At 41.5% G+C, this 144,179-nt stretch overlaps 6 protein-coding genes across 8 annotated transcripts; all 6 read left to right on the top strand.

Annotated features, from left to right (window-relative positions):
- Window positions 1-10,951: 10,951 nt before the first annotated feature.
- On the top strand, window positions 10,952-67,000 carry prkar2aa (protein kinase, cAMP-dependent, regulatory, type II, alpha A). Of its 2 annotated transcripts, none has more exons than XM_071533723.1 (11): window positions 10,952-11,586; window positions 12,501-12,787; window positions 47,370-47,405; window positions 52,690-52,826; window positions 54,230-54,336; window positions 57,699-57,840; window positions 59,299-59,400; window positions 59,694-59,768; window positions 60,306-60,371; window positions 61,233-61,371; window positions 65,484-67,000. In XM_071533723.1, the coding sequence occupies exons 2-11, from the start codon at window positions 12,538-12,540 to the stop codon at window positions 65,606-65,608; spliced, it is 1,179 nt and encodes a 392-aa protein (XP_071389824.1). In that variant the 5' UTR covers window positions 10,952-11,586; window positions 12,501-12,537; the 3' UTR covers window positions 65,609-67,000. The 2 variants fall into 2 exon arrangements, with proteins under 2 accessions (XP_071389824.1, XP_071389825.1); XM_071533724.1 differs by having other exon boundaries at window positions 12,505-12,787.
- Window positions 67,001-68,101: 1,101 nt separating this feature from the next.
- On the top strand, window positions 68,102-83,324 carry hyal3 (hyaluronidase 3). Of its 2 annotated transcripts, none has more exons than XM_071533729.1 (7): window positions 68,102-68,231; window positions 78,373-78,675; window positions 79,571-80,006; window positions 81,460-81,607; window positions 82,420-82,546; window positions 82,754-82,843; window positions 82,949-83,324. In XM_071533729.1, the coding sequence occupies exons 2-7, from the start codon at window positions 78,400-78,402 to the stop codon at window positions 83,285-83,287; spliced, it is 1,416 nt and encodes a 471-aa protein (XP_071389830.1). In that variant the 5' UTR covers window positions 68,102-68,231; window positions 78,373-78,399; the 3' UTR covers window positions 83,288-83,324. The 2 variants fall into 2 exon arrangements, with proteins under 2 accessions (XP_071389830.1, XP_071389829.1); XM_071533728.1 differs by lacking the exon at window positions 68,102-68,231 and adding an exon at window positions 70,158-70,285.
- LOC139656219 (N-alpha-acetyltransferase 80) lies at window positions 70,881-76,861 on the top strand. The gene is made up of 2 exons (XM_071533722.1): window positions 70,881-70,917; window positions 75,792-76,861. Exons 1-2 carry the CDS (start codon window positions 70,881-70,883, stop codon window positions 76,859-76,861), a joined length of 1,107 nt encoding a protein of 368 aa, XP_071389823.1.
- A 9,613-nt stretch (window positions 83,325-92,937) lies between the features above and the next one.
- Window positions 92,938-102,067, top strand: amt (aminomethyltransferase). The gene is made up of 9 exons (XM_071533730.1): window positions 92,938-93,075; window positions 95,984-96,151; window positions 97,111-97,191; window positions 98,102-98,233; window positions 98,922-99,000; window positions 99,587-99,732; window positions 100,399-100,579; window positions 101,569-101,724; window positions 101,892-102,067. The coding sequence occupies exons 1-9, from the start codon at window positions 92,938-92,940 to the stop codon at window positions 102,065-102,067; spliced, it is 1,257 nt and encodes a 418-aa protein (XP_071389831.1).
- Window positions 102,068-104,737: 2,670 nt separating this feature from the next.
- Window positions 104,738-122,078, top strand: ifrd2 (interferon-related developmental regulator 2). Its single transcript, XM_071533725.1, has 12 exons — window positions 104,738-105,262; window positions 111,186-111,302; window positions 111,961-112,045; window positions 112,643-112,767; window positions 113,402-113,559; window positions 115,306-115,359; window positions 115,988-116,166; window positions 117,395-117,503; window positions 117,865-117,999; window positions 118,472-118,600; window positions 119,177-119,269; window positions 120,276-122,078. The coding sequence occupies exons 1-12, from the start codon at window positions 105,220-105,222 to the stop codon at window positions 120,354-120,356; spliced, it is 1,308 nt and encodes a 435-aa protein (XP_071389826.1). The 5' UTR covers window positions 104,738-105,219; the 3' UTR covers window positions 120,357-122,078.
- Window positions 122,079-123,886: 1,808 nt separating this feature from the next.
- LOC139656222 (acylamino-acid-releasing enzyme) lies at window positions 123,887-137,565 on the top strand. The gene is made up of 21 exons (XM_071533726.1): window positions 123,887-124,226; window positions 125,345-125,480; window positions 126,607-126,682; window positions 126,779-126,854; window positions 127,130-127,242; window positions 127,771-127,905; window positions 128,567-128,658; window positions 130,135-130,172; window positions 130,270-130,391; window positions 130,676-130,736; window positions 130,900-130,994; window positions 131,908-131,959; window positions 133,779-133,882; window positions 134,051-134,183; window positions 134,571-134,654; window positions 134,830-134,910; window positions 135,085-135,173; window positions 135,464-135,657; window positions 136,040-136,142; window positions 136,301-136,407; window positions 137,165-137,565. Exons 1-21 carry the CDS (start codon window positions 124,109-124,111, stop codon window positions 137,262-137,264), a joined length of 2,109 nt encoding a protein of 702 aa, XP_071389827.1. The 5' UTR covers window positions 123,887-124,108; the 3' UTR covers window positions 137,265-137,565.
- Window positions 137,566-144,179: the final 6,614 nt, after the last annotated feature.

The following is a 144,179-nucleotide window of genomic DNA, read 5'->3' on the forward strand; positions in this document are numbered from 1 at the left end:
TTCACATTTCCCACTCACTCCCCGCTTCCCATTTCTCACTTTTTTTCTATGCTTTCAAAGTCTAAACCTCTCAAATCTCCAAGCGTTAGAAGCGGTGTGCGATAGTTTGCGTTTGAAGTTGAGCCTGGCTTCAAATGGGTTTTTTTTTATGAAACCGTAGCAATAATATCATGGCAGCCTATATTTTTGGTAGCCTGTAAGTCCCTTTAATCATAAACTGGACAGAGGCACACTGAGATTACTGTTTTGTATCGGCATATAGACCATAATTAGCATGTGTAGCTGCGTGCATCAAGCCTGTTCGACTCATCAAGCATGTACAGAAGACAAATATCAGTGTTGCTCTGGCACATGAATCAAGAGTTTTAATGTTACACATATTTGCCCACTGACATCAAGCATGGAAAAGGATCAAACATTTGTGGCTGCCTGTTCCCTCCAATTCAAGCCAGTAGATCAAGCGTGACATCGGACACACATCAGGCATCTGTGCATGCGTGACCGCTGACTTCCACAGAGAGATCACACATCAAGCGTGTCCTCGAGAACATACATCAAGCGTGTTGCTCTCGGAAAATTAACTCGACTCCAGGCGTGTCACCCTGGCTTTTTATTTATCTGTTAAATTTTTTTCACCCAGAGTTCAAAGGGAGTCGCGCAGAGAGTCTAGGGGAGACGGGGTGCGGTATCCACGGTGACCATTTCTCACGTGTAACCACGGCAGCAGGCTGGCGGCCGAGGTTGACTTTTTTTTTTTCTCCATCTAAATTCTTACATGCGTAGTAACCAGGGTGATTACTACGAATCCCTGGCTTCATGCCTCTCTCTCTCTCTCCATCACACACTCTCAGTTTCTCTCTCTCTATCTCACCCCATGTCACCCCGTCTCACCCCCCCTCCCCTATTTTTGTAGTTGCTGTGGTGACCACTGTCCTTTGTTCTGTCCATCACAGAGCCTGTTGTTCTACTACAGATTCAAACATCATGTACTCACTTGCTGTCATCCACCCACACTGTCCCTGGTGGTCAATTATCAGAACAGCAACCAGTTTCACATTTTATCTGATCCAATGACTGGGGATGTTACTTTTCATCATTTTTTTTTTTTTTTTTTTTTTCTTTTGAACATGCAGCTCCCATTTATCTTTTATTCTAATGGGAGATAACAGTTCTCCTGCCTGTTTCCCGCTTTTTGGGTCTCTGATCTCATCGCTAAATCCTGCCACTGCATCCTCTCAGCTGACTACTGTATTTTATCACACTCGCCGTTCATGAAAATGAATGACTGACAGTTCTGGGACTCAATACAATAGGAGTATTGATCTCAGATCGCTGGTCTGCTCACATGAATTCACTGGTGCCCTGCAGACACCTTTAGCTCCAATGAGTTTTGCTATTTTTGTTATTGTATAGCTGACATTGTCCCTGATGTTTTAATAAGAAGAAGAAGAAGAAGAAGGAGAAGTTTATTTATATAACACCATTCATACATGCAACTCAAAGTGCTTTACATAAAATAGATTAAAAGAATTGATTATAACAATAAATGGATTAAAAACATGAAAACCAGCAATTCTAAAATAATCAACTCATAAAATGACAAGCACATAATAAAATAGAAGAATAAAAAACACTGTACAGGGTAAAAGGCAATGTTAATTAAATGTTAAAAAGATAGCTGTTGAAACTCTCTACCTTGGTACAAACCACTGAGTTACATTGTAAAATATCAGATATGCAGGGACATCAATGGGAAAAAATTGCCACTTCTTCTCAGTTTCTTAACTTTTTTTTTTTGCAGTTACAAGGTTTCAATAAGACACCAGTGACGTTTCGGCAGACCAGACAGACGCTACCAGACAAATCCAGTTACATTACCATGGGGGCAGACATGAATTAAAGTATAATGTATTCATGTAGTCCCAGGGGAAATCAAACCCTTAACCTTAACCAGAACTGGAGGGGGTTTACATCACAGACACTTCAGAAACACTCCTCTTTTGGTTGGCTATACAGTCGCAGCTGTAATCAAACCCCACAAGCCACATAATATCCAATGCAGTGGCAAATTTCAGAAGCTCTACCTGTCAGACTACACGACTACATATTACTGCTATCATTAGCTATGGGGGCGGAGAGAGAGAGAGAGAGAGAGATGGAGTGAGAAGAGAGAGAAAAAGAAAGAGGAGAGAAGCTGTCAGTAACCATGGCAGCACATTTTAGAGCGAAATGAGCCAGTGAGAAATGTGTATTCATTAACGGGATGCGGGATGTACAGCAGGCGCCGCTCTGCTTTAGAGCGCCGGTTGGCCATTTGCTGCTGGGAGGATTCCCTTTGTGTGAGCGAGGAGATAAGAGAGCGAACAATTAGCTGTCATCGCTCCACAGTGCATGAGAAGAGCTGCACACGGAGAATTCAAATCACTTCGCTCTGTGGCTCGATGTTTAAATCACACACACGTTTCTTTGAGACTTTTTTTTAGACAGAAAATTGTTTTAGTTCTAATCTTCCCCACCCACCCCTCATTTGATCTATTATTGAGTCCTAAAATTGTAATTTTCTTAAAACAAGTGAAAAAATCTGCCAGCTGAGTTCGATAATTTCACTTGTTTCCAATGCAAAGTAACTTTTTCAAGAATTTAGTAGAATCAAGTGTCATTTTCTGGATAGTAGTGCAGTGATCTGCGTTATTCTGACTTGTTTCAAGATATTGACACTCATTTCTAGAAAAAATGAGAAACTGCACTGGAAACAATGGAGTTATCTCACCTCACTGGCAGAATTTTTTTCTCTTGATTTAAGAAAAGTAAGATTTGAAGACTGAATATGAGACTAAATGACTTGTTAAGATGGATGTTTCCAGTGCGTATATGCTTTTTTTGTATTGCCTTGATCCAATCCCTGATACGATACTCATATCTTATAATCCTTATCCCCCCCACCGCCACCCCCACCACCCCTCCCCTATGCCACATTCTTTTACACAGGCATGTATTTTTATACAAGCATGTATTGTATGCAGGTGCGCTGTAACGTAGAGATAGCCATGTACAGATCCTCTGTAAAATGTAATAATCCACACTACTGTTAATATCCTTCTTATTTAGAACAGAGGTTCTATATTGAGGAAGGGAGTGAAAAAAAGAGGGCAGAAAACCACTCAGATCTAATTGGGCCGTGGCTTTGAGCGTTTCTAACAAAGCGAAATTCAATTGGCCGGCCGGTTTGTCAATGGGGCCGTTGTTTTTGTATCTCGACTTTATGACTGTTTCCAAGAAAAGAGCTGTTATAATATGTGAAGGAGGGCTGAGGAGCACAGACAGGCCTGTCAGTCTGTAGGTTTATGAGATTATACAGCGCACTGGGGAGACTCGGTTTGCATGACTGAACTCCAGAGGCAGTCCGCAAGTACACATGTGCAGCAAGAGAATCTGAAGAGATCTATTCCAAAATACTATACATCCATTTGGAAAAAAGAACAAAACCAGACCTGATGTTCATCATTCAATATCTATAAAATACAGATGATCCAGGTTGTAAGAGTGTCATCATTCCCTCCACTGAGGACTTTAGTTATAGTCTTTTTTGTGGTTTCAATTATTTTACTCTTTCAAAATGGTGGGTGTCTCATTTTGGAATGAAATGAGACTCAAATCTTGCTGGTTTCATGAAATCTTGCCGGTTGCTGGTTGCAGATCTCCCGGCTGCTTGGTTGCTCAACAGAATTGTAATACACTGTACAATAGCATATGGAAAGCATTGCTAACAACACTTGAAGGAAATACAAAATCAAGATTCTGTTGTATTTTACAAAGCTTTTTATTTATCTTGTCTACAGTATTTATAGACATTAATTTTATGCATATATTGATTACACAGCATGACACACAGGCACTTTTTATACCATAACCGAGTCACGTAAAAAAATACTTTTTACTGTTGATGCTCAGCTACAGTACATAAAGCTTCATAATACTTAATGAGGTGGAAATAGGTGTAGGGTTGTATGTATGTACAGTCAGCAATCCTAAATCAGTATGACAATGTTGCTGATGAGATTTTGCAGAGAGAGAGAGAGAGAGTTACTACTGAATGTTCATGTCAGTGTCTGTGTTGATAAAGCTGAAGTCTTGTTGCAGTTTGTCACAGAACTATGAATGTTTGAGCCGTCTGACATTAAAGTGTGTGTGTGTGTTTCTGACAAGAGTGTAACAACCAGGGTATTGCTGCAGTTCGGGAGGGAAAATCTTGTACCTCCATCAAGTTGGCTTTTCAGGAACTTACTTTCGCTATGGACTTCGGCCCTCGTTTCATGTAACTCACTCCGCTCGTAAAATACCACGTTTCACTTTTCAGGTCAAAAATGAAATTTAATGAAAAACATATTTTAATGATATGATATGAAACTGGAGGTGCGAGGTTTTCACCCCCTGACGGCAGCGGCACGTTTCTGAGAAAATAAGACTCGGATTCCTAATCTGACTGACCAAGAAGTAATCGAAGTGTTTTTATGAGAATTTGTACGTTTATTTTTGGAATGTGGTCTTGTGTTGCTTTTGTGCCTTATTACTATGACGTATGTCTGTTTGACCGTGTGTGTGTACGTGTGTGTGCATGTGGGTGTGTGTGTGTGTGTGTGTGCGTGTGTGTGTGCGTGTGTGTGTTCGTCTTGGGTATTTTGATGTAGATCAACTGTGCAGAGCGGGGGTTATAAGCATCATTCTTTCTGTGTAATGTGTCTCTGGTTTTATTTCAGTCTCTGTGTCTGTCTGCTTGTCTACTTGTCTGTCTCTCTCTGTCTGTCTCTGTCTATCTGTCTGTCTGTCTGTCTTCTTGTGTTAATATTTCTCCACCCGCCTGTTCGTCCAATCAGGGGTCAGAGCAGATTTTGGGTTAAATTAGTCTCTTTGAGCGCCTGTTTTGCTTTAGTCTGCACAGAAACAAACATCTAGAAACACGATACTTTGTTTTAGAGACGAGGCTTTTGGCCTGCTTGGATTTCCATAACAGCAGAAATACTGTTTTAACCTCTGGGATGTTTCCATTCGCTCCCATTGGGCTCCAATAGAAGACGAGCGCACTCAATCACATATTAACTGAAATGAAACAAGGATCTTTAATACAGTTAGACCCAGATGTGGGGGATTCTTCAGTCCAGCAAGACTGTTTTACATTGAATGACCTCATTACTCTTCCCTGTTGTGTTTGTACATGTTGAGATGGGAGGCAATGATACATGAAATACTTTCTGAGGCAATGAAGATTTCAGTTTGGATGCAGATAGGACAAAATCAACTTGGATAACTTCAGTGGACTTTACTGTCCTACAAAGGCAAAGTGCAGTATCTACTTACTTTAAAAGTCAGAGGTCGAGATTAGGGTTTGGATTTCATATCAACAACTTTTTTTTTTACTTTTGTCGGGACAGCAGATAAACTTTGAAGTCGTTTTTTCTCAGTGTCACTACTTGCACAGTTTCTGCACTTTGGTTTTCCTGGGCAGTAGAGGCAACAAAGAAAAACTTTATTGGTTATTGGTAAATGTGTTCATCTTCATTGTCTGAAAAATGTTCACATGTAACATCGCCTTAAGATATTCAATCAACTGTAGAGGGAAAACTCAGCTGTGTGATGTAAACTACCAAAAGTCAGGAGTCCGGAAGATGAAGAGTGAATTGTTACAGTTAAAAAAAAAGAAGGAATGCTTTTTCCAGCAAGAGATACAGAAAAAACACATGTGATAGAGCAATAAATACCACAGTTTTTTGCTATATCTCTGGAACAAATGTAAGCTTAATTGTAACATGGAAAAAGTCAAAGGGGAGTTGGGGTTTATTGGCAGCGCATCTTGAAAATAAAGGTAAATCATCCTGGCTTGAAGCTCCAGATGAAACATCACATTCCTGAGTCTTCTGTGTCGTTCATTGTATGTAAATGTTTTAACCAACTAAATACTGTTATATATAAGATGTATATAATATGTAATGATGAAATTACCACTGAAAGTCAAACTACTTATTACTAGAATGTTCATAATGTCCATACTCTCTTACAAAATAAACTATATGACTGTTCAACTACAACCTGACTCTCTTCTCTCTGTAATGTGGTCAACATGAAGGTGAATGTTTCATGTAGTTTAGTGTAGTAAAGGCAAGTTTATTTGGACAATACAATTTCCAGCAATTTCCAGTTTGCCAAGCTGCATATTTTTTTATTTGAAACATGCAAAATAAATCAATCAAGATATCTTTTTCAGAGCGTAGATTTCCCTTTTTTGGGGTTTTTGGACAATACAATAAAATAGTTGTAAATAGTAATAGTAATAGTAATAACTATGTATAACAAGGAGAGAAAAAGCATGATTTTTGAGGAATATTCATTTGGAGGAAAATTAGAATCAAGTTATTACATTCAAGTGGGTATAAAGTTAAAGAATAGGTACTGTAAAATATCTGGCCTGTAGTCATTGTGTGGTTTCACCTTGATTCCTAAAAATACATGGGGAAAAAATCAGATATTCTTCTTTTTTAATATTAGAGGATGTCATGATCAATTGCACACTTTTGGGGTCAATCAATGGATGGGATATTACAGGCCAACTTCAATATCCCATCCGCTGAGCAACTTTAACCTCCCACTGTGGGTGAAAATTCATTTCAAAACGTCTATCTTCATACAAATACTCTATAATCAGCAGACTGTGAAACCAGACCAGCAGGCTCCTGGACTGGCTAGACTGGTTTCTATGGTGTTTCATGAGGGAGGATGAGGAATGATGCAGCAAAATATTGACTGAGCAGTTTAGATAGTTTCAACTGTAGAGTTGGTTGCCAAGGAGATACAAGACACGCATTAACCAGTAGATGGCGGTATAATATCACACATCTCCATTGAAGACAGCCCGGATTATATGAATGTGATGCTGTAGCTGTGTTTCCACATGACTGCACACACACACACAGGCATGAATGAACCGAGGATTCGGCTGGAGATGCAAGACACCGAGGCCTTGGATGCTTTTTTTTTTTCTTCTCACTGTTTGTTATTCTGTCTCATTTACAGCTGCAGCTCTTTAAATTTTACAGCTCAGGACTTGAATTTGACTTGACTTTACTTTCACCCAAGGACTGAGGACCCAGTCAGGGTTTGGGGCCATTCATGAATTGAATTGAGAATGCATGGAAAAATTCCAGTTCCAATTCCTGGAGTTGTGATGTGAATGTCACCCAGCTGTAAGGAAACAGAATGTGAATTGAATTGGAATGAAAGGAAACAGATGTGAATTCCATGAAATTCCACTTCTAAGAGAGTTTGACTCGCTAAACATTATGAATCAAACATTATGAAAAAGACAGTCCAACAAATCAAAAATATTCAATCATAATGTATACGATGTAATCTTAATGATGTGAAATTTGAAGATGTAATGATGATTCAATGAAATTTTTTAAAAAAAAGTGTAAAATATATGTATAATAGATATATTAATAGCCAGAGGAGGTGTCAGTGCTTTCAAATGGTGGATGTCTGATTTTGGAATGAAACTCTTCATAATATGCGTCCAATCCTGCTGCATAACCAGGGCATCATCACACTGTTTTCTTTGAATTTCTCAATTCAAATTATAATGTGAAGTTAAAAAGGGAAACGTCTCTCATCCTCCTCCTCCTTCCTCCTCCCTTGTTTTGGCTCCTGATAATGAATCAAGGCAAAACTGACTATACATCAGCGATCCTGGACTGAGACGTTTGATAAAGACAGATGCTGAAAAGGACTGTTGAAAAAGGCAAAGATATGACAAATAGGCTATACACACAGTTGCATACAGTACACTCTCTTTTGCTGTCTTTCTCTTCTGTTCTGTCCCTCTTTCACCATTTCTCTCTGTCTTTTGCTGTCTCTTTCTCTGTCCCTCTGTCTCTCTGTACCTCTCTCTCTCTCTCTCTCTCTCTCTCTCACTCTCTCTCTCTCTCTCTCTGAATATGTAGGCTATCAGCTCTCCTTGAGACATTTTGGGAGTCGGGTGGAACCACATTAGCAGCGGCTCCCAGAGGACGCACGTCTAAAAAAACTAAAAAAAACAAGAAGAAAACAAGAAGAGAGAGTCCTGGTTACATGTGAATTTTCATCTGTCACTTTCAATGAGGGTTGTAGCCCACTACACTTCATGTTCCCATAAGTCCTGTGGGAAATCTCACCGCAGAAAAAAAGAAATGCACTCCCAGGTGGATACAAGAGGCAAAAGAGTTGTATTGCAGCCAATTCACATGTATGTATGTAATGTTCATACAGCGGTGGATTTGTTCTCAGCGAGGGAGAACATGCAGTTTCACAAGCCAGACAATCTCAGCAGTGCGATAGACTCCACTGTTGATGATGATGATGATGATGATGATGATGATGATGACGACTATGGTTGTGGTTCTAGTGATTGTAATGGTGATTATTATGATTTCCATTATGATGGTTTCCATGTATATTTTTTTATTACATTGAAAATATCATCTTAAGATCATTTCACAAATATTACTTAAACAATAATATCTGGTGGATTATCATCTTCAGTTTATGTACACTACCAGTCATAATTTTGGACACGCCACATTTTTCTTTATTTTTATTATTTTCCACATTTTAGAATAATAGTTAAGTCATCAAAACTATGAAATAACACAAATGGAATTATGCAGCGACCAAAAGAGTGTTAAACAAATCAAAACTATCTTATATTTTAGATTCTTTAAAGTAGCCGCCCTTTGCCATGATGGAAAGACAAAGGCTTTGGAAAGAAATTCATACATAGGCATCGATTTCACTATTTATATTTGTCTAAGAAACAAATTTCAAGCATTTATGCAGAAGCCTTTAGATCAAAATGGATTAAGAGAATGAAAAACACAGTACATTCAATCAGGTGGGTCCAGACTTTTGACTGGTAGTGTATAGGTAGAAATGGTTTGTTTTGAGTTGTTTACATCCTGGAAATTTTGAGAGAATCACTCCATCATTTTGACATTTTGATCATAATTTTTTTTTAAGATCATTTGGGCATTTTTACCTTTATTTTTGATAGGTGAAAGTCGCGGTTACATGGTACCTTAGACCAGTGGTTCTCAACGTGGAGTCCGGGGACCACCAGGGGTCCTTGAGGGGGTTCCAGGGGGTCCCCAGCAAATTGATAAATTGTTAACTTCATTATTTCATTTATTTCAAGTTTACACAATTACAGAATGTAGAAGAATGACTATTTTGATCATAGTTACACTCTTATCTCTCTACCTACAATACAGATAGTCATGGAATTCTGGAAAAAATCAAATCTAACAATAAAGATATTTTCAGATTTGGGACAGAGAGATAAAGTCTCATAAATTGGGATCCGTGGCCCTAATGTGGACTAAATTAGGGGTCCTTGATATGAAAAAGGTTGAGAACCACTGCCTTAGACCACTAAGCCACCAGGATGCCCCATTTTGATCCATCTCTGATACCCAAAATTTCTGATCACCACTTTGGTTTGGATTTGGTTGCAAGAGCAAAATCCTGGATGTAAAAACCATTCTCTTCTCTATGTATGTTTCATTTCCAGTATTTCTCCTCCCAGCAGATGGAGCCTCAAGGCCTGTTTTGATTCTGTGTTTGCTGGAAACAGAGACCTAAGCCAATCAGAAACCGCTTCGAGGAATTAAATCCGGGCTCGCTGTGGCCATGGCAACGGCTTTACCTCTGTGACAGTGAGGTGAGGGAGGGCAAGGGGAGAGAGGAGAGGCTGGAGTATATTACATGGTCTGGGCTGGTTGTTCAGCAAACCTCACAGAACGGGTTTCTGTACAGATCCAGCATCACTGACCCGCCTCCTCTCTCATGGCCTCATTTCTGCAGGGGAAAACTGATTCTAGATCTGCGTTCAGATAAGAGGGAAAGCCACGCAGTCGGCCGATGTGAGCTGTAGAGGGTTAAGTGAAGATTTGACCCATAAGCTCAGGGGATAAGGGAGAGAGTGCTGTCTTGACTGAACAGGCCTGTGCAGAGTCTGGAGAGTCTGCCATCGAGGAAGGAAGGCAGCAAGGAAGGAAGGGAGGGAGGGAGCGAAGGAGGGAGGCAGGGTGTGAGGAAGAAAATGAGTGAGCAATAAGGCAGGAAGGAAAGTAAAAGGAAAGAAGGATGATGTGAGATGAGATGATGAAATAAATATTCATTTAAATAGAATTTTGTTGTGCAACTCAGTGCCTCAAGGAAGGAAGGGAGGAAGGGGGGAAGGAGGGAAGGAAGGACGGACAGATTAAGATGTGTCATCCTCTGAAATCATGAACATATTCAGTCACACTCAAGGAATAACGCACTGACACACTAAAGGTGTTAAACTGACTAGTTTCTGAGGTTAAAGCTCAAAAAAGTTGTGTGTTTTCCTTTTGTATTACTTGTCCTTAGTAGTGTGCAACTGTTTACTTTCATCATATCTGCTCCCAGTTATATTTTCATTTAAAACATCAAAGGGATTGCAGCTCTTGGCACTGGGAGCACAAATAAAAAGTGTTTTAAATCATGCGAAATTTTAGAAAGCACATTGTTCTGACACATAAAAGCTCCATCATCTTAAAAACATATCTTCTCTGCGCAGTGCCCTTTATAATTCCAGACTGGGTGGTTAATTTGCTCTAGATATCTCTAGTAAAGATGAGTCCACATCTAGATCTCTACCAATTCGACGAGGCAGTTTGGGTGGGTGTGGTGCTTTGCTGAGTCTACTGATATGGTTCCGCCTTTAATCCCGCCTATATTTCCATAACTATACCCAATTGGCTGTGGTGTGCCAAGAGTCAATCCTGTTTGGCGGAGCAGCCTGTCAATCAATGTCAAATTCGTAACGTACACTCAGTAACCACGCCCCCGGAGGGACCTCACTCACGCCTGCTCGTGCCAGCGATTCATCTGTGCGTGCGGATCTGTAGAGTCCCTCGCCGGGAGGCAGGAAACGTGTTTCTATCGAATCTTTTTTTTAGCCAACTCCCGTTATAAGTTGTCAAACTGCTGAAATAGCTTTTTCGTTGGTAATTCGGGTTTGAGTTAACGGATTTAGTTCAGTGGTTCGGTTCGGTGGTTTGCAAGGCTCTAAACGCCGGGCTTGGGATTTGTCACCTGGCTGCAACTGACGTTGTGTCTTATCGTGGAGAGTGGAGTCGCTAGACAGTTGCAAAGAAAACAGGCAGTTGCTAACAAGTAGTTAGCAAGTCAGCTAGTTAGCTAGCCAGCTAGCCAGCTCTCTCCACTGCCATAACAAGTCCCACCCTCCCCAGTGCGTGGACGTCGTAAGAGGCTGCAGCGGAGAAGTCGAGTGCTTTTTTCAGTTTAGCCAGCATCGCTGTATAGCTGGCTGGGGCTAGCTAAAATTGACTACTAAACGTTAGCTAGATAACGCTAACGTTAAATTGTTGGGTTTACATCGGATAAGTGTCTTTGGAGGGATACGGTCGCTACACTGGCAAGGAGACGGGCTAAAAAGAAGAGGCGAAATAAAAAAGAACAGGGAAGACACCGAGAAGGAGGGGACTGGCTAGTTTAGCCGGGGAGACAGATTCGCACGTAAGTGACACACAGTGGCTAGTTAGCTTACCGAAACGGCTTACCGGTCCTGTACTACTTGCTTTGCGTGCATAGCAACGTTTATCCAGCTAGCCACTTATCTGTGGCTTAGCTCCCACTGACAGTCCGCCATACTAAAGCTAACGGTAAAGGTTTCCTTGAAGGTGGTACACTAGCTAGCAAGATAGCTAATGCCTAATGAGGTAAAAGTGAGCCACCGTTTCATTGGAATCGCAGGTCCACTACATTTGTTAGAGTCATTTCTTGATAGCTAGATAGGTAAGCTTGGGTCAAGTGGCTAACCCATCTATCTCTGGATTGCATAGCGCAGTAAACCATCAAGGTGTCATGAACTAGCTAATTCTGCTCTCAAGGGTTAACGGTAGCCACTTAGCTAGCTAGTTACATAGCCGGCCAACCACCCAAGTTGACAGCTCAGTTTCTGACGATACCTAACAGCAACATTACTGAAACCCGGCTAACGTTGTTGGTTATCTTTCTTCCCATTGCTAGCGTTAGGCCCATATCTTTCCACACAGACGGTGCTGCTGTGGGAACTGTGTGTTCCGTGGCTCAGCACTAGATAAATTGGCCGCTCAGTGACAATGTCACACAGCAACAGTACCTTTCTAATCAACCACAGCCTAGTAACCGTTCACTTGTCAAACTTGATGGCCATTGCTTTGGCTACCTGAACTGCCCACTTGCAATCTAGCTGCCTTGCATAGCTGTCATCAGCCACACACACTTAACAGGCCACACACATGTACACAATGTACTGGCACAGAGAAAGTCAAAGTCAGCTGGCCAAATCAACAATTAGGCTATCCATAACAACATCGCAGCCCAATACTCAAACACAAGTATGACTCAGTACCCAAACAAATTCTGAATCATCTCCTCTCCCTCTGTAGATAGATAGCAATCGCCGCCACCGAGTCACACACAGCCATGAGTATCGAGATACCGGTGGGGTTGACAGAACTGCTGCAGGGCTACACTGTGGAGGTGCTGCGACAAAGGCCGTCAGACCTGGTGGATTTTGCGGTACAGTATTTCACCCGCTTGCGGGACACCAGAAGTCAGGATGGGGCCGGCGCCGGCAGCAAGCCGGGGAAAGGAGTGATGTTTGATGGGGAGCCGATGCAGACGGAGTCCAATGGAGATGACGATGATGAAGATGATGATTCTGACTTTGAGCGTAAGTTGATGTTGAGGTGTTATGATGGTCAACTGCAGTGGTGATGGTGTTTGTGTGTGCGTGCGTGTGTGTGTGTGTGTGCAGAGAGTGAGGAAGTGCAAGGGGAAAGGGTGAACAAGAGTATGTGTGTGTGAGGAAGAGGGAGAGAGAAAATGAGTGAAGGCGAGGCCTGAAGCCTTGTCACTGATATAGTCAGAATCTCTCATCTCCTCTTGATAAACTAGAAGAGACAGTGAGATTTCTCAAAGTGTGAGGTGTGTGACACCTGCCATATTTGCATACACACATTGCACTTGAGCTCAGACAATCCCATCGAGCAGACAGTTCAGCAAGGCAGCCTTCATCTGCCACTCCAATCTAGGCCTTCATCATCCACATTTTCTATCTGCCTGTTTGACTTAAGTAGCCCCTAAAATAGTCTTTAATGGGTCTTAAATTGAACTATTAAGATTCAAGGCCTTAAGAGGCTGCAGATACAGTTAAACATAGCTTTTCACTCTTAAATAATTTCAGAGATCTTAAAAATATTGAACTTTTGCCGCACGGCTTCTGTAGTGAGATTTCAACGCAGGCCATGCAGACCTTCATTATGATTGCTTTCCACTTTTTTCAATTGAAATTAGTGTTAAATTACATTTTAACTGGTACTGTCTTAAGTTTAGCTTGCTGAAACCGGCAGACGCACTGAATATTTGTCAGGTTTGTTTGCTACCATCTTGGCAGCATATGCTCTGAAAATGAAATCCATGCTAACAGAAAAAATGCTAACAGAGACACATTTTTTGTTGTTTTGGCTCTGTACTTGAGCACATTGGATGGAATTGGATGGAAATTAAACAAGGACTATAAGGTTCAAGTGCAGACTGTCAGCTTTAATTTGAGGGTATTTACATCCATATCACATGACCCATGTAGTGATTAAAGCCCTACGGACTGCACTGTAAATTTAGGAGCAAATGTACTGTAGAGCTCCTGCTGTAGAGCCCCAGCTGAGAAGGTCCTACACATGTTACCTTTAACAACAGAGATGCCATGCCTCTTTCACATCGCTCCCCTTTGTTTGTCAGGCAGGCAGAAGATGTAAGCCACTCCATAGCTCAGCGCGGCTCTGCTCCGAGCTGCTGAGAGCAGCGTGACCTAGATCAGATCAGTGCGCCGTGGAGCCAGGGGCTGTTACCTTGTGAATGGAGGTTCTGTGTTTTCTCAATGAGGAGATCCACCATGATGAGCTCTGTATCTATCTTAGGCGTATCTTGTGAAATCTAATGATGCACGGGCAACATTTCTTGAGGCAACGACAGGCAAATTGCTGGTAAATTATGGCTGGGCTGCAAAATTTCTCTGCTCTACCAGCCGCTTTGGCAGGTAGCAAGGTATTGTTCAGAAGTCCTGTTTGATTCTAAATATGTAGTTGGCTGGTAAAATACCAGGAATTGGAATCTACCAGCCACTGTGGATTTCCTGCACGGATGATGTCCCCTAGTATTTTTTGTTGTTAAACTTAAGTTCTGTTTTGACTAATTAGCCTAATCATATTTATCATGTCCCATACCCAAATGCCGAATCCTGCTGAAAGCAATACTGACCAACCTTTTAGATTCAGACAAGTTGGCTTGGAGAGTAGGAAGAGGATTACAGTTTCTGTTTCTACGCTCACACAAGTGGAGTTTTGGCTGCTGTCAAACAGCTGTGACCTCAGCTGCAGGGGCAATGTGCGTGTGCGCGTGTGTGTTTGTGTGCTGTGTGTGTGTGCGTGCTCGTCAAAGCAAACAGATGTGTTATGACTCGATTTCACACCCATTCAAATTCCAGCCTGGTGACGACATGAAGCCACTCTTACTAGTACATTCTGATCAGCAATCAGTTGTGGAGCATTTTCCATACCTCATGCAAGTTAGCGGTGAGGAGAGTTAGCTGATTTTAGGCGAGCGCTCCGAGGGGAAGCATCTCCCTGGAAGCAGTGGGTCACACACATGACATCCATGACATTAGATTACCCAGCCAGGCCAGTGTACACTGCCCCCAGGGGAGATAGATACTGTATGGGAACAGCACAAGCCTGTATAATGAAAGACATCATGTGCTGTTGGCCTGACCACTGCTTTAGCCTATAGATACACAGGATGCTACACTGCTGTTATGCTCCTAAACTAGTTACAGGCTATGTTGTGTAGAAAACAGCAAAAAAGGAACTTTCTCAACTTGGGATTACAAAATAGGGATGGATATTTTAAATTATTTTCACAGGTGATTTCTTTCATGTGCTGCTACATTTCAAATGAAACAGCTCACGTGTTCCTTGATAGGGATTGTCGTCATAGAGCCCTCATTTATAATATTTCCCAAGTTAATATTATTTCCACACAGCCAGGCCCGGTGGCATTGGTTTCAACGCAGATGCAAAGCTGTTTGACCTTTGCAGCATGGAACAAACTGCAGCACGTAACATATTATTGTTATAATACTAGGACCGCTAATACCACAATGTATCTACAAAGCGGCCTAGTTGGACTTGTCATAAATGTTTGTAACACACTATCTAAAGCATTTTATGGCACACAGGCCATAAAATGCCATGGATAAGTAAGTGAAGCATGACTACCTGTTTTACTTTAGAAGTTTATACACCTTTTCAGCAGAAGACTCAAGAGAAATTAATTCTCTTACCATGGGACCCAGGCTGGTGAAAACATATCGCTGCTCTTGTCATGTGGCGACCCATCAGAAGTAGGCCAGTCATTTTGGGTTTTGACCCATAGATTAAGAAACATGGCTATAGTGAAATGCTGTATTGAGTTTTGCAGTCTAGAACAGGTCTCTGTAAGGAGAGGAGGGTTTGCTGGACCCAGGATTAAAACTGCATTTGTTAGAAAGGCTAGAGGTAATTAAGGTGAAGTGCCTGTTGTATATAACATGAGCAGGATTTGTACCTGCAATTCAAGTGACTCTAATCACAGTAATTATTAAAAAAAAAATCTTTACATGCTTTTTTTGTTTATCTGCGTTTTATTAGGCTACTTGCAGTTATGATTATTCATCAGTGTGCTCTTAACCTTTTATTTGCGCTTGCAGGAAATGGCTCTGGATGAGTGTGTCTGCTAAACACCTAAAATGTAAATTAACTAGATAGCTGTTATTTAATGTATTCCCATGGCTGGTACAGTATACTCTTAACAACATGACATTGTATTGCTACGTTTTCGCAACACCTGCAGTCTAAATCCACAGCAGGATCACTACACAGGCTTAAGCTGCTTAACAAAAGGAGATATTGTTTTCAGTACAAACTGTTGTACCTCCATCATGTAAAGAGATGTTGGGGCCCAGAGTTTTTTTGAGTAATCTCTCTGTGTTGGTATTGAGCCTGTGATGAAAATTAGCATTTCAACAGATTTCTAAATCAGAACTGTTTTATTGAACAGTCGACTAAGACTAAAGCAGGGACCGCTGCTACAAAATTGAAGGAGAGCTGCAGTTGGACTAAAGTGAGTGTACTAAATGTCAGGATCACCTGCTCTTTCCTTAAAATAGACTTACTAGGTGAAATCCATTGATTTCACCTATTAAAAGTCACTTGAGCCATGAAGTGGGTGGGTGTAGATGAGCGGGAGTACACAGATTGTGGGGGTGCAATGCAATATTAGGTCCTCCTCATATTGTGCATGTGTGTTTGGAGTTGGCCTCTGTCTACTGTCAGTCCAGCAGTGTTTTTTTTTCACTGAGTGAAGCAGGACGGTATGAATGGATGGCTCTATGACTGATGAAATGAGTGGGGCTTTTTATTAAAAGATGGATGGAGGGACAGATGAGTCCATGGGATGATAATAGAAGAGAAATAAATGTGTTTTAATAAGAGAGACAGGGGGGATAAAGCAGGGACTATTTGAGAGAGCAAGGGAGGGAAGAGAGAGAGTCTTTGAGAAAGGAAGAATGGCTCTTGCTAACTCTCAACGACTCTAACAGAACATAACAAAGCTTTGTAGCCAGACGACGGAGTCACCTGGATACACAACAGACTCTAGGCTTAGATCTTATTCATCCTTCACAGCACAGGTCTTGAATGGAAATTTTCATCTAACCTTATTTGTCAGGGAACATTTGAAGGTTTTGCACCAAAAACACTGTAATCTGTTTGGGGATTTTTTTTTCTTCCTGAATGCCATCAGTCAATATTACAAAAGCATAGATGTGTTGTTGTGTTGATTATTCATAAACACAACTATTTTGAAAGTAGAGGTCTTGGGATGGCTCATAACATCAAGTTTCCCAGATGGTAGGTGTTTTCTAACCAGTAAAACCATTAGATTTGTGAACAATCCCACCCCTCCACACCCCTCCCGTCAAATAAAACTGCCTTTCTCTCCTTGACTCATTCCTTTGGTTTAGACTTTTGAATGATCCCTCACTGTGGTATGTCCCGCCTCAACATCCTATTTCAACATTTAATGGGGTCTTTAACACAAATTATGATGTATGAGGCCCATTGCTTGGTGCATGCAACCAAAACCAAATATAAACCCAAAACCTTTTGACAGGTGGCCCATAACCTAAAGGCTGTGATACATCATTTACGGCAACATAGAAGCAATCATGTCTCTATCATTACTATTTCAATAACAATAAAGAGTATTATTGGTTTTATTAAAAGCATTTTACCATTGCATGTATCTGAAAAGTTTTCTTCAAAGTTGGATATAGGCTATACATAGGAATCTTAAAAAAGATGAAAATGAGGGCTCTATGACGACAATCCCTATCAAGGAACACGTGAGCTGTTTCATTTGAAATTTAGCAGCACATGAAAGAAATCACCTGTGAAAAGATGAAAATGGATTGCTAACTAAAGAGCAAAAGATGGTGTAGCACCCTATAAAGCAAAGCTAGCTATGCATTCTGGGAATTATCAGCACGGTTGGAACGCATCATTGACCAATGAGATTGCTTGGCCAATACAATCCATTGTGTAATAACTTATAAGGCATAATATCAGCTAATCCACATGGATTTGATCTATGTTGCCAAATCCTAATATTGAAGGCAATATTACCTTTCTTTTATTCAAATTGTTACCCACATGCCATCAGCCTTTACAGCCTCATATGAGAGGCACTTACTGTACCAAAGAGAATATGTAGGGAACTTTTTTTCTCCTGTTTCATAACATTACTTTGAAATACCAGTTACACCCACTGAGCAGTGGCGGAATGAATTTGCAGATCAATCTTGTCTTGATGATTTATCAGTTTTGAGAAACCAGTTTGGTGGTCAGCCACCACCACCAGTAATATGACAGAAATCCAATGGCATGTACTGGCTGACGCACTCTCAATAAAGCAATGTGTTTGTGTGTGGAGCGGACAATCGGCTACTCGCCTGATTGGTTGTTTGAACCCGGGGTTAATGTAGCTTGGGGCGTGATCACACACACAGTTAGTGAAATTCTGTCTCTCTGACCTCTGACCCACTCTCTCTCGCCGACTTCTGTCTCTCACTGACACCTCCCTCGCTCTATCCCTCCCTTTCTCCATCTTTCTCGCTTATTCTGTTTCTTCCTCCCTGACTCCCTCTCTCTTCCCCCGTCTTTATGCCCCACTGCTCTGTCTGTCTGTCTTTCTCTCTCTCTGTCTCTGTCTCTCTCTCCTTCTTCCTATGATCTCCCTTTAACCTTTCCAGGATGTTAGTGATTCTCTACAACCTGGTGGTCACTCATTCCTCCCCAGGCTCCTGCTACAAATGTTGATTTGTTAGGTCAGGATGTACGACTGCCTGACTGTTGCCTGCAACAGGCGGCAGATGGGCAGAGCGAGAGAGCTATACTTATACTTTAACATTTTATCTGTTCTATACTTATAGGCTATATTCTCATTTTATCCTATTCTCTTCTGATTCATTTTTTGTGGTTCGTTATCCAATTTCCCTATCCTGCAATATTTTTGTGTTCCATGTTGCTGTATGCCATTTTCTCTCAGTTGTGTTTGATAAATAGATGTTGTAGTGACTGCCTATAGGCGCTGGCAATTAGTGCAAGCAGGCAGAGCTGAGATGTCCATACTCATTATCCCGCAGGGGCTGTGTGTGTGTGTGTGTGCGCGCTTGTGTGAACGAATTAAAGAGAGAGGGAGCGCATGCGTGCAGCAATGCCTGTCTCTGAGTGTGTGCATTTGTGCGTCTTTGTGTACGTACTTGTGTGTGTGCGTGTGTGGCTGGTCCCCGTGCGGTGTTGTGCAACAGGTGACCTGATTAGCAGGCTGCAGAGTGTGTGTCCACTGTGCTTTTAGCCTGCAGGCGAATCTAATGCTGCCCAGCATCCCTGCTGAGACCCGCCTCACCGGCTGACTGACAGGGCTGAGTGGAAAAGCCCTCGGATGGCTCATACTACTCAGTCTGGCTGTCTGCCTGGTTTAATACCTGTCTGTCCACCTGTCTTGTCTGTTTAGTCGAAGTCCTGCCCGTCTGTCTCTCTGCCTGCCTGTTTTTGTACCACCTTTTTAAATGGAAATGTCCTGGGATGGCTAACACTGCTCAGTCTGGCTCTCTGCCTGGTTGTATGTCTGTTAATTGTCTGTTTTTCTGGCTTTCTCGCTTTATCTGCCTGTTTGTGTCCCTCTTTTTCTTTTTGCTTTGTCTGTTCATTGGAGTACCTGTTGACCTGTTGTTGTGTTTGTACCTGTTGACTCACCTCCCGATTCGACCAACGGCTGTCCTTTGCCTTTCTTTTTTTTTATTTTAAAATTTTAAAATTATTTTTGCCTTTATTTGATAGTCTATAGTGAAGAAAGACAGGAAAGATTGGAGAGAGAGAGGGGATGACATGCTGGATTCAAACCCAGGACATCGCGGTTACATGGTATGCGCCTTAGACCACTGAGCCACCAGGACACCCCCCTCCTTTGCCTTTCTTGTCTTTCTGATTCGGTATCCTTAAATCTCTATGTAGCCTATCTGCATATTTCTCTACCTATCTATCTGTTTACCTGTTTGGCCACCTCCCTCTTTGTCTTTTTGGTCTGTTTCTGTATCTTTCTGTCTGTCGGCATATTTCTGTACTTGACTGTTTGTCGTGCAGCTACTCTGTCTACTTGTTATCTCTCTCTGTCTGTGCCAGTTTATGGAAATGGGGCCCAGGCTAGAAACTGTAAGTAGTGATGGTTAAAAACACACTGGGTAGTGTGCAGCTTAGTTACTGGAGATCTTGAAAGAACTTGAAACAGTACAATATGGGAGTTTAGGGAAGGTTTTTTCAACTCTTAGGTCACAAGGCATACGCAGGAGCAATTTCAAATCATGTGCAAATGAGGAATTGGAAGTGTGTAAACCTACAGACATATACAGCCTATACTGTCTATTCTCATGTAAAGCAAAGTCTCTGTATCCACTAGGTTTTCTGGTTGACAGCAGGATGCAAACAGAACAGCCTGTTTTGTTTATTTGTTATGTGGACCTCATTCGGATGCCATAGTGACAAGCTGGTCTTCCTGGTCACCATATATCGCAAGAGTACAGAGAAAGACAGAGAGTAGGAAGGAGTGAAAGAAAGGGAAAAAACAGAGGGAAAGAGGCTGACTCAAAGAAGGAATAGATTGATCAAAATGGAAAAAAAATGCCTAAAAGGAGAGAAGGAGAGAGACAGACCATGGGAAAAAGAGGAGGAAAAAAAAGAGGAGGCAATGACGGGGCAGTCTGTTGCTCAGCGTGGTTGGCCTGCTTGTACTAATAGACATCATTTGAACCTTGGTACTTCCTCATTCCCTGTCCCCAAGCCGTCTCCAGTGGCACTGCAGAAAAATGAGGAAATGTGGGGGGGAAAGGAAAGGCCCTTAGCCACTGGCAGTACATCCTACTCCCCCACTTCTGTTTGGAGTTCACACGCCCCCTCTCTCTCTCTCTTTCTTTCTCTTTCTTTCTCTCAGGCTAATAATGTTCGTCCACTGCATGACAAAATCCATCTGGAGCCTTCACTATCATACCACCCCTTGAACCAGTTAAAGTTCTGATTGACTATGAACATAATTTCACTGAATGGCTATAATCCAATCCATTTCGCTAATTCCACAAACCACCTCCCCCATGAGGTCGGGATTAGCGAGGTTGTGCTGTATCCTTTCTCTCTGCGTGTAATGATTGTGAGATTTTAAATTAAACGCTTCAATATTGCCAAAATCGACAATTATTAATTTTAGAAATGAATAAAAATGCAATATATGATTCTACACAATTAATTGCGCAGCCCTATAAAAAAAAGCCCTGAGCTTTTCCTGTCCTAGCACACTTGGGCGAACCTGCAAATATGTTTTCATTACAGCTGAGCAGAATGATAGCTTGGCTCTTAATATTTGTAGTGTATTTGCTTTATTAGACTATATATGTAGAGAGAGACCAGGAAGATGTGAGAGAGGAATGGCGTATGACAAAGGACAAAACCAGATTCACACTCCTAATGCCTATCTATGTCGTAAATACCTTGTATCCAAAATGTCAACTTTTCAGGAACTAAGATAAACAGCCTTGTTTTTTGCTTGATGACAATGCATTTTTGAGTTAATCCAGAAGGGCTTTGAAAGGGTTTCATGAGACCAAGAGGACAGAGAATTTTCTCAACCCATACGGGGAACATGTAATCCCTCCGCTGACACGAAAACAGTCACCAAAAAAGGAGTTACGAGGTTTTTACACGACAGCAGCGATGTGTGATATGTCTTGCTCAGCAGGCCTGTTATGGTGACTTGGACTGTACAAAACTTCCTTGGGCTCCTTGGGCTGCACAATTAATTGTGTAAAATCATACTGTATATCACAGTTTCCATTTTCAGCAGTTAATAATCCTACAACTCACCCAGATGGGAACATTTCATTTCAGTTTATTGCACTTAGAATGTCTGCTGTTGCTGAAAATAGTATAATAATCTTATCTCATCTTATAATAATAATATAAGATGATCCCAGAAGTGTGCTGAAATAAATTTGTTCTTCAAATTGTCAGGAGTAATAATCATGATCACAATGTCTAGGAGAATAATAGGGATTATCATTTTAGCCATAATTGTGCAGCCTTAACTGTTTCTGGGCATAGTCTTTAACAGATGATCTCTCTTGTCTTACTTTAACAAGCCTATGGTGCTGTGATTGAGTTACCAATACAGCTGTACTAAATGTTATGCGTAGTTCAACTTGGTTGAGCTTGTTTTAGTGAAGAAACTACGCTTTCAGTACTACATTCAAAGGAAGATCTGCAACTTTGATGTTTTTGTGTAAAACATGAGGCAGCAAAGTGTTGTGCATCAAAGCCTTGTACAAGTGAAGGATGTTTAAAGGGAAACACTGGGTGACCGTGGACCCTAACTGACCCCTGTTACTTTTTTTTTTTTTTTGACAGAGGGAGAGGGAGAAGGACAGGAGGGAGTGAAAGAGAGAGGGACAGTGACTGGGGCAAAGAGAGATCGCGATGGGGAGAGGGAGGGATGTTCAGAGGGTCACAGTGGATGGATTTCATTAGGCCTCTGTTCCATTTTTTTCCTTCCTCTGCGTAATGAGAGAGAGAGAGGGGAAAGGAGGGAGCGCATGGGCAAAGGGAGGAGAAAGAGGGGACAAAGTTAGGGGGGAGAGAGTTGGAAGGTGACTGAGGAGAGAGAGAAGATGATGGTGAAAGAAAGAGAGAAGAAACATTAAAAGGGAATGAGACAGAGAGAGAGGGGGAGTGCTGGCCTGAGAGAGGTTGAATTACAGAGGATGTGGGAATCGGTCGTCCTGCGATCAATGCGGTGATGGGCTCCACATTCGTCACTGTGGGCTGTAATAAGGACCTCAGGAGTTTAGGATACTGGGTCCTCTGAGAAGCAAATGACATCTTGTATGGTCTGTGATGCAAGTTTGTCCTTTAGCATGTGGTTACAAGGCTTGTGCCGATATTCGATAATATAAAATATCGCAATATTTCGTGAATATGGTCGTGACACCATGTCTTGCTTAGATTACAATTGTGCCAACTTTTAAACTTATAAACTTATCGTTTACTAGTGGTAGGATCGTAAAAAGTCTCAAGTGGGTTCCCTTTTCCGCAATCAGCCTGTTTTCCTGGAAATGCGGGAATGAGCAAATTACCCCAAATTGACATTGTTTCCTCCAATGCTTGAGTAGTTAGAACAAATTACTAGGCTATTAATAATAGTTGTTGTTGTTATTAATAGCTTGATGTACTTTAGAAGAAATTAAATAAAATACCCCCCAAAAAACGAAAACAAATCCCAAGAAAAAAATATAATACGCCCACTTCGCCACTCCCCACCCAGAAAATGGCAATAATATTGTATATCGCGATATTTTGCCGGGACAGCATTGCAAAATTAATTTTGGCACAGGCAGGGCAGAAAACTAACTTTTTGTCCAGCTGGTCCACTTGTGGCTGGTAGAGTAGACAAACTTACCAGCCACAGTTTTTATTTGTCAGCATTTCCCAACCTGCCTACGTGAGATAAGAGTGTATGACCAAGGTTTTGGGGCTAGTGTGTTATTTGGCATTGCTTTTTTGTCATTTTTCTGTCATGCTTGCGCAAGAAAAGCTTGTGTAAAGCAGGTTAGAGTAAGACATTCAAGTTGTCCTCCATTGTGGGGAGGTACATGGTCAAAGTGACAGAGTAAACAGACATGTCAAGGCTTTCTCTCTCTCTCACTCGGGCTCTCGCTCTTTCCCAGCAGCTTTTCTCTAACATCAGCCTTCAGACGCATTTAGATCTCTCTCACTCCAGAGAGGTAACGGGCAGATCTTTGTCTTTCATCTATCTATCTTTCTGCCTGTAATCATTGTTCTATCTCAACCTGCTTTCTCTATCTATGTCAACCTATTCTTTTCCTGTGAACCTACTCTCTCCCTCCCTGTCCTCCCCTCCCCTCTCCCTCTCTCTGCATGTGTCGGTCTAGATTGTACAGGCCCAATCTCATTAGACAAGATGGCTTAGGGAGAGAAGGGGTTATTAGGACGGTTTAGCAGAACCGGCATTGGCACAGTAAGAGGGAGCGAGAAAGAGAGAGAGAGAGACAGAAGGCGAGGGTGATGGGGAGAGGGAGAAAATTAACGAGGGGGAGAAGTGAAGAGAAAGAGAAGGAAAGTATGAATGAGAAAGAGAGATTGAATGAGGGAGAAGGGGAGGGAGAGGGGTAGGTAGAGCCAACTCTAGCTACCAGCCAAATGCAGATAAATTTTGACTTTGGCTGCTATGTTTCTCTACCTTCCCAGCCAGTTTGCCAGGTAACCAGACATTTTTTAGAGGCCCTGTTCTATTGTAAAAAATATATTGGCTTGTAAACTATTGAATGTGGCTGGTGAATTTTGGAAACCAGTCACTGTGGCTGGTAGGAGAAATTAGTTTCTTACCCTGCCTGTATACTAGGGATGGGACGATGTATCGAAATTCAATATATCGCAATGGAAAAAAGTGACAATGCGTATCGTGGGACAAAAAAATGAATCGCAATATTAGCTACATTTTATTCTGCTGTAGTAATCACAGATGAGACGGCTTGCCCATCACAATTCCACAAGCTCTCCATCGAAATTATATTATTTGCACTTTGTAATGATATTTTTGTTTACTAGAAGGATTTGTGGCTCAGAAATAGCCTAAACATAATTCTGCTCGTACTTTGTTGCCATTGAACCTTTAATTTATTACATCGTGTCGTGGTTGTATCGAATATTGAATCTCATATTACAAATCGAATCGTGAGATACGCATATCGTCCCATCCCTACTGTATACCCACTGTATGTTAAAAGACAAAAAGAAATACTTCATAGACAGAGCGGAAGAGAGACATGCAGGCGGACAGGTGTGAGGGAGACTTCAGGTGGACAGGTTGGTAGCAGGTTTGCCGAACTGGCAGACACCGAGAATGAAACTGTCAGTCAGTTAGTCACCCTGGCCAAGTGGGGTTATCCACCCTGACCGTCAGTAAAGGCAGAGTGCTGAATGAAACTTCCTATTCCTTTTAGTGTCAGCACAGCGAATCATGACCATGCATTGGATTTCTTTGTTAATAGAAATGGGATTGATCAATTCCAATTCAGCAGGTTAGTTTAGCACTTCCTAGAAACCCAGCCCCAGCACCATGCTCAGTAGACTGGCCATGCTCAGCAGAAGATTAAAATTGGCTGGTTAAGTGTGTGGGAGAAATTTCTCCTGGGTATGGTATGCGTTGCAAATGCCTTCAAGTTCCTGAGACTCAAGTAGGTTACAAGCTTAAAAATAGGGGGTCAAATTAGTTAGAATAGTCTACATCCCTGCAGTTTTGGGTCTTGGGGGATAAATCATATTGAACATATGGCTCCCTTGAGAACAAGTCGGAAAAACACTGGCCTACACCGCATTCTGGTGCTAATTGGCTTTAGCTCCCATGGAAAATATTAGAGTGGAAATGCATGTCCATTAATAAAAAGGGGGAAATGATTGTAGATTGTTGCACTTATTAGATAGACCCCCCCTTAGTAACAGTAGCCTTGAACAAGGGTGAGAAATTAACTTTTTTTCTCCACTTGCTTACAGTGGCAGGTGGATGCAAAAGTTCAGCAGCTGCCAGCTAAAAGGATTTTTAGAATGGAAAAGAAATGGTGTTTGGTTTCCTGCCAAATTGTCTGTTCAGCTGTCTACTTTAATAGCCAAAGGCCACCATGTGACCGGTGGTTGTATCACATCCTGCCTCAGACATCATACTGACTCGTATATAGGGTATATTTTATAAGTTCTGTATAATTGTTGGAATTTCCTTCTTGGTTTTACATTACTTGATATAGTTAAAAGCGTTTCCCCTGCAAATATTGCAGTACATTGCATTTTCGAACACATGCTCAGTTCATATTTAGAAAAAATTTTGCCCTGGAACAATTAACTGCATCGCAATAATCACCTTGGTAGGGGAGGTTTCTGGAATTAGCACAATGTTAAGATGAGAGAAAGGTTGTACTTGTTCTCACTTTATGTTGTGTAATGTGGGATGTGACTGGGCTATATACATTTAGTTTAGTTTTCAACCTACCTTAAAAACAGGGATATGCATGTTTTCCATATCAAAGCATTTGGAGTCTCATTTGAATACTGTGTAGATTGCTGGTTAGTTTAACATGGTGCCCTAACCTTGTATCCTGTCAACATCACCATGGCCACCGCTGGCCTTGAAATTCCTCTCAGCCAATCGCGGCCCGAGGTGACAGTGACAGGCAGTGTCCTCGCCTAATCGTGATTCAGATAAGCAAACTCGCGGGGTCACTGCTGGTTCACAGCCCTCCCCTCTTAGCAAGTGTCTTTGATATCAGTATATTAGTATAGCCTTGATATGACTGTCTTTCATATCACTGTCTTTGTATTGCAGTCCTGATAATGCCGTCTTTGTGTAACCCTCTTACTATTTATCTTCTTAAAGGGCAACTGCACCATTTAGGCTACAGTCTGTATGTCTAGGAAGAATAAAGTCATCACAGAGAGGGGGAGAGAGAAAGACAGGAAGAGAGAACGAAAGAGAGAGAGAGCACAAGTTGACCCTTGTTTGCCTTTGTTATTTAAGCTGTATATAGTTGCTAGGCATTCTCTTTAAATCCCCTTCCTTCCTTCCTCTACCAGCCTGTGTTACATGGATGCTAGCTAGCATGACATTTTAAAGTTAAGTCTGTTGTTCCACTGACACAAGCGCCTGGTGAGAAGTTATTATGTCAGGCTCTTGAGTTAACTCTTAAAATAGTTATAGTAACAGTCGAAATTAAATTTAAAGTAAGCGTGCCAGTCTGTTAGCATTATTAGCAGTCTTTATGGTACAGCAGATAGCACCACTAGCTACAAGGTAAATGGTATTTCATTTAATGACTGAACTCTAAACACAGGCTTGAGAATGTGGAGGTTTGGAGTTCTTTTGTGACTGTAAATGGTCACGTAACGGGAGGGCAGATTGGCCTTGTTTACGTTACACCCCAGTAGTTTGATGAGAGCATGTTGCTCTCTCCTACCCGCAGGCTGGCCGCTAATGTCTTTCTGCTGTTTGACGTTTTACCACACACAGGACCTCTGGAGGCCGGCTACTGGGCTGTACTGCTGTACTAATGCCATTCAGTTTCTAGCCCATGAGTTCGTAAACTTTTTCACCTTGGGAACCAAAGTGAATAAATTGAGTGTTGCCCTGGGACGCAGGCTCGTGAAAACATATTGCTGCTCTTGTCATGCAGGGACTTGCCAGCTTTAGACCCACATTTTGGGTCCCAACCAGGCTGATTGTTAATGTCTCTAAGCTTTTGCCTTTGCTACACGCAGGAGCTGCTGTGATTCTACTGTTCCAATACCATTTAAAGTCTCCGGGGCCTTGTTTCTGTGTTTTAATGAGCCTAGCTCCCGAGGCTAGAGACTGTAAATTTTTCATCGCGCCCCAAGGCTGACAGTGTTGCAGAAAACCTACGCACCGGCTAATCTCATAAGCTCAGTGCCAGACGAGGTCAGGGAAGGGATTCCTGACATCCACATTCTGTTATGTCACATTCTACAGGTGGCAGCCAGCATTCCTCAGGTGAAAAGTCTGCGTCAGATCTCCTGCTTCCCTGTTCATTCACTCCCTGCCTCAGACTGATTCATATTACTCCACTGTGATTCTATATTGTACAGGTTCCAATTAATACATGCTGGCACTGATCACAGACTGGATTCAGCACAGTGAACAGAACCTGAGAGAAGATGGGAACACTATCAAGGCCCCACACAACACATACTACACTTGCGTAGTATTACGCCATTAGGGTATTTTCCCATTAAGAAACTGTAGTCTGATTTCTTTGAGTTGACAGTTCTGTGGCACATATCCTTCCAGCAGTACATCAGTAGCACAAGTTCACATCGGACTGTGCGCCAGCTTTGACGCAAGCACTTAGCAATCCACAAAGGTGGCCATTGCTTGCTAGTTCCTTTCACAAATGCGTTGCTTCCAAGATTTTTTTTTATTTGTTTTTTTTTTTTTTTGAGGAGGAGGCAACATGTCAACTGCTTACTACTCCCTTGAGACAAAATGTCTAGGGAAATAAACAATGCATAAACAAACTAGAGCATGGTTGTATATAGTAATAATAGTAGTAATTCATCCTAGCTACTACTGTTTTACAGTGTACTACCCCTGTTGTACCTTGTTATTTGAGAAACAGTAGTACACAAGTGTTTCCCCAGAACTGGTATACTATTTTGTAGAGTTTCTCATCAGATTTATGATTGTCCACTTGCATAAAAGCCACATTCACGATCGTAAATTCTTGTGAAAACCTTTTTTTTTTTTTGGACTGGTATCAGTACTGGAATCAAGACTTCGATATCATGACAACATTCCTGGACACCAAGCATAGCAAACAATCTCTGAAAAATCTGCATGGCTACAGACACGTCGTTTATCTTATTTGAAAACTAGGCCTAAAGCCTGTTTTATTAGAAGAATCTGGAATACTATATTCTTCTGAACACACACTAAGCTCTGTAGTCCTCAATGACAGCGACCTGAATTAGTTCATTCTTAGAACAGCTCATCAACTTAAAGAAAGTGTAGCGGTCAGGGCAGGAATTAAGGGGGTTAAGTAGCTGCCAGTGAACTGGACTTAGTCTAAAAGCTGTTAGTCTTACTTTCATGCTGCAAAGCTCAATTAAGTGGAGCATACTTAAGTTAAGCATACTTTTGACCTGTCTACATATCCTTTTGTTTTTGTCTTACTTGTGGTGTACAGTGGTAAAAGAATTTCAGATCAGTAAAATAGGCACTAGTGCTACTTCTGCTTCTACTACTGCAACTACTACAAACTGGCCTTTATAGCTTAATGGGTAGAGCATTTCCACAGACACTAAAAATATGTACACACTCATGGTACTGTAAGATACTTTGGATTAAAGTATCTACTAACTGGCAGTGTGTACTGCTATTACTGTTACTACTAGGATAAAAACTCAGTAGTCACTGGACTGATGATCTCAACCTGTAGACTTTGTACCCAGTGGAATTTACAGTCTGAATATTGGAACAGCTTCAATCACTCTGAATGACGACATGTGCAGTTCACACAAGCAGGTATTCTGCTACCTCATTGTGATATAGCATCAATATCTCAGTGTGAAGTGACACAGGAGGTCCTGCCTTTTATATGCTGCATTCCACTTCCATTTGTTTGGCAGCGAATGGCATACAGTTTATAATTAAGCTACAAGATGCACACATGCAGATATATTACCGTGGCTGCACAGCTCCGTTTATTAGATTGCTTTGAAAATGTCTGACACGTTGTATAATGTGTCTAACTGGCAGTAATATGCTTGCTGTTATGGCCCAGCACTGCATCGGCTTTTACCAATACATAGGATCTGATTTAACTGTCCCTTGTGCCGTTAAACTATGCTAAGCACCTAACACAGAAACTGGGATTTCTCCTTTAAAGGAAAGGAGAGTGGATGCTAGCAGGTATGTCATTGTGGTTATCAAGTGGGCAAACCCCACCACACTGGACTGTCTGGGAAACACTAGACCGTGTAAAGTGCACTCAGACTCTGAATTTGAATTGTGTTTAATTCAATGTACGAATGAACAAGGAACTAATATACTTAACTTGAGAGTTTTTGTCCACCAGCCACAGCGACTGGTGCGTTCCAAAATTCACCAACCACTTTAACTACTACACTGTACCAGCCAACTTCATTTATTTATTTATAAAATAGTACCGCCAAATGATAGTCAGTTAAGTGCCTGGTAGTTTTGACAAACTTGGCGGCCACAGGCAAAATTTAACAGCATGTAAAATGGTGGCTGATGTTGATAATGATGTCCCGCTTTGCTTGTAACCTGTTGAATATAGAAGCAGGAGCACAGTCAGGTCAGATAAGTAGCTGCAGCAGGGCTGATGATGCTGTGAAAGGGTTAAAGCCAGTGCAGCTCTAAGCAGGACAGGGCCACTTCCTTTTAAGGACTTAAGTCTGCTGGAGAATGAGATAGAGGGGGAGAGAGAGAGAGGGTTAGATAGTGAGAGAGAGAGAGAGCAAGTCAGATACGGGGCGAGGGGGGTTGAAAGGCTGAGAGAGAGAGCGAAAGACAGTTAGTGGGAGGGGAAACCGGCAGAGTTAGATTGTGGGAGAGAGGTAAAGAGACAGAGAATGAGAGGAGAGTTGGATGGTGAGAGAGAGGGATTGATACAGAAAGAGAGAGAGAGAGAAGCAGGGCATAGCGTGAGAGTAATCTTGGTGGAGAGGGATGGGGAGAGAGGAAGCTCGATGACAGACAGAAAGAGGGAGGCGCAGGCTATGAGAGCTGAAGAAATAAATTGTTTTCTCAGTGGAGAGAAAGAGAGACGCTCAACAAGAGAACAGAGAAAGATGCACAATGAGAAGAGACAATGAGAGAGAGCAAACAGATAAATATAAAAGAGAGAGGGAGGGCGAGGGAGGCTCTGCAAGGGAGACAGAAAGAGAGGGAGTAAGAGAGGAAAGCGAGAGAGAGCGGTTGCGTAGGAAAGGCGTTGTGCGAAGGGGGAAGGCAGTGTGACGGAGGAGAAGGAAGGGCGGATGAGATGGAGTGAAAAAATAGACAGAGAAACCGGTCCATTAGAGAGACAAGCTATTATTTGACTAATCTCATGGACCCCTGCTATGCATCTGTCACATAGAGGAAACCCCACGTGTGTGTGTGTGTGTGTGCGCGTGGGTGTGCATTTTTGTGGTGCGGGTGTAACTATGTATATGTGTATGTTTATTAGGGCTGCAACTAACGATTATTTTCATTGTCGATTAATCTGTCGATTATTTTCTCGATTAATCGATTAGTTGTTTGGTCTATAAAATGTCAGAAAATGGTGAAAAATGTCGATCAGTGTTTCCCAAAGTCCAAGATGACGTCCTCAAATGTCTTGTTTTGCCCACAACCCAAAGATATTCAGTTTACTATCATAGAGGAGTAAAGAAACCAGAAAATATTCACATTTAAGAAGCTGGAATCAGAGAATTTTTACTTATTCTTAAAAAATTACTCAAACCGATTAATCGATTATCAAAATAGTTGCCGATTTAATTTAATAGTTGACAACTAATCGATTAATCAATTAATCGTTGCAGCTCTAATGTTTATGTGTGTGTACATGCAGTATAATTGTCCCCACCCCAGTGTTTGTGATGTCTTTTAACCACATATCTCTGTATGTGTGCAACTTCTGTGTAATAAAATTGCAATGTTCTTTTCACCGCCATAAATCAGCGAGCTGGGAAACCGTACGTTTGGTATGGTGAACTAGCTAATTCAATCCATATGCATGTTCTCCTTGTGTTGACGCTCCATATATCATGCTTAGCTTCTGCTTGCTGGGTCAGCCATACGTGTGTGTGTGTGCGTGTGTGTGTATTTCCACTTCTCTTATTAAGTTAAGCAGTAATACAAGAGAGGGAGTGCATGGTCTAACCTAGCTTGACTTCGAGTAAATCTCTACTATTGCATGACCCTACCAGTTAATCCTTTCAGCTGTCTATAAAGCAATGATGTTTGTCTTCATTTTGAACAATTTGGTGCAACTGAAAGTCTTGCCTGGATACAAGTTCATAGTATGGATGGGACGATCTGCTTATCTCACAATATTTCAACATAGGGTATCTTTGTGATAGCTGGCCTCACACAATAGGCCAGCTATCACAAAGATAGAAGGGATGGGATGATCTGCTTATCTCACAATATCATTCGATACGTGATATGGAGTTCAAGATTCAATACAAACCATGATACGATGTAATAAATAAAAGTTCAGTGACAAAGTATGACTTTGCAGAATTATGTTTATTTCTGAGCCACAAATTTTTCTAGCCCTGGCTTGCTAGAACGTAAACAACAATTTCAAAACATTGCAAAGAGCAAATAATATAATTTGGATGGAGAGCTTGTGAAATTGTGATGGACAAGCTGTCTCATTTGTGATTACTACAGCAGAATAAAATGTAGCTAATAGCGCGATTCATTTTTCTGCCCCACGATGCGTATTGTCACCTTTTTGTATTTTTTTTTGTATATCGTCCCATCCCTAGCCGTAAGATATCTGCGCTCATTGAAATGCCACCCAGCTAATCGCAGTGCAATAACACACAGTCATTGTCTCAAGGCCATGTGCCTCACAAACAAGCCCTCTGTCATGTCATGTGCTGAAGTGAACAGAGGAATGGTAAAGCTGGCCAACCTTGAGCCAGTGCAGAAATGCCTTTTGATTCTGGATGCTGAACAACCTCATCCCACATTACCAGGGTTTCCTCCTACCTTTCTCCGGCTACAGTGGTGCTGCCTTGGCAAATCTCCTGTTTTTCAGGGGAGTTTGGTCTTGAAATTTTGTGCCCCTGTGATGTCATCACTGTTAATCTCTGAAATTTCAGAGCAATTGTCATTTATGGTTAGTCATTTGTGACATTTTGTGACTTTTATTACATTACACTTTCTTCTGCAATCCTCCTCAAGTTCCAACTGAAGAAACAACACAGGCTATATACAGTATGTTGATCATCAGGCCCGAAACGTCTGTGCAGCAATATATATAAATTAAATAATTGGAGTGCTGTCCTGGAATATTTCGTTACACATTTTTTGAGGATTCAGCATCCACATAAATAACTGAGGTTTGAGTGCGTTTTTTGGTAAATTGTTTTGATCATCAGGCTAGGAACAAGCTTTAAAATGTGATCTACAGGAGGAAGTTGGCTATTTGTTTATCGAGCCACCAGACTTCTCCCGGTGCCATAGCTGAAACCCTGGTGTGTATTTTTCTCAAGCAGAGTTCTCTTTCAGTTCAATAAATTCAGAATGTAAATAGAAATGTAGTGATGCAAAGAGAAAATGCAATTCCCCTGCTAATTATAGAGCATTCATTCTTAATTTCTCAGTAGATTCAACATAGTCTCATGCAAAGTTTTTCAGCATTTGCATTTTGAAGAAAATGACACTTCTTGAATTGAAAGTGACTTAAACCCAACTTTGGTCTGAATATCCTGAATTTGAAAAAATACGTTGACTTAATATCCATTTTTAATAACATAAGATTATAGAGAATATAAGATTCACTGGTTTATTGCCACATCAACTAAATTCAACCACATGATCCAAATTTACTGGGAATTAATTTAGGTACACTTTTTTAAAAATGTTTTAACCAGTGAAAGACAACCAAGCACGCCCTGCATCACATTCATACATCATATCTTCTCTGTGTAGTAATTTTTTAACGGCATACTCCCATATTATGTCATATATGACTGTAAAGGGGATATTTATTTTCCCAGCTGACTTTCATATGACTGGTGTGTTCTCTGCCACCAGCATGAAACAGCCAGTTCTAATAGCAAGACATATTCACTCCTCGTGATTATGCTCAAGGGGAAACTGGCCGCAAAACACAATCCCATTTATATTATTGAAATATTAAGTACTGTGAGTGGGTGCTGACTCATAAGGGAAAATCCCCCCTAAAATAGAATCCATTTGTTGAGGCCCTAACACACTGGAGGCAATAATTGACATGTGTCGTTTGACACTCATAATTTAATGCTGCCGTGACGCACTGCTGGCAGCAGATGATATGTCAGTAGTGCTGGCACCTGTATTTCACCACAGTGATGAAAACTTAATATCATGTTTTCTTTAGAGTGACAGAAAAGATGTCACATGGCCTATTTTCTTCAGTCTGCTTCTTCTGTTTGGACACCATTTATAGACCAGCTAGATTGTACAGCTTACATCTGAACAATTATATGCTATTAGCTGAATTGCCCACTTAGTTTGCAGTCATTGTATTACCTTTGTATGAACGTTTGCCGAGTTCAGCGATAATCTATAAACCACCGCAGATCCAGAAACCATCTGAAAAAGTCACTCCCAAATTGAACGGAGTAGAGCTGTCAGGGTGGTTTGACGTGCCATGTGACGCTTGCAGTGTGTTTTCTGACACTGAAAACACTTGGTGCATTTGAAAATGCATTGTGAAGGGAAAGATCCAGCTGCTAATAGAATTCACACATTTTTCTAATGATTTAATAGCCTACGGCAGTTTGCATAACAGCATTTAGGATGACTGTTCACATGAAGGGGAAAATCCACCCTAAAATAGAATCTACATGTATGTTATATGCACGCTCTTTGACAGTCCAGTCTAAATACAATGGTATTTAAGGAGGGTGCTCACTTTAAGCACAAAATCCACTCTAAACAGATTACATTTATGATATTCCTATGTTTTATTCCTGTGATGTTACCTTTTTTGTAGTTTGTTCATGGTTGGTTCATCCCAAAATTCGCCTGCCACCAGACAAACCTGCCAACCACACCCACAATCAACCAGAATTTGGCTGGTAAATGGTGCTAATTGCCTACCTTCTTTGAGTCAGTATTTTTGAATATAGACAAGAAAACCCACTCTCAAACAGTATCCCCAAGATCATAGACCGTTCAGTCAGTATTTGTGAACATGAATATCTCTCGGCAAGCTAGAAACCAGAGATTGTAAGATAACCTGTGATTGAAACGAGATACAGACTGGAGCTGCGTACTTGCTGGACTTGTGGAATGTGTTTTCTTTCATTCTGGTGCTAAACGTTATGAAACCAGAAGATAAAATCACCTTGGGTACCTGTTGCCACGTCCACGTCAGCCTGTCACTTGTTGTCAATGGAGCCGTTTGAAAGACCGTCTCTCGGTGACATCAAGGATTACAATCACGGCTCTGTTATCTCTAGCTCTTGACGTGTTTTGTTTATTTGTCTTGTTTCTTTCTTTTGTTGGGTTTGGCATGAGATGTTTTTATCAGTCTCTTGGGATTTTTTTTTAATCTCTCTTATTTTCTCTGTTTTTTATCACTTTTTATCACTCACATGTATGTTTTATCCCAGTGCAAATAAACAAATTAGACAAAACAGGTTAAGTGCAGTTATAGAAATAGTATGTGAATTCTGTTTTTGGGTGGATAGTCTCTTTTTAAGAAAGCCCATAGGAAAGCAGGAATTAACGACTTTGAGTAAAACCCTGATTCTCTCTGATTTTGTTTCTGTATCTGCTGATGTGTGTGCGCTAGTATGTGTGTGTATTTGCTTGTGTGTGTGTGTCTCTTTCACTGTCTGTGCATCTGTATTTTAGTATGTGTATCTCTACATATAGGCTATGTGTGTCTGTATGTAATAGTGCATCTGTGTGCACATTTGTATATATGCTGTAGCACAGACATAATTTGTTTGATTAGATTTCCGCATTATCCTATTACTGGAGTGTAGGCTGGTGTTAGTGCTGCTGAGGTCTGCACTTCAGCTCACATTGACTACTGCTGCTGACGTATAGATCCAGACTACATACATCTTCTGTAGGGAGGAGAACATACAGGGATAGGATTTATGTTTATCACTCCATCGGGGAGAGTTGGGCGGAGGGGAAAATGGAGGAGAGAGAGAGATGCAAACATGAAAGATAGTGATGAAAGATTGTGATGAAAAGTAGTGGCTCAGAGTTGGGGAAAGGTAAAAGAACTGATGAAGAGAGGGTCAGAAATAGGGCTGCAACTAACGATTATTTTCATTGTCGATTAATCGATTAGTTGTTTGGTCTATAAAATGTCAGAAAATGGTGAAAAATGTCGATCAGTGTTTCCCAAAGCCCAAGATGACGTCCTCAAATGTCTTGTTTTGTCCACAACCCAAAGATATTCAGTTTACCGTCATAGAGGAGTAAAGAAACCAGAAAATATTCACATTTAAGAAGCTGGAATCAGAGAATTTTGACTTATTTTTCTTAAAAAATACTCAAACCGATTAATCGATTATCAAAATAGTTGGCGATTAATTTAATAGTTGACAACTAATCGATTAATCGTTGCAGCTCTAGTCAGAAATCAAATCATTAGGATGAAATTGCTAATTTCAAGAATCATCCCGGTGCTTGTTGGTTTGAGGGGAAATTTAGCTAAATTGTCTTTTTTAATGTCTTTGACAGTCAGCCAGTGTTGAATGTGATAGGGGAAACACTGTGACACAAAATCCTCTCTTCTTTTCGAACAGGCAGCCAGATTGCATTGTAAACACACAGGTCTGGAGGTATTTCTACATATGTGTGGGTGTGGAGTGGGGGACTGGGGCCGATGACGTGCTTTGAGTCTAGTATCGAGCTTGGCCATTGTTGTGTGTCTTCCACCTCCTGTGTGTGTGTGTGTGTGGTTGTATTGGCGTTAGTGATTATGTCTGGGTTTGTCTGTATGTCTTGTACTGTGTGTACTGTGGTTTGGCTCTGTCTGCCTCAGTGTGAGTGTATGCTTAACTCACTGTGTGTGTGTGTGTGTGCCCGTATGTTTGTGTGTGTGCGTGCCAGCGGAGGCTGACGGTGACGTTGGGGGTTGGTAGCTGCGGAGGAGAGGCGACACGTGAGGGAGGCTCCCCGCTCCACATCTGACCCTGCTGTTATCAACCAGACCTTGAGAGGAGGAGAGAAAGGGGGGGAGGGAGGGATGAGGAGAGAGGGGGAGAGAAGAGAGGGAAAGAGGGGAGAGGTAGAGAGAGGAAAGGAAGAGAGAGAGAGAGAAAGAGTGGGTGGAGAGAAGAATGAGAGGGACAGATGGGAGAGGGGGCGGAGGGCAGGAGAGACAGAGAAAAACGGGCGAAAAAGAGAGCGAGGGGGAGAGAAAGGGGAGAGGTTGGAAAGAGAGAGAGAGAGATGGAGTGAGAGTGATGCTGTCTGGGAGTTGGTCAAAGATGAAAAAACACAGGAAGGCTCGTGTTTGTGTTGTTACTCTCTGGGAGAATGAATGTGCTGGTTGTTTGCATAGTTAAGCACAGTTAATCACAGCGCTACCGTCGAATTGCATATGCTTTTAAACATAAATCCACGCTACCTAGAAAACTGAGAAAAGAGTGTATGTGCGACTTTAGAATCAACTTAAGTATAGGCGCATTTATTTTCACAGATTGTGCTTGATTGTTTACCTAAGCTTCTTATTTTCCCAGTTAGAAGCACATGTGCTCCTTGGAGTGGAAAACAAAAAGTTACCGTAGTGCCCTGGACTGTGTCTGAGAGTCTGGGAAAAGGTAGGAGAATTATAAATGACCGGTTGACTTGTCTACTGCCCCCTGATGCTCAAAATGGACACAAATTGGCCATTTAGGTGACAGAACTGCCACTGACTCAGCCGCTGAAGCGTGGGGAGAGAGCCTCCACTCCTCACAAGCTTGGTGTTTGTGATATCTAGTGTCCGAAACCAATCATTCTCACTAGACCAGCCATGGGTGTGCATTGAAATTTGAGATTTGGGAAGTCAAAAGAGTTTAATCTTCCACATTTTGATGTAACAAATGACTAATCGGGCATCATTCATACTCTTCATCACTATCCGTTTCAGCGGCGGGCTGGAAAGCCGCCAGCCCACAAACCAGCCTCAAACGTGTACCAGCCGCTGTCGCCGTTTTGTTCTGCCAAATTGATTCTCTAGAATAGATTAAAGGCTCCAAATGGTGGTTGACTTCCTGCCAAAGTGGCTGGTGTAATGGACAGACTTACCCTCAGCCTAAATTGTGCTGCATTTGGCTGTGGGTAAATTAATAAATAGGTGTTAGTTACTGTTTCCCTTGTGACGAGATGGGTGCTTTCTATTCACGGAAGCTGATTGGCTAGAGGGAAACCAGGAGGTGTGAGCAGCAACAAGTTGGGTGGGAAGACAACCAACAGACCAATGGCAAACTTATTTTATAAAGCCCATTTTCTCCTAACTCTCCTATTTGAAAGCTCTCTTCCTCAGCTTAAGTTAAACTGTCACACTGTCTTTCTGTCTGTGTTTCTATGCGTCTATTTTCTGTCTATCTCATCCATCTTATCCATCCGACTGATCTAACCAGTCTGCATCCATTATGTAAATGTAAAAAACGAAATGTAAAATGTTTTCAAGTACCTGTGGTAAGAGTGACCACATTCATGCGAGGCTTTAGGCTCGCCTCCAGCTAACTGGCTGATGTATCGACAGGCCGGGCAGACGGGCTGTCACACAGAGAGAATGGCTGTAAGGGAAATCAATGGGAACGCCACACAGGGAACGTCTGAATTGCTCCCTTTTTTTCCCTTATTCACTTATTCACTCAGTGGTTTTTATCTCTGTTTATCTCTCTCTCTCTGTTTCTCTCTCTCTCTCTCTCTCAGTATCTCTTTCTATCCAATTTCTATATCACCAGGTATCCCTTGCTATCCCCATCCTCTCTCTCGTTCTTTGTTTATCATTCTATTTTTCCCTCTCTCTCTTCTCTCTGTATCTCTCTTTTTCCATATCAACAGGCATATAGCCTCCCTTCACTTATTTTTTCCCTGTCTTTCATTCTCTTTTTTCTCTTTCTTTTTATCTTTCCTATCGCCAGCTATCTCACTCTATCACCCCTTCTGCTCTCTCTCTCTGTGCCTCCCCCCCCTCTTTCTCTCCCTCTCCTCCCTTTTTTCCTCTCTCTATCTCTCCATCCGTTGAGGCTGTTATGGCTGTGAGTGGGTGTACGGGGAGGGATGGAGAGAGAGCGAGAGAGGGAGGGAAAGGAGGGATGATCTGCCACTTGTTACAAGCTGGATAGAGGAGAAGGGGTGGATGGGGGGAGCGCGGGTGGGTGAGGGGGTAGCGTTGTTATGGCGATGAGGAGATCTTCCTTGTGTTCGGTTGCCACGGCAACTTCAGGCGTACACTTGATATCCCCCCCCCCACGTGACTGTGGGGAGAGCACTTCACACTTTGCGCGCACGCACGCACCCACACATAGACACAAACACACAGAGAGAGACTCGAACGCATATGCACAGACACTGCCATTATGTCCACACACACACAATGGCACACACTTCCACGTCCACCTGCTCTCGACAGACAAAATGCGTTTGATGTGACTGACGGAGACAATACATGATGCATTTTCAAATGAGCCAAAGCACCAGGATTGAATGCACGCTGAATGCATTTTATTTGTTTTTGACTCATACAGGGAATTATAAATGCTAATTACATACAACATACCGGTGTTTTTCTCTATTTTCTCTACTGTGGGCGTTCTACAGTAAGACAGTTGCCACCACTGCCAGAGAAAATGTGAGTTTAAAATAACATAAGTTAGCCTGATTTCCCCCCCAAATATAGGGCCAATATGTACAGTGGTGTGTTTCTCATTATAAATTGTGAACTTAGGTAGAGTTTGAGAAAGTAAAAACCTATAATGTAACCAAACCTGGAGCCAAAACGGGGAAAGACATGGAACCAAACCAAGAAACCACTGCTGCTTCAAAAATTAGATTCATTAAAATATACAGAAGATGATTAATAAAGTGTCCGTACAGAGCAAAATACCGACTAGAGCCGAATATACTAACTTGGTTTTAGGGTAGAGCAGTAGGCTCGTTGTTTTTACACCTGTTCACTGAAACACAATAAATCAATCTTTTCATGCATGACCTGCTTTGTGAATGTGTGTGTATATACCTGCAATTATGTGTGTGTGTGTGTGGCTGTGTCTGTGTGTTTGTTGGTCTTTGTACCTCCATGCTGTGGTACATGCAGCGATTTGACCTGTTAATAAGTTTGGCTTGGATCAAAACAAGTCTTTTTTTAAGCAGTTTGGAATGTGTCCTCCTGCTAGGTGGTTATGTAGCGGATAATAGAGGTGTGTATGTGTGTGTGTGTGTGTGGGAGGGGGTGTTAGAGGAGAAACTGGGGTTACGGGAGGGTAAAAATAAGACTGTACATTTATGGTTGAAATGCTAATCCTGATTAATTTGCTAGATGGTTGCTAGGAACAAGGACTTACTTTATTACACTTTTGACATATTTTATCAACATGTTGACAATTTCCAGCTACAGCTGAGTGAAAAGAAATATTTAAATATTGCAATATGCCAATATTTTACTATTAATTCTGATAACTAAAGTCGAGACGGACAATTATGGACGATTACTTGTACAACCCCAAGATTGAGGATAGGTTGGGAGCAGAAAGATAGTGAAAAGTAGAAGAAACAGATTAGGAAGAAGCTTGGGAAGTGGATGGGTGGATAGGTTAGGAGAGAAAATACAGAAAAGGATAGGGTGAGAGGAAAGAGGGGCAATGGAGAGTTTTGAGGGGGAGGAAGAGTGTTAGAAAGGTGGAGAAAATGGATGGGAAATGGGGAATAGGAGTATGAAAGAGAGAAGTTGGAAAAGGGATGACAAGAAGGGAACGAAGGGGGATAGGATTAGGAACAGTTGGAGAGAATAGGGGTAGAGAGAGGTTGGGGGTGAAAGAAGGGACAGGCGAAGGCAAAAGTGAGAGAGGGAAAGATGTTTGAATTGAAAGGTTAACGTTAGGAGAAGAGGTGGATGAATAATGGGTTTGGAAAGGAAAGAAAAGACAGGAAAGGGGGAGAAAGGGTGGGACAGGAGAAGAAGAATTAGCAAGTAGATGAGAAGTTATAGGTTTTTTTGCAATGAAAGAGGAAGAGCGGTTTAGGTTTGAGTGGATGGCAGTCATGGGGAATAGGTAGGGGAGGAATAGATGGTGACTAATGGGTGGAAAGTTCAGGGATGTTGTATGTTTTATGACACACAACTCCTTCATTTTCCAATGGAAATTCCTGCCTTCTTTCCTCCCACATTTCTCATTGCTCTTTGGTGTTGACCTGATCATATCCACTGAAAGTTGAAAGGTTATGAATGTGGTTTCCACTGGCCTATGACTTCCGAGTCTTTATTTCTTTTATGTTACTGTTATGTTTTATGTTTCTTTTATGAGTGGTCAGGTTCAGGAACAGAGCAGCACACCTGGAGCTGTTAGGGAGTCAGTGTCTTGCTTGAAGACACTTAAAGAAATAGTTCACCCAAAAATTTAAATGCAGTCATTATCTACTCATCTTCATGCAAGTACAAACTCGGATGAGTGGTTTTTTTTTTTCATACAGTTTACCAGGCTCATTGCCGGAGAAGCTTTCTTCCAAGCATTGCAGTAAATGGAGACCAGTCCCTCAGGCATCAAAAAGGGCAAAAATGTCCATAAATGTCCTCTATACACCTTGTCCAGCATAATCCAAGTCTTCTGACGCCATGTGATCGCTCTATGAGTGGAAAAAAACTAATTATTTAATGCAAATCGAGTTGGCGAAGAAAACATCTCCGCCAGTGAGTCTGGCGAACTCCTGGTGAGTTGTATGAAGAAATAACTTTTGTACTGGCATGAGAATGAGTAGATAATGACCGAATTTACATTTTTGGGTGAACTATTCCTTTAAGCAAAGTGCATGCTTGCTGTCATGGCAGTAGGCCTTGTGGTTAAATTACAGTCCTTCAACTCATGATGCCAACCTGCTATTGATTCTGTAATTCAAAGCATTGATTCTCAACTGTTTTGCATGGAGACCAGGGTAAAATAAAATTATTCAGTGGTCATAGTGGCTGGTACATCCCAAAATTCACTAGCTGTACTAGATTTTTAGAATAAAATGGAACCTCCAAATGATATTGAGGCTATGTTCACACTGCAGCTGAAAGTGCCCTAATTCTGTGTTTTGTTTTGGGTTTTTTAGTCCTCACCTGTGACACAGAACTGAGGTTTTCTCATCAGTATGAACTGATTTGGCCAATAAGTAGTTAATGCAGTAAATTAGACATTTTATCAGGCAACATACCCCAAGCTTTGTTCTCACAAGCCACTTTTGGCCCCCAACCACCAGTTAAAAAACTCTAATCTAGCATAAATCTCGAGGGTAAGGACGTACTATAAAAAAAGATTCAGATGCAAGAGAGAGGATAGCAGGAGGGAGACGAGCCATGGGGCTTTGGGAGCGATACGGGGGAGGAAGGTCTGTCCCTTTGAGACAGGTGAGGGGGCGAGGTATATAATAAATGACGGGGAGGGGGAGAAAGAAATCGAGAGAGAGAGAGAATAGTGGTGAGCTCATGGGAAGATATTACTACTTCTTCCCGTAGTAGGAAGACAGAGAGAATGTAGTTGAAATTGACAAAGCAATGGGAAGAAAGTGGAAAAAATACCCAGGTGTGTTAGAGCCGGGGGCCTCAGGTGGCGGCGAGACGGAAACGGATGAAACGCAAGTTTGTATATGGAGCCGTCACTCTCCATCTGATTAGAATGCGAAACAGAGGCCTAGCGTTTTTGTTTTTTTTTAAAAGCAGGTGGATAATCACAGAAGCATGAATCTTGATAAGCTTGCTATTGCCATTCTCATTCACAGACAAAAGAAAAGAACTCCAGGCTGTGCCCGGAGTTATGCATATCATACAACTCTGGAGACCAGTGAAATTAGTTGCTTTTTCGTTTTGAAAATCAAGAGAGAAAAGGCGTGCTCCACCCTCATCATCTCTGATAGGCTACTGAACAGTTAACCGATAATTACGTACAGAGCAGTCCGAAAAAAGTTCAAATGGTTTCAACGTTTCCACGTACGGAACAATACAGACCAATGCTGCGTTCTCGCCATGTTCCGTTAATGCATCAGTCCCGTAGAGAACACATTGGCTCAATCAATTTTTGGCAGATAAAAAAATCTCTGTCTGGCCCCGCTCCCTTATACACGCACAAGGAGAAGCAGAGCTAAGCAGAAACTTGCAGGATACTGATCCCATCCAAACCACATATTGTTAAGTTGCTGGGGAACTAAATCTAAACGTCTATTTTGTATTTTTGGTAGCCCGTCAAGATAATTGCCAAGTCGACTTTAATCTACTTCAGCGTCTCCACTGTGAGCACACTGTAATGTTGTAAGAATGATAACATTGTACTGGTAACAGGCATAAAGAGAGACTGGTAGCAGTGTTGGCTAAACCCCATAAGTTCCTGCATGGGATTTAAGAGAGAGAAAGGGATGGAGACAAAAAAACGAGACTCAGGGGTTGAAAAATTTACTCCAATTGCTACTAAAATCCTACTCCATTTTGGCTGTGGCTGGTGAGTTTGTCTGCCAGTCTCTTTGGCAGGCAACCAAGCCCGGTTTGGAGGTTCCTCTCCGTCCTTAAAAATCAATTTGAGTGCTTCAAATCTAAAGCTGTTCAATTTCTGAGTCCTGCCCTGAGGCAAGACCTTACACAAGCATAGCTAACGACACACAGAGGTAGATGTAGATGTGGACTGGTCTGAATGAGGTTATCTCTAGAAAGAGTGGTGAGTATTTCTGAGGTGAGACAGTCAAACAAGGTGATGGAGAAATAGATGTGTAAGCAGCTCAACTGCCAAGGGTAATTACTACCAGCCAAAATAATTAATACACATTTTTCATAGAAATATGTCTTCTACTCATGTTCAATATGATTTTGTGTATAGAATCAGGTACTGTGTGAATTTAAAATTTTATCTCTCACTTACCCAATGAAGTGACTCGCCACATGGGAATAATGTTAAGTTTCATCTAACGTTAGGCCAGCTACCCATCCAGTAAGTGGAGAAACAGAAGTTTGGATGTCACCGCTTTGTGTAGATCAGCATAACAGGCAGCCAATCAGGAGTTTGTTTGATACACAGCCATTTTTTTGCTTTTATTTGATTGGCTCACGATCAGAGAGAGTGTACGGTCGCCTATAGGGACAAAGTTTGATAACAGGTAAAGACCAAAGACTATATAACCACAACATTAAAATGTTACCGTCTTAAAATGCTACCAGCCAGTATGGCGGGCGACCCTTATTGACTTACCTGCCAAAGCCAGGATTTGCCAGCATGTGGTGTTTGGCGGGTGTTGATTTCAGATCCTGTGTTTAAGCTAAGTTAAAGAAAGACAAACCAATAGGCAGGTAGCATGAGAGCCCACCTAAAGAGAGAAGGCTGAAGCATCTCAATGTGTGGTGGTATGTGAAAGTATACACACAGTTGCATTGTTGAAATTCCCCTTCATGCCTTTATCCAGTATATTATGGTGTATTGTAAAACAAAACTCTCTCCACCAACTAATTTCCAGACTGTTTTTGTTAACTTCTGACGCCTGAAAAGAGAGCACTTAAACATTTCATCCTGCAGATGCTACAAAAGTGCGGCACTAGTTGAGTGTAACTTCTCCAGCGGCTCCATCTGTGTTGAGTGATGTAGTAAGAGTGATCTCCACGGAGCGTGGAGTGTTAAAGTGTGTCCGTCTCCCCAGGTGACTGGCGAAAGTGGTGTGTATGTGCGAGTTTCCCCCAGGGCCTTGTCTTCACAGTCTAGATCTAATGGACTCTGACAGCATGGTAATAAGGTGGCAATGGACACATGCTGTGTGTGTGTGTGTGTGTGTGTGTGTGTGTGTGTGTGTGTGTGTGTGTGTGTGTGTGTGTGTGTGTGTGTGTGTGTGTGTGTGTGTGTGTGTGTGTGTGGCTGGCAGTGAGCGGTCAGCCCATGCTGGCTAGTAACAGCTCAGTGTTAGAAAGCAGGGGTTTAGGACCCCCACCTCCCCACCCCACCGTTCGTGTGTGTAAATTAACACCTTGTTACACACAGACACACACATTTTCAGAACACACACATGTGCGAGGACACAGACACACTCCAAACACACGTGAAAACAAGGTCAGGATGCCCCCACAAACACGCACAGACCACACACAAATATTACACAAGGCCAGAATCCATACACAGAGTCAGGACACACACAAGGTTGACTGCACACACACCCACACCCACACCCACACACACACACACACACACACACACACACACACACACACACACACACACACACTGCCCTTTCCCGTCTCTCCTGACTCACCACTTTATTAGTACTGATGCATATTCATAGCCAGCAGTGTCCTTCCAGGCACTCTCCACTCCTGATGAATACTGTCTAGTGTCGGATGCACAGCGCTGGAATCATGACCAGAAATTAAATTACATTAAAGCCGTTGTTTATACGTTTCCAGGAAGCATCCTCTGCCTTCCAGAGGATTTGTGATGTTTGGGTCTATGTTGTCGAAAACATTGTTTCTAGCTACAGTACTGTGTCATCTTCCGGTTAAATGACGCACGGAAATGAGATGTTTCATTCCAAAATGAGATATCCACCATTTGCAAAACGTTCACTCCTACTGTCACAAAATGATTGCTGGCATGAAAGTAAAACTTGCTGTTGATTATGGAAGTTTTGAGCTGTTTGAGCTCAGTTCTTTACCTACACAATGGTATGATTTTACAGGATGAAATTGTATTTTCTAAATGTTGTGCAATGAACATGACATTTTTATTCTAAAATGAATGTAAAACATTTCAGAATAAAATCAAATTAATATCCCTATTCCATGCTAAACCTAGGTTTACAGGTTTGTACATGCACAGAAAAGGGAAAGGAAACATCCCAAAATTCACCTGCCACTTTCAGTATTTTACTAGCAAACTAGACTTTTAGAACAGAACAGGACTTCAAAATGATGATCAGTTATCGGTTACAGTGACTTGTAAGGAAGAGAAACGCACACGCCAAAACCACATTTAACCAGCATTTGGCCTTGGCTGCTGGTAATTTTGCCCCCTGATGCTAGGTCATATCCTGGTTAGGGGCATATTTGGGATAAGCTGTTTATCATCTTAATATCCTGATCACAAAAATCCCTGTATACATGTAATATTCTTGATATTACCATGGAAACGTTACTTGCATAACAGGATAATGTATTTACATGCCTCTCTGTCCGGGCTAATATCAGCATATCTCACCTATCATATTTGGGTTTCACATAATCGGTGCATGAGCTTATCTGGTCCAGTGAAAGAGGGATATGGTGTTAACATGTTGACATAAACAGACATCTTGAATAATATGGGATTATTAATGTGCATGTAAACGCAGTCAGTGGGACAGTGCTTGTGTTTTAACCAACCTAAACGATGTGTATAAATTTGGGAAGTGTGATTAGCTCTGGCCCTCTGTGAGGAAAGAACAGGTTTCGTATTTCAATTTTTGGTGTCTGACCTAGACACCGGGTTCTGACAGTGCCGTGTCAGGGCAGAGCAGGGCTCAGTAATGACAGGTTTTTCATAAAGTCGCCTCATGCATTTTATTTCATTTTATTTGTGATACTTTATTAATCCCTACCCCTCCACAGTGAGGTCAGAGGTCAGGCTCAGCTACAGAGAATTGCGTTTTATTGTCTCACTCACACTCACACAGTGGCAGATTTGTCAAAGTCCTGTCCCACGTTTTTTCGGCTATTTCCAATTATTGATAAACGTACTATTGATAAACTACTACTTCTTCGTTCCATCGGCATAAGTTTCCTCTGACCGGATTTCGGTGTTAAACTTGTGCAAAGTGAAAGGTTTAATAAACATAAAGAAAGCAATTCACTTAAAAACAGTTCAGCAGCATGACTAGTTTTTTTTATATATTGTCAGAATCTGCTTTGTTTGCGTTCATTTATGTTCTAGAAGTGTGATTTTGAGACCTGTTTTCCCATACAATGACAGTGAATGGATAGTAGAAAAAACACAATTCTCCAATCATCTCTACCGGAGCAACAGATAACAGAGAATCTCTGATTTTGGGGTCTTTTTGGTCAGGAAGCTACACAACCCAAGGTACTACCGAAGGTCAACATCACTTTAAAGCAGAAAAACCTGAGGTGTGCCGTCCTGCTGGCTCAGGAGCGTAATGTGGCCGCAACGCCGCGGATTTGATTCCAACTTGTGACTGTCGTTAACCTTCATCCTCTCCCTCTGTCCTCACACTACCCACTGTGTCTAGGAAAGCAGATATGCTTTTTTAAATATATACTTAGGAACATTTAACTGTTTTGGCTCCTCTGTTAAGTTAATAAAGTTAATTCACTTTTACCTTTCAGGCTCCAGGCACTAATAAGGTGTGATTTTATATTGCTGCTGAGCCTGGTCTTGGTTTCATGGCTTTTATTAGTTGTTTTCAATTTGTCTACTAGGCAAGCTAATGCAATCATGAAAAAAAATAATGATATTGATATTTGTGAGAGGGAGAGTGTGTGTGTGTGTGTGTGTGTGTGTGTGTGTGTGTGTGTGTGTGTGTATATGTGTGTGTGTGTGTGTGTGTGTGTGTGTGTGTGTGGCTGATGATGCCAGAGGTCATAGCCACAGCTCACAATAGCATCCATGTGTGAACAGAGAATATTAACTGTGCAATACTGAGAATACTCTCTATATCTTTCTCTCTGTCTCGCTCTCTTTTTCTCTCTATCGCTTTGTCTCTGCTCTCTCTCTCTCTCTCTCTCTCTCTCTCTCTCTCTCTCTCTCTCTCTCTCTCTCTCTCTCTCTCTCTCTCTCTCTCTCTCTCTCTCTCTCTCTCCCTCCCTCTCCCCCTCTCCCTCCTTGGCCTTTCCTCTACCTCGATCTTTCAGTTTCTCGTAATCTCTGTGTCTTTATCTCTTTCCCTCTCGTTGTCTCTCTCTATCTGTATACCCCCCTCCTCCCCCCGACTGTCTCTCTTTATCTCTTTTTCATCCCTCTTTCTTTTTTTTATCCCCTCCTTTCACTTCAATTATTGTTATGAACACCGTCTGTTCAGAGCAGATAATGGTAATGAGGATTTAAAAGCAATCACAAAATCATATTAAATGTCATTATGTAAAAAACAATGATGTTAATTTCACCTCTCTCTCTCTCTCTCTCTCTCCACAGCTCCACCACCCAGCAGATTCAACAGGAGAGTGTCAGGTAAGGTGTGTGGGTGTATGTGTGTGTGTATGCGTGCAAGTGTGCGTATATGTGTGTATGTTTGACGTCACGTCCCTCAGATGTAATCGCCACACTGGGGACATCGTTGCATACATCACTGCTTAAGTGGCTCCCCTGCTGTGTGTGTGTGTGTGTGTGTGTGTGTGTGTGTGTGTCTATGTGTGTGTGTCATGCATGTCAAATGCTGTTTAGGCTAAGTGGTTCAGCATACTGTTTTGTGTCTGTCTGTGTCACTGATGTCAAACACTGTTCAAGCACGTTTTTGATAATGTGTGTCTTCGTGTATGTCATGCATGTAAAATACTGTGTAAGCGGTGCACCACTGTGTTTTTTGGGGCGTGTGTGTTTGTGTGTCTGCGGTTTTTTTTTCTGCTTCTGTGTCAGTGTCTGTGTGTTCTTGTGTGTGTACTCTGCTCCTGTTTTCTCACGCTCCGTCGTACCCGTGTAGTGTTTACACATGAGTAATTGAATGTCGTCAGACGTCACAGAGCCCTGCACTTTGATTAGTCTCTGGGTGTGGCAACGCTGATGTTAATCTTTACCACTGTCCTACTGTCTCTGTTAACAGACGGTTACACCACCATCAGTATCACAGTGTCGTAAAATGCAAAAGGTTCCTTATGAAGTTATAAAAGTTTTCATTTGTAGTTGTAAAGTTGTACAACTTTGCTTTGTAGCTGTAACGTTAAAATGTGCACGGCTCCTTGTGTACTAAAAATGTTAAGTGGTACAAGTGGTCTTTTTGTAGAGGCAAAGGTGTAAAAGTTTTCTTTTGTAAGAGAAGATGAACCTTATTGGTCACTGAGGGGAAATTGGGTTGGTACAGCAGCAAAGATAGGGCATCTTTATAACGGCAATTATGTTTCTCAAAGATAGTTGTACAAGTTTCTTTCTGAAGTTGTTTTATGTGCGTCATGTGTTTTTGCAGGAACCCAAATTTGATCTTCTTTCTAGGGACAAACGCTCATTGATGCTCAACACTACCCTTGTCATATCCTAACCCAATAGAAAAAAGGCTTGTGACCATAAATCGAGGGAAAAAAGCAGAGAACCGTTTAATCGCCCGATAGGCTTGCATTAACGACTCTGAATGAAATGTAAAAACTTGGAATTTATTCACAAATTAAATCGAATATCAAAGTAACACTAATAAACAGAATATTGTTTGCTGCATGTCAGGGGCTTTGTCATGCCAGGGGCTTCATGCTGCTGGATGATACTGGATAGCTTGGTTTACACACACGTGCACACACACACACACACACACACATATACAGTAAACTACGGTAAGGGTTCAGAAAGGCTTTCATTAATCTTGACTATTTATTTCCCATTCGATTTTCTTGTTGAGCATTTCCCAATCTGAATTACTTTGTATAGCGCTCTCCGGACTGCATTAGCATTAGCCCATCCTCATCTGTAATTTCAGTCAGTCATCCGGACGGTAAAATAATTTACTGGGGCACCGTTGTATTCCAAAAACCCGCCACACAACTTCACCCAAACACTCAAACTCTTTCCAAGTGGCTCTATATGTTTAAAGGCTGACACAGCAGCTCCTGAACACTTTCCACTATTTTCTCTATTTTTCTTGGCACCAAGTTATGCTTAAATGCTCCTGGTGTTGCACTTTGCTGCTGCAACGATCTATTTTCCCCACAGGGCTCATCAATAGTCTAATCTAAAGAGTGATGCTGCTCTACTCCGCCCTTGGTTATATGGCTCTTGTAATCCAGATGGCGCGTGCACAGATCGGTATTGAAAGACCAGATGACGATCCTGACAGGATTAAAATTATCCCAGGACGTCAGAGTTAACTCAAAATACATTAGTCGGAATTATACTGAGGTAGCCAGAGAAAGTCAGTGACATGTTTGTTCCAGACAGGATAAAATTCCTTTGGTCCTGAGGTAAAAATTACCAATCAGCTTCCCCTGGTACGACTAATTACATCCGCATTTGTGTGTACTTGGAAGGGTAAAATAAATAGGATTAATACCTAGTGAAATTGGCCAACCAAGTAGCCCACTATAGCACACACAAACGATGGCAACGCCAACTTAGTCTAATATTGCTGCGTCTGTAGGCTACAGTCAATCTTTTGAAATAGTGTTGTTTAGATTTATCAGCAGTTTCATTTTAGGACAGAGGTGATTTACATATGGCCAACAATGGTGTGCTAGACTTGTTAACTTACCAGTAATGTTATGTGAAACAGACTGACATTAAACAGGTTAGCAGCATCTATTTTAACAAGCTAGATGGCACTCAGTAGAGCTCAGCTCATACCTCCGCCGACACAATCCAATCGTGAAAATATGCCAGTTCCACATGTCGGATTTTCACCAAAAGTTAATAATTTCTTCCATGCCACATTACCAACTTATTTCAGGAGATGCACACATTTTCATGACTGGACCTGAAATAGGAGATCTGCCTGTTCAAATTCTAGCCACTTTTAAGCATTTTAGTAGATTATGGCAACACTGCATGGCCAAGCTTTATCTGTCCAGTTTCCATCGGGGCTGCACTTCTACCACTGGACCAAGTTTTGGAAAAATTGGCAGAGCGGTTATGTCTAAACAGGAAATGAGCTCTCCAGTGCCCCAATGTTGTTTTGATTATGCCAATATGTCTGCTGATAGGCACAGAAGGTTTGATGGTGTTATGTGAATCCGTTCGGAAGTTATATGTTTTTTTATGAGGAAAACCACACCCACTGCCATGCCCCTTTGGCCTATCATTACAAAATGAATCAGTTCTTCCATCCAGAGCAGAGCAGCACCACTAGATGATAATGTTAATTTGATAATCATGTTTTCCTACTGACAACGTTCATTTACAATATCTAAGACGTACTGTACATACCTTCACTTAGTGTGGAGCCTCCATGAAAATAGTGAGACAGGTGCCATAATAAAAGGGAATTCCACTATTTATTTTGAAAACCAGATGGCCCACACCACCATTGGCAGCCATATTCACCAATAACCAGTTGTTTGTGAAACCTCCTATCGGTCCTGATTAATCGGCCACACCGATAAATCTGTGTGTGACACTAACAATAACTTGTGACACAGTTGGGTTCCTGACCAGTAGTTGAAGTCGCCAGGGCTTAATCTATTGTCAACATTTACATGCGATTGTTTAAATATTTCACTTTGCCAGTTTCTATTGAGTTCCAGGTCCTGTTTACAATTGTTTTGAAACTGGTTTTAGGCTTGGGTCAGGAGACCTGCTTCCCACATTGAAGTGTTATCCAACTGTGGTGTTGTGCTGAGGCTGTGATGCACAAAAACATGAAGAGAAAGACTGTGTCTACCTCATTATCTGGACTGAATGCTTTCTCACATGAGGGGGTGCGATCACACCTACAGTTGGTTTTCTTTGGTCTGAACCATAGTGTAAAAGTTTAGTTTGTTGCATGTTTTGTATTTGGTTTGCTTAGGTTCATGCTGCCGAAAGGGAACCAGGGCTTGCAAACAAAAGTAACATGGACTCACAAGTAGCTCATTTACTGGATAGATTTGGTAACCTGTCATCCTGCCAGATTACAGATTTTGGCAGTTAAGAACATAGGAAGAAATAGCTGAATATGAGCATCAGTCCAGACTGTGGTTTGTTTTTCCTCGGTTCATTTTGGTTGGTTGGTTTGCATTACGCATCACAGTTTTCTTGGAAGTGGAGCCAGACTTGCATTTTCACCCGTCATTGTGCGGTTATTTTGTCCCGCCCGAGTTCAGATGGCACAGAGAGATAAGATGATACACACGTGATCACACACACACACACACACACTAGGGATGGGGCGATATATTGAAATTCAATATAGTACTTATCGTGGGACAGAAAAATTTATCATGATATTAGTTCCATTTTATTCTTCTGCAGTAATCACAAATGAGACGACTTGACCATCACGATTTCACAAGCTCTCCATCCAAATTATATTATTTGCACTTTGTAACAACATTTTTAAATTGTTGTTTACATTCTAGCAAGCCAATGGCATCGCTAGAAAGATTTGTGGCTCAGAAATAAACATAATTCTGCACAGTCAGACTTTGTTGTCATTGAACGTTTATTTATTAGGCTACATCGTATCATGGTTGTATCATGAACCCCATATCGCATATCGTGAAATAAGCATGTCGTCCCATCCCTAACACACACACACACACACACACACACACAAACACAAGCCTACTTTCAAACTTCGTCTGCGTGTTGCGGTAGAGACTGTCCTCGCACAGTTGGAGGAAACACAGACACACTGTGACAATTCGGAATGACCTGGTCAGTGTTTTCCATCCAGTGTGGTAAAACATGTCACTGTGCATGTGTCTCTTTCTCACTTCTTGTGCCCCGTCAGTGTCCCGCGGTGATGATCTCCTCCCTCCTCTCCTCCTGCTAGTCATCACCTCATTCTGTGTTATGCAATATCTTCCTCTTTGTGTGTGTGTGTGTGTGTGTGTGTGTGTGTGTGTGTGTGTGTGTGTGTGTGTGTGTGTGTGTGTGTGTGTGTGTGTGTGTGTGTGTGTGTGTGTGTGTGTGTGTGTGTGTGTGTGTGTGTGTGTGTGTGTGTGTGTGTGTGTGTGTGTGTGTGTGTGTGTGTGTGTGTGTGTGTGTGTGTGTGTGTGTCTGCGCAACATCTTACCTTTGCCCATACTCTTTTCAAAGTGTGTGTAGAAGCATTTAACCCGGATGATGGAGTGGATGTGTCTCTGTCTTTCTGTGCGTGTGTGTTTCTGGTTTTCTCTGGTCATGTGCATGCGTATGTGTGTGTGTGTGTAAAGCATAACAATATTATCCGCTTTACATCTGGCATTAACATGCGTCTTGTGTCCAGATTGTGTCAAGATATGATTTAACTGTATTACATTATACGCCTGACATTAAAATGCATCTCCAGTATCCATGTTAAAATTGGATTTCTCTTTCCCATCACAAAATGCTGATTTACACAAATGTCATATCTGTTCATAACATTTACATCCTTTAAAACTGACAGTTAATGACTTGTTAATGAATGTCTCACTTCCCCACTCACAACTATTCTGACAATCCATTTTTGACAAGGATGTTACTATCTGAGCAGCCTGCTTCATTTGCATGCACTTCCTGGTTGGATGCTTGTGCTTAACTTTATTTTCATTTACGTAGTTATATGTGGATTGGAGACGCATTGCATTTACACTTTGTTGTTAATCTGACCTATTGCAGCTTCATGTGTAAAGGGGTTTTTTACATGTCTTCCCTCCAGTGTGTGCGGAGGCGTTCAACCCAGACGACGACGAGGAAGACACGGAGCCCAGAGTGGTTCACCCCAAAACAGACGAACAGCGCTGCAGACTGCAGGAGGCCTGCCGAGACATCCTACTCTTCAAAACGCTAGATCAGGTAAATGATATACACAAACACACACACACACTACGCCATTAGGATGGAATGGGGGAGCAGGCAAAGGGAGAATATCTCCATAGGGATCAATAAAGTATCACATTATCATTATTATCATCTTACAGACACACACGCTAGCCAAAACGCTAGCCCACGTACGTATAACACACAAACACAAATGAGACATCCTGGTCTTCAAACTAGATCAGGTAATCACACACACACACACACACACACACACACACACACACACACACACACACACAGAGTCACTGATAAGCATGTATACACTATTCTGAGACGACATGCTGTTCAAAACACTAGATGAGTTATAACACACACACAGACACAGTAACACAAAGACACACAGAAACACACACATTCATATAGATCCTGATGACATCCTGATGTTAATAAATAATGTACACACACGCATAAACAAACAAGAACACACACGCACACAGTCCTACAGTAGTACTTAGACAAACCGCTGTGCAAAACAGCAGACCAGGTAAATACACACACACACACACGGTAACACAGACACAGTAATACACAGTCACAGCACTGAGACATTCTGCTGTGCAAAACATTTGACTAGATAAATTCCTTTCTATTACAATATCACATTGTGCTTGCTATTTATTAACCCTTTTGTATAGCAGCACTGTTCTCCCCTCAGGAAACTAAGTGAGGTCAGATGTTAAGGTTTGCATGAAAAACATTTAACAAAGGATGGAAATACTTTTGACTGTAGAGAAATGATTGATTTCCAGAGACACAAAAAAATACTTCTGCAACTTCTTTGTACATAGGGGAATGCACTGATTCAATTTCTGCACAGGTTAACATGCTTGTCTTTTTGCCCAGAAACCTGGAGGCACAGTAGCCTATAGCAGGCTGTTTATGTGTTTGTTTTTTGTCGGCCGGAGCCCTGCTATATTTAGGCATATAGAGACTTGTCTAGCCCGTTTCCAAAGTCCAAAAAACCTTATTTCTGTGTTTTGTCAGTAATGTTGATTTATCCAAGCTTGTTTTGGCTGACTAGATGCTCTAAAACTTTATTTGATATTTTTAAAAACTATTTCTGTTCTCATTGTGAACAATAATGATAAATATAAGGCATTATGACCGACTCACATCCTCGGGACATTATTTTCCCCAATGCCCAATCCCAATGTCAGATAATATCATAATATGAAATAAAAATATTCCTCTCATGTTCTCTATCACCCAATTTTCCCACTGGGATCGTTAAATTTCAACTTATTTCCCCCCAGGAACAGTTAAACATATATAAACATCCGCCGATATATATAAACATATATATACATTTTCCACTCTAGCTCCCTCTTTCTCCTCCTCATTCGTGTCTCTCGCTCTCCCTCCCTTCCCCGGTGCAGGAGCAATTCTCGGAGGTGCTGGATGCCATGTTTGAGTTGCTGGTTCAACCCCAGGAGCACGTCATCGACCAGGGAGACGACGGAGACAACTTCTACGTCATAGAGAGGTAGGGGTCACATCAGTCTGCCTGTATCTATGTATGTATGTTGGGCCATTGAAGCTGGGTCACTTTGTATATGCAAATACTTAAATAGTTTGTTTTAGCTAGCTTAGGTGCCAAAATGGGTGGAGTTTACCATGTTGGACAGAACAGAATGAGTGCCAAAAAGTTCAGACGGTCACAATATGACACAATCTGAATTATGAGACAGTAAACACAGCTGATCCAGTGCTGTAGAGGCAGGTTAAAACAAAAAACTACGTGACCCAGGTCCAGGATGTTTGTGTTTGTGTGCGTGTTTGTATGTTTTTGTTAATGTATGTTTTTGTTAGTGTGTGTTTGTTTGTGTGCAAGCAGATATAATTATAGTGATGAAGACTTGAAGATTTAGAATATTGCGGCCACTTTGCTGGTCTTTACAAGACTTTACAAAACATTTTAGGGTTACAGTTTGTGGTAAATGTTAGGGTTAGAATTGTATTTATGTTGCTGCGTTCTGTCTGTGTAACAGGGATTTGTGTGTGTGTGTGTGTATAGTCCGTTTGAAGGCCATGTAAGTCATTTTCCTCCCATATTGCTGACGTGTACCCATATCATACTGCCCCCTGGCCTGTACTGTTTACACTGGCCTTTACAGGTTTTCAAAGACTTGGTTGGGATCCAGTGATAGGTGGCAGGATCATTTAAAATGGTTCTCCTAACCATTCTTGGGGTAAAAGGTGATGGTTTTTGACTGGAAATTAATTGTCAAGCTACCAGTTGCTGTTACTCACTTACATTACTTTATCAGCCCAAATGATTTCTAACATAGAGAGGACTTCCAGATGGCAGTTATTTACCTGTCTGTTACCACAGAGTAAACAGACTTACCAGTATTTGTTAGTACAGCTCTCAGCCCAGTTCAGCCGAGAGGAGCCCCATTCCGCTCCACTTGTAGAGTGTTATCTCTCCATCTGCATACACCCTTTGTAACGCAGCATGTTCCCTGTACATGAGACATGCAATGACCTTTGAGAGCAGCCCGCCTGCCCAGGCCTATACTGTCCTGGGGTTTTCCCTGGCCTGTAAAGAGGCGGAGGTGGTGGCTAATGTCACCAGCAGGGTGGAGTTTTAGCATGGACTCACACAGAGGTGCAGGGCTAAACTGGGCGGGGGGGGGGGGGGGGGGGGGAAGAAAAACAGGAAAAAGAAATGCGTTCAGTTTCGTCCCGTTCCAGTTCTCTTCCTGTATCTTGCATTTGCATACACACACTGCAACACAGCTTCTTCCCAGCTTTTTCTGCCGCTCATTGATTCCCATCCAAGCTATGTACTTGTGAACCAAATCTATGCATCTGCTCCACATTTTTTTTAGCTTGCCGTAATGTTAGCCATATCGACTTTTACATATCTGGCTCTCTCTGCTGTCAGGCGACTGTAAAATGGTACAAATTGATGACTTTGTAATGCAGGCATATAAAGGGAGACTGAAAACATTATGAGTGAGTTAACTGCGCCCTACAAGCACCCAGCTGGCCCGTGTGTCTCTGTGTGATATATAGCACCCTGCACAAGGAAACCTAAATAAGTAAGACACTCCCTTTGAAGCCTTGAGTAAGGAACAAGTCATTGTAAATCATTCAGAGAGCCGCAGCGAAGAAGAGTAAAACAAAATATTGTGAAAAAGATAGTTCTGGTCCTCAGTTCTGATTGGCTGAGACATGTTTGAAGCTGTAAAATAACCACACAGCAATCATAATAATTGACGCTGTAAAATAACCGCACAACATTTAATTTAAATATGAGTTGATTGCAGTACTTACATTTCGCTTAGCAAACACATAAGTACTTATCTTAATTAAAGTACTCAAGTACTGATCGAGAACTAAATGTCTTGGCTGAAGATAAACGTTTAATCATTATCTAATTAATTATTGATTAAGAATGAAAGATTTATTGAGCATTTGTTTTTTTTGTTTTTTTTTCTGTTGCTGTTTTATAATATCAATAAACCACTCCATTCAGTGCTTTACAGTTATTGTATAACAGCTACGACAGTTTTATTTGCTCACATCGTGCCTAACAACGCTTCACAGCTGTTCTAAAAATCACTGTAAGGCATGGACTCCCATGACTTACCTCTTAATTATATTTGGTGATATCGGGGTGCATGTTATATCTTGGGTGGTTAAGCAACACTAATGTGTGCTGCCCAAGGGTTGACTCGGCAGAGAAAACCCTGCTTATTAAGCACACATCCACTCAGTGCAGAGTGGAACATTATTTTGTCCACCGGCTGCAGCGGCTGGTTCAGCTCAACAGCCACTTTCTCTCTTTTACCAGCCAACTAGATAAACTTAAATCTTAAATCTTATTTTCGATATAGCTGCATATCACAATATGGCTTATGAATGCAAATTGTTAAATAATGACTATCTCATCACAATATGATTCCACTGAAAGATGATAAACGTTAATATTGATTTATTGCCCAGCCCTAATCTCAAGGTGTAAAAATGTCCTCCCCTTCTTCTACATCTGTCCCTGAAGTGGATTTATGATCCATGAAGGATCACAGCTTTCACCTGGATTCACCTGCTCAGTCTGTTTCACAGAAAGACCGAGCGGCCCTGATATTTTGCACAGCGTGTGTAGATTATGTCGCGCTTGGCTGTGTCCAGTCAGCCGACAACACAAGCGATCATCGTCCTCATCGTCACGGTAATCCAGTCAAACTAAGTTAATACTCCACCAGTGACAAGGGTTTTAGCCCGGCCACGCAGCCAATGGGAGGACAGGCTATCTTACAAAATGACTGGCTAATCCTGCCGAGCAACAACGCTGCATATTACCTTCTCTAGGTTTAATCCTCACACAGAGGGGGAGGGGTATCAGCAAAGTGCCACTCTACTGAAGCATTACTCCCTATTACACATATACCCATACATACACACAGATACTCATTCTCACATTCATTTATCCACGCATATGTATGGCAAAATATCCACTTATCTAGAAATATTCACACAATCGCATACAAACAAGCACACACACACGCACATAATCATTTGCTCACTCAGTCTGCCAAGCTGACACAATGTCCTATCCGGAGGCTACAGATAAACTGTAATTGGATGGTTATTTAATCGAGTCAACAGGCCAATACGCATCACTGATCACCTTTTAACTGTTGCTCCAGGGTGATAGAAAATAAATCACAGAGAAGTCATTCAATGTTGATTTTTTTTTTAATTGTGGTTTTGGATTTAACTCTCTTTTCTCTGCTTTTGCTCCTCATTCTCTCTCCTTCTTCACTGTCCTCTCTCTCTCTCTCTCTCTCTCTCTCTCTCTCTCTCTCTCTCTCTCTCTCCTCTCTCTCTCTCTTCCAGGGGTGTGTATGACATAGTGGTAAAAGGAGTATGCGTGGGTCAGTATGACAATAAGGGCAGCTTCGGGGAGCTGGCACTCATGTACAACACGCCGCGCGCCGCCACCATCGTCGCCACCCAGGAGGGGTCGCTATGGGGACTGGTGAGAACACACACACACACACACACACACACACACACACATAAACCATCTCCAGTAACGCTGTGTGATAGCAAAACCAGATACAAATTAGAATATACTGTCTGTGCTATATTCTGGTAATCATGGCTGTTTTGGAAATAAAATCATTACCCACAGTTTATCATTAATTTCTTCCAAAACATAAAGGATCCAGCCTGTAAAACCGTTTTCATTGTGTCAGCTTCACCTGCTATCCTTTTAAAAATTACAACTGTTCAGATGGTGGATAGTTAAAAGCACAGTATGTAATTTCTGCCGCTAGGGGTCTCTCAATCAGAGATCATGATCATGGCTAGAGTGGCTAGCTAGCTAGTTGGCCGACTTCCTTCCTCACTCTCTGACGGATCATCTGGTGTTTCCCGTGTTTCCTCGGAAGTTAGGGGGTAAAGGGGATATGACGCCATTGACAGGCGACCAAATGAAACGCAATCAATTACCTTGAATAAAATTACGGATTTCTCTGGGTTTGAACATTGTTGGAAACATTTGGGATAATGTAAGTACATAAAAATATAACTTAGGTCTAGTCGTTTTTAGATATTTTAATGCGGAAATGTTACATATTATACCTTTAAGTCTAGAATGATACTCTTTCCCCATAGATTTCCCTATAGATGTTGTATTGTGAGTGAGATCTGCTGCGCTCTCTCCATTATCAAATTCTGTATATTTAGCTGTTTGGTGAGGCGTAATGATAAGAATGGGGGGTCTCCTGGCTATGAATGAAGCTGCTCCTCTGATCACTCACTCTGCAGCAGCTCCTCCCTGTGGCCGCGTGGGGGAAGAGCAGCTCCGATCACACAGCATGAATGAACCTGCCTTTAGCTGTGAAGCAGGGGTGGAAAGACCTCGGTAAAGTTGTAGATGGAGCTTCACCACGGGTTAAAACGACTGAATGATCTGTAGATTTGGGAAGTAAATTTAATGTTGTAAGTCACTCTGGGTAAGCAGCATTAGTTTAATGCATTAAGCGTGAAAAGGAATAACAAACTGTCTGATCTGTCTGATCTGTCTTCACCGCTTTATTAAATAACATGCCTCTTGAGGAAAATTGGATTGTTTGATCGCTGCTTTGTAGCTAGAAAGGCCAACTCTCCCACTGTATTTACAACATAAAGAAGCATCTTCTAGACTCACTGTTGATTCTCTTTGCTTTGAATATATATTTTTAGATTTGTGAAGAGATGACAAATGCGTTCTCAGATTTTGCAAATGATTCTGTCCATCACCGGTTTCTCCTTAATGTTAAAATCTGGATGACTAAGCCCGAGATTTCTTTGCTTTCCTTTGTTTAGGAGCAACTGGTTTTCTCTGCAGTGTGTTTTCATGTACAGTGTAAATAAAACTCTTTTTGTTTCTCTTGTGTGTGTGTGTGTGTGTGTGTGTGTGTGTGTGTGTGTGTGTGTGTGCGCGCTCCAGGATCGCGCCACGTTCCGTAGACTCATTGTGAAGCTCAATGCCAAGAAGAGGAGGATGTATGAGTCCTTCATCGAGTCTGTGCCCCTACTCAAATCACTGGAGGTGAGGAGGAGACGAGGGGAGAGAGGGAGGGAGGGAGGGAGGGAGGGAGGGAGGGGAGGAGAAAGGATGGATGGGAGGAGATGGGGTTTGTGCCTTTTAAACTCATTTGGTTGTAGCCTGCTTTTTCAAACAAACATTTCTCTCTCTCACTGCCTTTCTCTCTTACTCACGCTCTGCCCATCTCTCCTGTCGTCTCTCTCTTTCTCTTGCTACTTCTTCACTCTCCCCTCTCTCTCTCTCTCTCTCTCTTGTTCTCCCTCCCTCTCTTTCTCTGGCTTTCTCTTTCCCTCCAGGTATCAGAGAGGATGAAGATAGTGGATGTATTAGGAATGAAGCAGTTCTTAGATGGTGAGCGCATCATCATGCAGGTAAGACGTGAAAAAAGTCCTTGTTTTTTCTCGTATAGTTCAAAAGTTAGAGCATTGCACTGACATCTCCAGGGTTGGTATCAATTCCCACTGGGGCCACCCGTGCTGAAAATGGTACCGGATAGAAACCCTCCACCAAATGGCACATGTCATGTTAAAACATCAATAGGTGATGCCTCAGGTCTTTGTAATTTGTCTCTGGTCTTGTGGAGATAGCTAGGAATTATTTTGTGAAGTATTTTATTGACTTTAATGTGACTTTAATGGGATTAGGGACATGCACATGTCTATTGGTACAAAGTAATTCTCCATTCAGGCATGAAATTGATGCTGGAACTGACAGCATGTTCATGTCCCAGACTGGAGAAAGATCAAAAGGTCAACAGCCAGTTTTGCTCTCTTACCAGTCAATTTGATTTAATTGCAGTGACAGAACTAAGAAGTTTTGGTTGTTAAGTCGCCAACGTGGCTAGTAGAAAAGACACAGAAAATCTACCACCATTTGGCTGGTTTTAACTCGTCTGCTCTCCTCCACAGGGAGACAAGGCCGACTGCTTCTACATCGTAGAATCTGGAGAGGTCAAGATCATGATGAAGAGTAAAGTAAGTGACTCCTCCTCCTCCTCCTCCTCCTTTCCTCCACCCATTCCTCTTTCACAACTCTGCATTTAATTTTAGGATTTTAGTGTAATGATTAATTTGTTTCATCACATATCCCTCTGCGACTCATATAGATGGATGGAATTACACCTCCAGTTCTACTCTTTCACGTTTCTCCAACAATCGCTTCTCCACTTAGTTGAACAAAATTAGATATTTTTTATGGCCAAATCACCTTATTGAAAGGAAGGAGGAGGCTGATGAAGTTCTAAGAAAATGTTCTTATTGGTACTGAAATTCTGCACCAATATAGAGTAGCTGAATTGATTCTTCCTAGCTTTTTCTAATTCAGTCACCTTGTATGTGAGATGTGACTTGGCGACAGTTTTGTTTTTCTGGTGCAAGTCACCTTATTTCACATGGTTGGTTTTTCCCAGGTGTAACTTAATATTTATGAAGATTTTGGTTCCTTTGTCAGTCAAAATAATTTGTGTACTTAATATATTTTTGGGAAATCCACCAAACTGGATCCAAAAAATTATTTTTTACAGTGCCGGCTTCTTTTTCTCTTTGTTTACAGTGGAAAGGTTGAATTTAATGTTCTCAGTGTGCCAGGTAGTGACTGTACAAAACATTGAAACACTCACAACCCACACTGAGCACTAAAAACCACCAGACTTCAAAAGTGTATCCAGTTTTCGCCTAGCAACAGCGGGAATGACAATTTTTGCTGGGAGCTAAAAAAAACAAACAAACAAAAAAACAAGCGCTCAATGGTTTCTAACCTTTATTCCTCTCCTCTCCTCTCCTCTCCTCCTCTCTTCCTCTCTTTCTCTCTCTCCCTCCCCCCCCCTCCCCCTCCAGACGAAGGCGGACCATGCAGACAATGCGGAGGTGGAGATAACGCGCTGTAGCAGGGGTCAGTACTTTGGGGAGCTGGCCCTGGTCACCAACAAGCCCCGAGCCGCCTCAGCCTACGCAGTGGGCGACATCAAGTGTTTGGGTAAGAAGGAATACACACAGACACACTCACTCACTTTGTCAGCACCGATGCTACTTGCAAGCTAACGGATAATGAATGTTGGATGTATAGATGAAATACTGTCGCTCCTACGTGAGATTTCCACCACTAGGGCAACTTTACTTTTTTCTAAAAATGTATATATTGCATTTTGGAATGAAATCCCTCATATGAACAGAGGCATGTATCGTAGCCTACTGTCTTATCTTTTGTCTTGTACTTTCTGCACCAGTGTCTCAGACTCATGAATTGAACATTGATTGTCCTTGGTAACTTATGTATTTCTGATTCTTAAGAACCACACAGACAAAAACAGTAAAGATGCAAACAGATTCTTTTACAAGATCTGTTAAAGGAAACAGAAAACACTTGTTTCTCCACTCTTCTGACACATCATGTGAAGGCCACTCATAACCACGGGTGTGTTGTTTTTTGTTGTTTTGTTTTTTTTGTTGTTCAGTTTTGGGCACAACACAATTCATTACTAATGAAAGATAACATCTTCCCTGCTGCTTTTCCTCATCACATCCCTGCATAACTAAACACTTTCCTTTGCTGTGTGTACATGAACCTGGCGTCCAAAGAAAGGCACTATATTTCTTTCTTTTTTATTTTAAGAATGTAATAATGAAAATGCCACAAGGTTTACATGGAAGATAAATACAAAACATACAAAACAAAAAAACAGAACATATAATTAGAGATGCACCGATCGATCGGCCGGTGACCGGAATCGGCCGGTTTTCAGCTGATCGGCCATGACCGGTGACCGGCCGATCAGTCTCATATATCCGATTCTGTGCCGGTCAAATTTAAGACAACGGTAAAAACTCCGCTGTAATTAAGCAATATTACATGAGAGGGTGCCAGTAATGACGGTAAAGCACACCCTCGAGTGTAATATTGCGATTATACAACAGTTACCAACAAAATAAAAGATATAAACAAAATGTATTCATGTTGTGGGGCATATTGCTAGTGTTATCTCCGTTTCCCTGGAAATACATGGGGTCTGACTAATAACTGGAAAACAATCAGTCACGTCAGTAGACTCCTATGTAATGGAACCTAGTTTACTACTCCAGCAAGTAGGCGGAGCCTTAGTAACGACCTAGCAACAGAGACGATTTCTAGTCCCTGTTGAGTCAGCCAGCCAACTGGAGCTAATGCTTTCTAGAGATCGCGGGATTTCCCAAACTGAATAAATACCGCACATATAAACACAAAACTGCCTTGCTAGCTCAATCTTGTTGTAAGTAAGATATCTGCTGAAAAAAATAATTTTTCCATGGACAGATTTAGCTACTATGTCCGCGAACTTCACATGTATTTTTAAGCTAGTAGCGCCGTGTCACCGACTCACCGGCACAGCTGATGGAGGATGCAGAGCGTCTGGTAACATCAAGGCTGAACAGAGTTAACGTAGCGTTATATTTAAATATATTGTATGATAATATGGCGGAGTAATATTTAGTGATGAGCACGGCTAGGTGTGCTGTCATGCTGATTTGAGCACGTTCTAAATGTCTAGTTGACCAATCAGATCGCTAGGTTGGAACTACCTGTTGTATAATAGTCCATAATAGTAATAGTCCGTGTGTTGTTATATATTTTATTTGTTCAAAAAAGCTCTGTGCAGTAACCTGGAGCACTTTTTTATTTTGAGATTTGTTTGAGTGAGAGTGAGAGAAGGTCCTGTAACCTGGTGCAGTTTTGGAGAAAATGTAAGTTATTAATAGTCAATGTTTTATTATGAACATAAAATTGAATTTTAATTTTCCATTAAAGAAAAGTTACAAAAATGTTTGTGTGTGCTGTCAATTATAGTTCTTAGAAAGAAAATCGGAATCGGCCAAAATCGGAATCGGCAGGTCAGACTTTTAAAAAATCGGAAATCGGAATCGGCCAAGAAAATTGCAATCGGTGCATCTCTACATATAATACAAATGTAGCAAAGAAAGATAGTAAGGGAAATTGGGGGAAAAAATTTAAAGTAGTGGTTAGAGCCAGTATTGAACACAGCCATCAATCGGTACAATACGAGATACAGAAAAAGTTAAGTAAATCCCTTGTAAAAAAAAAAAAAAAAAAGTTAAAGATAGGTTAAAATACAGCGAGTTAATGAGCGTTATTTAAACTGCTCAGTCCCCACACCTTCTGTATGGTACGCTGCCAGTAATTGAACTGTCAAAACCGCTGACGTATTTCGTGGCGTTTCAGTTTTGAATAATTCCCCATTTGTGTCTGGGCTCTTTGTCTCATCTGTCATCGCTCTGTATTTTGGTTGAAGGCCGTTGGGTAATTATTTGGCTTTTAAAGTGGGTGCACTAATTCTGGCTTTACACTAGACGAGCAGCTCTTCACTTTTGGTAATGCACACAGGATTTTCAAACAGCTGGTCGTGTTTCTCTCTCCACCCTCTCCTCTCTCTCTCTCTCTCTCTCCTGTCCTCTGTAGTGAAATCTGTTCAAAGCTTTATCTCATTGCCCTAATTGCACAGCTTTTTTGCATTACTAGACGTTCCCATTTTGTGATAATCCACTGCTCCCCCTTTTCTGCTCTTCAGTGTTAGACATGCACACAGTCTGAGTGTCCGTCTACCTGCTCACCTCTCTCTGTTATTCTATTCAAGGTGCTCTATTGCAGTGATTCTCAACCTTTCTCATATCAAGGACCCCTAATTTAGTCCACATTAGGGCCACGGCCCCCATTTGATGAGATTTTGTCTCTCGGACTCATATCTGACAATATTTTTATTGTTAGATATGATTTTGTCCAGAATTCCAGGCCTATCTTTATTGTAGGTAGAGAGATAACAGTGAAACCATGATCAAAATAGTCATTCTTCTACATTCTCTAATTGTGTTAACTCATTGTAAATTAAATAATGGTGAAGTTTAAAAACGCATCGATTTGCTGGGGACCCCTTGGAACCCCCTCAAGGACCCCTGGTGGTCCCCGGACCCCACGTTGAGAACCACTGCTCTATTGGCATGAAATACAAAAGTACTTATTCGACAAATTGAAATGACAGTAATCAAACTTGACCACATGACAGTGACAATCAGTAAATACACAATTGATATGTCGTCAAATTAGTAAATAAACAATTATCAGTCAACCAATTTATCTAAATACATAGGTTTTGCATTCCCAAACAATGTTGGTTGCACATTTTTCTTTTTCTTTTTCACATAGTCAGTGGTTCTCGTGTCTGAGACTATGACAGGCTAAGATGTTTTTCTGTGTACTTGTTTGTATTGTGTTGCAACAGCAAAACTCCCACTTATTGAACAGCTGCTTGGCTTTTGCAGAGAAACGTCTCACTCTCCATACTGTAGCAAAACACAGTTATCTTCTGTAGTATCATCGCTCTCTCTTTTCCTCTCTTTCCCTTTCTGCTACAACAGATATACAGGGTTTTGAGCGCCCCCTAGGGTCCTGTAAGGAAATTAAGAGGAGGAATATCTATCTGTTAGTAACATCTCTCTCTCTCTCTCTTTCTCTCTCCCCCACACTCTCACTCTCTCTCTCTGTGTCTCTCTCCCCCCACTCTCTCCCTCTCTCTTTCTCTCTCCCCCACACTCTCACTCTCTCTCTCTGTGTCTCTCTCCCCCCACTCTCTCCCTCTCTCTTTCTCTCTCCCCCACACTCTCACTCTCTCTCTCTGTCTCTCTCCCCCCACTCTCTCCCTCTCTCTTTCTCTCTCCCCCACACTCTCACTCTCTCTCTTTCTCTGTCTGTCTCTCTCTCCCCCCACTCTCTCCCTCTCTTTCTCTCTCCCCCACACTCACTCTCTCTTTCTGTCTCTTTCTCTCCCCCCCCACTCTCCCTCTCTTTCTCTCCCCCACACTCACTCTCTTTCTCTCTCCCTCTCTCTTTCTCTCTCCCCCACACTCTCACTCTCTCTCTCTGTCTCTCTCTCTCTCTCCCCCACTCTCACTCTCTCTTTCTCTGTCTCTCTCTCCCCCCCCCCACTCTCTCCCTCTCTCTCTTTCTCTCTCCCCCACACTCTCTCTCTCTCTCTCTTTCTCTGTCTCTCTCTCTCTCTGTCTCTCTCTCTCTCCCTCTCTCTCTCTCTCTCTCTCTCACAGTAATAGACGTGCAGGCGTTTGAGCGCCTCCTGGGCTCCTGTAAGGAGATCATGAAGAGGAACATCGCCCACTATGAGGAGCAGCTGGTGGCCCTGTTCGGCTCCAGCATGGACCTGAGAGACTGAGCCTCCCACACCGCCCTCCGTGCCTTCTACACACACACACACACACACACACACACACACACACACAGAGACACACAGACATATGTGCACACACTCAGAAGATCATGCAGTGATTAAACAGACTCATAATAAGCTTTACACAGATCATGCAAACAAACAAAAAATATACTTACGCACCCACATAAACACACACAGGGTATGTATACACACACATACACACACACACTTAATTTAGACATCACACACACACACTTAGACATGTACATCGACACCTACGTAGGCACTGAGAGACGCCCACTGAACTTAGCCTGCTCACCCTCGTGCACATACTAGCTCAACACACTCCTTGATAAGCTCACCTTGTAGGTGCACACACACACACACACACACACACACACACACACACAGACAGACAGACACAGACACGCCACACACCCCGTTGCTTGAGCCAGCTTCAACCTCTCAGTATGAATGTCTTTGCTGCAATGACCGTAATACAGGTATGGCAGTGCAAGGACATGCAATCATACACACAAATACACACACACACACACACACACACAATATACACACCATATACACACCATATACACACCAAAAACACATCAACATGATTCATATGTGCAGGCTTTGCATCCACATAAGCACTTAAACAACACAAAGTTGTTCCAACAAGCCTCAGCCAAGGACACATCAACACATGCACGCACACACACACACACACACACACACACACACACACACATATACAGATGCTCAAAAACACACAGGCACCCGCATTTGCAAAAACAGACACATGGTGGGAAAACAGAGAAATGGAAAAAAAAAAAAAAAACTTTAAAAATCACTGAAAAGGAAAAAGAATCGAAAATGCAAAAAAGACAGAAAAGTTTAAAGAAGACAAAGAAGAGAGAAGTTTTAGAAACATTTTATGAAGATAAACAAAAAAAAAAACAAGCTTTGATAAAATATTATTTAAATAAAAAAAGTGTTTCCTCTTTGGGAGGCTGGGGTGCAGACCTTTGTGAGCGCGCTCCATTTCTTCCTCTACTGTCGTTGATTGAGTTGAGTTGAGTTAGTGCTGGTGATTATTGCAGTACCACAGAAGAAGAAGTAAAAACAATAACAACCCTACATTTCTGGGCCATTGTTATTCTGTCATTGACACCACACTTCATTGTATTAATTAATTATTAATGTATTGTTATTATTATCATTATTATATATTCATTTATTATTTTTTTGTTTTACTTTGACCAATTCAGATAAAAAGCACCATCCATCTCAGACAAAATGTAAAACAGAAAAAAAATAACAATAAAAACATTAGTGCTTATTTCTCCTTGATTATTCTTGAATGAGTTGTCCTGGATAAAAAAAGAAAAAAATAAAGCAAACATTTTGTTAAAAAGCTTTGCCTCTTTGTTTAATTTCTACTCAAACTCAGCTGTTTGTTTCAGTGTCCTGTATACACACAAATGTGGTAAAAATGTTATTTTGTGACTGACGGATCATTCAGCCGTGTTCTACGCCTTCAAATATGTGCTGCATGTTTCACATTTTGAGACAGTATAGATAAGGAATGAGCCAATATCTGACAGACAGCACTTTTACTAACTTTTTTACAATATTCCAATCATTAACCTTACTGAAAGCAGTATTGTCCATACTCAAAAGGTTGCCCATCGCAGTACTGTAATACTGCTTTCAGAAAGGTTAATGTTATAGAAACCTTATATCTATACTTTCACCCTTTTTTACCCAATGTTGGCTTCAGTCCCACACTCTGAAAATGTTTTATGAGCCATTTCACTAAACCAAACTATGAATTCACATTTTAAATGTAAAAAATACAGGAGTGTCACTAGGAAAACCAAGTTGTGTTGCCTTAATTTCTGAAAAATTCTTACTTTTTGCAGGTATAAGTTTCCTGTGGCACAAATCTAACAATCTAGCTGCATGTTAGTTTTGTGGCGTGCCAACCTCTGTTGAATACTGTATCTTACATCAAAGATTCTCAACCTTTTTCATATCAAGGACCCTAATTTAATCCACATTAGAGCCACGGACCCCCATTTGATGAGATTTTGTCTGTCAGACCCAAATCTGAGAATATTTTTATTCATATTCTTGATATGATTTTGTCCAGAATCCCCTGACTATCTGTACTGTAGGTAGAGAGATAACAGAAAAATTGTCATTCTTTTACATTCTCTAATTGTGCTAACTTCTTGGAAATGAAATAATGCTGAAGTTTAACAATTCAGCAATTTGCTGGGGACCCCCTGGAATCCCCTCAAGGACCCCTGGTGGTCCCTGGACCCCACGTTGAGAACCACTGTCTTACATGAATGAATGAAAAGGCAGGAATCTGTATTTTTGTGTATTTGTAATAACCCCGCCCATCCACTAGGCGGCAGACAAGCTCACAGACAGTGAGAAGAGCAACAGCCACATTTCCTCCTCCGGTCAGAGGCTGACCGTGGAGCAGGAGAAAAACAACCGTTAGCCGCTCTTGTGAGCCAAGTTGTATGAATGAAATCCGACCACAGATCAGCTGGTAAAGTCCAACACATGAGATCTCCGAGGAAGAGCGCCGTGGACGAACAGTGACACTGAAAATGTAGGTACAGCGTGGTGAGAAACCAGTGACATGTTGCTGGTTTTTGTTCGGTTATGAACAGCTCGTCACTGTAGCTAACAGCTCTTCTTGGTCTTCTTCATATCTGACCGATATGACTGCAGTGTATGTGTATTTTTAAGGCTGAAGCGGTAGTAACACTCTGTAGGCTGCTTGTAACGCTACTACAAATGGCAATAAACTAGCATGAATTTTTAAATTAGCAGTCTTGTCTTATGTCATTGACACAATGAACTAGCCAACCCAACCGTGACACGTTTTCAAAGAGTGTTGAATCTATTAGAGATGAAACGGGTTGAATCTCCTCGCTGTCACTTCAGATTTTGTAGTCCTACCTTTTCCTTTTATGGAAGTGGAAGTCTCCTCGCAGCGGTACCCGAATAACACACGGCCGTTTCACATTTGATCAGATCATTCCGCAGAAGAAGAGAAGTCCGGTCGATTTTGTTGGTTTACCTAACTATAAAATTACATTTACTGGATGAAATGAGTGGACTAAATTATTTTATTTTGATAAGACGCAGCAGCAGCAGCATCAGTAACGATAATTGTAGTAGTAACAGTACTACTACAACCACTGTTGCTAAGGTGTTATTTGGTTGTTGTGCCGTGATTAGTGGTTGCTAAGGTGTTACAGGTGGTCAGTAACAACGGACGTGTTACTTTCGCGTATAATAAAACAATTTTTAATCAACATTTTATGTCAAACTACTCATGTCTTTGGTGGTAGCTTCCCTTATTTTGCAATAATGACCGGCTTGCTGTACATTATCCCTTAGTATAGAATTTATATGGAGTCATTCCTGTGTTCCCAGGGTCCTATGTTCCCCAGATTTATATGGCACATAATGGGAACATGACAAAGGGTCCTATGTTCCCCAGTTCTAGGGTTTAGGGTTAGGGTTAGAGACCTTCAAAATCAAATAAAATGATAACCATTGGTTTTGTTGTGTTTATATAGCTGTTTTGAAGCCTGTTCCAATAAAAAAAAACTGGATAATATTTATGAAATATTTTAACTTGAAACGGGTCAAATTTGACCCGAACACAATAGGAGGGTTAATGTGTGTTAACAGAATATTGAACTGGGGAACTTAGGACCCTGGGAACTTAGGACACTGGGAACATAGGACACTGGGAACATAGGACCCTGGGAACATAGATACACTCCCGAATTGTATAATTGTCATTACTACAGAAAGGAAGGGAGAGGGAACTATGATCAAAATGTTTACACATTCTCTCATTATCGAAATAACACTGAAACTTCCTCCTTTTGCTGGGGCCCCCCTACTGTAGAACTTCCTCAGGGACCTTTGGAGGTCCCCAGACCCCACTTTGGGAACCAGTGCAATAGGGCTCTTTTTGGTATAGATACACACAATCCTTCAGGTGCAGCACTGGGAGGTCAGAGGTCAGGGTCGGCTACAGAGAACTGCTCCTCGAGCTGGTAGGGATTCAGTGTCCTGCTCAAAGGCACTTCAGCAGGGCGGCTGCTCGCTGATCCAGGGGCTTGAACCCGTATCTATCTATCTATATAGATTACAGTGCATTTGAAATCAAGTACATACTGTATTTCACAGCATTTTGTTAAGATTCAGCCCCAATTAAGCTGCTGCAGACAACTTTAGAGAATTGGATGGAAACTCACCCAAATAAGTCTTGCCTGGCACACACATTTCAAACCCCCTGACCACTTACCCCGGAAAACCATAAGTGTTATTTCCGTTTTTTTTGTGCAGAATTTAAATATTCATAACACATCTGAAGAGCGACATTAACACTGATGGTCATCAGCTGAAAGGAAACACGTCAAGTCATCAGCAAGACAGCCAGGCTTCGTATCTGATCTCCCGCTTGATTATCAGTCAGCTACCAGTTTCCTCTTGCATCTCTCTAACATCCTTCTTTTTTTTTGTTGTTTTTTGCATGATGTGAGAGTGTGAAATAACTGTTGTGTAGTCAGTACCAAGTTCAGAGCAGTGTGTCAGTCTTGGTGATCTGATATCGGCTTTTGGCCTCGGCTTTCTCCCTCGGTGAGTTTGTATCCACCAGTTTTCTTTACCTGTTGATGCTGGATGATGCTCCAAAGTATCTGGACCACATGCATTTCTTTAATGTCTTTGGATGTGAAATGATACTATGGAAAAAAGAAAAGCTAAACACGGCTTTTTAGTTTGGCGGAGCGCTAGGCTATACAGACATTTTTCCAAACTCATCGCACTTCTTTTATCTCTGTTAGATGATTGTAGGGCGATGATTTTAGAGTGTGTTATTCTTAACATGGAAAATGAGTTATGTGTGACAGTGTTAATTGTCACTGTATGGATGTCTTCCTCCATCTGTTGGCTCACGTTGTACTGCAAAATGCCAAAATTGGATATTGTAGCCTAAAAAGATATAATATATATAATATAATATGAGGCTACAATATGAATTTAGCAGATTTTACACGTACTGGGAAAGTTTTCACCTGTTTACTTCACAGAAATAGGGACAAAAAGTAGGCTGAACCTCATAGGGGTCTGAATAATTTGACCAAAAACACATAACCTAGTTCCAGGCTTAGCAGACTTCATTGACTGGATGTGATGTGTGTCTTCACTACTTCTGAAGAAGCTGTGTGGTAAAATGTTTGAGATAAAGGCCGACTTCCCCATTCAGGCTGGTGAGACGTTGTTGTGACATATTTGACTGAGATAGTGTGAGTGACAGGATGGTGTGCAAGCAAAGAAAATGGATTTAATTTGGGGTAAAATATGACTGTTTTCATCAGCTCAGCTTACTCTGAAAGCTCAGTATTTCTCTACACTTATGTTGCAAAGACAACTGGAGACATTTACTGTAAAAAGTTGTGTTTGCAATTAAACTGAGCTTGATTTCTGAATGATTTTGGAGGCATGAGGTTTTTGTAGGACAGTAATTGTAGGTTATTTTAAGCCTGGATGGATATAACCAGTTAAGTTCAATTCAGACTTTATTCTCCTGTAAGGGAAATTTGGTTAGTAGACAGGGTTTACTGTAAAAAAAAAAACACAGTAAAAACACAAAATAAAAGCACAATAAAACAGATAAGTCGGCTCATTAATAAGTAAATGCGGGAACTTCCACTTTGCCTGTGTACAGTGTATGGTGTGGTGTGTACGCCACTTTTCACACACACACACACACACACACACACACACGAACACTGTTTTAAAAAAAAAGTAGTGTGAGAATGTTTTCCTGTTAAGAAGAGAGATGTCTGTTTTTTATCTCATGGTTGTTCCTAAACCAACAACTCTGTGTGCCCATGCAAGGAGGCTGCCAATGTGTTTGCACTAGCATGCAGTCACACACACTCACACACTCCCTCACACACACACACACACACACACACACACACCCTGACACAGCAGATCTATGCGGTGTAGACATGTGGACATGCAGCCTTGCTTAATATAGTGACAGCAGGGTAATAGAGAGGGCCAAATGTCTCTTCACTTTAGGAAATGATGAAGCTTCGTGACACAAGTTCTGCTGAAATGTTTCTTCAAGTCAGTGTGTGTGTGTGTGTGTGTGTGTGTGTGAGTGTGAGAGTGAGAGAGTGTGTGTGTGTACTGTACATACTGTTTTTACTCTTGGTGTCCCCACAAGTATAGAAAACCCAGAAAAGTGGTAATTTGTGTGTGTATGCATGTACACACACTGTCCACTTTTCACTGCCTTAGAGCTGCAACGATTAATCGATTAGTTGTCAACTATTTTGATAATCGATTAATCGGTTTGAGTAATTTTTTAAGAAAAAATAAAAAATAAAATAAGTCAAAATTCTCTGATTCCAGCTTCTTAAATGTGAATATTTTCTGGTTTCTTTACTCCTCTATGACAGTAAACTGAATATCTTTGGGTTGTGGACAAAACAAGACATTTGAGGACGTCATCTTGGGCTTTGGGAAACACTGATCCACATTTTTTTTTTCTGACATTTTATAGACCAAACAACTAATCGATTAATCGAGAAAATAATCAACAGATTAATCGACAATTAAAATAATCGTTAGTTGCAGCCCTACACTGCCTGAATAACCCAGCAATGTGTTTGAGAAAAGCACTCCTCTAAACCTCAAACATACAGCTGTGTGTGTGTGGTTTTTTTTTTGGTGTTTTCTGCTTCTGCAAGTGAAATTACTGCTCACACATGGTGGATGTAGTTTATGCTTGTTGTGCTGTTTGTCTGTCCTGCATGCAATCAGTTTAAATTGTATTGTTTAAAGTAGTACACTGAGTTTTTTGGGAGTTTGAGCCATTAGTCAACTTCCCTGTTAAGTGATTAGACACCAAAATCATGCATGTGTCCCCGGTAGATCATTGGCTGCAGTGCTCCATGCTGACATTTTAGCATTCAGTATGTTGAGTGATATGAGAAGAAACAAATTCCACTTCAGTTTTTGTTACATAACGATTGAAGCGCTCTAAAAAAAAAAGAGATTTTAAAATGTACTCAGCTGCAGATTTGTCCAGGTTACAGTAGAGAGAGAGAGAGAGATGGACAGTAAAGGTTCCAGTGGAAACCGGGGGGGGGATAGACAGAGAGATTAGAGAGAGAGATCAAGGCTCTAGTTTTATCCTCCTGCTTGTGTCTCGTCTTACAGCAGCACTGAGCTCTGGGATTGTCGATAACTATGTTTAAAAGCAGGTCGCTGCTGGATTACCTGCCTAAACCCCGCTGGAAAAGTAGTGAGACTGTCCTTTCCTCACCTCCACCCGTCTTTCACGTCTCTTTACTAGAAGGGCACTCGGAGAGCGCAGACCTCCGCCAAGGTTCGTGCTATTATTGCTTGTCCGATCCGGATCCGCTCCAAAATGTAATGGGTTCTTCCTTGGCCCGTGCTACACCCTTCCACCAAGTTTCATGAAAATCGGGCCAGTAGTTTTTCCGTAATCCTGCTGACAGACAAACAAACAGACAAATAAACAAACAAACAGCACCGAAAACATAACCTCCTTGGTGGAGGTAATTATACGGTACCTATGGTGTCATACATGTCACAGGTTAATATAGAACTGTAACACCGATGCCACACACAGCATTGTGAATGAGCGAACAGCAGAACGGCACAAAAACGGTAATAGCGTTTTGTTTCGCTGTCCGCATTAAAATCGTTCTGGCCTCAAAAAAAGTCACATTGTATTTCAGCGACATTTCACAGGTAGACTCCGCCTCCAAACTGTGGACTTGTTCTTCCTGTATAGAGAGCCTAAGTCCCTCCCCTTCCGGTGGACCACCATGGGACCTTATTTCGGAAAAAAAATATGTACGGTAGTCAACGGCGAGAGACAAATAATTGTTTTATCCAGTTTGAATGGTGCCATGAATTACACATATGATGTTTTGTCAATTTAAAAGATAATTTTCCAAGTCAAGAAAGTCGCAGTTTGTCGTAAAACTGAAGTATAAGACTGTGAAAATACGTAATTAGAAAGACTACACACCCAAAAGTTGCATAAGTGACGTCAAAAATTTCTCTCTCCACAAGCTGCCCAGAGCCGCTGAAGCTCAGTCCCTCTCAGATAGCAGGAGTATTATACACAACCTGGAAGATAGACAGGATTTAAACTGGTTCAGGATAGTTTTAGTACAGTGGGGGCTAACGTTAACGCCATGCCTTTGTGTTTCCTGTGTTTCCTTCCATGTTGGTGTCGGTGATGTATATTGTGCGAGACGAGAATATGTAGTTCACTGAGCGGTTTCACACAAAACTAACCGTTACTTTACTGTTTTACCACAAACTGCGACAAAATTATCTTTTAAATTGACAAAACATCATATGTGTAATTCATGGCACAATTCAAACAGGATCAAACTATTATTTGTCTCTCGCCGTTGACTACCGTACATATTTTTTCCGAAATAAGGTCCCATGGGGGACAGTGGAAGGGGAGGGGCTTAGGCTCTCTATTCCTACATTACTTAACCCTACATTTTGTTTTCCTTTTTACAGTTTTACAAACAAATCAAGTTTTTCTAATTATGGTTTAGATACTCACTTTCAAGGAAAAAAAAATGGAAAAAGACAGGAAAGAGGGCAAAATAATGTTACCACAGTTTCCACACTGAAAGCTGATTGGTTTCCATCTTGTACCTCGGTGTAGGGCTGAACAATTAATCAAAATTTTATCGAAATCGCAATATGGCCTACTGCAATTTTCAAATCGCAGGAGGCGCAATATTTGTTAAAGGCGAAATGTGTGTCATAATACCATTTTAAATTAAATATTGTGGTGCTGCAGAGATGTCCTGGCCTACACATCATATTCTACAGACTTAAGAAAACATCTTTGTTTGGTACAGATCCCCGCAAAAATCACACCATAATCATTTCAATAAGTTTTTCAATGAAAATGAGAATAATGATGTAAAAAATTATCATTCCCTCTAATATCGCAAATCATATCGCAATTGCAATATCAGTCAAAATAATCGCAATTAGATATTTTTTCAAAATTGTTCAGCCCTACCTCGGTGTCAGATCACTATGTCAAGAGTTTTTCCAAAGTGATGTCGTCAGGCGTTCACTTGCTCTCAGTATGTGAGGAGCCGGTGTAACACCTGAGAGAGCGTTCTGCACCATGATTATGGGAACAGCAGTGATGCAACAGGCACAAGGTGCATCTTAATACCGTCTGTAGCACCCAAGGACCATCATCACAGTGAGGAACACCCTCTTAGGTGTTATGGTCACAGTAAAGAAGGCTTTCATAGGCATTATGGTTTTTACACAACAGTTACCAACGCATGTGTCCTTTCTGAAATGTTTTCTTCAAAGTAGTCTACATACATACTTAAAAAAGAAATTGCAAACTACCTGGTTACCAATAAAGCATGGCTTGCAATGCATCTTTGATCAATCAGATTTCTTGGCTGGAACTACCTGTTGTGTAATACAGAGTTGGGCGTAATCAACAACAAACAACAACAAAACGGAGAACTGCATGTACGGAAGATATTTTCTAAATGAAACTTTAGCCATATGTTGCATGGAATGGTCATCTGAATTTGTATTTGAGGTCAGCTCCATTTCATTTTCGGCCTTTTAGAGATTGGATTTATATATTTGGTAACACTTTACAATAAGGGTCACTAAGTTAAGGGTTAGTTAATGCTTATTAAACATTAACTAACCATTAAACCGTTGCAGAAGCAGAAAACTGTTAAATTAACAGTTAACTAATGTGTCTGATAATCATTTACTAATGGTGTTCATGTTAATTAAGGTATTAATTTATACAGTATTTAATAGTCATCTTTATAAACTATTAAATAATGTATAAATTAATACCTTAGTTAACATGAACACATTAGTAAATTACACATTAGTTAACTGTTAATTAAGGGTTAGTTGATGCTTATTAAGCATTAACTAACCCTTAGTGACCCTTATTGTAAAGTGTTACCATATATTTTAAATTCAGTCAATCTCAAATAGGAAGGCGTAGGAGTTGAATGAAAACTGACTTAGTTAAACCCTGATTACCGCAGGTCTGAACCGACGGCATCAGCAAACTCCACGTCGGAGGCAGGAGCCGGGCCGAGCGTTGACCCGCACCCCGTCCCGAGCGTTGACCCGCACCCCGTCCCGACATCAGACCGTCAGACAGAACCTGTTAAGAAAATCCATGAGATCTCCACATTGGACGCAGAAGTCACAGGGAAGCTCCACGCCGTCCCAACAAGAAGCAGGGAAACAGAAGCTGCAGACAAACCCCACGGAGACCCTTCATCGGACTCGGAGCGTCCGGAGAAGATCCGCTCGGTCCCGATCCACCGGCGCCCGGACCTGCTGGCTCCCTGCGCCGACCTGGTGAACTCGGAGTGGCAGAGGAGCCGGGCGGCGCGGGTCCACTCCCTCCAGAAGTCCTGTCCGGAGTTCCCCGTCTGCCTGGTCCTCCTGCGGGGCTCCGGAGACGCAGAGCGGCTGCTGGGCCACGCCCGGCTGTCCCGGGTCGTGGGTCACGGGGGCAGCCTGTTCGTGGAGTCGGTGGTCGTGTCGAGGGCGGAGCGGGGGCGGGGCTACGGCCGGACGCTCATGGAGGAGACGGAGCGCTACGCCCGGAGCCGCGGGTTCAGGCGGCTGTGCCTGACCACGCACGATAAGCAGCGCTTCTACGGCCACCTCGGCTACGTGCTGTCCGCGCCCGTGCAGAGCGCCGGCGCCATGACGACGTTCGTTCCCATGGAGATGCTGCTGAGGTTTTCCAGGATGCCGGGCGGAGAGGCGAGCGCGGGGACGCAGACACAAACAAAGATGGACGCTCAAATGCCACAGAGGAACGGAGACTCGGGAGACGCTTGTGTTGGACCTTCTCCTTCTAGTTTACCTCCGCCTCTTCCTCCTCCTCCTCCTCCTCCTCCACCTCCTGCCTCTATCCCTCCTCCACCTCCTCCTCTTCTTCCTCCTCCTCCTCCTCCTCCTCCTCCACCTCCTGCCTCTATCCCTCCTCCTCCCCCTCCCTCCATCCCTCCTCCCCCTCCTCAGTCCGCAGGGCTGCAGGTAGTTCAGACTCTGACTGAAACTCCCTACAGAGACGCCAAGGGAGTCTCCATCTTCTGGATGCATAAAGACATCTGACACACACACACACACACACATATACACACACACACACATGAATGTTCACATATGCACACACCAAAAGACAGAAAGACACACACAAAAGCACACACACAATCGCTCGCTCTCTCACACACAGCAATCGTTATCGGAGGCATGACAGAATCTGGAAAAAACTACAGACAGGCAGCTACTCTGGAAAACCAAAGAAGTACAGAAATCACTCAAGCATTCACACTTCCTCTGCAGATTTAGATACATAACTACACACACACACACACACACATATCACAGTCTGTGGAGCGTCTTCTGGTTCACTACTGAAGACAGTGGAGCCAAAGAATGTCACGCCACACACACACACACACACTGATGATCTCATGCACAATGATCTCATGTACTGCCAAAGACAGATTGTTTCAAACAGGATGTGAGTCTCTGTCTTGAGTTGAAATGGTGTGATACTTGAACACATGTGGAGGACATGAGCTTGAACTTGTGTTTGACATGGGTTCATGAACAGGAGGTCACAGGTTTGAATTCATAGACCGATTCATAGATTGTTACTGAAATGGAAAAGACTTCTGTGTTTATGTTTGCTGTGCAGATTGGAGGCAGAAATAAATGTATTGGTTGAATGAAACCTTCAATGGACGGAGCCAAATTACTGAAGAAGAGAAATGTTTAGAGATAAACACCAATCTGCATTTGCTGCTGCTATAAAATTATATGACTGAAGTGTAATTTTAATATTAAACTGTGGGTTTGAATGTGCCTTGTTGAACTGCCAAAGTACTGTAGCCTTATTAAAGTTTTGAAGATGCGTTATTTTGATAAGACTGAAAAACCTAAGCAATATGATCTCTGATCTTTCAGTCATGTTGGTGAAATAAAGAGAATTTTATTCAATTTAATAATTTTGACTTGTGTTTATTTTGTCATTTTTTTCAGCTGTCATGATTTCAAATCATCAATGATAAGCTTTACAGGTTCTTGAAAGGTGCAAACAACCAACTGCATGGCTATTATATTTATCATAGATTATGATTTGCTATTTATTCCTTTAATGTTCATTATTCATTACTAGAACACACTAGGTATACATTAAACAGGAATGCCACTACATTTAAGTCATATTTTATATTAATTAACCGTATTTTATATGGTATTTGTGTATATATTATTATATGTGTATTATATTATATGTATTGTATTATATGTATTATATATGTATTATATTATGTGTATATTAAGATGTCCATCCTAATGTAAGAAAGCTCTAAAAAAAAAAGCATAAAAAAAGTGAAGATAAAGCTGGTTTGTACATTTGATTACAGTGTGCATGTGCCTCAAACAGCACACACACACACACACACACAAGCCTCATAACATGTGTGATGTGTTTGCTGTCTTCTGGATTTATCTGTATTCATACTCTTTGTTGACTGTAAAGCAATGCACTGACAAACCCTGTTTTGTTAGAAGCGCTTCATGTATAAATCTGACCGTCTGTTTCTGTGTCTTGTCAGGGAGGAAACATCACAGGGTGAGCAGCCATGGAGCTGTCTCACCTCCCTCTCTCCATCCTCCTCCTCCTCCTCCTCCCTCCCCTACCTTGCTCCTCCCTGTCTCGGCCCTCTGCCCACGGAGCCCCCCGCCTCCTCCACGCCCCGCTCCCCGGCCTGGCCGCCGCCGGTCCGGTTCTGCAGGACCGGCCGTTCGTGGTGGTGTGGAACATGCCGACGTCACGCTGCCAGAAACGCTACGGCGTCCAGCTGGACCTGGGAGACTTCGACATCGTGGAAAACCAACGGCAGAGCTTCCAGGGACAGGTGAGTCACATGGTGGCACTAATGTGATGAGTCAAGTCTGCAGAGTACCTCCTGTCTCTTCTTGAGTCCTGTTCAGGTGGATCTGTTTCTACTGCTACAGCCAATCAGCATTAAGAACTTAATTATATAGATTAAGGTGTACAACAGTAGAGCTGGAACAGAAACTTGCAGGACAGGAGGCACTTGAGGACTGGATTGGGAAACACTGCTTTTGGGAAATTCTCTTTTCACTTGCCCCAAAAAGTACTAGGCTCGACCAATATGGGGATTTGAAGGTTGACAATCAATCAATACGAATATTTTTGGACTAAAGTTGATGATATATTTTGTGCCAATATTCTGTGTATTGTATTTTGACCATTTCCATGCTCAAACATTCCCAATGATATCGCTCTGAAACAGAAAAGTCCCTAATCTTTTATTGTGTATATAGTATTGTTTATTTATTTATCTTGAGTATACAAACTGTGTTTCTCTAATTGACTAGGCGTCCAGGCTATATGTTGTGTTTCAGTTGTTGTGTTTGTTCTATAAACGTAAAATTTGGGTACATATATGTACATATGTTGAGCATGTATGTATAATATTCTCAGGTAGGTATGCATGCAAGTGCCTGTGGGTGTGTATGGATGTTGTAAGTCTATGCATACCTGTTAACTGTGCCTTAAATACTATTTATATTTTTGTATGACCCACTGCACATTTTGTATTTTCTAAAAAATTCCAATAAACAAAGTTGTGAAAAAAAAAAAAAAAAGATATCTCTCTGAGGCATATCTTAGTTAAATTCTTGAACGCCTCAGAGTAAAAAAAAAAATGCCTTGTGAATTCCTGTGAAGACACTTTCCCTGACAATCCTCAAAATTTTACATGACAAATTCTTTAAATCTTCCAGAAAATGAGCATCTTCTACCGTGACCACCTGGGGAAGTATCCGTACCTGTCCCGGGGCGGCGAGAGGGTGAACGGGGGGCTGCCGCAGCGGGGCGACCTCGCCGCTCACCTCGCCCTCGCCGAGACGCAGATCTCCGGCCTGCTGCGGCCCAACTTCACCGGTTTGGCCGTCATCGACTGGGAGGAGTGGCGGCCGCTGTGGGAGGGAAACTTCGGGAGCAAGACGGCGTACCGGCGGCTGTCGAACTCGCTGGTGAGACGGGAGAAACCGGATCTGACGGAGAAGGAGGTGAGAGCCGTGGCGAGGCGGGAGTTTGAGAAGAGCGCCCGGGAGTTCATGGAGGAGATGCTGCGGCTGGGGGTCAGAGTTCATCCCAAGGGACTCTGGGGGTTTTATGGGTTCCCCGCCTGCTTCAATAAGCACACGAGAACGACAGGTAGGCTAAACATGAACCGTGTGTTCACACTGCGAGCAACTTGGATGATCGACTGCGGTACAAAGTTTTGACCAAGAAAAATAAGCAAAGTATTTAAACAAATCATGTATTTTTCACTGCTTTGGTATCGCCTTTCATAACGTTACATTGCGGTGATGAGTTCACACAGCTAGCAACCGCTAATTAGGGTAGAAAATTAAAAAATCTATCAAAAATCTGTAAAATGGCTTGAGAGATTACATTGACCCATCAATGTGACTGTTCTCCAAGCATCGTTTTTGAGACGTTTATTCCAGCAGTCTTTCAAATATAAGAGAACTGGGAAGCTTTGAATGGCTGGAATCAACTTGCCAGGAGTAACTACTGATACAATAAACTGTCAAATCACATTAGAAGGGAAACAAGGAAGTGCGGAAATCTGATTGGCTGTCGATGACTGATGACTGATGACCAATGATCGATGACCGATGACCGTGAAGACTTTTCTCAGCTAGCAAGATTACTGTTGACTGTTGGCTGAGTTTCCCTGGTCGCTCAGCTCTAAAGGAAATGAATGAACTTCCAGTGATCGTGTTGCTCGCAGTGTGAGCACAATAACACACACACACACACACACACACACGGACACACACATGCCTATTTGTTTGTTTAATCACTGTCTTTTTCTCTCTCTCATGCTCTCTCTCACTGACACACACACACACACACCACATGAAGCCCCATATCGACTGTGACAAGGTACAGACTCCTCGATCACATTCTTCTAGATTAAAAGTGTCAGACTGTCTCTTTAATTACTCTGAAATTAATTCATTAATTCATTCACACTGTACACCAGTCAGCATCACTCTCTTCACCACCCATTTAGCATTCAAATACCAGAGGTGGGGACTTGAGTCACAATTTTAATTGCTTGAGACTTGACTTGGGACTCAACTTTGACTTGTGCTTTGACGACTTGAAAAGGTTTCTAAAGTCTTGACTTGAGATCTTGTGTTTGTGTAAATGACTTAGATTGAAAGCGATGAGATTTGTTCCAGCAGACAACTGAATTTAAATTCTGTTTTCTGAATTTGTATGGAATGATTGAATTTATTGAAGTTGAAACTGATTATAGAAATCAAACTCATGATGCTCTTACCAAGTTTTTATCCTATTAAAACCATATCGCATTGAAAAGTCCTAGATATTTAGTTTTCTTTAAGATATTAAATTGATACTGACTCTTGATTTGGTCTGACTTGGTGTTCTACATTTTGACTTGTGACTTGACTTGAGACCTGACATTAATGACGTTGACTTGACTTGGACTTGACTTGGTGTTCTACCTTTAGACTTGAGCCTTGTGCCTCAAGACTTGAGACTGACGTTGTTCCTGAGCATCATTTCTAAGCCTAATATAATTGGTCCGGGGGATTTAAAGTGTCCTGTGTTGTTTTGTGTGTGTGATCAGATGGCAGCTACACAGGCCGCTGCCACCCAGGCACCAGGCAGCAGAACGACCGGCTGGCCTGGCTGTGGCAGCGCTCCACGGCTCTCTATCCCAGCATTTACCTGCCACACAGACTGGCCGGCTCCAGGGAGGCGGCTCTGCTGGTCAGGTACTGTACAGAGAAACATACAGGATACATGTATGTTCACAGGAACTCAACTGGTGCAATCATACAAATAGCTTGGGATATAGATTCTACATTAGCATCATTCAAGAAATTGGATTTGTTTAATAGAAAATAGAAAATGATGTTGGAAAAAAAACATTGTTCAGTCCTCCGTCATGTCCGTGTTTGATTATGGAGACATTTTCTATTTGCATGCTTCCCCCCTCTATATTGAAACTATTGGTTTCAGGTTGCCCCACTTTTTGCACTTTATTACAAGAGATATATTTCACAGTCAAAATTGTGATTTACATAAACAAGTTGGTTGGTTATCAGGGAAATGAATTGCATTATACAGTATTTATCTGTAAGACTGTACTTTTGAATCTTCTCCTATAACTCACACCTCTTCTGTCTTTTAAATCCAGTATACTTTTAAATTCTCTGCACATGAATTCATTTTTGGTTCTATGCAGCTTATAATTGAAGCAGACTAAAAACATTTTGAAATAAGAATTTCTTGTCCCCCTAAATTATTTTAAAGCTGATATGTCATTTTTTTTTTACGTTGTTTACGAGTGCTCCTTATAGTTCTTTAACTTGTTTGTTGTTGACTGTTTGGCCGCTGGAACGTGTGACTGAATTATATTTTCTTTATTCTTTATTATATTTATGAAGGGTTTTTGTTCTCAGGTTAAATTAGAGCCATGAAACAAAAACCAGATTGAATCATTGAGGATCAGGAAGTTGTTTTCCTCTTACTGCCTTGTTAAAAATGGATTTGATTTGATGATCATTTCTCTCTTGTTGAACAGACACAGGCTGCTGGAGGCTTTGAGGGTGGCATCAGTTTGGCGCCATGGCAACAATGCCAGCCACGCCACGCCCGTCCTTCCCTACACCAGGCTGGCCTTCACACACACTCTCCACTTCCTCAATAAGGTATGATGCACACACACACACACACACACACTCACACACACCACTTCTTCAATAAGCACCTCAAACGTGTAATTAATTACAAATAGGTTTGTTATCTTTTTTACACACACAAACACATCTGTGACTATATGTGGCAGGACAGATTAAGAAGACAGGAGTATGTGTGTGTGTGTGTGTGTGTGTGTGTGTGTGTGTGTGTGTGTACAGACAGACCTGGAGCACACACTGGGGGAGAGTGCAGCTGTGGGGGCAGCAGGAGTAGTGCTGTGGGGAGAGATGAAATTCGCCAAATCCAAGGTAAGTGTTTGAGAAAAACCTATTTTATATGTGTGTGTGTGTGTGTGTGTGTGCGTGTGTGTGTGTGTGTGTGTGTGTATGACCCTCTCCTCCTCTCCCCTCCAGTGTCAGTGCCTCCTCCTCAGAAACTACATCCGCTCCGTCTTGGGCCCGTACGTCCGATCGCTGAGGTCCGACACCCGGCGCTGTAGCCTCCGGCGTTGCTACGGCAACGGGCGCTGCGCCAGGCGAAGCCCCGGCTCCGGTCACATGATCTCTTCGGCTACGGCCTCCGACCCTAATGAGGCCAACCTCCTCCCTGACCCCTCCCGTGAACTTCGACTTTTCCACGACCGCTTCGTGTGTCGGTGCTACGAGGGCTGGACCGGACAGAAATGTGAAGAGAAGAAGAAGAAGAAGAAGAAGAAGAAGCCTGGGAGCGGTTTGGCTTCCAACTCGCTTTAGTCACATGATTTTGATCTTGTACTGAAAAATAAACAACGAGCCATTATGATCAGCGGTTTTGGTTTTACTTCTTTTTTAACACTAGAAAGACCAAGCTGTGCTCAACTGAATGTTAAAATTGAAAAACCTCAGCTTTAAAAATGTCCCTCCATGACTTTCTCTAAACCCAATTTCTGTATAAACCAAGTCAATTCATAACTTGCAGGCCTATCCCTTCGACCAGTGGTTCTCAACGTGGGGTCCGGGCACCACCAGGGGTCCTTGAGGGGGTTCCAGCGGGTCCCCAGCAAATTGATGAATTGTTAAACTTCATTATTTTCTTTACAATAAGTTAACACTGTTAGAGAATGTAGAAGAATGATTATTTTAGTCATAGTTTCACTGTTATCTCTACCTGCAATATAGATAATCATGGAATTCTGAAATATATTCTACAAATATTCTCAGATTTGGGTCCAAGAGTCAAAATCTCATCAAATGGGGGGTCTGTGGCTCTTATGTGGACTAAATTAGGAGTCCTTGATATGAAAAAGGTTGAGAATCACTGCCGTAGACCCTCAAATCCACCGACCTTTCTAGAGTGAGGAATGACAAGACTAAGCTTCAACATTATATTTTTCACTCTATCATGCTTTTATTTGAATCTTTCTGTGCCCGGCCGGACAGCCAGCATGACCAGTATCCTCTTTAGGGAATCTAGCTCTTACAAACTGTTTATACAGATGTCATTGGTCAATGTTATTGTTGTTATTTCCCGCTGTAAATACTAGGTGGGGAGAGAAACTTACAGGCGCTTGGATTTATGAATATCTGTAAAAGCACTTTGTAACTCTGTTTTGAAAAATGTTATATCACTTAAGGTTATTATTATTACAGCAGTACATTATCTGAATTTTACGGAAGCCGAGAACGGCCGTGCTTGCAATTATTTTTTTAATGCCGTTATCTCGAGATCACAAGTTAATTATTTCGTTATCTCGACATAACAAAGCTTGTTTTCTCGAGATAACGGGTTAATTTATCTCGTTATCTCGAGAAAACAAAAGGCCGATTTCTCGAGATAACGAGATAATTTATCACGAGAAAACGACTTTTGTTTTCTCGAGATCACGGGATAATTATGGAGAACTCGAAAATGAGTGTCTGGTTCGTTTGATCACACCTGATTTCAGCCTTCAAGATCACTGTCATGACTGTCGGGGAGGATTCATAACTGAACAGGAAGTCAAGGCATAAATGGGTATTTTTGTTTGCTGCAGTTACGATTTTCATCTTAAATCAGTTGCTACAGTTGTCCAGACGCCATCTATGCATGCTGGCATGGCACTCCTGATCTCTGATAAACATTATAAGTAATAAGAGGAAACGACATTTTGTTTTCTCGTGATAACCGGTTAATTATCTCGTAATCTTGAGATAACAAAGCTTGTTTTCTCGAGATCACAAGATAATTAACTCGTGATCGTGAGATAACGGCATTAAAAAAAATAATTGCAAGCACGGCCGTTCTCGGCTTCCGTAGAATTGACTATTCCCAGTAAAAACTTAAAAAACATGACGTGAATACACACAGTTCATGAATTGTTAATGAGCTGAATCAGTGAGAATTATCCACTCATATTATTCTCATTCAAACATTTAGAAGATGGAACATTTACTGATTGCTTTGCTTACATGTCAGTCCAAGAGAAGAAAAACAGTATTTAATGTTTATTATGCATTTAATATTTAATGCTAACACGTGGGGTGATGTCATCAGCCCTCTCTCAGTATCAGCCTGTTCTTTCAGAAAAGAGAACAAAACAACAGGAATACATAGAGGCTAATAAATACCTGTTTTAAAAGGTGTATTGTCTGTGTTAATATATTTCATAATTAACATCACAGTCAGTTTTCACCTTCTGTCAGTTCAACTCATTTTCACTTTGTGCCATTCCACAAGAGTTTCATTCCACAATTTGCTCAGCATATTCAGAATATCTCAGAATATATTCAGTCTGGTTCAACCAATGTGGGTTTCTGAAGGCCGACACCAATATTGATACTTTCATATTTTGTGCCAATATTCGATATCTTTCAATTTGATCATTTTCATCCCAAAGAATTGCAAGTATTCAGTGTTTCCCCCAGAATTGTATTCTTGTCAAGGTGGAAAAGCCTCTGAAACGGCATTTAGCATCATGGGACACTAAAACTCTCCACTGAAACCCAGACTGATGAAATTCTTTAAGGCAGGGTGTTCCATCCATCAATTCAAAATATTAGGCCTTCAAATGAAGACTTCATTTACAAAAACATATTTTAAAAACAATTAAATGAATAAAGAAGATACAACTGCAAGTTTTACAGACAGAGTTTTATATCCGATATCGGCAAATGGATATATCAGTCCAACCCTCATACAGTGTGTGAGTGTTGTAAAATTGGCATCATCTGAATCAACAGAGATCCAAGTGTGTGTGTGTGTGTTCATGTGTGTGTGTGTCTTCCTCATGCTCCTCCTCTCATGGCGGTCAGGTTGTGTCTCAGTGCCTGCAGTTCCTGGATCAGCAGTGAAATCTCTGTGGCAGCGGCCTGTTTCTCCCTCACCGCCTCCGTCAGCATGTGGAGAGCGCCGCCCTGCTGGACTGGAGGAGGAACACACACACACACACACACACACAGAGAAACACTGTCGGTCTGTCTGTCTGTATACTAACACCGGTTCACAAATATACAGCGACATCATCAACATTACAGTCACAGAGATGTTTTTCTTGTGTTTTGAAGCATTTTGAAGCTATGAGAAGACCTGGAAACTTGTGAGGTGAAAAGGTAGAAAATATCGAGTATGCAGTGGTGGAAGAAGTACTGAGATCTTTTACTTAAGTAAAAGTATCAATACAACAATGTAAAGATACTCCATTACAAGTAAAAGTCCTGCATTCAAAATCTTACTAAGTAAAAGTACATAAGTATTGGCAGCAAAATGTACTTAGAGTATCAAAGTAAACGTACTCATTATGCAAACTGTCCCCATTTAGAGAGTTATATTTTTCATAAATTATTGGAATATTAATACTGATTTATTGACATACATGTACATGTAAGCAGCATTTTAAAGTTGTCAACGTGAAGCTAATCTTAACAATTTAGCTATACTTTTGGGTAGTCTAATCTATAACAATGCTATTTTATAGTTATTTTATAAAGATGATCAAATGTTTTAAATATAAAATATTGATCTGAAAAGTAACTAGTAACTATAGCTGTGAAATAAATGTAATGGAGTAAAAAGTACAATATTTCCCTCTAAAATGTAGTGGAGTATAAGTACAAAGTAGCATAAAATGGAAATACTCAAGTAAAGGACAAGTACCTCAAAATTGTACTTAAGTACAGTACTTGAGTAAATGTACTAGTTACTTTCCACCACTGCGAGTACGTGTATTTCAATCTGTGGGGTGAATTTGTGGAATGGTTTGGATGTGGAGTTAAAACAAAGTTCAAGAAGATTTACAAAAAAAATATGTTTAAGAGGTATATGGATGAGGAAGGGTTGAGTTAAAGGTTTAGTTTTATTTTATTGACATCGGGTGGATATTTGGGTTGAACTTAGAATTGGGACAGTCGTTTATAAATTGTATATAAGAGTTTATGGATGAGTAGTTGAGAAATGGGTAGGAAAAAAATAAGTGTATACTTCTTCTTACTCCTTTTCAAACATGTAATATTTAATTTGTGTTGTTTATGAGAATTTGTTTATTGAGTTTGTTGTATAGGTTTATTGTTTGTTAGATTACGTTTATTAGTTCATTAGTTTATTAGTTTATGAGAATTTGTTTATTGAGTTTGTTGTATAGGTTTGTTTATTTCATCTTATTTGTTATTCTTGTTTTGTTTTTTATCTGTTTTTTTGTTTTTTTTTAGATGTTCGAAATAAAAATGATCAACCAATCAATCAATCAGACAATAGGAAAATTGCAAATCACATCATAGCAAGTGGGAAGAATAATTTCTAGATCAAATGAACAGTGACATGTCTCTCACCCAGGAAGTAGAAGATGAGTAACACTGTCAGCAGCAGCAGGGTGATGATGGCGCAGCCCATGGCGTAGGCGCGTGACGAGCTGGGCGTCAGCATGTCCTGCAGACGGCTCTGCCATTTACCGCTGACCGGCTGGCCTCTTTGATTGACAGCTGTCACGTCACGTATGTGGAGGTTCCCATTGGGCGAGGGGGTGTGAGCGGGGCGGGGCGGCCTCGTTCCTGTGATGGAAGACAGTGAGGGAAAGTGAAGTCAGTCAGAACTCTGAAGGTTGGAGTTTTAGTTAGACAAATATTTCTCAGAGGCAGAGCTGCTCCGGAGGCAGAAATAATCTGATTGGTTGAGTTAAACCTCAGTGGGCGGAGCCAAAGAACCACAGTTTGTCAGAGCGCAAGTTAGCTGACCGCCTTGAATGGCAAAGAAGGAACACTGGAGATGAAAATGACTTCTTTGTTTCATTCCTTCATGACCATTCAGCACATGCTGTGTTATGTGTGAGTGTATGCGTGTGTGTGTGTGTGTGTGTGTGTGTGTGTGTGTGTGTGTGTGTGTGTGTGTGTACCTTTGTGGCAGTGTTCGGAGTATGTGTGTGTGTGTGTGTGTACCTTTGTGGCAGTGTTTGGTGTGTGTGTGTGTGTGTGTGTGTACGTTTGTGGCTGTGCTCATTGTGTGTGTGTGTTTGTGTGCCTTTGTGGCTGTGTTCGGGGTGTGTGTGTGTACCTTTGTGGCTGTGTTCGGAGTATGTGTGTGTGTGTGTGTGTGTGTACCTTTGTGGCTGTGTTCGGGGTGTGTGTGTGTGTGTGTGTATGTGTACCTTTGTGGCTGTGTTCGGAGTATGTGTGTGTGTGTGTGTGTGTGTACCTTTGTGGCTGTGTTCGGGGTGTGTGTGTGTGTGTGTGTATGTGTACCTTTGTGGCTGTGTTCGAGGTGTGTGTGTGTGTGTATGTGTGTACCTTTGTGGCAGTGTTCGGAGTATGTGTGTGTGCGTGTGTGTGTACCTTTGTGGCTGTGTTCGGGGTGTGTGTGTGTGTGTGTATGTGTGTACCTTTGTGGCAGTGCTCTGGGTGTGTGTGTGTGTGTGTGTGTGTACCTTTGTGGCTGTGTTCGGGGTGTGTGTGTGTGTGTATGTGTGTGTACCCTTGTGGCAGTGCTCTGGGTGTGTGTGTGTGTGTGTGTGTGTATGTGTGTGTGTGTGTGTGTGTGTGTGTGTGTGTACCCTTGTGGCAGTGCTCTGGGTGTGTGTGTGTGTGTGTGTGTGTATGTGTGTGTGTGTGTATGTGTGTGTGTGTGTGTGTGTGTGTGTGTGTGTGTGTACCCTTGTGGCAGTGCTCTGGGTGTGTGTGTGTGTGTATGTGTGTGTACCCTTGTGGCAGTGCTCTGGGTGTGTGTGTGTGTGTGTGTGTGTGTATGTGTGTGTGTGTGTGTGTGTGTGTGTGTGTGTGTGTGTACCCTTGTGGCAGTGCTCTGGGTGTGTGCGGTGCAGGTCGTTGATGGAGTCCACAGAGTGCAGCTCGATCTCGGTCAGGTCTCTGTCGCTGACGCTCACCCTGAAGGACTGAGGAGTGTTCTGGGAGGAGGGAGACCGTGACATCACTGCTCTCTCCTGCGGGGAGACCAGCAGGAACACACGCTCAGCAAATCATCCAAGATGGCACCGAACGCATCGACGCATCTTATCCACTGTTCTTCTAGTGAATATATCCGGAAGGTGTATAGTTTCTCTAAAGCTGCACTAGGTAACTTTAACGCAATTTGGTGGCTCCAAATGGCAGAAAGAGGTAATTTCAATATTCAGAAATCCTCTAATGTGTGAGGTCAGTAAACGTCTCACAGCTCGCTCATGTTTACCAACCCGGCCGGTCTGTGATGCTTTACACCAAAGGAAACCAAAGAGATGAGAGAGGAGAAGATCTAACTTTGGTGAGTCCACCTGCTCACTGCTGTTTAGGAAACATTTTGGATTTCACTGTTAAATTTCGATTCGTCACTTCTTGTGGGCGGAGACGAGTCCATTCCTGAACCTGAATTTAATTTAGGCAAATAGGGCAAATCTACACGGTCTCAATTAGAGGAGATGGGACAATCTTCATCTCCAGCCCCACTTTAGGCTGATAAGACACATGTATTGTTATATAAACATGTTGCTTAGTGCAGCTTTAACACACATCTACATGCCTGGACACTTCTTATGGCCCCCTGTAGACCTGTTAATATGAACACAAGCACATTTTTGCACATGCTGATATTCTGTAACTTGTCACATAATATGGTCTTTCTCATACTGTAATATTGCTCTCATTGTTAGATATTGCAGTATGTTGATATTTCTCTCTGATTTTTATAATTTCTCACCTTTTTCATGATGCACATACGGCCACTTGTAGACCCATTAATGTTAATATAAGCACATTTTTTGCACATCCTGATATCCTGTAATTGATCACATATTGTTTTTCTCATGTTCACATATTCATCTCATTGTTGTGTATCACAGTATGTTGATATTTTTTCAATTGTGTATCATTTCTCCCCTCTTCATGATACACATATATCACATTGTGTTTCATAAGTAAGTTCTGCTGCTATTAAAACAACTGCTGTAATTTTGCACATCCTGTTAATTCTTTGATCCAACTTTTTTTTTCCACATTTTCATCCGTTTCTTAAGATATCTGAGGGTTGGAAATGTCAGCTGCGTACGTTTATTTAACCTCCACTTGCTTTATTCTTTATTTATATCCTGTTTTTCTTTGATGTATCCAACACTTGCTGCCGTAACAGTTTCAAGTTTCATCTAATTTAATCTAAATTAATCCAGTCTAAAAGGACGGAAAGGAAAAAGGTGAGAGGGAAGGAAGGAAAAGAGGGGAGGTGTGTTGCTTCAGAGGGTCAAGGAGGGGGAAGAAGGAAAGAAGGAATTAAGAAGGAAAGGAGGGAAGATATTCTGTATGCTTTTATAATAAAAGTGTGTTAGGTTGGCATATGAGGATTTGCCATCTGTGTATGTGTGAGAGAGAGGGAAAACAGATTCAGAGTGTTTCTATTCAAAGACAAAACAAGCAGGTCAGTTATGAACAGACGATTTATCAGAGCTATTATTAGAGCCGGTTGTCAAACACATGATGGTACAATGCTGCTGGAATTTGAGTCCAGGGCCAAAGGACAGTTCAGACTCCTATCTAATGACTAATGAATGAATGGATGACTAACTGAATTACTGCCTGACTACCTGATTTACTGACTACCTGACTGACTGACTGACCAAGTCACTGCTGATAGGCCAGACCTTTTTTTTTTACTTAATAAAGCAGAAGAAAAATCATACTTTCTCCCCACTTACCTTCTGTCACCATGAAAAAAAAGACAGGAACGAAAGACTGTTCAGGGTTTTAAATGTGTTTGTGTGTGTCTGTGTGTGTGTGTGTGTGTGTGTGTGCTTGTTTGCGTCTGTGTCTGTCAGTCTTCTTGTTCACCGAGTCTCTTCAGATCCTCACACACACAGACGCATGCTCGCCAAAACATGTGTCGACACACACCCACGGGACGGCAAAAAGTTAATCTCCGGTTTCAGTTAAATTCCCAGGCAGGAGATCCAGGAGCCGCGCTGCGATGACAATAATCTCAATAATCCCAACAAATAATCCAGGTTGATATATTCCACAATAATCCTGCATGTACGGAAACAAAGGGGCACCTCCAGGTTTTGCCTCAGAGTCCCACTGCTTGCGTCTTTGACTGTGTGTGTGTGTCTAGGAGCAACTGTAGGGCGCCCCAGTGCCTCCCACTCCAAGTATGTGTGTGTGTGTGTGTGTGTTCCTATTTACCCCACCCTAGACACCCTGAGAGAGGTAGAGAGAGAGAGACAGTCTCCCCTCAGCCCTATTACACACACACACACACACACACACACACACACACACACACACCCCACCCCGCAGGCCCAAAATAGCAGCAGAGACATGGGTGTATTATTAGTTTCTGGGGCCAAAGGATGACTCAATAATCTTGGTGGAGGGCATGAAGGGGTATGTAGGGATAAACACACACCCAAATACACTCTCTCTCTCTCTCTCTCTCTCGCTCTCTTTCACACACACACACACACACACACACACACACAAATATCCCTGGGAATGTAGTTAGTCTCTCTGTTCAAAAACACCTCTAAAGTTTTCAGGAGATAAGAAGTTTTCTGAATGACACACATCAGATGCGATGAAACTTCAGTGGGGAGATTAGGCCGCTGTAGCAGAACGTAGTGACAGAAAAATAGGATGTAAATAAGAGCAGAGCAAATGGGGGGTGTATAAATATGCTGAAATAAACTGATAATTCCAACACTGATATATTAAGTAGAAATGTCTGAAGGAATAATGTGTAGAGAAGAGAAGAGTAGAGATGCATTAACTGGATGTAAAAATAGCAGCAGAGGTATGAGCAGCAATAGAACCTACTGAGGAAAAAAACATGTGGTTTGTATGTACAATACAAACAAGTTTTAAATACCAACATATATGCAATATATGGCAATGAGGGGAATATTAGTGAATGAGAAAAAACATTTTTAAGTGTTTTTTTTTATCCTTTATTAGAAAGTTGAAAGTAGAGAGATGGGGATGACGTGACAAAGATCACATGTTATATAGGCTCCTGTGTATCAAAAGCCTCATTAACTACAAACAAAATATCAGGATAGTTAGGCCTATACTAAAGTAATGCAATCACACAAGATAGCCTATGTAAATTAAACTAATTATGGCAAGTGAGTGAAATGAGTTTGAAACTTGCTGCATCCCAGTGGTGGAAGAAGTACTCAGATCTTTTACTTAAGTAAAAGTAGAAATACCACAGTATAAAAATACTCTGTTACAAGTAAAAGTCCTGCATTCACTTAAGTAAAAGTACAAAAGTATTAGCATCAAAATGTACTTAAAGCAACAAAAGTAAAAGTACTCATTATGCAGAATGGCCCATTTCAGAACAGAATAATACAGTATATATTATATTATTGAATTATAATTATTGATGCATTAATGTGTAAGCATCACTTTAATGTTGCAGCTGGAAAAGGTGGGGCTGATTTCCACTACTTTATATATTACTGGATAATTTACAGTAATCTATAATAATACATCACAATTTATTAGTTGATTATATTTTGTATTAATAATCTGAATCTGCAAAGTAACTAGTAATTTAAGTTATCAAATAAAGGTAGTGGAGTAAAAAGTACAATATTTCCCTCTGAAATGTAGTGGAGTGGAAGTATAAAGTAGCATAAAATGGTAATACTTGAGTAAAGTACCTCAAAATTGTACTTAAGTACAATATTCGAGTAAATGTACTTAGTTACTTTCCACCTCTGCTGCATCCTAACCCTCACCAGGTTCTATATCAACCCTCCCCTTCCCCCTGGGAACCGCTGTCCTAATCAACTACATTTCCCACAAGCCCCTGCTCCTCCGGTCACGGCCGCCTGCCTGTTTGATGTTTTTGCAGGGAAAGCAGAAATTCCTGAGAGAGTGCGGAGTCCAAAGAGTTTTTAGCGACACCGCAAAGTGTTACCGTCAGGCGGGCCGAGTGTGTGTGCTGTGCGGGACTTCAGCGGGGATCAGGCGGGATGATGTGGGCTCGGGTGCTGGTTCGGGGTGGCGGCGGGTCGCGGTTCGGGCTGCGGGCTTCCAGGGAGAGTTTGCGGGTCGCTGGATGTGGATCAGCGGGGCAGCAGCAGCAGCAGCAGAGACAGGCTTCAACTGCAGAGGTAACGGACCAGCAACCAGTGCAGTGATTAGGTTGCACAACAAACTCCTGCAGGTTGCTCCAAGTGCTTGAGAAAATGCTCATATGATATTTTGGGGCCTATTCCTTATAGCAGGCTATCACATGTTTCTGATTGGAAGCTATGACGAATATCACTATGACATTCCTATAGTATTCCTATAGTAACTTAAAGTGTAGCTGTGGTACTAAGTAGTGAGTTTATATTGACTTTATCCTACTTTATGGTGTTTCTCATCTCTCATGGAATCACTACTATTCCTATAATATTTCTAAAATATTCCTATAGTAACTTGTAATGCATCTATGGTACTAAGTAGTGCGTTTACAGTGACTTTATCCTACTTTAAGTTGTTCCTCATCTCTTATGGTATCACTATAATATTCCTATAATATTCCTGCAGAGGCTTATAGTGAGTCTGTGGTACTCAGTAGTGAGTTTATAGTGACTTTATCCTACTTTATGGTATTTTCTTATCTCCTTTGGTGTCACTATAATATTCCTGTAGTGACTCACAGTGTGTCTGTGATACTAAGTAGTGAGTATATAGTGATTTTATGCTATTTTATAGTGTTTTTTATCTCTTATGGTATCAGAATTATTTCAATATTCCTATACAGTCTATTGTAGGCTACTCAATAGTGAGTTTGCATAGCCTACTATTTTTTCATCTCCTATGGCATTACTATAGGATTTTTTTATGTCTATTTTTTGACATACAGTATCTGGATTATATTTTAAAATTTACTGTGATATTTAAATAGTATCAAATCTCAGATGTATTATAGAATTTCTATAGGTATTTTTCATAAGGGTATTGAGCTATTTTGGCCATTGCATGTCTGTTATTCACTCCATAAAAGCATAAATCATTGTCTTTAGTGTTGCTGCATGTTATGCTAAGCATCCCGGTGGTTTGTATTTGTGTCACAGCAGCCAGTCAGCTCATGCAGACCTAATGTACATCTGTCCCAGCAGGCTGCAGCCCGCCTCCTCCTCCTCCTCCTCCGTCCCTCTGCTGCTTCACTGGGCTGCAGCTTGATTCTATTAAAACCACGAGTGACTGGCTCCTCACTGCCGTCAGGCCTCAGAGCAAAGCCCGAGCCTCATGTTACTTAATGAGAAGTAGTGTGACTTGTGACGTACATTCATTCATTCATTCATTCATTCATTCATTCATTTATTCATTCATTCATTCGAACTTGCAAACTATCCCTGATTATTCTGCAAAGGAGAACATGAATGATCTGATTATGAATGAAATGATACAGACAGACAATGGGCAGCATGAATGAATGACATCATATTTCTGCAGTGAATCAAACAGCCAAGATAAAGCTCCTTTTCATTTTTGTGCCCAAATTGTAGTTAATTAAAAAATAATAATCTCTGAGGTGAGATTTGGCTTCGAGTGTTGCACGGAGAAAAGGGCAAAAAGGTTAAAGTCCTAACCATGTGGATTGCCTCATGTGCAGTAGCTGATTAAGTGCCTGTGTGTGTGTGTGTGTGTGTGTGTGTGTGTCTCGATTCAATTTACAAGCAGAACAAACACCTTTCTATTGCACACCACTCACTCAAATTAACAGAGCTGACTTTGGACTTAAAAATAGGTAGGTCTTTTTAGAACGTACCGACACACTCTGTCCCATAATGCTTTGCTGCTGCACTGATAAGCCCCCTGCGCTGGGTGGTTCAAAGGTTAGAAGTTAGGGTAGGGAGAGTAGAGTACAGGAGTGTAGAAGATAGTATGATAGGGTTGACCCGCATGTTTTCAGCCTATTGCATGTTATGATTGCATGAATGATATGTTTATGTCAAAGTAATACTACAAGGACAGTTTTTGCTCCCAAATCATTTTGGCATTTCAAAAAGATGTTGTTTATAAATAACCAGTAATTTCCTCATTGTGATTGAAGAAGTCATAATCTTGTCAGATCTTGATTTTATTGTGAAAGGTTGTTCACATAAATGACAGTAACAGTTGTATTGATCAGGGTTCTGGTTCACAGTATGTTTATTTTCTCAAACATTACTATTGCTATGCCACTATATGGATGCATGTATGGTTTGAATAACAAAAGATTCACATACTAAGTATGCAAAATAATACAACAATGCTTCCAGTATTTCTCAATCCATGTCTCTGTTGTCTCAAGCCTTAAAATCCTCCTTTAACCCTTCTTGCCTCCTTCATCTGCATCTACATGTCCACTTCATGGAGTGGATTTAATAGATGAAAACAATAACACTTCACCTCTGTTGATTTCACCTGGTCAGTGGCATGGAAACAGCAAATGAATGAATGAATGGCTGAGTTAATGCCACAATAATTTTGAGACATTAGTATGATTACCATAAACAAGCAAGAAGACTGTCAGCCTGACCCGGCCTCTATACTTTGCATTTTACATTGTGAGCCACCAGGTCGAATTTGACGAAAAATCTGCTGGATTGCTTTACGGCACAAAACAGGAAGAAGGCGCTGTTCTTCCAGAGCAAACAGAGATAAAGCTTTCAGAGTTTCTCTCAATGGCAGATGGTGGAAGGAGGGAAAGGCTGATGGAAAAATCACTTCCAACATGTTGATCCGCTGATGTTTAAAAATCCTACACATGGCACCTTCAAAATACATACGTACGAAAAAGCATATAGTATTGTAAATATCAAGGGTGACAAAATAAAGGAAAAAAAGGAAATGACTGGTTGCTCTATATTGTCAAACTAGAATAAAAAATGTGTCGGGTGCTCGTGGTTATATTTTTATATTTGGAGTGCCTAGATTGTCCTTTTGTTTGGTGACAAAATAAAGTCACTTATTTCAGTAACTTACTTCAGCTGTGGTTCTTGTATTCCCTGTGCGCGCTCAGTGTATTTCTCTTGTTTTCCCCAGGCTGCCCTGAAGAAGACTCCGCTGTTTGACTTCCACAGGCAGCAGGGGGGGAAGATGGTGGAGTTTGCAGGCTGGAGTATGCCTGTCCAGTACAGAGACAGCCACATCGCCTCGCACATGCACACCAGAGAGCACTGCTCCATCTTCGACGTCAGCCACATGCTACAGGTGAGAGGGAGGAGAACGCGCACACACAAATACACAAATACACACACACTCACACAAGCTGAGCATTTTTGAGGACCCACCAGAGTGGACCCACAGTCCATTTTGGGTCCTGACCCATCATTTACAGTTTTTTCTGATTGCTTAGGCACTATCTTTGAAACTATAGGCTATTTTTGCAAAACTCTACACACTAACCACAAAACCTTACACCAAACCAGCAAAACATTATTAATCTCTTGCAAAAGCAAACAATTCTTGCAAAACTCTTCAAACTCTTTTACAAAATTGTGTTTTTGCGTCAATACAGTACACACAAACCATCATTTGAATAAGCACACGAAGCACCAACTAGGCACTGATAGTATAAAAGGAAAACGCTTTTTCTGTGTGCAGGGCATAGCAGTTTGCAATACTGTAAAGTTTTGCCATATATGTAGTAAACACACATACACACAGGTATCCAAATGTGTAAAGTATGGATGTGTATTCCGAACATAACACACTATCAATACAAATAAGGGGAAAAAGTTTTTTTTTTTTTCTCAAAATGCTCTACAGTAACACTCCTCAAACAACAAAAGCGCAGTAGAAGAAAACACAAAAAACATTTGTGCTAGAAAAAAAAGAACAGAAAAAAATAGGCTAAATATCGCCTTCTTTGTGGTCTGGCCATAAGTTTACAGTGTTGCTAGAAGTGTGTTATTAAATTGCAAACTGAGTGTAAAGCAGTGACTTGTGTTTACAGTTTTGCAAAAAGTGTGTTATAAAATTACAAACTGAGTGTAAAGCAGAGAACGTTTGGCACACTTGGTAAATGCATCGGCTACAAGTGTTAATGGTTTCAGAGATAGTGCTTCAAGAATCACTGTTAGTGTTTAAGCATTCAGAAAAAACTGTAAGTCCTCACAATGTAGTAATTCTGCTGTATGTCATTATCACCTTTTTGTGTTTTTCTTCAGACCAAAGTCCACGGCAAAGACAGGGTGAAGTTCATGGAGTCTCTGGTAGTTGCAGATGTTGCCGAGTTAAAGGACAACCAGGTGAGATGAAGGATAGCTTGAAGGTAAAGAAAATAAAGAATACACTCTGTTTAACATGTTCATACAACACAGACATAGCTGCTGTTTGTCTCCGTCTCTTCTTAAAGGAATGCACCAAGTTTCTGGGAGACTGACCCTTTGGTCAACTTACCAATTAATGAGAACAGAAGACACCAAAATCATCCATGTGTTCCTGGTAGATCATTTGCTCCGGTGCTCCATGCTAACACTTTAGCTTTCACTGTTGAGTGATAGTAGGCGACTAGATTTATGCAAAAGTAGGAAGACTGACCTGCTAGTAATAAAAAAGTTGTTAGTGTTTTTTATAATATGGCTTATAAATTCATAATTTTAAAAAGGAATTATCATTAATTCAATACAGCGGATGTAGCCAGGTTTATTTTGGGAACTATTTCAGTTGAGCAACCACGTATTCATCCACTGTGATTTTTTTGCTGCACACAGTCTCCCATCACTCATCACCTTCACTTCCTATGGAAACAGGGAAAGTAGTCCCTGCTAGTTCAAAGCTTTTTTTGTATCATATTTCATGTAAATTTTACCTCCTACGAAAACCTGACAGACTTGTCTGCCTATCTTCATTACAGTTTAGCTTTATAGCTGCTACAACTTCTCATTTTTTCACTTTTGAAATAATGCTAGTCACCTCAACATAGTGTTAGCATGGAGCAGCAGAGCCAGTGATCTACCAGGGACACATGGATGATTTTGGTGTTGTTTTCATCACTTAATGGGTAAGTTGACCAACTGGACAATCTCCCAAAAGTTTAATTCCTTTAAACACTTAGATCACAATTACACATCCTGATATGCATTTATGCTCTGTCTCTCTCTCTGTCTCTCTCTCTCTCTCTCTCTCTCTCTCCCTCTCTCTCTCTCCCTCTCTCAGGGTACGTTGTCTCTCTTCACCACAGAGACAGGAGGGATCATCGACGACCTCATTGTGACCAAGACAGACCAGGGTTACCTCTACGTCGTCTCCAACGCCGGCTGTGCCGACAAGGACTCCGCTCATATGAAGGTACAGACAGACAGAGAGACAGACAGGAAGAGAGACAGGCAGAGAGAGAGAGAGAGACAGACAGACAGGCAGAGAGACAGACAGACAGACAGACAGACAGGCAGAGAGACCGACAGAGACAGAGAGACAGACAGACATACAGACAGACAGACAGACAGGCAGAGAGACAGACAGAGAGACAGAGAGACAGACAGACAGAAGACAGACAGACAGACAGAAGACAGACAGAGAGACAGACAGACAGACAGACAGACAGACAGACAGACAGACAGGCAGAGAGGCAGACAGACAGACAGACAGACAGGCAGAGAGACAGGCAGAGAGACAGGCAGAGAGACAGGCAGAGAGACAGGCAGAGAGACAGACAGAGAGACAGACAGACAGGCAGACAGAGAGACAGACAGACAGAGAGACAGACTTGTTGGGAGTCAGGTAGCAGGTCAGATAGCAAGAGAGAGGAGACAATTTCAAAATCTTTGGCAGTTCAAGGCCTGTGTTTGTCTCATATACAGTATCTGTGTGTGTGTGTGTGTGTGTGTGTGTGTGTGTGTGTGTGTGTGTGTGTGTGTGTGTGTGTGTGTGTGTGTGTGTGTGTGTGTGTGTGTGTGTGTGTGTGTGTGTGTGTGTGTGTGTGTGTGTGTGTGTGTGTGTGTGTGTGTGTGTGTGTGTGTGTGTGTGTCGCCTGCAGGCCAGACTGGCAGAGTTTAAAGCAGCAGGTCTTGATGTGGATCTGGAGTTTCTGGATGAAGCGCTGATTGCTGTGCAAGGTAAAATATTCTGTGGTCCTTCCTTCTCTCTTTCCTCCCTATCTTCCTTCCTTCCATCCTTCCTTCCTGCCTATCTTCCTTCCTTCCTTCCTTCCTTCATTCCTTCCCTCTTATCTCTCCCACCCTTCGTTCCTTCCTTCCTGCCTTCACTGATGCACCCCGCTGTTCCTTCCTTCCTTCCTTCCTTCTTTCCTTCCTTCCTGCCTTCCTTGCTAGCTGCCTACCTCCCACCCTTCCTCTCGCCCTTTCTTTCTTTCCTTCCTTCTTTCCTTTCCTATCTCCCTTCCTTCCTTCCTTCCTTCCTTCCTTCCTTCTACTTTCCTTCCTTCCTACCTCCCTCACACTCTCCCTTCCTTCCTTTCTGCCTTCTTTGCTGCCCCCCTGCTGTTCCTTCCTTTCTTCCTTCCTTCCTTCCTTCATTCATTCTTGTTCTCTCCAATGCTTTTTGCAATCTCTTTTTGCAATCTCTCTCTCTCTTTCTTCACTAAATTATTAGTTAATTGACCGCCTGCCTGTGTGACTTCCTCTGCCCTGGATCCTGGATGTCTTGGTTCACCTGTATCATTAACCAGCTGTGTGTTGTCAGGTCCGTCCATGTCCCAGGTGCTGCAGGCGGGGCTGAAGGACGACCTCAGTAAGCTGACCTTCATGACCTCTGCCCTGGCCTCGGTGTTCGGGGTTCCCGGCTGCAGGGTGACCCGCTGCGGGTACACCGGAGAGGACGGGGTGGAGGTGAGCGCATTTATTCAGCTTTTAAACTTTTTCACACTCTATCTGCCCACTCTGCTTCTGGATCTCTGTGGAGGACAGGCTGGATGTGGGAGTCTCTCTCTCTCTCTCTGTCTCTCTGTTTCTCTCTCTCTGTGGAAGACAACAGAGGGAAGGTGGGAGTTTGCTTCTCTTAATCTGACTTTCTCTTCGACTTTCTCTTTTCTTTCCACTTCTCTTTTTCTCCCTGTGCTAGAGTCACTAGAGTCACCAGCTATGTTTCCATCCAACTGTTAAACAAATTGTAAGCAAACTTTTGAAATGTGGCACAAAAATAAAATGTGTATTAGGTGTGTTTCCATCACATTGTTGAAGCGAATAAATAGGCTTCCTCAATGTAGCTACATCAGAAATCACACACACAAGTCACATGGAATAAATAAATAAATTATTTGACAAATGTGTTTCCATTGCTATTTATTAATAAACTCTTTATTGATGAAATACTTTTTTTGCCTCAACCGAGTGTTAAAACTTCTTTGTGATTATTGAGAAGTTTTATAAAAATGTACTGTTTCCATTTAGCCTTTCTGATTCTATACATCATATTATGCATAAAAAAATGCATAAAAAAACTCTCTCTCTCCCTCTCTCTCTCTCTCTCTCTTTATATCTCTCTCTCTCTCCCAGATCTCTGTCCCTCGGTCCCGGGTGGTGGAGCTGACAGAGAAGCTGCTGGCCAACAGTGAGGTGAAGCTGGCTGGTCTGGGTGCCAGGGACAGTCTGAGGCTGGAGGCGGGGCTTTGTCTCTATGGCAACGACATTGATGAGACCACCACTCCCGTGGAGGCCACGCTAGTCTGGACCATAGGTGACGCTTTAGTGCTTATTATTCCATCTTTCTTATTTATTGGCTCATCCAGGACATGAAGGTTTGTGTCAAAAAGGCGACAGTGGAAACTTCAAATTTAACATCCCAGTTTAATTTCTTAGCTGACAGTTCTTTATAGATTTATTTTTTGTCATTGTTCCATATTCAGTTCACTTTACATTTCTGTCTATAGACGCATTTTTCTTTTAAAATTTTCATATATGTTGCATACAGCACAAAAGAAAAGGGTGAAAAAAAGAAACAAAACACATTTAATTTTCATTATATCTAAACAATTAAAAATGTAATTAAGGAAAATGGAAAAAACAATAATTGCCATTTGATGAAAACTATATATACATATATATAGTATATGTATATACTACGATATTCAAGGTGTTCTCTATAGAATATTAAATGCTAATTGAACACCAGCTACATACCTGTCAATGTGGCTAGACTTTCCAAACACAGGAAACCTTTACCAGCGTTTGGCTAGCACCACATGCTAATTTTAAGCCTTCAGTAGATCTTTATCTGTTTTTACTAAAGATAGATTTGGTAGTGGGATGAAGGTGAGAGAACTAAAGGCAGTGCAAAATGAGGCAGTTGCAGATATTACAAGTTCATCTGTCATCTTTTATTACTTTTTGAAGTGAGTAAATTCTTTGATCTCGAATTTTTTGATCTAGCACTCACTTCTATCACCTCACTTTTCATGGATGCACACTGATACATGCGGGAGCCCATTAGCCCATTAGAAGGTGAGAGGAGCTCATGTGTGCTTCAAATCCTGAGACTGGCTGGTAAAATAAAATGCGGTGCAGCTGCCATTCATGCTCAGCCAACCCTTCCCTGGATAAATAAAGATTATAAAAGAGATTTCTGTGTGTCTTCAAGCCTTATGTCTGTTTACTTTAGGTTTATATATATATATACTTTCCACTCTGCTGTGTTGACTGACTCCATCCCCTCGTCTTCTCACACAGGGAAGCGTCGGCGTCAGACCAAGGATTTCCCCGGCGCTGACATCATCGTACCGCAGATCAAAGCCAAGACGGCCAGGAAGAGAGTGGGCCTGGTGTCCACCGGACCCCCCGTCAGACAACACACACCCATACTGAGCCCCGACGGAAAGGTCATAGGTCAGAGAACAACCACACCTACCGCTACTGCTACAGAAAATGTGAAATAAAAGCATTAAACAGTATAATTTAGCCAGATTTCTCTGCAAAAGAAGCACAGAAACAGTTTATTTATTCATATGAAAAATGTCACAGTTCCTCCATCTTGTTGCTTGGTGTGTGTGCAGGTGAGGTGAGCAGCGGCTGCCCCTCCCCCTGCCTGAAGAAGAACGTTGCCATGGGTTACGTGGACGCGGCGTTCGCTAAGAACGGAACCGCCATCCAGGTGGAGGTCAGGAAGAAAGCCGTGCCCGCCGTCGTCAGCAAGATGCCCTTCGTACCCACCAACTACTACTCTGGATAGGGGGAGGGGGGCGCGCACACACACACACACACACACATATAAACACACACACACACACACACAAATATTTACACATGCAAACACACTCAAAGAAACAGGTGTGCAGTCATGTTTGTAGGAGACAAGTTCACACAAGAGACTCAACTGCATGTACACACACACACACACACACACACACACACACACACACACACACACACACACACAGAGGAGCTTTCTCCCACTCTCTCCCAGTTGGAGTATTTAGCAATGCTGCCCCCCTCTGTTTACCTCCAGCATTGCAACACCAACATCAGACTGAGGCAGATAAAACGTTGGAGTGGATCGAGTTCTCTGAGTGGAAAAAAAAAAAAAAAAAAGCCAAAATCATAAACCATAACAGAATATGAATGCTAGTCTTGTGTGAGCAGACCAGCGATTCTCAATCATAATCACTTCCAACAGCACCTCACATGTAACACCAAGAGACAGTGTAAGACATATTATAGACAGTATGCTTTACATAACTCTGCATACATTAAATATTCCATAGATATGTGTGTGTTTGAGCAGCATACAGTGGCATTACAGTATGGCTGCATCTTTAGAGCGAAGTGTAAGAAGTGTAATTGTGAAGAATTTACAGAATGAGATGCATGAAGTAAATTATGAGCAGTATTGTTAAATCTTGGGAAATATAGAAATACGAGCCTGTATGTTCTGTTAACAAGGTTTTATAGGCAGACGGCAGAGTTCAACTCAAGAAAAATGACTGGAGTCTAGAGCTGCAACGATTAATCGATTAATCGATTAGTTGTCAACTATTAAATTAATCGCCAACTATTTTGATAATCGATTAATCGGTTTGAGTAATTTTTTAAGAAAAATAAGTCAAAATTCTCTGATTCCAGCTTCTTAAATGTGAATATTTTTTATGGTTTCTTTACTCCTCTATGACAGTAAACTGAATATCTTTGGGTTGTGGACAAAACAAGACATTTGAGGACGTCATCTTGGGCTTTGGGAAACACTGATCGACATTTTTCACCATTTTCTGACATTTTATAGACCAAACAACTAATCGATTAATCGACAATGAAAATAATCGTTAGTTGCAGCCCTACTGGAGTCCAGCACACTGTAACTTACTTTCAGCGAATACAAAGAGCTAGACTATGTAAATCCAAGAAACACAAATATTTAACTTGCTTTTGGTTATAGATATTGCAGCTCAGTGGGACACTGTGTTGAAACCTGTGTTGAATAGGCTTTGCTAATGAAACATCATGTTCGTATCGATGTAATCTTTCACCACCGGACCAAAACAATGTGATTCCAAATGGTTCTTTTGATACTGAAGCACCCGGTATCAAGGCTAGAACCACACAACCTTATTTCTTCATTTCTACCTTTTGTTTTGTTATGAATTATGAATTAAATATTGTTGAGACAAATTTTTATTATTAACCATATTATTAGCCACTTTTCCACAGCAGTGTCAAGTGGGGCCCACCGGGGCCGGTGCAAAAGCCTTACAACGCAGAATAAAAAAAAACAAAAAACATTTTGCATATAAAGCAGAAATGCCAGCTTGATTCTTGTAATAAGATGTCATATCTTATCAAGTTCTTGTTTGGGGGATTTTGAGCCTGGCTGGCCCCTGTTTATATTGTCAATAGCCTGGTTTCCACCAGATTCAAACTTGGTTAGCCTGTTTGTCAGACTGTTTATAATATCTTGAACTTTAAAGAGAAAGCTTACAATGGTACAATAATAGCCTAACTTGAAAAGTTGTTAATTGTCATTATGTATGTTCTGTGTGGTTTACTACTGAAATGTCTTGAAAATTTACATTAAATTAGGAGGTTCATGTTGGACTGTCTGGAGCTCTGAATGCCTTATTTTATCAAAGTAATAACATAGACTTTATATAAAAGTAATACTACTGATTTATATGTTAGTTTTTGTCAGCTCTGTCTCTATGTGGCTGGGTATGGATGATATTTCATACCCATTTAATATTTAACTGAAGGTTTCTACAATAGATTTTGTTTTACTTAAATGTTTTTAAACATTTGTATTTGATTAGAAAATGTCTTCTATTGAATAAAGTCAGTTTCCTTATCATGTGTATATGACTCGTCATTGATATGACCATAACGATATGAAATGTTTTTTCTACTTAATCCTCTCTCACTTAATCAAGACATTCTTCTTTACATGACTAGGGTCAATCAATTGTTTGATTTACTTTGAAAGTTGATCTCTGTATGTGGAATTTAGGCCGCTGGTTCCCAAAGTAGAGTCTGGGGATCCCAAGAAAAAACATGAGGAATGGTATAATTTGACTAATATTTAATTCACTAGAGGTTAGCTTAATAAGAAAATGTGTAAGAATGACCGTTGTGATCATGGGCTTCACTTTTTCCAGTGTTATCTATCCACCTTCAGTATGGATCAGTTTTAAACTAAGTCATATCTAACAACAAAAATCATATAAAACAAAAATCCTCCAAAGTGTGTTTTTGTGTGGACAAAATTTCATTAAATGGGTTCTGTTTCCTAATGTGGATCTATTTGGGGGCTCCGTCAAGTTTGGGAACCCCTTTAGGCATTCCGAAAAGGGGGGTTGTTAACAGAAATAACCTGGCAACCCCGGCTGCCGGTCTGATTAGCAGTTACTGAGGAGAAGATGGTGGACTTGGCGACAACAACGTGCTCAAAACTCCGTCCTAAACACTTTGAAAAATACTTACCCTCTCAACCTGGTATTAGATATAGATTACCCGGGGACACTTATAGATAATACATTGAGAAAATCGTTGAGGAAAGTGAGTTTTTTCGCCGCTGGACAACTCTAATTCCAAGACGGAAGAAAGGCGGAGAGTTGCGGAACGTGGTGGTGTTTGCAAAAAAAAAAAAAAAAAGAAGCTAGCTAACGTTAGCTAAAGTGTAAACAAAAGTGTGAAGAGGTTTGGATTTTTGGGAGGTTTTTAACCCTGCTGTCGAGCTAGACCACGGGGGCCATCCTGCCGTCTGCTGCTGCGTTCACACGAACTGTCAAATCTGTGGAGAGGGGATTTGACAGTTTGACTGATAGCAAGCTAGCTAGCTAACGTTAGCTAGCTTTGTTGTGACTTGGGAACAAACCAGCGGTGAAAGCACAGCTCGAAATGCCACGGAGTAAAAAGGGGAAACGTGGCTCCAGTAAGCCGGGTGAGTATCGGTGAAACGGCAACCTTGTTTACTGATGATCTACATTCTCGCAAGACATCAGTAGCCTTATTTGGTTACTTTGAATATGACAGTTATAATCAAAGTGCTAAACACTGTGCAGTTTGATCGCCACACCTTAAAGCCAGACTAGTATCTATCTAGCCTAGCTAGCAGTCAAGATACCCATGCCATATGGAAGCAAAGATAAAGCGACCCAGCCTGTTGCTTTATTAACTTAATACCTGCCTTATAAATAATTTCAGAGCCTGCATCATGTGTGTGAATTGTAATCTGCAGCTTCGGAGTGTGAGTGTATGTGAAGCCTGCAGGTGTTCGTTCATGGCATTTGTGTTGGTGGTTTGCATGTGAAAACTTTCATGACCATTACTTGTAGATGTATTGAGCCGGTTGGCAGAGAAATGTGATACATTCGTAGTGGTTAGCCAGACATCTCGGCTAACATCCAACAGCCTGGCTTCACTTGCTAAAATTGAGCACCTGTAAGGGCAACCGCATGGCCGCAAGGTATTTATAGCAGTAGTGTCCCGTCACTGAAAACCGGTGACGTTAGACGAAAAATCGTGCTAGGAGGCTTAAAACAATCCATGCATGTTGTAGGGTCTTCTTTCTTTCTTTGTGGTCAGATCTCAGTATGTTTGCATATGAATTTAATTGATTTCCGTGCAGTTCAATCACCGTGTGTGTGTGTGTGTGTGTCTGAGAGGGGAAAACACATGTTCATGTCATTGTACAGTAGTGGTGCGGACCATGCATGTGCCTACAAGGGCGTTACGGGCCGCCCCCACTCTTTATGGACATCACGTGCAGCGCCTACACACACACACACACACACACACACACAAACACACATGCATACACTCCCTCCCCTCTGGATTGTGGAATGTAGATGCCTGTAAGAGAAGATTAAACTTTAAAGAGAGAAATGGTGAAACAGACTAATGGGATTATTGAGTATTTTTTCTGTTAATTTAATTTCTGGCTTCCTAATACTGCAGCATTATGAAGCAGTGCTATTCAGTATTGTGCAAAATCCATGTTTCAGTTTAATGAATTTGGACAGCGGTGCTCAGTTCTGACGTTTTCTTCTCCATCATGGTCATCCTGTCCCTCTCATCACATCCCTTCCTTCCTTCCTTCCGTCCATCCACCCGTCCCCTTCTCATTCATGCATCTCTCCCTTCATCCACTGTTTTTACTCATCCCTCCATTCGCCCATACATCCTTCTAACATTCCTCCACCCACCTACATCCTCTATTTCATCCATCCATTCTTCCATCCACCTATCCATCCTTCCATCCATCCACCTATCGTCTCCAGGATCTCTCCGGCAGGAGGTTCTTCAGCTGCAGCTGTCGGCTAAAGGCACACTGTCGTTGAAAGGTAATTCCTCCGACCTTTGACCCCTGTCCTTCATGCCCAACTTGAAGCCCGTTCAGAAGTTCTTGAATCCAGCGTCCGTGCATGCAGAAAGCCCAGTGGCCACTCACAAGCTGTAACCCAGATCCTCCAACTACATTCAGCAGTTAAACTCTTCCCTCATGCATTACTTACTCAGGCTACTTAGCCTACTTAACTGACTGACTGACTTCACTGTGCCCTCTTTGTAGTTATGCAGCTCAATAACACCAAATTCAATCAATCTTCTTAGTTTCTTTGGTAATTTGTCCGGCCCTATGCATGCCGAGCTTGAGCACCACAAGTCGAACCACCCTCATGCTGAGCTTGAAGACGAGCATCACTTTAAGGCATATTCTCCACATCCGACTGGCTGCTAATATCTGCACCATTCGCTTTGACCCGAGTCCTGACTTGTTTCCATCACGCCATTAATTTTGACCTAAAAGCTCTCCTGCCATCCGGCTTCCATCCTGCATGGGCTGACATTGAAAAAGTCTGGATTCAGTCATTCGTTTGCTTCCTACCAAGGTTTTCTTCTCTCAATGTCTCTCTGTCTCTCTCTCTCTCTCTCTCTTTCTCTCTCTTTCTCTTTCTCCCTGTCTCTCTCTTTTCTCAATGCAGGGTTCATGATACCATGCCATAATACTATGCCATTTGTAATATAGCCTACCATTACTGTTCTGTTGCTCTGCCAACCCATACAGCCTAACCTGGTGTCTTGTGTTTCTTTTTTTTTTTTTGAGTTTTTGTATTGATGTCCTCATTCCCAGCTTTTTGTCTCTCTTATTTCAAGCCTTTGTCTGTTGTCCTCATCACATTGCCATGCATTGTTTGTGCTATTTTTTGTACTTGGCCATTGTTTTGAGCAATTGTTGGTTTGTTCTTGTGGCGAGCGAGACAACAGCCTGCCTGCAGCTTGGTATTTGTTCGCTGCAGAGAAACCTCCTATCTAAGCCAAAGTAAATGCTTTCCTATACAGTGTTTGCTGTATAGCTGTTTTGTAGATGCAGGGGTGGAAGTGATTTGGTTTCTGAGGCCCATTTGAGGATTAGTTCCAGTAGGCATTGCAGTTTAATTGGATATTAATGCCATGAAATATGAATAATAAGGGTGGGAGGAAGTAATGGCAGATGATGGATTTTCGTTAGTTACATTTTCCTAACTGTAAATGCACCACAGCTAAATGCCTGTAAAGGAAACTGGTTATTTAATCTTCCTGGGAGTCTTGTCTCTTTCATTCGGAGCGTGCACAAGTAGTTCACAGCCTGGGGACACGAATGTTGCTCCCGCCCCGGCCCAGATCAGAAGTCTTATTTGTCAATCAGCAGAGCCCCTTCCACTGGGAATGACTGGTGGATCTGGTTGAGTGATTGCTGTGTAAGCAGAAAGTAGGAAAGTTGAGGCGACACGTGAGACGGGGCAGGGAAAACACACCGACTGCACATAACCCAGTTGTGCGTGGGCAAGCCTGTGTGGGTAGGTGTGTAGCTGTGTTTGTGTATGAGTGTACAAATGTGTAACGTGCACAAGGGAGCTGGGGGTTCAAGGATGATCACTAGGAAATGGCTTGCTGATACGGGCTTGCAGAGTGTGTTATCTCAGCTGTGAACAGTAGGTTTGTGACAGAAAACCCACAGGCTGTTCTGTCAGAGAAGGCAAAGTATTGCATAAGAAAATCAGGTTAGCAAGAGCCGCATTTTTCAGGTTTATCATGTAAAGGCTAAAAACAGTGAATGTGCTCTTTAGTATGAGGTTAGTTCTTCAGAAAAGACATCCCAGGTACTCTTTGTGAATAAATTAAAAAACCCATTAACCTCTCCAAAAGGCTGTGGAGGCCTTGGATATTATTCAGCGCTACAGACTAATCATTTTAGCATGCTATTCTCAAAGTACACTTATATCATAAAGGGGTGCTTGTGCCACTTGACATTCAGTGTAGAGATGGGGAATTTTCAGTTAATTTCACAGATCTTAAATTTCATTCCTGTGCTTTAGGGCTGCACAATTGATAGTGTCTAATCGGTATATATAGCAATTTCACTTTTGAGATGCCAAAAGTGCAGTAAAATAAAAATGTTTAGGAGCTCATATGCTGTTTGGAAGAAATGCCACAGTAGAGCCTGTTTCTGCACAGAGCCAAAACTGGATTTTACTGTGAAGAAGGCTTTTCTGGCTTTTCTGGCTTTCTGACGTCAGCTGTTTGCCCAGAAAGCTCCACAGCATCTTTTATGATTTGCAAGTCAGTAGCAGGCTAGAGGGCTTTGCTGTTCGTTGCTTTCACAGGAGGAGCCATGCCAGGTCTGCACTTTTCTCAAGAAAATCAAATTTTACAAGCACTTACACACCCAACTCTGACTGTGTAATAGACTGAGATAATATAGCAGCTATTAGTAGGAACACATCTTGCAACTATTGTGACATTTTTGGCATGAAGCTGACACTGTTATCCAGAGCATCTTGCAATGAGTCAATAGTAAGGAGTTCAGTGTCAAAGCTACAGCGCCAGAACAACAGATGCAACAAATATATAATAAAATATTTGTTGCATCTTTTGTATTTTGTATTTGTATACAAATACAAAAGATGCAACAAATATTGACCTGCTGCTGTCACCATTTTACCAGGCAACAAGGATTTTAGAAGAATAGTAACTAACCTTCAAATGATAGCTAGTTTCATTGATGTACTAGCCATAGCTAAAATGTATTGGCATTTGTCTTGTGGCAGGTGGTAATATCCCAACCCGAATGCTTCACTGTCATAGTGTAAAGAAAAGGGCGATGGGAAAACCAGACAACAGTGATTGTACAGCTGGGTCAGCTCAAGTCAGATGGCTGAACTTTAGCCCAGTTTACACACTCAGGTCTGGTGTCCAGGATCCAACTACTGATTCAAATACTTTTCTGGGATTGATTGATATATAAACAATTGAACAATACCAGAAAGGTGCTGCTAGAGTTGTCATATTTACATTTCTGGTTAGGTGTTTAACTCTTACTTACAGAATAGAATAATATTTTTTATAAATTGCTATTGATGCAGGTAGCCTAGTAATAAGGATATGCAAAAACAAAGTAAACGAACGTTTTCATGTACAAAGTAACTCACTTCTGATGGAAACACTACATCTCCCATATCGCACTGCTGCAACAACCACTGTGACCTCTGGGTCACATTGACTGACCTGGTTGACCTGCCAATACACACACACACACACACACATAATGACCATTCTGGACTCATACACACTGAATGAATGAATAAATGAATGCCCCCTCTAGTCTCCCGTAATCCCACCAACAGTAGAAAGTCCTGAGCCAGCAGGAACCATAGGGTTAGCTTAGCTTAGCTAGCCTAGCCCTTGTCCTATGTCCAGTACAGACTGCGTCCAAAAATCTGTCCCACCCTTACCCATACACCCAGGGCACGCTAATGAAATCAGAAATTAGGAAGTAATACTGCTGAATGGAAGATTCTTCCACTATCTGCCATTTGTATTTTTGGGATACTGAGTCCGCCCTTGGAGCTCTTTCTCAGTTTTGCATATGACAAATTTGTGTTCCCAGTTTATCCCTGTGGGTGTGGGTGTGGGTGTGTGTGTGTGGGGTGGGTTGGTGTGTGTCTGTTGGCGTGTCTCCATCTATAAGGAGAGCTCTCCTGGTGTACAGTTACTGACAAAAGAAGACAGCTGAGCAGAGCTAGCCTACAGTCACCTTCCCTAAACCTGGTGTCACGCACTGCTGGGAAATGGCCACCAGCCAAATGCTGTCAAATTTTGGCTGCGGCTGCTTAGAGTTTTTATTCCACTTGGGCAGTTAACCAACCATAATTATGAGGCTGTCTTCCATTTTTAGAAATCATAATTGGCTGGTAAAAGATTTAGTTTGGTTAGTGAATTTTGGAAACTGCCAAACTGGCCAGACTGATAAAGTATGGCCACATGTTGCTGCCTTTTCTCTGGAGCTAAAGACACTAATGCACTGGGCAGCTAATGGGTGTGCTGTTGTGGCTTAATAACATTGTGGCTTATTGTTATGGAACATTTGAACACACTTTGACCCAGTGTGGCTTGTTGCCTGCTATGATCATTGCCTAAAAATCTAGGCAATCCTTCATCACTGCCTTAACAACTGCTGGCAGTGAACATTTACAGTAGCAACCCCCTCCATAACACTGTCATGATGAGATGCCCAGCGTTGTTTAGTTCAGCCGGTTTTGTATCACCTCCTGTCACCTAGCAACAGCCATGGAACAGGACTGTGGAGCCAACATGGCTGCCACTGACAACAGCAAATATCCAAACAGGCTTTATTAACTCACATTATGATTCTACAGTGATATTTCAGTCATTCTGTCTCTTTTTCCACTATCCCCACAAGCTCTCTCCCTCCCTATTTCCTTACTTTCTTTCCACATCCTCCCATGTTTCCCTTCCCTCTGTCTTTATATACCCTCCCTCCCTCCCTCCCATTTTAATTTCTCTGTCTTTCTCTTTTTTTCTAGGTGGTAAAAATGGGGTGAAAGGAGAGTCGGGTGCCAGCGATGACGACCTGGCGTCTGATGTTCTCAGCCACTACAGCAGTGCCAGTGAGAGCGCCTCCGTCCTGGAGGAGGGCACAGGTCTGTACAGAAATACACTTACATACATACACAGTTAAAGACCCCGTGAGATTTGATTTGATGTATTTTCTGTTTAAACAGGATGTTGGGGCGGGAGGGGCGGGATTGTTAAAAAATCTGAAGGTTTTATTGGTTAGAAATTTATATTTACACCTGGTAGTGCAGTGTGAGGTCACCATGAAAGATACTGTTTTCTCCAATAAGTAAAAGTAATGGGAGTTAATTTCATGGGGACATAAAAGAAAAATATGTCTGTGTTCTGGATAGTGGCATATGTACTGTATATACTGTACATTCACCTACTGAAATAAATGCAACTTAGCCTGCCTTTTATTGTTTATTTGGATCCCCATTAGTTATTACCAAGGTAACGGCTATTCGTCCTGCAGTCCACAAAAACATTACAAATTACAGATAGCAAAATGTTTGGTGGCAGCAAAGTGAAACTCATGTGAATCTTGTTGAAGTCATCAGTTATTTCAAGAGCTGACAAATTAGAACAAATTAGTTACATTTTAGAGGATTCAATTACCTTTATTCCGCCACCTAAAATGTAGCATTTCCACCTGATTTCAATTAAACTTGCATACAGTTACCAGTACCCATACATATGGAGTGTGTTGACCAGACCTGACTGTGTGTTGAATGTCCGTAACAGGAGGGGAGCCGGTGGATGAGCAGACTGCCCAGGAGGAGACGGAAGACAAACTCAAACAGTGTATAGACAACCTGATGGATAAGAGGTGAGAGTTTTTGGGCTTCCTGGTGGCTTAGAGGTCTAAGACGCGTACCATGTAACGCACATTTACCATGTAAACATGACATCCCGGGGACAAAATACCATTTTATATTAAACATTGTGGTGCTGCAGAGATGTCCTGGCCTACATCATATTCTACAGACTTAAGAAAACATCTTTGCTTGGTACAGATCCCCGCAAAAATCACACCATAATCATTTTAATACGTTTTTCAATGAAAATGAGAATAACGATGTAAAAATGATCATTCCCTCTAATATCGCAAATCATATCGCAATTGCAATATCAGTCAAAATAATCACAATTGGATATTTTTTCGAAATCGTTCCGCCCTACTCTCAACTTTAAACTATCTAATATTAAATAAATACTAAATATTTTTTCATCAAATCACTACCAATTATAGACAATATCCCAAGGGCATACTGTATCAGAAATGTCAGGAATAAACAGGAAGACAAACTCAGTGTGACGACTCACCCTGTCCTTCTTGATCTCCCCCCTTCTCTCTCTCTCTCTCTCTCTCTCTTTCTCTCTCTCTGTGTCTCTCTCTCTCTCTGTCTCTCTCTCTCTCTCTCAGTGCTAAGACTCGTCTAGCAGCCCTCGAGTCGTTGCGACTGGCCTTCTCTTCCAGAGTGCTGTATGATTTCCTGATAGAGCGACGCCTCACCATCAGCGACTGCCTGGAGAGGAGTCTTAAAAAAGGTGAGAGAGAACAGAAGTTGTGAGTTGGAAAGTTGTGTTCCAATGTACTCATGAATAGATTGACACAAGATGTACTTTTATTTTTCAACGCATGTTTACGTGACACTTTCTGTACATATGTATGACCTTCTGTAGAAGTACATCCTGTATATTTACAGTAAATTCACAGTTGTTTTCTTCATATTCCCATATTCTTCTCACTGTGATATATTCCATAAATATTTATTTTCTAATGTTTCCACCTGTTTCATACTGAAAATATTTAATGTTCTTCAATTTTCATATTCTTGATTAATTCTTTTCGTACACCCTTATAATCCTGTAATCCATACTTCTTCCCCATACTTTTCATTCATACATTAATTTTCTAATGTTAAAATTGCTCTGTTCTCGTTATATTGTATTTTTCCAATTATATTCTATTTTTCTTTGCTGTAGCCTATTACTGTTTGCTGCTGCAATAGTCCAGTTTCCCCACAGGAATTAAAGGTTCATCGTATCTTAGTGCTGAAAACATTTTGTTCTCCTCTCTCTCTAGTTGGAGGAGAAGCAGAGGCAGCAACAGCTACAGTTATTGATAAACATAAATAATAATCGGGTTTAATTTCCTCTCCCCTTCCCTCCATGTGTCCAGGTGGCGGGGAGGAGCAGGCGGCGGCGGCCACTGTCTTCGCCCTGCTGTGTGTGCAGCTGGGGGGCGGAGACGAGGGCGAGGAGGGCTTCAAGATGCTCCGCCCCATCCTCAGCACCATCCTGATTGACGGCGGTGCCAACGTGTCGGCGCGCCAGAGTGTGAGTGACTACTTAAGCTGCAAACCTCGTCTCAAATTCTGTAGAAGTTGTGAGATGGACAGGTTAGCGTCTGTGATTTTTACATCCTGGAACTTAATGTTGTTTTTAAGCATTGCCTTCAGGAAGTATTGGGAAACATTAACAGCTTGCTGATTGCGGCACCATGACCTTTATTTCACCAGTTATTCCCATCTTAGTTAGGTATGGGTAAGTTAGACCTGATGAAGAAAGCATCATGGCAAACAGAAAAGTTTCAAACTAACAACATAAATCAAACAAACAACATCTTTGTCAGTAGATGAGTCTGGTTCAGACGAAAGCGCAGAGTGCAGATTTTGAAATGCTTTTCTCCCACACAGCCGACCAAACCACTCACCTCTGTTGTTGTACAGCAGTCAAGTGACTCGTAACTCCAAAATTCAGTTAATAGGATTAAAGGTAAATTCCACTCTAAAACAGAATTCACATACCATATTGCTATGAAGTTAGACTGAGCAGAGAGTTTGAAGAGATCTGTCCCAAAATGCTTTATATCCATTTAGGACAAAAATCACAAAAATCACAATGTGAAGTTCATTGTTCAGTATATCATTGTTCAATATATCTGGAGTATATGTGAGTGTTATTGTTTTATAGTTGCATAATGACACTTTTTCAAATGGTGGATGCATCATTTTGGAATAAAACCCTTCTTTTGTGAACACGGACAGCTCTCTCTCACCCACCATTCAGTGCTGGCAGATTTTAGCTGTGGGTGGAGGCTTTGTCTCTCTGCTAGCCACATTAATGGCAACCAACCATAATTTGTGTTTTGGAGTTCCTCCTTAAAGTGAAAGCTGCTGGGGAATTTTGATAAGAACCAGCCTCTGTTGCCTGTTAAAAAAAAAAAAAAAAAATAGGTTAGCTTCCTGCCCTGATTTTGAGCAGATTCTGTTTTAAGGTGGATTGCCCCTTTAAGGCGAGTTTCCCAGCCTGTCTAAATGACAGCTTTGACTTTTAAGTGTCATCACACCCTCGTCATCTGCCATTTTCTGCCCGTTCTCTCAATTTTGAAAACAAACAGAAGGCACAGAAACACGAGGCTGGCCGGTGTTGAAGGGAGTCAGTTGAAGACGCCTCCCACTGCACTCCATTCGCCTTACTCACACAGCAGACATTTTTTATCACTCAGGGGTGGGTAGATCTACCTGGAAGAGAGATACAGCCTAGTAGGTTGTGGGAGATATGGCCAAAAATATGATCACAATATACAGTACTGTGCAAAAGTCTTAGGCACCCAAGAGTTTTTATATAAATTGTGTCTTAGATGTTTATTCATTTTTTTCTGCATTAGTGTCAGTAGACTGCTCTTATAGTACATTCTTATAGTACATCTAGTACATTTTTTGATATTTAGAAACTTTCCATTTAATTATTTTTGAAAGCATCTTCGCTTTACTTTCGCCTAAGATGTTTGCACAGTACTGAATATATTTTTGTTTTCCTCTAGAGTTGGGCTGCAGTGGAAAACAAAAAAATCTATGTTGTGATCATCAAACCAGACAGTTAGTGGCATTTTTTTTTAGGTCATGGAAGCCGGGTGCAATCTGTTATGCATTTCTACAAACCTCAACAAGCTGTGTCAGCAGCATAGAGAAGGAGGTTACTGGGTTACTGGTTTTGTCTGTCTGCCTCTGTCTCTGTCTGTGTTTAATGACTTGTTAAACGACTTGATTATTTGACTTGTGTTGCCTCTGTGTCTGCCAGTGTGCCAGAGCCCTGGGGATGTGCTGCTACGTCTCTGCTGCTGAAGAGGGAGAGGTGAGAACGGCTCACTCTTCTCGATGGCTGAATCAGTCATGTCACCGGTTCCCAAAGTGGGGTCCGAGGACCCACTGGGGGTCCCGGAGGGGGTGCCAGGGAATCCCCAGCAAAAATGAGGAATAGTTTCACTGTTAGCGCATTCATTTTTGAAGTTAGGACAGTGAAAGCTTGCTGGAGGAATATCTTTATATCGGAGGTTTCACTCTCCCCACTGTTACAGTACGGTATAAACAGTTGTTACAAAATTATATTCAACAACAAAAACTTTCTCAGATTTCTCAGACAAAATCTTATCAAATGTGGGTTTATGGCCTAATGAAGCATAATGGAAGCCATGCGTCTTGATACACAGGCAACAGCTTGCCATGAACTTTAACCGCCAGCATACTGTTAGACATTTTCTTTTTATCTCTCTTTTTTGATCTCTCTCCTTCCTCTTCTCTCTTTCCTCCTCTATCTTTTTCTCTTAATCTCACTTTTTGTCCTCTCTGCTGGTACCTCTTTCTCTCTCTTCCCTCTCACTGCTTGTACTCTGTCTCTCTCTCTCTCTCTCTCTCACTCACTCACTCACTCACTCACTCACTCACTCACTCTCTCTCACTCTGTCTCACTCTCTCACTCTCAGGACCTGGTCAAGTCGATGACCCACCTGGAGAGCGTCTTCATGTCTTCCTACCCCAACAGAGAGGGAACGCTGCCCACGCCCAAACCTGGCATCCCGGGCCTCTACAGCGCCGCCCTGCATGCCTGGGCGCTGCTGGTCACCCTCTGTCCTGCATCCAGACTGTCTGTGCTGCTGGACCTGTGAGTGGAATATGCCGAGCGTGCAAAACAGAAAGACCGTGTCTCTTTAAACCTCTTTTTGCACAGTCCATGTCTCTGATGTCTCAAGGCTCAAAAACCCTTAGAAAACAAAACAATGGAAAAATCTGTTTCTAGGGTCAAGAAAGTATATAAATTCTGGTAAACAAGTTGACTCAGCAGAAATAATAATAAAGCATTAAGCATCTAAGATGAGTTGGGAATAACGTTCTCCACAAGGACACAAGTATCGGATAAGTATAAGTTTTGGATTTGATAATCACCACTTGTGTATAATCCAGGGATGTGAATTTTGAGTCATTTCATTGATTTATAGGCAACAGAAATGGAACCATTTAAACTGCTAATCCACAAATATCAATACTCTCTCTGTCTCTGTCAATTCAATTTCAATTGTATTCAAAATACAAAGGTACTTATTGCCAAAGCAGCGTATACAGATACAGATACAAATTAAAATGATAATGACAGTACTAACAATAAAGGTAAAATAAGAAACTAGCTCAAAACAATAAACAAATCATGCTATTACCAAGTAATCATTAAAACAATTTATCTGATGACAGTGGTGTTTTTAGACTTTTTTTTATTGTCTCTGGTCTTGAACTATGACAGGTAAACTCATATCTAGCAGCTAATGTGGCCATACTCCAAAAATATACTGTATTTTATCACCTAGGAGAAGATTTTGTGGTGAAATTGTGGTGAAATTTGGGAAAGTACACCACCAGTCAAAAGTTTGGACACACCTGATTGAATGTACTATGTTTTTCATTATCTTAAAGCCATTTTGATCTAAAGGCTTCTGCTTAAACGCTTGAAATTTGTTTTCAGACGAATATAAATAGTCTTCTTTCCAAAGCCTTTGCCAAGGCAAGGGTGGCTACTTTAAAGAATCTAAAAAAATAAGACAGTTTGGATTTGTTTAACACTTTTTTGGTCGCTGCATAATTCCATTTGTGTTATTTCATAGTTTTGATGTCTTTACTATTATTCTAAAATGTGGAAAATAGTAAAAATAAAGAAAAATGCCTGTGTCCTAACTTTTGACTGGTAGTGTATACGTTTCACTCCCTGTGACGGCCTGTTTCTACAGCCAGGCAGTGTTTTGTCAAGGATTTTCTCAGTTTAGGATCAGTCACAATAGTAAGGTGGTCTGCCAGTGTGCACACTGTCTGTTTACTGTCTCTGTCACTCTCTCTCCCTGCAGTCACCTTCCCAAGCTGCAGGCCTGTCTGGAGAGCAGCGACGTCAACTACAGGATCGCAGTGGGAGAGACCATCGCCCTGCTGGTGGAGCTAGGACGTGATATAGATGAGGTACACACACACACACACACACACACACACACACACAAATGTCTATACCTGAGGGGGAGACATAGTCAAATTTGAAGCAAACACACACATACTAAAGGGAGGAATCCACACACACACACACAGGATAATAAACAAAAACACACAGGATCACTATAAGAGAGACCTTTGCTTGACCGGTGAAGCTGGGAAGAAACATTAGAGGGGTAGAAATAAGAAATTGGAGAACACACACACACTCAAACACAAATACCTTGTACCTAGCTGTCACCATTATACCCATAATTACAGTTTTAAAGAGAGACTCGGGTATTATTGCCATATTACTGCCCTATAATTTAGTCCCTTGCTTGTGTTTGTGTAGGACTTTGAGATGGAGGACAGTGACAGTCTGTGTGAGTGTCTGAAGGGTTTGGCCACAGATGGCAACAAACACCGAGCCAAAAACGACAGGAGAAAACAACGCTCCATCTTCAGAGAGGTGCTGCACTACATAGAGGTATGGACCGTGTGTGTGTGTGTGTGTGTGTGTGTGTGTGTGTCAGAGAGAGAGAGAATAAAAAATGGAGAAAGGCGGATTGTAAATTTTGCAAGAACAAAAGAACTCATTAAAAGCTATTATTATTGTTTTTGTTGTTTTATTAATAGTAGTAACAATAATTGATATGAGTATTAAATCATTTTATTTCTATGTTTGTAATTTGGTTAGTAAAAAAAATGGCTTTCTAGCATTGTAACTGAGTAAATAAAAGTGAAAGACGGCCAAAAAAAATTGTTGGACCAAGAATGTTGTCTAGTCTACTTTGAGTCCTATGTTGAGTTTGGTATTTATCACTCACTAAAAGCAATTTTCACTTGGTAATGAACTGTTTTGAGGCTGGAAGAAATGTCTTATAATTACCTCCGTCTTTGAGGCTGGAGAAATTTCTGATAATTACCTCCGTCTTTCTGACCTTCTCTTCCTCCTGCAGAATGAAGACTTTACGGAGGAGAAGATCAGGTTTGGAGTGGAGGGAGTTTACATCGACAGCTGGATGAGGAGGAGAATCTACGACGCCTTCAAAGAGATCCTGGAGTCAGGAGTCAGACACCATCTACAGGTTAGAAAACACACACACACTCACACTCACACTTCTACATATACACTGCATAGCTGTGGGAGAAACCATCACTCTGCTAGTACACCTAGAATGAAATATAGGTGAACCAAACACTCTCACACAAGCGTATTTAATTTTTGAAGCATAGTGTCAAGTCCGTGGTTGATCCTCTATATTTTAGTATATGTTGAACGGTGAATTTGTGGTAATTTTCCAAAGTGGATGTTTTATCATTTGGAAAAGCACTCTTCATATGCTCATAATTACACATAAAGACTGGCATTCACATGGGTCAACACACATAAACACAGGATGGCTATAGGGGAGAGCGTTGGCTGTGTTGGTGGAGGTGGGATGAAAAATAGATAGCAAAAAAAACACAAATACACACAGACACGCTTCATTTATTCCATACTTATTTTTAAAGCCATTCTCCATCAAATGCATACCGACTGTTGAGGTTCATAGTAGAAGATAAAGACAAAGCAGGGAAATCAGCAGTTTCACAGTTGTATAATTCAGTTCCTAGCCCATGTTCTTATGTTTTTTGTGTGTGTGCTTTGTCTCTCGGTGCAGTTCAACCCACTATTGAGAGACATCTTCGGCCTCGGCGCTCCCCTCATCCTCGACTCTGGTGTCAAAGCCAGCAAGATCTCCCGCTTTGAGAAGGTAACTCCATCTCTTTCGGTCTTACATTTTTTTTTTTTTTTTTCCTTGTCTTGCTTTTATGCTGAAGCCTTGCTGAAAATACCGCTGCATTTCTGCTCCGTCTCCAAGAGGAAATGTTTGTAGAAATCAGGTTTTTACTGTCTTTTCAGCTGTTGGAAGTTAAAAGAAATGGTCTGCTAACTAGAGCTTTGTGTTGCAATACACTCATTTGATTCCACTGTATTACCTTTAAAGAGAAAGTTGTCTGCGCTACTAAAGCCTGATACATGCAGGATGAATACATGAAAGGAGTTTTACAATGATGCCCACTTCAAGTCAGAATAAAATAATTACATTCAGACTGTAAGTGCAACATGTGGATAGAAATAGTGTGTTCTCAAACATATTGAAGGCCTGAGCTGTGTAGGCCTATTGTTCACATAAAGAACGTTTACAGCCATTATCACAGGAAGCTTTTTTTCCTTCTGTTCAAACACAAAGCACAGCTGTGAGCATCGCTAGTGACAGAGAGAGAGAAAGAGCTCAAAAGGCGCAAGGAGCGTTGCATCATTCTTGTTGCTATGCAACTATTTTAAATAGCGTTGGCTAGGTAAGCTGAAGTAACAAAGGGGATTATTATTGTTAGGAATAAAAAAGAAAGTTAGCAATTACTCTGCTTGCTCTTGAAGAAGAGGATGAGGAGCCTGTTCTGAGGATGTAGCTAAAGTTAACATTAGAGCTGTAACGATTAATCGATTAGTTGTCAACTATTAAATTAATCGGCAACTATTTTGATAAATATTTTTTTTTAAGAAAAATAGGTCAAAATTCTCTGATTCCAGCTTCTTAAATGTGAATATTTTCAGGTTTCTTTACTCCTCTATGACAGTAAACTGAATATCTTTGGGTTGTGGACAAAACAAGACATTTGACTCTCTCTCTCTCTCTCTCTCTCTCTTTCTCTCTCTCTTTCTCTCCCCTTCTCTCCCTCTCTCTCTCTCTCTCTCTCTCTCTCTTCCTCCAACAGCATCTGTTCAACTCAGCTGCCTTCAAGGCCAGGACTAAACTACGGAACAAAGTCAGGGACAAACGGGCCGACGTCATGTGAGAGGAGAGGAGGAGGAGGAGGAGGAGGAGGAAGAAGGGAACAGAGGAGAGGAGAGGAGGAGAAGGAACGGTGAGAGAGGGATGGAGTGGATGAACGAGTGAACGAGTCGCTCCTTGGGGCCTGCTGGATGGCGAAAAAAGGAGACGGGCTCATAAAGCTGCCTTCAACCCCTTACTCCACCCCTCCGCTGTCACACACACACACAAGACTTAACGAATGCTTTTTAAATAAACAGGGCTTTTTCATCTCTGCTCTTCCCCTGCTGCTTCCTTGGCCAGATTCAAGACGGCCACCATTTTTTTTTTTTTTTTTTTCTCAGCTGTCACAGGAAAAGAAGACGGAGAGTCGGAGGGTCTGCTATCCTTCTTGCACCGTCTGTCTGCGGCCAATGTGCGTCGGCCATTTTGTGTCCTTCCTAGCAAACATTTGCTTTCACTCATTTTGGGGACACAAAATGGGCCGAAGGACAGCAAGCCACTGGGGAACGGTGACAGCAACTGGTTCTGATGCTTCAAAACGGACACCAATTCTAAAAACAATAATTTTTCGATACCTTTCTATTCGAGATGAAAGTATATTCCATTTTCCAGGAGAGTAAATCGTTGCTGTCGGGGGGGAAAACCTTGTTTCTCCAAAATGTCAACTTTTCAGGAACTAAGAGAAACCAGCCTTGTTTTTAGCTTTATTTCAATGCATTTTTACATTATCCAGCGGCTTCTGAAACGGTTTCATCAGCCCAAAAGGCGGGAAAATTTTCTCAACCCATAGAGGAGCATGAAATCCATCAATTTAAGTGAAAACATGAAAATCGACTCGAAATTGGAATTACTCTGTTTTCACATAACAGCAAAATTTCCTGTTACACTTGCTCAAGAATGAAATCTAAATGAAATCAGAATGTGCTGAATTGATTTTATCAATAAATATACAGAGAAAGTTAAGTATTAAGAAGTTTCAATGTAAGAATCAGACATTTTGAAGCTTTGCGATACCTTTCGATAACCTTTTGATGCCTTCCAATAGATTGTTGACAAAAACCTGTGTGGTGCTGATAGGTATCGCTTTAATACCCAGCCATAACCAGCTCCCAGTGGCTTGTTTTAAGGCAGATTGGTCAGGTCTCTCTGCACATGTGTCTGTCCTCATTTCTGACAGAAATCAGTTGCCACATAAGCCACTTTTCCACAGCAGAGCCAAGCAGGACTAATCCGGTCCAGGGTTATCTCTCTAAAGCCTCATGTTATGGGATCAAGTTTGGGGAGGGGAAAAAAAAAAGGCAAAACGAATGAGCGAATATTCCTGTGTGGTCCTGCAGTGGAAACCGGGGCTCATGATTCCCTCCTGATTTTCTTAGTGGTCTTCACTCCAGACCCACAGTGGCTTCTTCAGCTGCCAAACCAGGAAGTGACTTTTGGAAACAATGCAAGCTAAAAAACAAAAAAAACGTGTGTAGTGTTTGCTTGAGAGTGTGTTTTATTTCTGATTTTTATTTAACACCGTGGAATAAAACACCTAAAACACAAAACACCAACACAGAAACAAGATGCCTGATTAAAAAAAAAAAAAAAACATAACATAAACACAAAATCAAAGGGTTATAATATTGTTATCTTTGTATTCATATTTTTTGAGAGAGGAAAACAACTTTTTAACCATTTCTGGTGGTTAATTGTATTTTACTTTCTAATTTATTGAAAGGGGAGAACAGTACTGTGTGATTTTTAAGAAAATTCAAAATAAGAGCTGTTTACAGACACCAATTATGGGATGAGGACAACTAAAAGGAGAATTTCTAGTTTTTTCATGTATATTTTTAAAGCGGGTCGGTGGGGCATACAATCTATCTGTGTGTGTGTGTATTGCACACATGCATACAGATGTACGGTAGATGTGTACTTGAATCATGGGGGGGGCCTGTCATATAGTGATGTGATGAGTTTGAATGATTGTCACTCTTTGACAAGCGATATATATTGATATATATACTGTATATGCATGCCACTACCAGAGCTGTTGATTAGAAGAGTTTGGACGTTGCTGTTTTCACATTAGCATCTAAAAGTATCTGTGACAGGTGAATTATCAGAAGCTTAGGCATCTCACCTGCTTCTCTACATGATGTTTTTTTATGGAAAACCTGTCCAAGGAGCAGCTCAACATTAAGTATTGGTGTTTTTGAAATCAAGAATACACACTAAACTGCTGCCTAGAGGTGAAAACTTCTCACCTTCACCCTTCACAGTCTCTACTGGTTATTTAGAGTTTACTCCGAAGCAACTGAGTGGCTGCAAACTGTCTATCAATGGCTCTGGTGAAAGGCACATGGACAGAAAATGGATCAAATGAAATAAAGAGTATTGGAGCACTCACAGTGTGTCGTTTGTGTTTAATCATTTCACAGGAATGGGAGTTTTAAAAGGACGGAGTAGGTATAGATGTAATGTATGCATGTCAGGCTGAGTCCTAGTAAGTAGAGTAATGGATTAGAGTAAATTGGGGAGTAATGGATTATATATAATGTGATTGCAGTGATCTAGTCATACACATGGTGAAGTTAATCTGTTAGTTATTGGGGAAAGAAAATAATCAAATAGGTATAGATTAAAGGACAAAGTGAATGTTGGACCTTTTGACCAAGAATAGTCAGAAGTCATCTCCCACATGTTGACAAAACAAGGTAGATTATAATAAGAGCATGAAATTATCATATAATCATGTAAATTGGACTGGATTTCACTCGTATTCTTTGGATTTTGGAGGCAATGCAATCTAAAAAAAGAATCGGATTGCTTCCCAGTTTGAGTAATCCAGTGGATTGCACCACTGATGTTTGTTTACCTGACCTTCCCCAAAATGTTTACCTGACCTTCCCCAACCAAGTGGAGTGAGAGGAGATAGTAGGCTCTTTGGTGTAGTGTGTCTAAGGTTAGGGCACAGTGAAAGATAACATTTGAATAGTTCATTGTTGGTGTGAGTTTACTTTTAATATGAGAAATCCCTTAAACACACCATGGCAGCCTAGATGTCTGCCAGTGTTGCAACTCCTGCTTTGCCACACAATTAGTAAATATTAAACACAATTTAGATCTAAACTGCAGCTGGGAGTCTCAACAGCATCTTAAGACTATTTGTGTCTTTGTTCCACTGACTCCCAAGTGACTGGAGTGAAGATGAATATAAGAAACTTCACCAATACTTTGCATAGACACTGAGAATATAAAAAAAAAATGCTGAAAATGGAAAAATGTAACCTTTTTAAGTAAAAGTGTCACATTGTTACTATTTTCACAACATTACCATTAATATTCACAGTCATACTCATATTAATAGTAGTAGTAATAGCAATAATAGTAGTGGTAGAGGCAGTAGTATTGGTAGAGCATAAGGCCAAATCTCACGAGCAGGAATGACATCATTTCTGGTGTTTTCCTGCCCCCTGGCGGTCTGGACTCTCTACTACCCGCTGCACCCCCACCGGAACCAAAGTGGTATCGTCCATTCATCGATTCAACATGGAGGCGCTGGTGGAGTAAATGTTAAATGAGAAATGTTGAATCAGATCCAGAGAGTATTGAGAGTCATTGACAAACTGCAGCAGCCTGTCTGTCGCTCAGTAACAAACCACACGGACTGTTTCAGCTCGACGGGGACGCGCTTCTGCTTTGGTGCATGAAAGCATGAGTTTGCACTTATATCTGATAATCTGACTTATAATTTAACACCAGCTGTGCGCACGCCGGTAGACACGGATCATGGACCCCCGGGGCATCAGCGGGATCTACACGGAGTGCAGCGGCCTCCCGGTGCCGGTTTGTGCCGGTGTGACCGAGTTGCGGGTCGGGGATCACCGGAGCTTCACTGTGACCGCAGGTGAGCTGAGCTGAGCGGACAGACTGACACCCTGTCTGACACCCGGTCTGACACCCTGCTGACACCCGGCCTGCAGCAGCTGGGTGGCACGGAGGGCCAGAGGTCTGCAGGTTGTTATCGTGAGTAAACACCGCAGCAGCTGACCTCACTGTCTGGATCCTCCGGTCTGGCTGAAGGTGTTCATCATCAGTGAAACCAGCTGCTGTGCTGTGCTGTGGTGTCTGGCTGGAAGAACAACCTGCAGCCTCCCTGCAGAGTTACAGACAATAGACTCTCTCAGGTCAATTCAATGAAAACTCAGTTCAATTCAGAGAGCTTTATTGGCATGGTTTAACATAAGTAAACACTGCCAAAATGCAAAAACGTGAAACAAAACAAATGACAATAAACGTCAAGTCAGTCAACGATTATAACAAGTTGCAAAACAATACATTCTCAAGATGATGTCAGATTGTTATGGTTTGCTTCCTTCAACGACATAAATTGCTTACTGCACTCCTCATAATACCTTCTACTGTGCAGTAGTTCTACTGTTTCTGGGGTAGTAGGTCTACAATCTCAGGAATAAGCACTTCTCTCTCTCTCTCTCTCTCTCTCTCTCTCTCTCTCTCTCTCTCTCTCTCTCTGTCTGTCTCTCTTTCTGTCTCTGTCTGTCTGTCTCTCTCTCTCTCTCTCTCTCTCTTTCTGTCTGTCTTTCTGTCTCTCTCTCTCTCTGTCTCTTTTTCTGTCTCTCTCTCTCTCTGTCTCTCTTTCTGTGTGTGTGTGTGTCTCTCTCTTTTTCTCTCATACACACACTTGTGTTGCCTATAGTTGACTACATCTACAATATGATAAAGAAGCACTTTTTTCCTCAAACAAAATTATTTATCTATTTCACTCTGTCTGACCATCCTAATATTCAGATTTTTGCTGTATTCACATTTCCCTCTCTGCCGTCTCTCTGTGAGCTGCAGCAGAGTGATTAGTGTCAGGCTAATTAAGGGTGTAGCACAGCTGAGTGCATCATAAAGTATTCATTACGCCAACGACTATTACCAAATTCAATATGCTGGGAACGTTTCCTGCTCTCAGCTCCACAGCGGTTTGGATAAATGAGTTTGTGTGTTTTCTCTGTGCAGAGTGGAGCCAGAGCGATCTGGTCCGAGGCTCCAGGCTGCGCTTCACCCAGCAGTGGACTCTGATAGCAGACAGCAACGACCACAAGGCCATCACCGCCGTGCTCCCACCAGGACCCTGTGCACCTGTGTCTGGGGAGTGAGTACACACACACACACACACACACACACACACACACACACACACACACACATTTTACTCATTTGTGTGTGCAAAAGATGTCTACATGTATCAGTATCCCAGATAATATCAGTATCTCCCCTCTATCTCATGTGGATTTCTCATAATGGGGGATTAGAGCTTATCCTGGGTCCTGGGTAGGGCTGAACAATTAATCAAAATTTTATAGAAATCACAATATGGCCTACTGCAATTTTGAAATCACAGGTGGCACAATATTAGTTGAAGGTGAAATGTGTGTCAAAATACCATTTTAAATGAAATATTGTGGTGCTGCAGAGATGTCCTGGCCTACACATCATATTTTACAGACTTAAGAAAACATCTTTGTTTGGTACAGATCCCCGCAAAAATCACACCATAATCATTTTAATACATTTTTCATTGAAAATGAGAATAACGATGTAAAAATGATCATTCCCTCTAATCATATCGCAATTGCAATATCAGTCAAAATAATTGAAGGTAGATATTTTTTCAAAATCATTCAGCCCTAATCCTGGGTATTGAAATTGGGATTTGATGCACCTACTAAAACATAATCTTTCAGTAACATTATTATTAATGAGGCAGTTAACTGAATGTTAATGGTATATTGGTGTGCATGTAATCCACAATTGGAGTCAGTTCACTTTCTGTTCAATCAGTTCTCCATGTAAATAGAAACTGTCACATATTTGTCAATTGTATAACATTCATTCTCAATTTATTTCTTATTAGGTTGGATATGACTTGTGCTTTCCCATCAATAAATTCACTTTCTCAGTTGGTAAAACTAGAAAAGCCGAGCCACAGTCAGTTGACGGCTGTTTTGAATTTACAATAGAGAGATTTGTTCTCAAGATGAGCCTCCATGACTTTATCTAGACCCACTTTCAGTAAATAAATGGTAACAACTTTCAAAATCAAGCAAGGAAATAGTTAATATTTAAATAACTTAAGTTACTCTTCAGCTGATGACTTGATGGCCGTCTTTTAGACCCTAAAATCCTCTGGGCTTTCTAGTGTTAATTGAAGCCACAGTAAACTCAGTTCTGAAGTAAATGGACTCATTACTGCTCTCCCTCTGTCCGGCTGAAACCAGATTACTGAGCCGCTGCTCTCCCATTCGAGGCCTGAGGGCCGTTGTCAGGGAAACAGCCGGCCACCAGCTCCTGGAGGTGAGAAAACAGACCATAATATCCACTGCTAGATTTATATATATTAGACCATTTTGATGCACTGTCACATTGTTGTTTGTGTTTATTGTTGTTTAGATCTGGGACAGCCACGGTCTCAGGAAGTGTCTCAACCTGACGGCCCTCAACAAACACGGCAGAGTGTATGATGACGGTAAGGTGATGCCCGGGGGAGTCCTGGGATCTAATCTGGTCTGTGAAATAAAGACAAAAATGCCCAAAACATAATCTTTAAAAAAAAAAAAAAAAAATGCTTCTTGTGCTTTTCATGGCGACCGTCCATCTGAAAACTCTATTAACTTGTATGATGTAATATATTGTAAATTGTAATCTCTAGCATTTTTCTGCTAACTGTATTTGGTAAACATGCTTGTCTTTGTATCATATGCCTGTGTGTGTGTGTGTGTGTGTGTGTGTGTGTGCATCTAGCCCAGTTTGGCTGTCTGTCATGGTCAGAGTGTGAGACCAGACTGCTGTATGTGGCAGAGAGGAGCAAGACCACTTCAGCAGAAACACAAGATGGAGAATCTATTTGTGGGAAGGTATTGCAGCTCATGTGCACACACACACACACACACACACACACACACACACACACACCTGATGGAAAATAGGTAACACTTTGCTTAAAGTGTATTACAAACAAATTATAAGCCCATTAACAAACACCAGAAAATCACATGCAATTAAATATGTCTAACTATACAGTTGCTCCATAAAGTATTCAACCCCCTGATTTTATTACACAGTGTTAATTATATCATGCTCAGATTATAATAATTACCATGCACTCACAATGTGTTTATAATGCCTTTTACTGCCTTATGAGCATCATTTCAAGTAAAGTGTTACTGGAAATCATACTGGGAACACTGACACACACAATGAAGAATAGTCATGATGTCAACACAACTTTTTTAACATCACCACTATATAATCTGTAGTTAGGGTTAGGAAATAATTCAATTTAATCGTTTATTGTCTTTCAGTAGCATCATAATGTGAAGAAAGTATGAGATATAGGGTGTGTTTTTGTGTGTGTTTATGTGTGTGTGGTCTTCCTCTAACAGGACAGGAGTGTGTACTGTGAGGACTGGGGTGAGGGTCTGAGCAGTAAGAGCGTTCCAGTGGTTTGTGTGGTGAACCTGCAGACTGGCTCAGTCAGCATCCTGCAGGGCGTCCCGCCACACGTCTCCCCTGGACAGGTGAGGATGTGATGTCACACACCTTAACTCAACCTGACACACCGTAACTGAGTGTTTTCCTCAGATTTTGTACACTTAGTTTATACACTACCAGTCAAAAGTTTGGACAAACCTGATTGAATCTACTATGATTTTCATTCTCTTAAAGCCATTTTGATCTTAAGGCTTATGCTTAAATGCTTCAACTTAGTTTCTTAGACAAATAGAAATAGTGAAGTTGATCCTATGTATGAATTTCTTTCCAAAGCCTTTGCCTTTCCATCAAGGCAAAGGGCGGCTACTTTAAAGAATCTAAAATATAAGATAGTTTTTTGGTCGCTGCGTAATTCCATTTGTGTTATTTCATAGTTTTGATGTCTTAACTATTATTCTAAAATGTGGAAAATAGTAAAAATAAAGAAAAATGTGGTGTGTCCAAACTTTTGATTGGTAGAGTAGGTTAAGTTTGAATTCAACTGTGTGTGTGTATGTGTGTGTATTGAAACATAAACTCCAATGCAGTCACACTGGTGTTGTCTTTGATTGGTTGGTTAGTTGATTGCTGAAAATAACACTTTATATGCATATTGATGGTATTGAGGTTTGTGTGTGTGTGTGTGTGTGTGTGTGTGTGTGTGTGTGTGTGTGTGTGTGTGTGTGTGTGTGTGTGTGTTCTCTGCAGGCTCTGTGGGCTCCAGGCGGTCAGGCGGTGGTGTTTGTCGGCTGGTGGCACGAACCCTTCAGACTGGGACTGAAGTTCTGCTCCAACCGCAGGTGAGAGAGCTGCTTTTGGTTCTTGACTTGGCAATAGCAACTTAAGAACTGAAACAGACAGACTCAAATAATGGTATATCAGTCATATGCAGTAAGAAATATTTTACTTTCTGACCAATAGTTTTCATACAGAGTGGATGAATAAATGCCTCTACCACCTTTCCACAAACACTTACTGTACATGAAAACATTAAAGAAATTGCCATTGCGTACCATTAATATCTGAGTCTCTGTTTCCTGACTCAGCTGTCGATGCCTAGTCCTCGCTTTACTGGCTTGATCAATCAATTCAGAAGGAAGATTTTCATTGCACTGTTGAGATTTCTTATTTAAATTATTGCTTATCATACTTAAAGCTAAACTGGGCTGGAGTTTTAGGTAAAAATACACCTCTTATCAGCCTAAATCACAAATTGGGGCTGTAGCAGAGAAAAAACATCCCATCTCCCTTAACTGAGATGCAATAGATTTGCCTTATTTGCCCAAATGATCAATATTATTATTATTATAGTGGCAGGTTGTAAAAATGGGTTGTTATTGTTGTAAAAATGGGGCAGGGTATTGCTATGACACGAAAACGCTCTCTATATGTAACAATCAATTAGGAATCAGGTGACACAGGCACTTGTTCTCTCACACCTAGGGTACTGTATGGTTGTGTGGTCCTGTGCTGCAAAAAAAGATATCAAAAACCTCCAGCTCGCTCAAAATAGAGCCGCAAGACTAGCTCTTCACTGCTTTTTTAAAACTAATGTCACAAAGATGCACCGTAGTCTGTCATGGCTGACCGTTGAGGCTAAATTAACATCCAGCCTTCTCATATTTGCCCGAAATGCAATAGTAGATGGAAAACCGGACTTCTTCACAGAACAACTTGTATGGACAGGTCTAAAGCACAATCAACAAACTAGACAGGTCAACATGGGTCATCTTGAACTTCCAAAGCCAAAAACTAATCAACTTAAAAACTCAGTCATTTATAGAGCCTCCAGCCAGTGGAACTCATTACCTACACACATTAAACAAATCAGAAGCAAATACCTATTCAAAAAATCACTCAAACAGAAACTAATGAGAGAGGCCACACAACAGGAATGATGCCACCTGCTATGATGTTTTGTTTGGGATTTCAACTCATTAGTTTGTTTGCTAACCTCTGTACATGCATTGGTTAAGTTATCTGATATTTTGATTACTTGACCTTTAATTATGTACATTTTTCTAGACTGACGGGGTGTCAGTCGATGTTTGTATGTCTGTTTGTATGTCTGTATGCTGTCAGTGTTTGTATAATTATTATGTGGACCCCAGGAAGATTAGCAACCGCTCTAGCGGAAGCTAATGGGGATCCGAATAAAGAATAAAGAATAAAGGTATGGTCACTGGAGGCAGCTTGAAACTGTTAGTAAATGATTGAGCATTGTGACAATTTGTTGCTGTTTCACTTTATGTCTCTTCTTCTTTAAACTGTTTCAGGTCAGCATTATTCAAGCTTGACCTGGATGGACACTGTGGTGAGTGTGGAGTCTTTGTTTTCTTGTTAATGAATTTAACTCACACACACTCTCTAGTTTGGCTCATCTGATCCCCGCCTCTCCTCCCCTGAACCAGAGTGTGTGTCGGGGGAAAACCTGTCGGTGTCCTGCCCCCGGCTCAGCCCAGACGGGACCAGGCTGCTCTACCTGCAGGGCCGCGTGTTCGGGCCGCACAGCCAGTGCCTCAGTCTGCAGGAGGTACTCTGTGTGTGTGTGTGTGTGTGTATGTGTGTGTGTGTGTGTGTGTGTGTGTGTGTGTGTGAGGACAGGGCTGTGTTTGTGATTGCACCTTTGTTGGGTTTATTTCCCTCATTGCTTTCTATTTTTCCCTCTTATTCTAGTGTGGGTAAGTATTAAAGTGTGTGTGTGTTTGTGGGTGAGAGACAGTGTGTGTGTGTGTGTGTGTGTGTGTGTGTGTGTGTGTGTGTGTGTGTGCTGGTGTGTATTCCTTGTATTAACAGTGTCCCTTCACTCCTCTGCAGTATGACCTGGAGAGCAGGAAGACCTCCACACTGTTGGATGTTGTCAACAGACCACAGACTGGTAGGTGATATTCTTCATATTGCAGTCAATTTTTAGACCTTTATTGATTTTATCCATGGCCTAATTTCCTCACAAGGTTTCTTCCCAAGTATCATCTTATGTTATTATAGAATATCAAAAGTGAAACGTCAAAAGTTAATCTCTCTCTCTCTCGCTGCCTCAGGTGAGTTTGCTGGTGTGTACGAGGCTCTGCCGTCCTGCTGCTGGTCTGCAGACAGTCAGAGAGTGGTGTTCAGCAGTGCATGCAGGAACTGGAAGGTAACACACACACACACGCACACACAGACACACACACACACACACACACATAAAACAGGAACGCACACTTACACACACCAAACAAAGAGACATGGACACATCCATGCACAAAACATTTTTTCAGTTATCTGATACAGCATATATTTCACATGGAATAGAGTTTTAAATATACAAACCTCTCTCAGAGGCAGAGCGGTTCTGGAGGCAGAAATGCTCTGATTGGTTGAGTTAAACCTCAGTGGGCGGAGCCAAGGAACCACAGGTTTCAGAGCAAACGTTAGCTAACTGGCAAACCTGAATTTGCTGAATCACAAACAGGGAATGCTGGTCAAAACATCAATGAAAAATATAAATGGAAATTACTTTTTTTTTTTTTCATTCCTTCATGACCATGGAACTCATTATGTTGGAAGGTCAGCAGCTAGCTAACTAGCTTACCTAGCTATAGGCTAGTTTGGCTAGTTTGAATTTAGAAGGTCAGCTAGCTAACTGGCTAACCTCGATAACTTAGTATGGCTGGACTGCAATTCTTCAGTTAGTAGCAGAGCACTAGGCTTCATAATATTAGCTTCCTCCTCTCTTACCTCTTGTGTTTTTCACTGGGCTTCAGTCTAATGTTACTGTGGTTCTTTGGCTCCGCCCACTAAGGTTTAACTCAACCAATGAGATTATTTCTGCCTCCAGCGCAGCTCTGCATCCAAGGAATGTTTGTAGAGCTAAAACTCCAATCTGCGTATTTGTTATCCTTGGTTTGTAGGCTATATGTTGTAGTGTTATTGTGTATTTTGTATACATCTCATTGTATATCAGTAATACTCTCTCCTTGTCCTCTCTCTCTCTCTCTCTCTCTCTCTCTCTCTCTCTCTCTCTCTCTCTCTCTCTCTCTCTCTCTCTCTCTCTCTCTCTCTCTCAGGATCTCTTTGTGTTTGACAGAAGAACAAAGAAAGTTACCTCTCTTTCCAATAGTAAGAGTCCATCCTCTCCCCCTCCTCCTCCTCCTCCCTCTAATCTTCCTCTTCTACCTCCTCCTCTCTCTCTTCTGCCTTCATCTTCTTATCCCTTTCTTTTCCCTCCTCCTCCCTCTCCCCTGTCTCCTCCTCCTGATTCTCCTCTTTCTCCTCCTCCCCTGTCACCTCTTCTCCCTCCTTTGCCCTTATCCCCTCTTCTTCCTCCTCCTCCTTTTCCTCATCCTCACCCTGCCCCTCTGCCTCCTTCTCACTCCCATCTTCCTCCTCCAGATCCTCTTCCTCATCCTCCTCCACCTCCTCCTCTGTCTAATTTTCCCCTTCTTCCTCCTCTCCTCATCTCCATCATCAGGAGCACAAGGGAGAACTGGAAGGTACGACAGACTGATAGACAGAACATCAGACTGCAGCATCCTGTCTGGAAGTTTCAAATAAAAGTCTCCATTCACCACAACAATGACTGCTTGGCACCAAAGATGTCACCAAAATAGAAATGAAAGAGATACAGGACAGTGTTTCTACTACATTCATTTAGCAGCATTGGGCCCCTGCTGTTTTTGTGGGTGCAGACAAAACTTCAGTGTTTTAGAGAAATCATTACAGCCAGTGGTGGAAGAAGTACTCAGATCTTTTAGTTAAGTAAAAGTAGAAATACCACAGTATAAAAATACTCTGTTACAAGTAAAAGTCCTGCATTCAAAATGTTACTTAAGTAAAAGTACAAAAGTATTAGCATCAAAATGTACTTAAAGCAACAAAAGTAAAAGTACTCATTATGCAGAATGGCCCATTTCAGAATAATACAGTATATATTATATTATTGAATTATAATTATTGATGCATTAATGTGTAAGCATCACTTTAATGTTGCAGCTGGAAAAGGTGGGGCTGATTTCCACTACTTTATATACTGCTGGGTAGTTTACAGTAATCTATAATAATACATCACAATTTATTAGTTGATTATATTTTTTATTAATAATCTGAATCTGCAAAGTAACTAGTAACTTAAGTTATCAAATAAAGGTAGTGGAAGTACAATATTTCCCTCTGAAATGTAGTGGAGTAGAAGTATAAAGTAGCATAAAATGGTAATACTCAAGTAAAGTACAAGTACCTCAAAATTGTACTTAAGTACAGTATTCGAGTAAATGTACTTAGTTACTTTCCCACCTCTGATTACAGCTACTATGCACACATATGCTAATGTTTTGGGTTAGTAGCCATTGCATGCAAACCACCACGATAAATGAAAAATCCAAACTGAACCACCGCATAAAGCTTGCTGTTTCCGTTCATGCGTTGAACCAAAACAAAAAGAGTATCTGCCCATAACTACCCATAATTACCTGGCGTCAAAATTATAATGAACTGATCTGAACTGTGTTATTGTTACCTGTAGCCTACAAGTTCACCTTACATTTGGCGATTTTTATTTAAAAAACTAAAGAACTAACGATAGGTGGTTTGGTCTTTAAAGCTCCTGCACACTGTCTGAACACTGAAAATCTTCATCAGAACTCTCTCTCTCTCTCTCTCTCTCTCTCTCTCTCTCTCTCTCTCTCTCTCTCTCTCTCTCTCTCTCTCTCTCTCTCTCTCTCTCTCTGTGAGTGGCAGGGTTGGTTTTAGGGAGCGAGAGTGTTGGTTGAGTGTGCAGGGTTTTAGGATACTGTGGCTGGTTTTCAGGTGTTTTTTAAGTGAGATGTTTTATTAACGAATACCAAAAGTAAAAAGTCTCTCTCTCTCTCTCTGTCTCTCTGTCTCTCTCTCTCTCACACTCTCTCTCTCTCTCTCTCTCTCTCTCCCTCTGTCTCTTTAGATTCCTCCAGTCTCTCTAAGGTTTATGGCAGTTGGAAGCTGCTGACAGTCCAGAAGGACCTGATGGTTGTCTGCTGCTCCAGCCCCAACACTCCACCAACCCTGGTGAGAGACCATACACACACACACACACACACACACACACACACACTGCAAATATTAAACAATCTATGTGCTAAAAACAATCTCCTACATTTAAAAACAATATTAGTTAATTAATGTACATGTGATTTCTGTCTTTTATGGGGTGTGTGTGTGTGTGTGTGTGTGCAGATGGTGGGTTTCCTCCCCTCGGCAGGTGAGGCTGTGACCTGGCGAACTCTGCAGAAGCCCGTGGTGACCTTTGACCTCCACTGGACAGTTCTGGATGTCACTCCTAAACCTGAGGAGGACAACATACAGTACTGTGAGCAAGATAGTACACACACACACACACACACACACACACACACACACACACACACACACACACACACACACACACACACTATAAGACAAGACAGACAGAAATGCAAGCGAATAAGCTATTAAGCAATCATCAATCTAGAACAGATCACTGTGAGTTTAAGCTCTTTTTTAAAATTCTCTCTCATTTGGCGATTTTTATTTAAAAAACTAAAGAACTAACGATAGGTGGTTTGGTCTTTAAAGCTCCTGCACACTGTCTGAACACTGAAAATCTTCATCAGAACTCTCTCTCTCTCTCTCTCTCTCTCTCTCTCTCTCTCTCTCTCTCTCTCTCTCTCTCTCTCTCTCTCTCTCTCTCTCTCTCTCTCTCTCTCCCTCCCTCCAGCTGGTCTAGATTTCGGGGCTGTGCTGGTGAAGCCGTCTCGTTCTCACCATGGAGTGAAGATTCCTCTGGTCGTCTTCATCCATGGTCAGTGCCCAGCTCCATTTTCTTTTTTAATCTTTTTTAACCTGTAAGATTTAGATTTCCCTTTAGTTGGTCCATGTGTTTCATATGACAGGTATAAGAATGGAAAACATATTAAAACGTACAAGTTGTGTTTTTTAGATTATAATTATGGTTTTGTGTTTGTCTGTTAACCCAGGCGGCCCGCACTCCCAGTTCCCTGCAGAGTGGAACAACACCACCGCTGGACTGGCTAAACTGGGCTTCGCTGTGCTCATGGGTGTGACTCACACACACACACACACACACACACACACACACACACATCCATGCTTCTCCTAGCTTATTTGCCTCCTAAAGTCACATTATCAAAGCATATGGCTGTCATAAGTGCCAATTAACAGTGGAAATCTCTCTCTCTATCTATCTCTATCTCTAATATCTCTCTATCTAGTGAACTACCGTGGCTCCACAGGTTTTGGCCAGGACAGCATCTTGTCTCTGATTGGTCAGATCGGTAGCCAGGATGTGAAAGATGTGCAGGTATTGGGTGTTTGATTCCTCGGATCCAGAGTCCTATATAGAGTGAAGTTTGGCAACAACCTCAATGTAAAGCATGAAATCAATGTAAAATATGACTTTCTCAGCACTGAAAGAGTGACAGGGAAAAATAAAAATTACTGTTGCAATTTACAATAACATAATAATAGATATTTTTCCAGTTGTATACATCCATGCACAGATCAATAATGCTCTGGAAATTCGTTAGAAAAAGATTTCTTAAAACATAAAGGTGGGAGTCCTGATTGCAACTGACTGATTGTTTTACCCAGAGGGCCGTGCTCACTGCGCTGCAAAGCGACACGACCCTCGACCCCAAGCGCTTGGCTGTGATTGGCGGTTCCCATGGCGGTTTCCTGTCCTGTCATCTGGTTGGCCAGTACCCAGACTTCTACAGAGCGTGTGCGGCCAGGAACCCAGTCATCAATGCTGCTACTCTATTGGGAACCAGTGATATAGTGGACTGGTGAGACACACACACACACACACACACACAAAGCAAAGCATCCACACATCATGTTCATTGTGTAATGCACTGTGGGATTTGCCTGACTGAGGCGGCCATCTTTATATGATCCATCAGAGTTTACAATGTGAAACCTGTAGATGATTTTACTAAACTACTGAGGTTTAACTCAACCAATGAGATTATTTCTGCCTCCAAGGAATGTTTTTAGAGCTAAAACTCCAATCTGCACATTGCTTATCCTTGGTATGTAGGCTATACTGTACGTTGTAGTGTTATTGTGTATTTTGTATACATCTCACTCTCACTCTCACTCTCACTCTCACTCTCACTCTCACTCTCACTCTCACTCTCACTCTCTCACTCTCACTCTCCCCTCCAGGCGTTACTCCAGTGTTGGGTTACAGTACTCATATGACCAGATTCCCTCTGCTGAAGCCTTGGCTACCATGCTAGAGAAGTCGCCCATCACACATGCTGCTCAGGTCAGACACACACACACATATTCTTGTAAAGAAAACAATTTGAAATACTGAAACTTAAAATCTGAGAAACTGTGCATGTGGGCAGTTCATGCATTAGACCGTGTGTGTGTGTGTGTGTGTGTGTGTGTGTGTGTGTGTGTGTGTGTGTGTGTGTGTAGATCAGGGCTCCGGTGCTGCTGATGCTGGGAGGCAGAGACAGGAGAGTGTCTCCTCACCAGGGTCTGGAGCTCTACAAAGCGCTGAAGAGCCGAGCCTCACCTGTCAGGTACGACTCACTGACTCACTGACTGACGGGTTACAGATTTACACACAAATCCAAAGAAACAGCCTGACAGATTCTGCCGAGTCTCAACATTAACAGACACGGCTGCACACATTACCGTGTATAAATCGTCACAGTTAAGGACTGTAGAAAATTGGCAATATTGAGACTAGGGCTGCGACTAACGATTATTTTCATTGTCGATTAATCTGTCGATTATTTTCTCGATTAATCGATTAGTTGTTTGGTCTATAAAATGTCAGAAAATGGTGAAAAATGTTTCCCAAAGCCCAAGATGACGTCCTCAAATGTCTTGTTTTGTCCAAAACTCAAAGATATTCAGTTTACTGTCATAGAGGCGTAAAGAAAACAGAAAATATTCACATTTAAGAAGCTGGAATCAGAGAACTTTGACTTATTTTTCTTAAAAAATTACTCAAACCGATTAATCGATTATCAAAATAGTTGGCGATTAATTTAATAGTTGACAACTAATTGATTAATCGATTAATCGTTGCAGCTCTACTGTATAGTCTGGACACAATCCAGCTACAAGACACATACAAGCAACGTAAAGAGAGGGAGCCACAAGTGATGCATAACAGGCAGTTGTGCATCTCAGTGTGGACCTACAGCGATGTGATCTCATAAAATCTGATCTTTAGAATCGGGTCTCAAAATATCACATCAGAATGACAGGTGCACCTGTAGCCCATCAAACAGATAATCACAGTGAGGACTGTTCATGTTGTCTGTCCAGGCTGCTGTGGTTTCCAGAAGACGGTCACTCTCTGGCCAGAGTGGACACACTGGCCGACTGCTTCCTCAACACAGTGCTGTGGCTACAACAACACCTCTGAACACACACACACACACACACACACACACACACACACACACACACACACACACACAGACGGACTATTCTCTGTGATGAAGCTAGGCTGAAGGCCGGCCTGCTGCTGTTACAGAACATCATAAGAGGATAAATTTGTTACAGCACTTGACAATCTTTAACAACCCACTGCCTTTTGTAACAACACAAAACACAATGTTTTGTGTTTTTAAAAAAATGTATTTTCAATTTTCAAATTTCAAAGCATGTAAACAAACAAGATCTGACAGATGTTTGTTCTATAGCTGTTGTAATGTCAGGTTTCTTAGCACTGTACATCAATAAAAGTGTCTTTGAACTTTCACTGTCCCATTTAGTTTTGTTTGTTGCATAATGATAAAACAATTAAAAAGGGTGATGAAATACTATGATAACAAGCCTTTTGGAAGTGCTGGTCACTTTAAGTGGCTACATGCAGCATTTTAACATCAATAAATCATTACCACATTAATTTTGAGACATTAGTATAATTATTGTAAATTCTTCTTATAACCAAACACCATGTACTTTGTCTCACAGCACAGGTGCTCTATTATATACATATATACAATACTGTACATACATATACTATTCATATTATGTCCAGCAGATGGCAGTCTCCCCCCACCGTAACAGGAACTAGTTTTTTGTGTTTTATTTCCTTTCTTTCTAATGAGAACATTTATAACTTGCCATTACAAATATGTTTTACATAGCAAATATATTGTCATTTTGCATCTCGTTAAACAGAACAAATGAACATATGGTGCATCAGTGGGATAAAAAAACACAAATACATGAGATAGATGTGATATGATAAGACAATAAAATGTAGTTAATACCAGCAAGAGTCAATCAATCCTTACAGCTGTATCCGACTTTTACCCGGTGCGTACCGGTTAACAAATGAACCCTAACCCTGCATCAGTCCAAAAGTTCCACTTGATATCTGTGCATGGTGTAAATAATGTGCACAAACAAAATCACAGTAACTCAAAGTGGTTCAGTTTCTTAACAGGCAAAGTTTCCATCCATCTGAATGAATGACAGTACTGTATATGGCCATGTTTACTGACCTATCAACAGTAATAGCCATTAGGAGTTAAGAGTTTTGTAAAATACTGCATCTCATGTGATGTTTTCTGGAGATGTCAAACGATTCTGAGCCTCAGTATCTGAACTTGTGTTGAATTGAGGCTCTGGCACCAGATATAAAGCCACTGGCCCTCAATCATTCAAAAGAAAAAAAAAGAGACCTAAATCTGTCTTAACATGTGACTCTTGACTCTTATAGCCTAATTTCAAACTTGACATCTGATGCCTTCTAACCACACAGACCATTACACAGCTGCCAAGAAATAATGCCTCTACCCAAACCATCCAAAAGCTATTCTCTTTTACTTTTACTGGCTCTTTCACTGGCCTGCCTAAACAAATGGCTTTCTATAACGCTCACCTTTCAGCCAAATTGCCATAGACATCAACAGAATTACAGGCTACTGTATATCCACCAAATCAATCACCGCGACACCACAGAGCCAAACCTCACAGCTTCATAATTCAGCTTCTCAATTCTCAACTTTAGTGTTGCCCATGCATCTTCATTAATATTTTCTCCCTCTCCCTCTCTCTCTCTCTTTCCTTCCTTCTCTCATTTCTGGGCTTCATGTTGTCGTGATCTTCCCACAACTTCTGGGGCAGACATTACAGATTTTAATTCTCTTCCTGTCGGGAAAACCAGCCTCCCACACCAGCCAACTCAGATCTCAGTGCATTTTTATTTCCACAAACAAACCCTGTCCCGCTGCACTACTGGGTGAAAATATATAGGGCAACATTTTCAGAGGCAGAATCCAAGGGAAAGTGAAAACCGGTGTGTTCATGTGACTTTTTGTTGTGTCAAAATTCTCCAAACGTGCTCAGAGCATATTATGGAGTATGTGGTCACACTCTGAGGAAAAGGGGATAAAATTGGGACCCACAGAAGAGGAGTTTCTTCAGTTCATTTGAGGCAAGTTACAAGGTTAAAAGGTGCTTGGAACAAAGAAGAAAAACAGAGAGTGCTACAAAAATGGTGCAAAGTGTCAAAAAAACTCAAAAAATGACGGTCCTCTTTGGTTTGGAGTAACTGAATGAAACAAAAGTCCAAGGCACTCTTCTGTCTCTATATGTGCCATAAAATAAAGGCTTTTTAAAGTCTTTCAAAGAAGAGTGCCTTGGACCTTTGTTTCATTTTGTTTCACGAGGTTAAAAGGTGCATTTGGACAGCTGCTATGAAAAACTTTATCCTCTATTCGGCAGTATTTGGGTGGCCTTCATGTGACCCGATAGTGGCCTTGGAACAAGAGGTTTGCCACTATTATTTCCTAGACTGACACAAGTGGGCGTTCCTTCTGCTGACACAGTGACACCGGCGACAAATGAAATCTACAGAAACTAGTTTTTTGAAAGATTTAAGTGCCGGTGGCCTCACAGCCCGCGCCAGAGCCTCACTTCCACTCGAGTTGAGACGTTTGAGGCGGGTCAAGGACTGTTTGACGTCTTCCAGAAACTCTCCTACAGCGCTAACCGTTGTAGATGCGAGGCTCTGGGGCTTGCGGTCTGCCGTCTCACCCCGCCGCCCCAGACACAGTGGCGATGTTAATTGTCCCCTCCACCAACACCCTGTTCTGTGGCCTTGACTGCAGCTGCCGACTGGTGAAGTCACTAAGATGTGGGTGTTGGGTGAGGTCACCAATTTGAGACAGAGAGAGAGGGAGAGAGAGAGAGAGAGAGAGGCTGAGACTGTGTGTTGGTGAGGAAGAGACAGATACAGAAAAGAGGAGTGAGACAGAGGCAACTGGGTGTTCGAGACAATGCGTGAGCCAGACAGAGAGAGAAGTTCCCGGCGCCCCTCCGTGGTATTCTGCTGTGTGGGCCGGGGCACAGAGACGATGTATTGTTGCCTGCTGAAGACAGGGGGAAGACTCATGGCCGCGCTGGGTGTACGTAGGAGGTAGACGGACAAAGGGAGGAAAGAGACAAGTGTGTTTTCTAACGCTGGAGGAGGACAAAAGAGCCTTTTTTTGAGTTGGTTTGTTCTGGTGCTTCCCCTCTCCGGGCCGGCTGCAGAGCACAGGAGAATGAAGTAGAACAACACAGCAGAGCAGAGGACAGTGGAGAAGAGTAGAATAACAGCAGATCAGAGCAGAACAGAATAGAATAGGAAAGACTGAGCCAGGTTTAGTTTGGACTATTCCATAAGAGACTGGGTTGGGTTATGCTACGCTGAGATAGAGAGTCCGTACTTCATTACTTTAAATGCATACACAAAACAATCAAAACACTTTAACACTGTTAAAAAAAAAACAGCTATTGATTGTATTTATTGCCCCATTTTTTTGTTTGGTGGTGTATTTTTCTTGTGGATAACTGGAAAATACTGGAGATGACATGACGTCATGTTGAGATGAGACAATTTTGATCGCAGAAAATGTTTTAGGATGTAAAACATCAGCAGGTTTTGGTGTCAGTCCCTCAGAATCAAAGAGCGACGGCTTCTTTCTAGAGCCGCCATTTTGCACCAAGAGACGTTCAACAAGCATACAGTGAGAAATCCATCGTAGAAGAGGAGAGAGACCAATTTCTCCACCCGTAGGAGCCTCAATAGACCAGAATGCAATGCAGCCACAAGACAGGTTGTGTTTTAATGCTCACTTTTTCTCAATTGGAAAAACTCTGTTGCTTTCTTCCCAGTCATTCTGGGAAATGTAGGAAATCACCAACTGAAGTAGAAGTATATGAGGCAGGTTGAGGGAAAGTGGGTACAACAAAAAAGTAAATAACAAAACTTAATCATGAAAATAACTCCTGGAATGCATTGAACATCACAAATTGATGATATATAACAGTGTAACAGGGTGGATCTTCCTTTAAGCAAAGGGAAAATGGTCTTACCAGAGCCTGGGCCAAGTCAAAATGCTTATTACACAGGATTTGAACACACTACTTGAAGCCTGCAGACGAAGAGAACACACAGCTGGTGGACACACTGCCTTTACTGTTTGGTGGAAAAAAGAAGATTACAACTGTGCAGGAACGCTCTTTATCTCAAATGTTTCTTTTGGGAATAATAGAGAATAAGAATCCCATAAATTTTGTTGGAGGTATATCAAGTCAAATAAAGGTTGGGCAGTGGATCTTCCTCTGTGTGCTGTCTTTCTAAATTGGCCCTTGAGTTGAAAACCTAACACTGCTCTCAGATTAAAACCTTGTATCTCCAACAAGTTCGTCTTTAAAGAATAAAGAAAAACAGTATTTTCTCTGGCTGTTCACTGCATGTCTGGAATGGATTCAGATTGGATTTGAGTCTTACTCAGCGTATAAAGCGCGGTGTAAACTTCCCCTTCAGGTAAACAAATGTCAAAAGTGGATTTACGAGGTGAATAAACCACATTGTCTTCCGGAAAGTTCCAGCAGCTGCCACCCTTCACACTTCCAAATGGCAAATTCCCCTCTTCTCATCCAAACCCGGGTGCCATGACCTTCACCCGTGGGCGCTGGACGCCCGCCAAGGCAGTTAAGGAGGTGAGGAGATGTGTGTGTGTGCACATGTCTCTTTGTGTATCGGTGTGTGTGTGTGTGTGTGTGCACTCGTGTCTGTGTGTGTGTGTGTGTGTGTGTGTGTGTGTGTGAGAAAAGGGGTGAGGAGAATCGGGGGCACAGGCAGTATGCCACATGATTCTTTCAACGATGGTAAATACCATGTGGTGAATAAGATAGTGTAGGTTTTAGGGCATTTTACGTCTGTATGTGTGTGTTTGTGTTTGTGTTTGTGTGTGTGTGTGTGTGTGTGTGCCTGCATGCTTGTCTATGCTTAGGGAGAGTCATGCTAGCTGCGGTTACATGAGCCATATTTTTTTCCATTCTGAATGAAGTCATTCTGATTGAAGATTTCCCTGCAAGTTTTTTTTTTTTTTAATGAACTTTGTTTATTGATTTTTTATACACAAATTGACAATAATGTTAAAGCGCCTGTGAGTGACAGTGTCATAGTATAGTAGTACAGTAGAAAAAACAACAACATACAATAAATGTATCAATGTATCTGTACGAATGTATGTACTTATGTGTGTGTATATTTGTGTGTATGTATATATGTATATACATATGTATATATAGATATTCTAGTATTTTTTTGTATTATTTTTAGCCTGTGTCTCATAACTCTAAATGAGTGGTCCTCAACCTCCTTTTTTATTGGGGTACTGTGTTTGTTGCTCTGTTTGACCTGTATGTTGAGGAGTGACACATAAATAAAATTCTATCTATCTATCTATCTATCTATCTATCTATCTATCTGCATTTCCTAACAATATGGTGCCTTACAATATAGACAGCTCATTGGCTGTGGCTGTCGTTTGATTATAATCACATGTTAATTTATTGCAATCACCTGTTATTTTCCTACCAAGATGGCCGTGTGATGATGTAACAGAATGCTACGAATAGAAATTCCAGCCAAAGAAAGTGATCAGAATGAACGTTTACATGACAAAATTTTAGCCATCGAACAGATTATGAAAAGGTTTATACCACTCCTCTGAAACTGAAAGAAATTTCATTCAGAACGGGCGATTTATTCAGAGTCATTCCTATGTTCCCGGTGTCCTATGTTCCCCAGCTTTATATGGCTCATAATGGAAACATGAGAAAGGGTCCTATGTTCCCGGTGTCCTATGTTCCCCAGCTCTATATAGCACATAATGGGAACCTGAAAAAAGATGTCCCCCCAAGAGTTTGAGTCAAGTTTGAGTAAAATTTTATCCACAGAACCACCCAGACTCTTTAATATTCTCTGCCCGGTCAGATTTGACCCGGAACGCCACAGATGTAACAGTTTTTTTTAGAGACCATCAAAATAAAATAAAATGATAAAAAAAAAAACTGGATAATATTTATGAAATGTTTTAACTTCAAACTGGTCAAATTTGACCCGAACACAATAGGAGGGTTAATGTGTATTAACAGAATATTGAACTGGGGAACTTAGGACCTTGGGAACACAGATACGCTCCCGTTTATTCTGATTGAGGAGGTTGCATGAGGTGTTTTTATTCTGATTGGGCTACTATTCTGATTACTAGTGGAATAAACTGCTCCATGTAAAGTTTCAGTAAAACGGCTCAGCCCTCAGTTCAGGTTTTTCTTCCCCTCCTCTCCCCCCCCCTCTGCGCTCTCTTCCTGCCCTCCATTCCATCCCTCCTCTTATTTTCTTTGTCTCCCTGTTTTTTTTTACCAGGAAAAGAGCGTTTGTGTGCGTACACAGCGCTGTTCAGGAGCCCGTGAACGCCAGGCCTAACGGGGGGGGGGGGGGGGGAGCGCCATTTTAACAGCTTTTGATTCCCCCTCTGGCTGTTAAAGGCTGTTTGAACAGCGAGGAGAGACGGGGGAAGTCTCGTTATGTCAGCGCTGCGTGTGCCGTGACCTTTCCCTCCCTTTTTCTTTTTTTTTGTCGTTCTTTTATTTCGTCATTCTTGTCATTCTTTCTCGCTCTGTCGTCCACCCCTTCTCTGTCACTGTCTCTTTGTCCCGCTCTCTCTCTTCTTCTATTTTTTTTTATTTTTTTATCTTCCCCTGTCCCAAGCTTTGTCAACTGCTGATGAATCACGACAGAACAGAACAGTGGGTTTGTCTTGTGGATTTGCATGGTTTTACAATGCAGCCGCTTGGGAGTGGGCCGGCTTTGCCTTTGTGGGCCATAACAGGTGGGGCTATTGTTAATGTAGGGAGGGGAGGGGGGTAACTGTAAAAAATTAATGGTTGAGTTATGAGGATGCTGGAATGGCTTTGGGTTCAGTTTATGTTTGCTTTCAAGCTTGTAGGGTGTATGTGTGTGTGTGTGTGTGTGTGTGTGTGTGTG

This window comes from Centroberyx affinis, unplaced genomic scaffold (genome assembly GCF_046629955.1).
Source record: "Centroberyx affinis isolate AG114_WGS23_722 - 3 ecotype Tasmania unplaced genomic scaffold, CSIRO-AGI_Caff_v1 ptg002412l_1, whole genome shotgun sequence".
Classification (NCBI taxonomy): Eukaryota; Metazoa; Chordata; class Actinopteri; order Beryciformes; family Berycidae; genus Centroberyx; species Centroberyx affinis.

Coding starts and splice junctions, on each gene's coding strand:
- prkar2aa (XM_071533723.1), top strand. CDS start 12,538: ATGAGTATCGAGATACCGGTGGGGTTGACAGAACTGCTGCAGGGCTAC. Junction 57,841..59,298: donor AGGGGTCGCTATGGGGACTG/GTGAGAACACAC, acceptor TGCGCGCTCCAG/GATCGCGCCACGTTCCGTAG. Junction 61,372..65,483: donor GGGCGACATCAAGTGTTTGG/GTAAGAAGGAAT, acceptor TCTCTCTCACAG/TAATAGACGTGCAGGCGTTT.
- LOC139656219 (XM_071533722.1), top strand. CDS start 70,881: ATGTTTGAGATAAAGGCCGACTTCCCCATTCAGGCTG. Junction 70,918..75,791: donor CGACTTCCCCATTCAGGCTG/GTGAGACGTTGT, acceptor CGACGGCATCAG/CAAACTCCACGTCGGAGGCA.
- hyal3 (XM_071533729.1), top strand. CDS start 78,400: ATGGAGCTGTCTCACCTCCCTCTCTCCATCCTCCTCCTCCTCCTCCTC. Junction 82,547..82,753: donor CTCTCCACTTCCTCAATAAG/GTATGATGCACA, acceptor GTGTGTGTACAG/ACAGACCTGGAGCACACACT. Junction 82,844..82,948: donor TGAAATTCGCCAAATCCAAG/GTAAGTGTTTGA, acceptor TCTCCCCTCCAG/TGTCAGTGCCTCCTCCTCAG.
- amt (XM_071533730.1), top strand. CDS start 92,938: ATGTGGGCTCGGGTGCTGGTTCGGGGTGGCGGCGGGTCGCGGTTCGGG. Junction 97,192..98,101: donor CCGAGTTAAAGGACAACCAG/GTGAGATGAAGG, acceptor TCCCTCTCTCAG/GGTACGTTGTCTCTCTTCAC. Junction 98,234..98,921: donor AGGACTCCGCTCATATGAAG/GTACAGACAGAC, acceptor TGTCGCCTGCAG/GCCAGACTGGCAGAGTTTAA.
- ifrd2 (XM_071533725.1), top strand. CDS start 105,220: ATGCCACGGAGTAAAAAGGGGAAACGTGGCTCCAGTAAGCCGG. Junction 112,768..113,401: donor GGAGAGGAGTCTTAAAAAAG/GTGAGAGAGAAC, acceptor CCATGTGTCCAG/GTGGCGGGGAGGAGCAGGCG. Junction 115,360..115,987: donor CTGCTGCTGAAGAGGGAGAG/GTGAGAACGGCT, acceptor TCTCACTCTCAG/GACCTGGTCAAGTCGATGAC.
- LOC139656222 (XM_071533726.1), top strand. CDS start 124,109: ATGGACCCCCGGGGCATCAGCGGGATCTACACGGAGTGCAGCGGCCTC. Junction 127,243..127,770: donor GAGAATCTATTTGTGGGAAG/GTATTGCAGCTC, acceptor TTCCTCTAACAG/GACAGGAGTGTGTACTGTGA. Junction 130,392..130,675: donor AGTGCCTCAGTCTGCAGGAG/GTACTCTGTGTG, acceptor ACTCCTCTGCAG/TATGACCTGGAGAGCAGGAA.